General features: G+C 40.8%; 3 protein-coding genes across 9 annotated transcripts in view; all 3 read left to right on the top strand.

Moving 5' to 3' along the window:
* Positions 1-20,082, top strand: part of nlrx1 (NLR family member X1) — an 83,757-nt gene extending 63,675 nt beyond the window's left edge. For both annotated transcript variants that reach the window (XM_028464239.1, XM_028464238.1), the window contains one exon: positions 19,662-20,082. In XM_028464239.1, coding sequence (XP_028320040.1) covers positions 19,662-19,799 — 138 coding nt within the window. In that variant the 3' untranslated portion in view covers positions 19,800-20,082. The remainder of the gene's footprint in view (positions 1-19,661) is intronic.
* A 6,026-nt stretch (positions 20,083-26,108) lies between these two features.
* Positions 26,109-51,631, top strand: LOC114474829 (Na(+)/H(+) exchange regulatory cofactor NHE-RF3-like). 5 transcript variants are annotated; one of them, XM_028465378.1, is made up of 12 exons: positions 26,347-26,382; positions 29,362-29,408; positions 37,732-37,759; positions 38,203-38,264; positions 38,335-38,537; positions 40,259-40,330; positions 45,338-45,470; positions 45,802-45,938; positions 46,024-46,231; positions 49,877-50,073; positions 50,143-50,289; positions 50,914-51,631. In XM_028465378.1, the coding sequence occupies exons 3-12, from the start codon at positions 37,746-37,748 to the stop codon at positions 50,944-50,946; spliced, it is 1,206 nt and encodes a 401-aa protein (XP_028321179.1). In that variant the 5' UTR covers positions 26,347-26,382; positions 29,362-29,408; positions 37,732-37,745; the 3' UTR covers positions 50,947-51,631. The 5 variants fall into 5 exon arrangements, with proteins under 5 accessions (XP_028321182.1, XP_028321180.1, XP_028321178.1 ...); XM_028465379.1 differs by lacking the exon at positions 29,362-29,408 and having other exon boundaries at positions 26,112-26,382; positions 45,802-45,902; XM_028465377.1 differs by lacking the exon at positions 29,362-29,408 and having other exon boundaries at positions 26,115-26,382.
* A 27,367-nt stretch (positions 51,632-78,998) lies between these two features.
* Positions 78,999-135,087, top strand: nlk2 (nemo-like kinase, type 2). 2 transcript variants are annotated; one of them, XM_028464269.1, is made up of 12 exons: positions 78,999-79,043; positions 79,243-80,715; positions 97,979-98,108; positions 98,199-98,254; positions 99,452-99,558; positions 101,459-101,544; positions 105,973-106,182; positions 107,565-107,666; positions 109,745-109,831; positions 111,108-111,306; positions 111,481-111,574; positions 134,746-135,087. In XM_028464269.1, exons 2-12 carry the CDS (start codon positions 80,249-80,251, stop codon positions 134,876-134,878), a joined length of 1,671 nt encoding a protein of 556 aa, XP_028320070.1. In that variant the 5' UTR covers positions 78,999-79,043; positions 79,243-80,248; the 3' UTR covers positions 134,879-135,087. The 2 variants fall into 2 exon arrangements, with proteins under 2 accessions (XP_028320070.1, XP_028320071.1); XM_028464270.1 differs by lacking the exon at positions 134,746-135,087 and adding an exon at positions 114,423-119,063 and having other exon boundaries at positions 79,005-80,715.
* Positions 135,088-144,179: the final 9,092 nt, after the last annotated feature.

The following is a 144,179-nucleotide window of genomic DNA, read 5'->3' as shown; positions in this document are numbered from 1 at the left end:
GGAAAACCTTCTGTTAAGCAGCAGGAACCTTGTGTGGATCCCATTCCTATGATGAACAGCCATCCACGTTATGCTGTGTTGGGTGTGTGCAGAGGAAAGGGTGGAGACAGAGCCGCTGAGACTCTGTAACTCCACACTGAGGATCCCACGGACCTGCAAGACAAAAGCCAGAAGGAGTACAGGAGCAAACACACAAGGGAAGAAGCAGACATAGAGGGAGTGTTTGAGAGAGGAATGGGACCCTCTCCGGTCCCTCTCTAACCTAAATGACCTCTCTCTTAACGCCCTCTCCAACCTCTCTCCAACCGAGCATGCCAGACCCCCCCCCCCCCCCCGGCAGTTTATGCCTATTGCATCTTAATTATGAGCTATGAGCTGGTTCCTAACTAAAAGCTTTACCAAAGAGGAATGTTTTGAGCCTAACCTTAAAGGTAGAGAGGGTGTCTGCCCCCCGAACCGTGGTTGGTAGAAGGTTCCAGAGAAGTGGGGCCTGATAACTGAAAGCTCTTCCTCCTATACTACTTTTAGAGACAAATGGAACAACGAGTAGTCCAGCATTTTGAGAGCGTAGTGTTTTGGGGGGATTGTATGGCACTACAAGCTCCTTGAGATAGACTGGTGCCTGTCCATTTAGGGCTTTATAAGTGAGAAGAAGAATCTTGAATTCTATTCTATATTTAATGGGAAGCCAATGCAGAGAGGCTAATACAGGAGTAATATGATCTCTTCTCCTAGTTTTAGTCAGTACACGTGCTGCAGCATTTTGAACCAGCTGAAGTGTCTTAAGCGACTTGCTCGGGCAGCCTGCTAAAAGAGAATTACAATAATCCAGTCTAGAGGTAAAAAAAGCATGGACTAGTTTTTCGGCGTTACGGAGATGAAAGAAGGCAGTTCTTGAAGTTTGTTTTATGTGAGAGTTGAAGGATAAGTCCTGATCAAATAGAACCCCAAGGTTTCTAACAGTTGTGCTTTGTGCCAGAGTAATGCCATCTAGGGCAGTTAGGCTAGCATAGGTTTCTCTAAGGTGTCGCGGGCCCAGTACAATGACCTCAGTCTTGTCTGAGTTGAGAAGAAGAAAATTTTGGTCCATCCAGGCCCTAATGTCCGTTAGACAGGCCTCAAGTTTAGATAGCTGATTTGTCTCACCTGGCTTCATTGATACATACAGTTGGGTATCATCAGCATAGCAGTGAAAGTTAACAGAGTATTTTCTCATAACATTACCAAGGGGGATCATATAGATACAGAAGAGGATTGGACCTAGCACAGAGCCCTGAGGTACCCCGTAGCTTACTTTAGTGTAAACAGAAGACTTATTATTCACGTGTACAAACTGGTACCTATAAGATAGGTAGGACTTAAACCAGTTTAGGGCAGTCCCTGTGATTCCAAGTAATTTCTCCAATCTCTCTAGTAGAATATAGTGATCTATAGTGTCAAAAGCTGCACTAAGATCTAATAAAACCAGCACTGAGTCGTCCTTCATCTGAAGCCCAGAGTAGATCATTAGTTACTTTAACTAAAGCAGTCTCTGTGCTGTGTTGAGCTCTAAAACCTGACTGGAAGTCCTTGAACAGGCTGTTGTTTTGAAGAAATTCACAGAGCTGAGCCGCCACAACTTTCTCAAGAATCTTTGAAATAAAAGGAAGATTAGATATAGGCCTGTAGTTTGCTAAAGTGCTGGAATCAAGAGTAGGTTTTTTGAGAAGGGGTTTGATTACAGCTACTTTAAAGAACTGTGGAACATAGCCTATTGATAGGGATATATTTATTGTCTCCAACAAAGATGGGCAGACCAGGGGAACAACTTCTTTAAACAGCTTAGTTGGGATCGGATCTGAAAGGCAGGTCGATGGTTTGGAGGATGAAATAATAGAGTTAAGTTCCTGAAGTCCTATATGTGTGAAACAGTTTAGGTTAGGCCTATTTACATTTAATGGTACAGCAGGCCCAGGTGAAGGCAGGGAGTGGCTAATTTTATCTCTAATCTTGTGAATTTTATCGTTAAAAAATGTCATAAAGTCCTCACAGCTGAGGGCTAGAGGAATCATGGGCTCAATAGAGCTCTGACTTTGTGTTAGCCTGGCTACAGTGCTGAAAAGGTACCTCGGATTATTTTTATTTTCTTCAATTAGTGAGGAATAGTATGTAGATCGACTATGTCGTAAGGCTGTCATGTATTTACTATGGCTTTCTTGCCAGAGTATTCATGACTCCTCTGTTTTATTGGAGCGCCACATTCTCTCTAATTTACGGGTTGTTTGTTTGAGTGTGTGAGTTTCAGAGCTAAACCACGGAGCTTTCCTCTGACGTTTAATAGTTTTTTCCCTCAATGGGGCAATTGAGTCCAAGGTGGATTTTAGTAGACTAGCAGAGCTATCGACAAGCAGATCCAGTTGAGAGGGGTTTATAATGTCATAGTTATTTATTGGATGGTGCACTGAGTTTAAGGCAGCAGGAATGGCCTCTTTAAATTTAGCCACAGCACTATTGGACAGATTTCTACTCGTAACTATTTTATTGCACAGTGCGAGATCCTCTAGGATAATGTTAAAAGATATTAAAAAAGTGATCTGATAGCAGAGGATTTTCAGGGTAGACTTTTAGTTCATTAATATCAAGGCCATATGTTAGAACAAGATCAAGAGTATGATTTAAACGATGAGTAGCTTCATTCATAGTTTGAAAAAAGCCAACTGAGTCTATTAGGGACATAAAGGCTGAGCTCAAGCTATCACTATCTTTGTCCACATGGATATTAAAATCTCCTACTATCAGTATTTTATCAGAACTGAGGACTAAGTTTGATATAAACTCAGAGAATTCTGATAGAAATTCAGAATAAGGGCCTGGAGGACGGTAAATTATCGCAAATAAGACTGGCTGGCAGGTTTTTGATTCGGTATGAGATAAATTTAGAACCAGGCTTTCAAAGGAAGTGTAATTGGCCTTTGGTTTAGGATAGATTAGGAGAGAGGAATGATAAATAGCTGCTACACCACCTCCACGGCCTATGTCTCGTGGCATATGAGTATTTAAATGACTGGGAGGAGTGGCTTCATTTAAACTAACATATTCATCTTGATACAGCCATGTTTCAGTTAAACAGAATAAATCAAAGTTATTTTCTGAGATAAGGTCATTTACTAGTAGAGATTTGGATCTCAGTGATCTAATATTTAATAGAGCACATCTAATGGTTTTATGTTTTGGTGTTTCTAGATTTGAGATTTTAATTTTTTCAGATTTTTATAATTGATAGCTCTTTTATTTGATTTTATGTTATAATCATTGTGAAATATGGGTCGTGGGACTGACACCGTCTCCATAAAATAATATTCATCACCATCACAACTGTTGTCATGGCGATGAACACAGCTATCTTAATAGCAATGGGAGGGAAACTGTCCTAAGGCAAGCGCAGAGGGGCGTGGAGGACTCCCCCTCTGTAACATGGTCTCATTCATGAGATGTCATAACAGTGACTGTGCCATGTTTTCTGATAGTAGAGATGCTCCCTCCAAAGTAGGGTGGATTCCATCTCTTCCTATCAGGTTCGGTTTTCCCCAGAAGGATCTCCAATTATCAATGAAGCCCACCTCGTTTTTGGACACCACCTCGATAGCCAGCGGTTAAATGATGACATGCGGCTATACATGTCATCACTGGTCAGATTTGGTAAGGGACCAGAGAAAATTACGGAGTCCGACATTGTTTTAGCATAAGCACAAACTGATTCAATGTTCACTTTGGTTGCTTCCGACTGACGACGTCGGGAGTCATTAGTGCCGACATGGAGGACTATCCTATCAAACTTACGATTACTCTTTGCCAGCAACTTTAGATTTGATTCTATGTCGCCCGCTCTGGCCCCTGGGATGCACCTCACAATGCCCGCTGACTTCGCTAGCTTCACGTTTCTCACTATGGAGTCGCCAATTATCAGAGTTTGTTCCCCGGTGAGTGTGTTGTCCTCACGGAGGGGGGAGAACCTGTTTGAGACGTGAACATGGTGGTGTCCCGAGCGGCTTTTTGACCTTCGACTATGCTTACCACGGACAGTAACCCACTCATTGCTGGCCGGGGGGGGGCTAAGCTAGAGCTAGCACGGTCCGCACCGGCTAGGTCCTGCTTGCTAGCTTCGGTTTTGGTATCAGGGGTGCGGAACCGCTTCTCCAGATTGTTGATCCTCGCCTCCATATCTAACAGTACGCTACACTTTATGCAACTACCATTGTCCCTAAAGGAGGACGAGGAGTAACTAAACATCTGACACACCGGGCAGGAGAGCGGAGGGGAGGAGAGAGAAGCCATAGGTGCTAAATTTAAGCTAAGCTAAGGACAAAAGGAAGTTTAAAGGAGATTACACTGCCTATAAGAGGCGAGATTGCTTTTTACTTAACCTTCGTACGTTTAACTGTACGGTAAAAAAATTAAAACAAGTGTTTTCAAGGCTAAAATATCAATGACAACAAGTTTGATTAGAGTTAGCAGAACACAGTAGTAGAGCGCTGCAAGCAGCGGTAGAGCGTAAACAAGAAATGATCGATACGTCACCACGTCAGCAAGCTTCATTCCTAGGTGTGTTTTCTGTTTGAGTAATTTGAGCGTGAACTTCCTCCATGTTGTGCTCTGTCTCGTGCTGGATGATGTGGGGAGTCTGATTTTGATCATGAAGTGGATTAGGCTCAGGGAGTCCAAAGTTTCCACTCGGTGTGAAACCATGTCTTTCGATGTGGTCCTTGAGGTCGAGTAGCACTTGATTCAGAATGCTCTCATTTGGCTCATTCATTGCAGTCCTGTGCATGAAGTCTTCACAAAGAACACGTTTGTGCCTTTCCCAGAACTGCAAGTGCTCTCCTCTAAGCACAAACATGAGCATGGTGGCAAATACTTCATGTAGTGCTGGGCCAAAGGTCACATTTGCTGCTTCCTCCATAACATATTCCACTTCCTGGTCATTGTCAACAATACCATGTGCAATGCAGGCAGCCAGATAAGTGTCCATGACCACATCTCCAACTTTACGGAGGTCTCTGAAGGAAGTAGGTCCTGGGATACAGTATAAAAGGATGCGGAGATGGTACAGTTCAGCAGTGTGTGGGTTGAAGACAATCATTGGACTTAGTCTTTTTTTTTCTCGCAATTGAAATGTCTTACCTGTGTATGCGAAGTGTTGAAATACATCGGGGTGCAAAATGTGTTGCATGTGTGGATGTACATTGCTTTAAAAAAGGCAGTCAGTGTAGTTGCAGGTGGTCCTGCGTCCAGTAAGTTGTGGACACCGCCGTCATCATTGAACGTGATGACCTGTTCATTCTCTAAATGAATTGCCAGGATTTTTACGGGCGTTTTTTTTTTTGTTGGGTGGGGAATTCATAGATTTGCCAGTAGGCCTCAGATGCAGTGATGTACCGACCTAACTCATAGCGCGTCACCTATGCCACCTATCAGTTCAGTGTGGTATCCTTGAGAGCCCTGTGACAGAAGAAGCACATATGATAGCGGATCATAGCTGGATGAATGGCATCAATCTTCTGAAGTTGTCCTCCTCTGAGGTGAAGAGTGACAGCCAGCTTTCCAAATTGCTCAGTAGGAGTGGTTCCTGGAGCAATGACTGCAACATCGCTGTCCAGTGACGGAATATTCACAGTGCCACGATGAAGGTCACAACGGCAAGAATGAGCTGTTAGGACAATTCTCAGATCATCAGCAGTGTCATTTTGGTTCATGTACTCAATTGCTGACTTGAACTGTTGTACATATAGGTTGCACCTGTGAATGGCCTCTTGTGCTCTAAGCAAGAATTCTTCATTCAGATCACTGTTTGAGGCATGAGTACGGCGTAATTCCACTTCATGGGAAGGATCATGAAAGCAGATCTGAGCAAAGTTGGGCATTTGACCCTGTTCAGGAAGGGGGCCGGCAATGAAATGAAAAACTTTTCCTTGTATTTGTATGCCTGGGATGAAACCAGGAATAGCGATCTCTTTTATGCCAATACTTGCCATTGCCAATGCATTGTTGTATTGTTTAGCTTGTTTAACAAAGTTTTGATTCATGAAAAGGTCCTTGATAGCATTTGGAGGCTGTGGTGAGATTGAGCCAGGTTTAGGATTATAGGGATTGTATGTGAGGTCTATTTTTCCAGACACGCAACAGAATCCTTTCCTCTCTTCTTTCCATACATAGGCATTGCAGTGTACGCATGTAGGGCACTCAAACAGTGAGGTGATACTGAGGTGTGTGTGAAATCACCATAAATCTCCTCTTTAAAAAAGTGTCATCACATCGAGCAAGGTTGCAATTGTTTTTGCGTGCCTGTTCTACGCGTGCACGACGCATTTTTTGATGGCACAGGGCATCTCTTGCTTGTCGGTCCTCCTGCTGCTGAGGTGTTTCTGCTGCACGGCGTGTTACCTCGCGCGCAGCGTTGCTCGCCAAGCGATTATTCCGTTCTTCACTCGTCTCTGCTGCACGGCGTGTTACCTCTCGCGCAGCATTGCTCGCCAAGCGATTATTTCGTTCTTCACTCGTCTCTGCTGCACGGCGTGTTACCTCGCGCGCAGCGTTGCTCGTCAAGCGATTATTCCATTCCTCACTCGTCTCTGCTGCACGACGTCTTGCATCACACGCAGCGTTGCTAGCCAGGCGGGCACCTTAGACTTCAGGTGACCCAGCATCACGTGACTGGCGCATTGCCTCACGTTTCCACTCTTTTTCTGCACGTCGATTTTTTTGGCATGATACAACCAATAGTGAATTGTAGAATAGTAATAATAGTGCGTGCGGCTCAGACACTCTTCCCACCTCGCAAGTCTCTTTTGGTTTAATCCGCGTTTAGTTTAAAATAAAAATTTTTGAAACATAATCACCAAAAAAGTCAAAAATAATGGATGCATACCCTTGGATTATGAGTAGCGTGAGGGTTGAGAGAACTGTTAGCTAGCTTCCCCCCACCCCCTACTGAGTGAGCGAGTGTGAGAGTGTGTTAGAGACTGAATGTTAAATGCATAAAGCTTACCATCGCACCAGTGCCACCACTGGATAAGTTTGTGTAGAGCCCTGATAATAATAAAGATAATGATACGGATATAATATTATTAGTGAAAATAGTTAATAATAATGGCCATATAATAATAATAGCAATAACAAAGTAATATAATAAGAATCTAGTAACAATAATATGATAAAAAACAATATTCAATAATAAGGTAATATGATAATATAGCAATGCTAGTAATACAATGACAATAAATATGATAATATAGCAATGCTAATAATACAATGATAATAAATATGATGATAATATAGCAATGCTAATACAATGATAATAAATATGATGATAATATAGCAATGCTAATAATACAATGAGAATACCAGTAACCATAAGATAAAAGAATAATAATAATAATAATAATATATATATATATATATATATAATATATATATATATATATATATATATATATATATATATAAAATAGCAATAATATAGATAGATACGGATATAATATGAATAGTGAAAGTAGTAAAAGTAGTTATATTAATAGTAATAATTGCAATAACAAAATAATATAATATGCTAAAAACTATTAATAATAAACTAAATTAAATAATTTTAAGGTAATATAATTATGATACAGCAATGCTAATAATACAATGAGAACACCAGTAACAATAATAAAAATATTAATATTGAAAAAGAATATAATGGTCATTATAAGAATAGCAATAACTTTAATACAATAGTAATACAATTAACTATAATAAAAATATTAATAATGAAAAAGAATATAATGGTAATTATAAGAATAGCAATACAATAGTAGTACAATTATAAAATATTTGAATAAAAATCCAGTAACTATAATACAATAACATAAAATAATAAGGTAATGAAAGTAGTAATAATAGTAATGGCTATAATAATAATAGTAATAACAGCAATAACAAAATAATGTAATGAATACCAGTAACTATAAGACAAAACAATAATAAGACTAATATGTAGTCGCATCATTCATCGCTCCGTCTTTGGCTGCAGCAGTCGATGCGGCGTCTACGTGTATAACCTCGAGCACCATGTGATAAGCTTTAGCTTAGCTTTCTTAACTGCCGACATTAGAACTATGTGCATGTTTAAACGGACTTTGCGGGTTTTTCCGGGGATTCGTCTCAACTGTGATCAAGAGCAGCACAACCACACCAACTACCCCCAACTACTACCGATCCGCCAGGACAGGAGCCACCGGCCGCGCCCCCACACACACCCACCCAGCATGACCCAGGGGAGGCCCCAGCGCGGGCGAGGCCCCACAACTCACCCTTTCCTCCCCCCGAAGCTACACAAGCCGGCCCCTGCGGTCCCCCAAGTGAGCTCCTGGGGGGTGCGACCCGGCCCACCGTGCCAGCGGCACCCTCAGCGCAGGCGCGCCCCAGGGAACCAGGCCAAGGCGCGGAGCAACACCCCGCCACCCAACAACCCAGGATGCAAGCGCCGCCCCCGATAGTAGCCATCCCCAGCGCCACCCCCACCACGGACTCCCCTGTCCCAAAGCCATGAACCCCACCACCCCAGGCCCCCAGACGAGCCAACCCCCAAACCACCCACCCGGCGCAGCAATGCCCGCCCCCCAAGCGAAGACCATGGCCCCCCCACCAGCATCCCGGGCTGACAGGAGCCCCCCATGCCAAACCCAACGGGAGAGCAGGCCCAGAGCGAAGGCGGAGGAGGGGGGAGGACGAGACGGGGACAGAGAGCAAGAGGAAAGAGTGGCAGAGAAACACGCAGGCCCCCAGCCCCAAGGGCCACCCAGACGTGCACGGAGGAGGCAGGAGAGCAACACCAAACCGCCCAGGGACCACAAGAGCACCCGAAAGGGACGCACGCCCGCGCAGAGGCACCCAAAACACCCCAGCAACCCACTCAAGCCACCCAGGTCAAGGCCACCCCACAAGCCCATGGAGGTCCAAGACATACTGTTAGATCAGTGTGTTAATAAAGAGGCAGTCGCTTGCAGGCTTGATCATCAGGCTAAAAACGAAAAATTAAGATTCGATGCAATTAGAAAAGGAGTCCAACGCTCCTCAAAGCAGGTTATTTTATTCTTTCTGAGAGCAAACATCTTTTCCATGGAAATAAATTCTATGGGGAGATTTTGCCATTCGTTTATGCTTAACGATTTTTTATCTTTCCAATTCACTAATATTGTTTTTTTTGCTATGGCGAGTGCCCCAAGGATGGATGACGATTGGTTTGCTGGAATATCAAGCATAGGCAGGTCACCTAACAGACATAGATTTGGAGATAAAGGAATCCTGCAGTCCAAAATGGAGGACAGTTTTTCAGTGATTCAAAGATTCAAATATGAGACTAATTACATATGATTTGGGATTCAATTTAAAAGGAAACACCCTGTTATCAAAGAATAATTCCACTTCAGGGTTATAGTATACAACCCCATAGTGTAACCCAGTAAGTAATTCCTATAATTTCATAAAATGATATAAAAAAAAAAATCCCCATTGATACAGCACCATTCAACTTCAGGGTAATAGTAGCCACAATCTCAAAGTTTTGCAACAATCGGAATGTGTCATTTTAAAATAAAAGCCCCTCAAAGTAGCATATCGAGGGTAGAAATCCTTAGATTTAAAAAAAACTATTAAAAAAAACAAAAAGATTTCTATTGTTACAGCACCAATCCACTTCAGCATGATAGTAGCCCTTCCCAGGATAGTGCCCACAAAGTCTTGGAACAATCTGATGTGTCATTTCAAAATAAAAGCCCCCCAAAATAGCATGTGGTGTTTAATCCATTTAAATTTAAAAATTATTAAAAAAGACCCCCATTCTTACTTGGTCTCACCCTCTTCCCCTAGCAGATGGGTTTGGCATCTGGACAGCTAGCATACCCTGCTGCGGCCGCGCTCATGGGGGATGCTTGGCGTACGCATGCAACACCCCCATTCAGGCTCTGGCTCGATTTGCCGTAAATCGCTCGGAACTAAAACCCCACTATGCGCGGTCTTGTCCTGGCTGTCGCCCCGTGTAACCAGCAGTTCTCCTATCCTCCCCCAGGGCTACACCTGTCTGAGGGTCGCTTTGCCATCAATTGGAGCTGCTGCCTGAATGAGTTGGGCGTGGCTGCTGGTGGACCCAAGGTCTCTCTGTGCTGCTTGTGTTATGCGTGCGCCAAGGGGCTTTGAGTCGCTTGCATTCAGTGAGGGCTTTGGATGCCGCATTAGCAGGGGGGAGTGCGGGTGAGGGCCGGGCCATATGCCTCGTCATAGGGCAGCGTACCGGGCCCCTCAGCCCTGTGTTTCATCTCCCCTAATTAGGATTCCTGCTCAATCTCCGTCTGGCAAGCGGGCGTGGGAAATGTGGTGTATTGAAAACTTCTTGCCCGGTGTCGCTGGGGGTCTGAGTCCCTCTGATCAAGGTTCAGCCTGTGGACGGTGTGAGGCCATTAACGGACCCTGTCGCACCGGTCAGGTTGTTTGGGAATGCTGCCCAAAGTGAGTGGTAAACTCCATCTAAGGCTAAATATCGGCATATTAGCCGGCTGGCGGCGGGGGTCACCTCCTGGGCTACTGGGGGATGTGGCTTGTGCCTGACTCCGCCTGGGAGGGTCCCGCCGTGCTCCGTGTGGCCGGCATGGTTCAGGGGGTTGCCGTGGTGGGTCTCCAATTGTGCTGCTTGGCGCGTCCCTGGGGCCCGCAGTGCCGTGTGCCCGTCTGCGCCATCTACCCTCTCCGGTGGCCCACCATGCGGACGGGCCGGGCTCACACCAGACAGGCCTCCTACATGGGCACTTCACATCACTCACTCCCAGCTGGTCTGGCTCACCCACTTGTTGCACCACACTCACATACCCAACCCTTGGGGGGCTGGATGGTGGGGCTGGGGGTGGAGGGGGCGCCGCCTGTGCTACTAAGTAGTGGCACGCGGGCGGCACTCCCACCTCTGGCTGCCCTACTAATCCCTCCAATTTTAATTACACCACCTCACACCACCTCCCGGAGGGTGGGACAACCACTTCCACCCTCCGTTGCTATTGCACCACATACACATATATACACATAGGGTGGATGGGGAGCACTGCTCCCCTCCATCCACCCTTTTTAATAGCACTTCATACATTCACTAAACACATACATTCACTCAGGGGATAGGGAATGGAGAGGCACCATAACAGGGTGGTGGGTAACTTCACACATTTGGGCCTGTCGGGTGGGGGCCGGGCCCCTCTGTTGATGGCTGGGCCGCCGTGTGGGGATCGGGAGGGTGCGGTTGGGCGTGACGGGGTGGTGGGTCTCTGGGGGGTGTTGCTGGGGGCTCTCTTTGCGGGGTCTCTCCGGGCGGTGCCGGCCTGGTGGGGCGTGGGGGTGCCCCTTCCCTACGAGTGGGGCTTGATGCTTGTCTCGTCTCCTGGTTGCCTTGGGGGCGCGCCTCGCGGCGTGTGGGTCTGGGGTGTAGGGGGTGGGCGCGCTGGGGGATGCTGGGGCAGGGTTGCTTATGTAATATGAAACAAGAAAAAAATGACAAAAGATATAATTAAAGCCGGCCGGGGTCGGTAACCCAAGGTCACGCATCCCATTAACCTAAGCCTAGCATTACCATTAGCCTAGCATTAACATATACCTAGCATTAGTATTCACCTAACCTGCTGTGCTAATGTGTAATTTTTATATTGAGTCTTGTTGAGGGCTGGACAGTCATCTTGTGTATCAAATATGAGACTGTTTGAACTTTGTATATGAGGGTTATAGTGGTTTTTTTTATGGTGTGCTAACTGGGCCAGTCGAAAATGCAAGGCATGATGGGAAATGTTTGAAAGCAGTGATGATAGGCTTGGGGCAAATATCATTTGTGTGAAATTTGAGGCTAATTGAACTTTTGTGTGTCAGAGTTATGGGTTTTTTTAAATTGTGGCGTGCTTACAAAATTTATTGCGACTTTGAGGCGGCACCACGACAAAACCGTTAGAGATATGCAAATTATTAAAAGTGTTCTGGTTGAGTTTGAAGCGAATTGGGTGAAGACCGTCAGACTAGTTTCGCAAATGCGTTTCCAGAAATGCCATTTTTGACATTTGACCCAAGATGGTTGACTTCCTGCTTGATTTTGGGCAGGGTCATATCGTAACTTTTTGCTCATCTTGGGGTCAAGAATATATGTGGCAAATTTCGCCTTCTAATGAGCCCGAGGACATTGTCAGCCATATCTGCATTTAAAACTGTAGCATTTGGGAGATTTCTTTAGCCAATAAACAAGCTGGCACATTGACTAAAAACTTAACCAATCAAATAGGTAGCTTTTTTGTACTTTTCCCCGTAACCATCTGGTTCCATAGAAGCTACACTAGTGCTACGAGTGCTACTAATAATCGCCACTAGTAGTACTAGTAGGAGACAAAAAAAACACCAACGAGTGCTACTAGTAAGAGCCAAAATCGCTACTAATAGTACTAGTAGGTAGGGATGGAATTGATAAGAATTTAGCGATTCCGATTCCATCATCAATACTGCTTATCGATTCAATTCCTTACCAATTCTGTCGATTCTCATTGGGTGAGGGAATTAAATAATACAAATGGATTTGTTTGCTTTAACCCTTTATTGTATTATCTTTGTCTTATTATTTCTTATTATTTTTCTTCAGCAACTTTTCTGCAACTGCTTTGTTGTGGAACTCCTCCTAGGGTGTTAATGCAGCACTACTGACACATATGTCATCTTATAGGTGCAATGTCAAGGATGTGCAGTTGATGCCAAAATGTCAAGGTCAAGGTTGCGTCAAGTGAAAAAAAACTCTCTCAAAATTCTCTGCGAATATTTATCGTACAAGTTGGATGCTTACATTTCTAAAAAGCTCATCTCAAGTGGAATACTTTATTTCACTGGATCGAAGCTGTACGTTCTACCAGTAAACGATCAGTAGAGGTCAAAGTTCATGGCGCAAGACATAATAGAAAATTGCATACGGAGGACAGCGCAGCTGCGAGTGGAGGAGGTGGATTCTCTGCGGTGGACAGCAAACAACTATATTGCGGAAAGTAGCTTCACTTGGTGCTAGCATAAACAAAATATACAGGACCTGGAGGAGTTTATCTTTACGTATTTGCAACGTAAGAGGAACCGATAAGCAGAATTGACAGGCAAGCAAACAAACGATTCCTAGGAATTGGATTACTGGGAACCGATTCTCAGAAAGAACAAGTTTTTGATTCCCATCCCTACTAGTAGGTGCCAAAAAGGCCCATTAGTGCTACTAGTAAGAGCCAAAATCGCGACTAGTACTACTAGTTGGTGCTAAAGTTGCCCACTCGACTCGGGGTCTTGCTACATCCTTTGTTCAGGGGAGTGTCTGTTCAGGACATCTGTGCAGCGGCAAGTTGGACCTCGCCCCTCATGTTTGTCCGCTTTTACATGCTGGACTTTTCAGCCCCGTGGCGGTTTTACTGTCCTGATATGAGCAGACTTCTGCCCTGGAGGCTGGTACTGCTCAATAAGCATGTCTGCACTACGGGAGTTTCCATTTCCCATAGTTAGGCATCTCACAAAATATTATGAAATAGAACCTTAGGTTCTGTATATAACTCCGATTCTATGAGTAATATGAGTGAGATGTCTCACCAGACTACCCTTCTTGCTCAAACGAGGAGATGAGGTGCTTATTTTGAATGGTGCGCGTCTGTCTGCGTCCTCCTTTTATAGGCGGTGGGTCTCCCCTAGCAGATTTACTTTTTTTATTCGAGAGACACACGGTGTCACAGGATGCAGACACACAAAACGCACACACAGACTCACAAAATACACACACACGTAGACTCTCAAGACGCGCACAGACTCAAGACACACACACACTCATAAGACACACACACAGATTCTCAAGACACACGTAGACTCTCAGGACACACTCACACACAGATTCACAGGAGTACACTTTGCACACTCCAGACTCAGAGTTACATGTGCAGAGTGTTAGTCTCTGGTATTCCTGCCAGAGAATACATTCTTTTCTTCAGGATACCAAGGGTATGAGGTTAGTCGGACTAGATGCCTATTTTTCTAACCTCCAGCTGTTCCATGACTCTGTACTCCATCACATGAAGAGTCCAGGACCTGAGCAAGAGGTTTTTTGTTTGTGGAAGTTCCTCACCAAGGTTAGGAAACAGGCATCTCAAGATGATTAGGGTGATAAAGTTTTACTTTTCCTTCCATTGTTATTTTGTTTTCCCTGGTTTATTCCTTTTACTCAGAATTATGTGTGACTTCAATCTTGGCACACTGAACCTAAATGGTGCCAGAGAGGCTGCAAAACGGCCCTCTTTCTTCAGCCTAATAGCCTAATGCTAACAAAAAAAATAAATGTTATGTTTTTGTTCAGGAGACACACAGCTTGCCTGAGCTAGATTCTGAATGGAAGAAGGAGTGGGCGGGGCAAGTTCACCTCAGCCATAAAAGCAATGTTAGTGGGGGGGTGCTTTTCGCCAAAGATTTTTTTTACCCATCTGAGGAGGTTTTCCCAGGGCGCATTTTAAAAGTTAGGGCTGTTTTTGAGAGTGTTCCAATAGTTTTTTATGAAATCTATGCTCCCACAGTGGGCAGTGAAAGAGTGGGCCTGTTTAGTGTGCTCAGCGATGTTCTGTCAGGCTGTAGCAATGACGTCCTGTTATCTCTGGGTTGGAATTTTAATTAATCCAGCACTGGACACGAATCACAGCGTCACATACTGCTTCAAAAAAGTTTGTTTTGAATTAACTGAGACTTTTGAACTTTGATGTTTGGAGGCATATTAATTCAAGTCTGAGACAGTACAGCTGACCTCATTGCACGGCAAACCAGCTGTCACAGGTCATATATATGTAGTCAAAGGGTGCAAGATTAGTCCTGTTGGTTTTTCTGACCACTCATTGGTCCAGGTACGGTGTAGAAGTGCATATTGGCATTTTAATACAAATCTTTTATCAGACAGTGCTTTTAAAAGGGCTTTTAATCTTTTCTGGCAGACCCACAGTAGCAATAGGTCTACTTTTTGTTCTATACAGTAGTAGTGGGACTTTGGAAATGTCCAAATCAGACAGCTGTGTCAAATCAGACAGCTGTGTCTTCAGTACACTCTGAATGTCACCAGGGACATGGATGAATCTCTAAAGGCTGTTTTATGCTTGACGCATCCGCGAGGTCTGCGCGGCTCCGTACGTACAAATGACGTAATTTCTGCAGCCGCCCCCCCCCCCCCCGAGTTGGCTCTCTACGCGGAAACATTTCCGCGTAGAGCGCCTCCACATTTTTCTAACTACGCGGAAGAGCTGTACGGAAAATCATGGCTGCCTTCAGCCTCTTCAGATGTGTCTTCCATCTCCTCATTTGTGGAACCATAGTCTCCTACTTTTAGAGGCGGTAAGTGTTTATTTTTCCCCTATTGAACTCGAGTGATTTTTATGTTGTTCTTTACTTATATCAGAGTTAGACAAATTTTATCACAGCGGGGCCAAAGAAGTGCAATTCTTTTTTAGGATATTTTATTTATTTTGTTACAATGTGCTGAAGTTTTGTATTTGTATACAAAATTTTGTTTTGTATTTAAAATTCACTGCAGTCCTGTATTTTCTTCATTCCTGTTCAGCATACCTTTTCTGATTACATTCTCCTGCCAGGGAAAAAGTCCCTGTGGTGTCAAAAACAATGACCTGAGATCATTTGGAGCTGAGAGTGTAGCTCGGCGAGCTCGTGCTTTGTTGAGACGGCCAATGTCCAACAAGTTGTTGTGGCCTGCTACCACTGCCCTCCACTCACAGGATCACCCCCGTGTGTGTAGAGGAGTCTGTGAATCTGGGAGGGATGGAACTAGTTGCTGGGGAGCTGGCAGCATCTGTGCTGCTTTTTTAAATGCGCAGGGCTACACAGGCCTTCACAACCTTCAGTTTTCTGTGGGTGAAATTCCATCGGTTGTCCCAGGATTCGCCATCATGTTGAAGTTGTTCTCTATCACCCTCCTGGTATGGTAGTGGCGGTCGTGTAGATTTGCTGGGCATCGTTGAGGTTTTTTCCTGTTAATACAATGAGATGAGGATGAGATATGTCCTTTGTTTATCCCACAAGGGGGGATTTGCAGAGTTTCAGCAGCAGAAAAACATATATATATATACACACATACATGGACAGAAAAAGGGAAAAATATGTTACAAGAAAGGAATCGCACAATAAAAATAAAAAACACAGAATGCATAAGTATACAACTCTAAAAGTGTTAAAAAATAAAAAGAAGAAAAAAAAAAAAAATTATGTTGTGTTAACATTTGACATACAAAAACATTTTTAACATGATCACCGATAGATATATAGTATGCCTGGAAATTGCCGCATCAGGTTATGTTGAAGAGAAAATGCAGCATCAGCCAGGAACACGTGTGTTACAGGGACTGTAGTTCCTGGCAGGTTGGCTCTTACGATTTAAAGGACAGGTCGACCACCTTCACTTTCTTTTCCGTCTCGGTAGTAACAAATGAGAACAAATTTCCTCTTTTTCGAGAAGTAGATGCAGTCTAGCCGTTGCCGCCATGTTGTAAACAACGGCTACTTCTTCTACTGTACTTTTGTACCGTGGTTGGCAGTGTTTGTAATACACTGCTCCTTGCAGTTTGGTAGCGGAAGCAGCACGAAGTATAAAAGAAACATGCGTTGTTTCATGCAGATTCTGTGCGTCTCATTTCCGCGCAGCACGTTGATGCGTCAAGCATAAAACAGCCTTTAGGGCTCTGGAGAGAGGTGGAGGAGATCCAAAGTCAGGCACACTCCACAGGAAAGCGAGAGCTTATTGAAGCTCTCAAAAACAAACGCTCTACCCTGTCTGACCTGCTGGTATCTCTGCACAGGGAGCCATGGTTAGGTCTCGGTTTCAGAATGTGGCTCTCATGGACGCTCCCTCTCACTTCACCTTTGGTCTGGAGCGGAAAAACGGCCAAGGAGGCTGATGCACACTCTGCGCTCCAGCACTGGACAGCTACTAACAGAATCTGCAGAGATCAGGCAGCATGCCGCCTCCTTCTATGAAACCCTATATGGAACCTAGGTCCGAGAAGAGTCAGAGGCTCAGACATTCTTCAGCTGCCTCACTCAAGTCCCAACGGAGCTGAAGACAGAGCTGGAGGCCCCCTTTTGGCCAAAGAACTGCAGGTGGCTCTGTCTAGTATGCAGGGGGGGAAGCCCCTGGTATTGATGGGCTGCCTGCAGACTTCTACAAATAACAGAGATATAGAGATAGCCTTAATTTGGGACGTCGACCTTTGAGCTGCAGGAGAGCAGTACTGACTCTGCTTCCTAAGAAGGGAGGCCGTTGGAGGGTGATGGAGTTCGTGGTCCAGACTTACTGTGTGCCTGGTGGGCTCCTTTCAGATAATGTCTTTTTGATTTGAGACCTTTTGGAACTCTATGGTTCTTTGGGTTTGGAACTCGGTCTGATTTCTCTGGACTAAGAAAAGGCTTTTGACCGTGTTGAGCATTCTTACCTTTGGCACACGCTGAAAGCTCTAGGGTTCAGCTCTGGTTTTATTGCCAAGATTCAGGTGTTGTACGGTGACATTGAGAGTGTTTTAAAAATAAATGGTGGTTTGGGAGCCCCCTTTAAAATAGAGCAGGGAGTTCGCCAGGGCTGCGCGCTATCAAGGATGCTCTACACGTTGGCACTTGAATCTTTTTTTTACACAGGCTGAGGGCATATGCTGATGATTTGATTGTATTTGTAAAAACACAAAATTATGTTGATGTAGGAGTGGGAGTGGGGAGGAAAATGCGGTGGTGGTTTTCACCAGGATGTTGAAAACTAGACTGAAGGCAATTTTTTTTTTATTTTAAAACTTGTGACAACATTGAAAGTTTTTTAGGAATGTGGGCCCAAAAAGGTGTGCTCTGTTCTGTTGAAAACAACAAAGTATTTGTTTTAAACTGAGCAATATTTTTTTTCTGGATTGATTTTTTTTTTGTACTGAATGAAAATAAATGTGATTTGAAAAATCAAAATCGCTCTCTTGCTAAATCACTTGCGTGCTTTACTTTGGTTAGTATACGCAGGTGTTGCTTGGTTTGGTCATTTGTGTGTGTCTGTGTTGTGAGCATACACAGGTGTGTGTTTTGTGTGCTGCAGCTTGTGTGTTCACTTGAGGTACTTTGTGCAGTTAGTTGAGTCCGAGGTTGTGTAGGTTTAAGTGTGTGTGCATTGAATTGGGTGTGTGTGTTAATGGGGATGTGTACCGGTGGTGGTTGAATGTACTCCAGTTGGTAGCACGGCTGTCCAGGTGAGGTATTCAGGAGGCTGAGGAGAGCTTCATACATTCCAGTTTATATTCGACAGAATCAAGTTCTGTTCTGTTTACTTTACTAAAAAAAATAATAAAGAGGGGTGCAGTTTTTTTAGTATTCTGATTGAATGGTTTTATATTAGTCAAAAGTTCAGCATGTACACTTTAGTCTATGGTATTGTTCCAGATACACATGTATAATTGCAATTACAGTAAAATAACAAGTAGTAAATTGTCCTCCTATGGCCACATACTGGAGGTCCAGAGTTCTCTAGATCAGTGGTTTCCAACCTTTTTTGTCTCATGTTCTTCCTGATCCTCTTTTTAAATTATGTGTGCCCACTCAACACTGCACTTGTAGCTACCTCTGGTTTTATTTACATATTAACATGATGCCAGGCTCCTCTGAAAGCTCTTTTGGCAGCTGGAACAAAAGATTTGATCAAATCCAATTCATTATTATTATTATTATTATTATTATTAATAATAAAACTATTGATATAGGCAATATTGTAGTTTTTTATATCGCCAAAATAGAAAAGATTGAAGACAGAAGTAAAATTCAGACATCGTTAATAGACAGTCTCCTTGTTTGTCATTAACATTATTGTCATTACACCACTTAACAACGTAAACATTTTTCTCCCTGGTGGCAGCGCATGTGGTGGTGGGGGGGTGGGGGGGCTACGTTCCCACCAATGTAAAAATCAAACCTACACCCTTGGTATGGGTTGTAGTTTTTTTGATCATGCAGAGGGGTATGCCAAATGGCTGTCCTTTTAAATATAATTTGCACATTTAATATTAATGGTGGCGTGGATAGGGAACCAGTCAAATACTCCAAAATGTGTGCTCAATTTCCATATGATTCATACGTTATATGTAATATGCTTGAACTTATGGGTGCTCACAGATTATGTGATATGTTTTTATACATAGAACATTTTCTGGTTAGCTGATAGCTTGTCATTGGAATTAACATGAACATTACATGAATTAACAGGAATAAAAATACTACATACTGTAAATGGAAGTGCTACATTTTTTACAAGAAAATTTAAAATGACAAAAAATAGGTGAAATGAGTAATAACATTTTTCATTAATAAAAGATGCTCTAAGGTGCTGTAATCCTAAGGCTTTTTCTGGGTACTCTACTTCCTCCAGCACTGAATGGGCACATTCATTATTACCCAAAATTTCCTGTATGAGTAAACTATGGCGACTTGTCTAGGGTGTACAGACTAGAATGACCCTGAATGTCAGGTTAGGGTATTTTAGACGTGCTTTGACATTGACAGCTGATAATTGTGATTATTGCGTACCTCATGGTGACCCTCTGCTCATTGTGTAGGTGTTCCTCCGGGACCTGGAGTGGGGACGTCAGCAGCAACCAAGCCTCTGGAAGAGGCTGCATTTCCGCCGTGTGGAGAAAGGTGTCCGGCAGACTTTACAGATGCTGGAGAAAGATAATGCCTTTTCATCCAAGTAACCCATGAGGGACTGTGGAATTGATGTGTTTATCTACATTCTTGTTTTGGTCTAATGACGTTCATAAAGAGGAAACACTCATCTGGATAGCAGCCTGTTGTACAGTTTTAAGTTTGTTTTGTGAAGACTTGGTTGATGTGACTCTTGAGTCACATCAACCAACTCGGTTCTCGGTGCCCAACCCTAGATACCAATGAGTCTAAACAATTGTGAAATTACCTAATTTATCATCATTCGTGTACTTATGTTAATAGCCTGTAAAATAAAGATGTACATACTGTAAATGCTGTTTTTATTGACATTTAAACTTTTATTAAACCTCTATTCTGATGTCAAGAACCCACCACAAAAACAGGGAACTGTAACAATTAAAGTAAAGTGATCTCGGACACTTAAAAACTCTAGATGGCACTCGCCGCCCTCGTTTGAGTGAGAAATAAAAATAATAAAAAATAATAATGAATTAAAAATACTACGAAACAAATGTATATCTGTATTTAGATCATTAGAATAAATATTATATAGATATTAATGATGTGTGAAGTTGTTTCGTTCATCTGTGTCTGATTGGTGATGACGTGTTTCCTGTTTAGGGCGCAAAAATCTTTACCATCCACTCTCGTTCAAAGTTTTGCATTCACAGTAATGCCTCTAAAATACGAGTGAAATGGATGATGAATGAAGTGTCTCTGGGTGCACTTTACCTGCGTCCAGACACTATCTGCAGTTGTGCAGAGTTGAATGCAGCCGGAACATTTACACAACACCCTCCTCCCACCATGGTTCGTCATAAAGTGGCTTTGACAGGTGAAGCCGTGGGACGTTAAGGAGAAGCAAAATGAAGAAAGAGAAATTAAATAATTCTGCTTTCCCTGCCTCCCTGCTGACTCAGCATGGATAAAGACAGGTAGGACCCATTTAAAGCACTTTCAGAGAAGGCAAAGAAACATGAACAAACTACATTTGATGATTTCAAATCTTGACTATGTACATATTTTGTAAACTAGGTCTTGAATTTAATTTTTTCACATCTTAAATTATGTATATTCATTTACCACTTTATTTTTAACCCCCGTTTTTATTTAATTGTTTAACTAAACTGGAAAAAAAAAAAAAAGGTAAAATCTGAAAAAAAAAAAAATTAAAAACAAAACAAATTAAATTTCAAGAAGTATAATAACCCTGACACACACTCACTCTATTGTATATACAAGAGTTTCTCAAGTTGTGGTACGTGTACCCTGAGGAGTATGCCATGGCACTACAGGGAGTACTTGAGAGAGAGAGAGAAGGAAAATTAACAAATGAAAGCATTAAAAATATGGGGTTTTATAATGTTTATTTCTTTAGTTCAAAATGATAATACTACTAAATTTTACCAGCAATTCACAAAATGACAATAAAAACACCAAATAAAAATATACTGAATAATAAAAAGAACAGACAACCAACAACAAAATATGCAAAATGACACCAAAAACACACACTAAGACATTAAAATACTTACTATTACCAGCAACACACAAAACAACAACAAAGACACATTGCTACAAATTACACAAACATAACGAGAAACATTCAAAATGACATAAGAAACAGACAGATGGAATAAATTAAATAATACCAACCCCACACAAAAACAAAATACACAAAATGAAACCAGAAACACACACATTGACACAGAAAACACACAAAATGATGATAGAAATAATACTGATTAGAACATTATCTGAAAAACAAGGATCATTCTCCTGGTCCCACATCAGGAGGGAGATGACCATAAATGATAAAAACTATAGAAATAAATCTATTCATGAGGCACTAAATATTGTTTCTTTCCACTTATTTCCAAAATGAGATTCTTTAAAATGTGTTATCACTCATTCATTCCATCATTATGCTATAGTTGTTTTTTCACAGTATTCTGAGCAAAATGTGGTAGTTGGACATAAGGGGCTGCATGGATTCAGAAACAAGAGAAAGGGGGTACTTAAGCCAAAAAAATTTGAGAACCACTGGTATATATTACTATTATATACTATATTTGTTCTTACTTGTTTATGGGATCAATAACAATAAATGTGGTTAGTTTGAAAGCAGTTCTGTAAGTGCAATTGTCCTTACTTATTTGTTCAAAGCTACACAAAACCTGTTTTTGGTGTATATCTATTTTGGAGTTGTAGCCCCCCCTGGAGAAAAATGCACTAGCCATCACTGATGGCACCTCTGGCAATGAACATATTAGAATTAATAATTAATATTTTTGAATATTGATTACCCTTTGTTCTCCTACATAAGGAAAACAATATCTGTTTTTATACACACATCTGCACAGCCTACTCACTAGGCTTATTTTAGTACTGGTGGAAAATGTTTTGTGCATTTACAGACCATCTAACTTCTCATTCATACTTTTTTTACTGTAAGGAATACAATATATATTAGTTATAAAAGAAAATGTTTTTAAGTTGGTGAAAAAATTAAGCAAAATATAAATCTCTGGACTGTCAGATTATGGACATTGGTTTTAGGAGCTAAGGTTCAGTATTGTTAGAATGTTGTAAATGCATAGTAGTTAAAGGATCACTTTTTGAGGGGAAGCAGTGTTAGTTAGCAAATGCTTATATACACACAGCTTCTCTGAGGGGGTTGACAGAGGTCACTGAAGATGTGTTACTGGATCCAATTAATAAAATACCTTCAACTGGATGGCAATTCCATGCATTCACAAAACGTTGGCGTCCGATGCTGTCAATGCTGCATGACAGATTGAAAACAGAGAACCGCACAGAACTGTCCTCCATGTCAATCCTCTCCTGATTGACAATATTTATTATGGCAGACTGACAGACAGGACTGAATCATAACATAACCTAACCGCTAGAGCGGACATGGACTCGTCTGTAAACGGTCGCATTTACTGATTCTAACAAGCAGTTAACAAGCAGTGGCTGAAGTAATTATAATAACTAGTACAGTGCCCGCCGGAAGTATGCAGTCATGTGGGAGCATGAGGGGTATATTTGCAGGTGCAAAATGTGGGTGCAATTTTCCTGGTTTAATGTCATCATTGTGTTTTTTTTTTTTATCTTTCAGTTGTCTTTTTGTGCATTTTTTTCTATAATTATTGTTTTTTGTTGCCATTGTAGTGTGATTCTTGAGTCATTTGGTGTATTTTTTGTATAAATATTGTTTATTTTTGTTTTATTTTACTCATTTTTGTTTTGTTTTGTTTTTTTGTCACTCAAATAATCAATGGAATCAAATTAATACTGTAATATGTAAATATGTCTGAAATTTCTCCAGCTGACAAAAAATGAGGGCATAGGCCATTATCCTTTCTGAAGGCCTCACTAAGCTAAACAGGTATAGCTTACAACCCTCCAAACTCCATCCACCGACAGAATATCGGCCAAATCAATGTTTAATTCTTTTTTTCCTTTAGAGTAATATCGTCTTCCTTTATTTTTAAAAATTTTACATCATGAGTAAAGAAAAGCCATTAAGATATGACCTACTACTACAACTTGCGTTTACTTACCTCTTGAACAGCTCGAGCAACTTGATCTTCCAGCCGAGTGTTTCACGCAGCTCCTTTTCAGAATCAGAATCAACTTTGTTGAGCAAGTAATGTATGTTATACACACGAGGAATTTGACTTGTCAATTGATATTTCTGACAACACCTTTTCACATTGGAAACAGAGACACACTTTTCCAAACCCATGGAGAAGATGGTAGAATAAATATCCTCATAGGTTCTTTCCTGCAGCATCATTGTTTTTATTGTTTCATAAAAAGGTTCAAGTGCCATTTACCTTACTCTGTGTAGGATGGAGGAGGCCTTCCCTGAAATAAGACAAGTGGAATAAGAGAAATAACAGAAGTTGAATAATTAACTACAATAACTAAGACGACATTAGCTGCTCAATGTTATACCCAAACCATATCAAAACACCTCTACAAATTCAGTTCACCAAACAGAAACAGACATTTTCTGCGTTCCCGTCTGCAAAGTTTTTTCTGAGTCCTCCACATTTATGTGTGGCGACCCCGAACGCTGAAGTTGCATATATTTTAACTTTTCAGAACGGTACTGTTGATGTCACTGTGCTCTCTTCAAAATATGACATTATTACCATTTTTGAAAGAATTTTTTATCTCGTCTTGTCACATAGTGTCTGCTCTATGTCTGATTAGAGAAAAAACAATCTTGAATATAATACATACAGTAATAAGTAACGGAGCAAAGTTGGTCATGCAGCAAGCAATTAGAATATTGTCATAGAAAACAGGACAGACATGCAACACTTTATTCTCAGCACAAATGCTTCATGCAAACACTCCAAAGTGCACAAACAATGCATTTGTTACCTGAAAAATGGTGACTCATTCCTGAGCAATCAATGGGCACTTTTGAGCACAATACCTTCTCATCCGGCACATGCTCAATCAATATCAGAAGAGGATGGATATCTTTACGAGTGGCAACAAAGTGAATCTCCAAACGAGTCCAGCCAGCTCCCATCAATGGATGATGAGCAGCAACCAGGGCAAGAATTTGTACTAAACTCTGCCCTCCAACTGGGCCCCTTTAAGGTACACCCTGATAACTCTCTCAGAAGAACAACACATCTTAATGCCAGGCATCATTCTAATATGCATCGTCTGCCACAATCAGCAAATGGACACCCTACTATTAACTCTATTGTAGCTATTCATAGACCCTGGCTTTAAATTGTTTATTGGTGGGCCGCCAATACAAAAACCAGGGGTGTTGATGTGAGGGCTGTTAGTCAAGGTGAGAACATTGCTCTCTACAGGAAAGATTAGGAATAGCTTCTTTCCTTAGAAAAGGACAGACATATAGGGCCTCTTCCTCTTATTCCTGGCAGAGGTGTGGTAGGATCTCCTTGTTTGAGTGCAGTTGTGCAGAATTTCAGAGCTGACTGACCTGGCCTGAGCTAAATGAAACACTGTTGAAATCTAAAGAATTGAAGACCTGATAACCTTGGCTGAGCTAAATAAACCTCCATATTGAGATGAAGTGCCAGACTGCTGTTTTCCTCAGTTATTAAAGTCTGGGTTGCCAGACCTTGTCTAATGAACATGCAGGAGGACTAGCTGTTGGAGTGTACAGAAGATCCTCACGATTGCATTGTCGGAACCATCTCACCTACTTTTCACCCACTGAACCATTATGTAGAGTCTCAAAAATTCAAACAAAATTCAATTGCACACTTTATTTGATGCGCCAGCGCCCGCAAGTACGCCACAAATGCATTACAAGATAGGAATATCCCAAAAAATTCAATTCATTGTAGAATCATGAAAATTGACACAGAAGTAGACAAGACAAGTAAAAAATATTATTAAGACCACACCAAAAAATGCACAGGAAGTCCAGAATCTTGAATTAAAAATTGAAAATTGCAATATTGCTATTTTCGCTCACATTGTATTTTAACGCATTTCTCTTAAGGCGTTTCACTGACGGGGTTCAAAATTGCTGGAGATCATCTAGAAAAGTGGGACACCGAAAGTGATCCATTCATTTTTGATAACTTTGACGGTGTTTGCAGGGCCGTGAATTTTGGGCAAAAATGACACAATATAAAATTTTTGAAAAATGCTCCCATTTGCACATACGAACTCCGATTTGCGTCAAATGTGAATCACTCCGGGCCTTAAACTAGCTCAATGTGAAAATACGGACATTGGGAGAGAATTTAATATGGGGCAAACGTATTTTAACGCACTCCTCCTAGGGCGTTTCACTGACCAGCTCAAAATCGCTGGAGATCATCTAGAGAAGTAGGACATCAAAAATTATCAATAGATTTCTACAGAATGAAGACAATTAAATATGGGGGGGAAAAAAATGTTTGGAATTTTCACAAACTTCTGTTTTGGCCTCTTGCTCGAAAAAGTCAATAAGACGCATGCTTTATTTTTTATTGTGTTATTTTGTATTGAGATACTCTCCTTTTTGTGTTCATGGGAAATTGGCCAAATTTTGAAAATTGTCGGCGCAAACTTTAACACACCTGTTGTCAAATTACCAATTTTATCTTAATTTACCATCTACTTAAATGCAAAAACACCCAAAAAAAACTGTTCATATACTTAAACTATATAAATTCAGGAATTAAGGGGTTCAAACCTTTTGATACACCAATCACTCTTCATTCTGTGTTTGAGCTCTCCATTTAGGTTTGCCGCCATCACCATGATCCTGTTGTTGCATGCACTGTGCAGAGCCTGTTGAGTAATCAGGTTTTCAGTGTCTTGCTTGAGTGTCCACGGGTTGTCAGGTGACTAGTTATTATTTGTTTTATTTTCCTAATGTGTGATCTCTGATGTGACAGCAGCTGATGTGCTTGCTGAGATTTGAGATTGCTTTCTAACGGAGCTGTCTGTTCTAATGACAAAGTGTCCCGTTCAGCCCACAGTGGAGAGTGAATGTTTAACCCAGAAGGCTGCAGAGAAGTGTTGCCACCTCACCTGCTGACGAACTTATTATTTGTGAACTTTGTTCTTACGGTCTCACAGAGACTCTCTGAGACCCAATGAAGTCCTTCACAGGTAGGCTTATTTGGTTTTGCTTCTCAAACACATGGATTTTAGTCATTTGATTATCAAAATGTGAGCCAAAACTAACTGTTTAAACTTTCTACTCTACCAGCTTTTGTACAAATTTGGAAATCTCCTTATTTTATTGAGTTTTATCATTACACTGTGTGGTAGTTGTGGTTCACTGCTTTGTCATTGTAGGGGAACAAATGGTAATTAATATTCAAAAATATTAATTATTAATTTTAATATGTTTGTTGCCAGAGGTGCCATCTATCTTTTACAGGCTATTAACATGATGATAAATTAGGCAGTTTCACAATTATTCACAGTTATTTGGACTCATTGGTATCACACAAAATGTACATTATAAACACGGATGTATGGTATATACACATTCTGAGTGATTTATAGGGGTTTTCTAACGCTCTGAGGAGGAGGAGGAAGAATAAAAATGGAAAGTTAAAGTAATGAAATTAATAAAAGTTTACCAAAATTAAAATTATGGACTATGAATCTAGAATTTTCAATTGAGAGAATTTGTTAAGTTATAAACCACCTTTCTGCCAAAATTGCTCGTGCGTGCAGTTTTAACCTCCTTTGAACAGGCGTGATGATGACAGCTCATTCTGCATAACCAGCAGTGTGTGGAAAAAGCTTTTTCTGGCGCTTTTCTGAGGATGTTTTCCACTCATTCACTGTACGGGCCCACAGGGATACTGTCGGCCTGGATGGGTTCTGGTTCTCCTTCTCACACGGCACCACTCCTGGGTGTCAATGGGTAGTTTAACCAACAAGTTCTCAAATTAAAGATGCTAGAGTTCGTTTAAAGGTTACCCATGGAAAGCTATAAAAATTAACTGCCCCCGGGAAAAAAAAGAAAGAAAAAAAAACGGGTTGGTTTTTCAGAGTTTTTGTATTATATTTGGATATTTAAGGAAAACTAGGACGACAGCTTCATGTTTTAGTCTCACCACACAAAGAGGGCCGACAGACGGACTTTTACTCTGCTGTGTTTATTAAAAATGATCTTGTATCATATTTTCCACCTCACACTGATGGCAGAGGTGTCATTTGTGTGTCGATGACGTTTCGTTAAAGAGTTATTGATGCTGGAAGTCTGAATCTAAATATCTACTTTATCGATCAGTGTCATAATCCAAATAGTATCCAGATAAACTGGTGACTTTTGCAGCAGGTCCGGACATAAAAAGAAGCAACGCATAAGTCACATTACTGGTGAATTGAAACGTTATTAATACATTAATAAATCAAAACCAAAAAATGGATGTTACGTAAAACATGCACATATGTGGTGTAATAAATCTACTGGTACCCCTCATTTCTTATGATCAACTTCCGTGTGTGTTGATGGCTGCTGTTAGCGGTATTTATAACGTGCAAATTTTTTTTTACTACCCTAAAAAAAGCTGTATTTTTTTGTTGCAAAAGTGTCAAATGGTAGAAGTTCTAATATTGTTCCTCACACCAGGCTCACAGTTAATAGCCAGTCACCAGTTTATTTGGGTACTATTTGGACCGTAACACCGCATTGCCCGCGAATGCACCCCCATGAGGCCGACACTGCTATCCCCACATGTGCTTTTTAAACAAAGAGTCATAAAACTAGATAGGGTGTTACCTTATTAAAACTAAAATGGAGGATGGGTGTGTGCAGATTGTATGAACCCTTGAAAAATGACTTTCAAATGGTTATCCCTTAAATGACTGATTTTAATTATTTTAGCTTTAAGCATAACAAAAGAAGACAGAATCACTTTGATCAATGATCATGGAATGTGAAGAGTTATAAACATTTCCCTTGAAAGATGATTACATTACTGATTAAACATGTCAGATGGAGGCACATGAGTCCCTTTCCTGTAGAGAAAAAGGTTAAAATCAGGGTCCCATGTCTGGAATTTGTTTAAAACATATATAGTTCTGCCTTTATCGGATGGTGTTGTAGGTTTGATTCTTCTCGAGAGCGGTTGGACTCTCTTCTACTCTGGAGTTGCTAATGGTGAGAGCCGCTGGGCAAGTGTGGCATTTTTTTAGGGAACTGTTATGATTTACAAAATCAGTTACAATTCGGCAGTGTGTACAGTATTATAACAAACATAATGACAATGCTTCCAAGTATAGGGAGAAACAAATATATACACAATTATCAGGTGTTTTACAAATCCACAAATATATCCACAATTTTCACATGTATTTTTTCGTTTTTCAGATTTTTACGTATTTTTTAGATTTTCACGTATTTTTCAGATCCACAAATATATACACAGTTTACATGTGTTTTATAAATTGTTTGTGTGTGTGTGTGTGTATTTATCATGAATTATTATGTTTAAATCTTCAGTTGTGCTTGTGAATTGTGTAAAGTGCATTTGTGGATCGGCTGGCATGTGCGTTTATTTTTGAGACAAATGTAAATTTGCTTAGCTCAGATTCACACTCACAGGGGTCCCTATCCACATGTATGGAAAGCCCCACCCCTTCATAGTGAGGAGCACTGAAGTCTCTGTTAAAGATTAATTCCATATAACACGGAGTCCGATACCTGACAGTAAAGTTGGAAGGATATTCATAGATTTAGATTTCCAGCATCAATAACTCTTCACAGAAACGACACACAAATTACTCCTCTTCACCGTCAATGTGAGGTGGAGCAACATGTTACAAAATAATTTCTTATCAAAAGCAGCTGTGTTTCGAGCAGCAGAAATAACAATGCTCTCTATGGGCCATATTCTCCCTCGCATGGGCAGGGAGTTGTTTTTGGCTGCATGCTATTCTGTCCCTAATTAGGTCAGTCACTGCGCGCCTTCATCTCAGTTACGCAATTTGAGTGGAGCAACCCTGAAATGTGGGCGTAACATGACCATCAGCATTTCTAATATGTTCACATTTGCCAGTTCTAGACAGAACAAAATGTGTTACATCTCATTATATTTTACTCGTGCCGTCCGCTCCTTTTCCTGGTAGGGCGGTGGGAGCAGCATCGCAGAGCTGATCAGCTGTGCGCACCCAAGGTGAGCGTGTTTGCTGCAGCTTGGTCAATGAAACTCTGACACACCTCACTTCTCTCCATGCTGCTCGGACTGATGTCCAACTATTTTAACACTGTGTCCCACGTAAATTCACAGTTTAATCACAGTAAAAAAAATAAATAACAAGTGAAACATTGATGACAGATGATAATGATGATAATGATGCAGGAATGTAAGAAGTTATTAAAATCAGGCTTTCCGCACAAATTAACGTTGATCTAATGTTAGTATGAGGGGGGAAAAGAGAGATTGCGGCCAATCCTCACACTGCAATAATCTAAACAAATCTACTTCTTACATTGTTTTTCAACAAAGGCATTTCAAATTGAAAGTGTGCTTTATTGTTTTCATAGATTTCAATGACATTTACAAGCTTTAGGAAAACTCCATGTTTCTTGATTTCATGACATCCCCAAAAAAATGACGTCATAGCCCAGTCCGCCTCCTTGGCTTCAGACCACCTTCATTGACAGACTTACACACTTTGGGTTGATTTACGCGCGGTGGGCGTGTCAGGAACCTGGACCGGAGAATACGTGCAGAGAAAGGCGTGTAACTGCAGGCGCGTAAAAAAGGTCTGGTTTCTGTCACGGAAACCATGGCTGCCATAGTCCCTCCTGTCTCTTTTTCTATCCATTTTTCCATAACCTCATGAATGACATCACGGGGTTAAGGAAAAGTGTTAAGAGAGGAGTTAGGGTAAGGCGATCGCATTTGTTTTGACAATCAGACGCACTTCAACTAGGTGAAGGCCGCAAAGGTTAGTGACGTCTGCCGTGGATAAAAAACTACAAATATCCGAAAATGGACTATTAAAAGCTCATTTAAAACACTTTATATATAATCTTAAAAAAGCACAAGGTTTGAATGTAAATCAAAGGAAAAGAGGCTACCAAGCTACGAGGAACAAAAGTGAAACGAAAAGAAATTCACATTGAGAATGGTTGCTCACACTCAACTTCCACTCACAAATATGAATTATGTTGAATAAAACATAATGTGGCTAAAATAGTCTCCGATCCCTTTTTCTTGAACCACAGTGTCTGTTTTATGTCAGTTATAATCTGATATGTTTTACGTATCATAATATTTAGGTATTAGATTATATCATTGCATTGATAACATGATCTCCGTTATTTATCGTGAGTTTCCATAAGCGCTCGGTGTGCGTTTCCCTTTAAATATTGTCACCGCAAGGAATTGTGGGTCAGCATTATCTTGTCTCCTTTGGTAAAGGATGCATCAGTGTTTCCTAGGCTAAAGGAGGTAAAAAAAAAAAAGGAAACATGAGCCATTTGCCTGAGCTATTGAGGTATTGTGGACGATGTTATTTTGGCTTCAACTTCCGGGTGGATCATCAAGACTATTGGTCCTTCTAACTGTCAAACATTCTGATGATATGTTTACGTAAGGCCGCCGTACGTGCTCATGCTTGTGTCCGGTGCGCACTGGGTCCTTTGAAAATGGATTTTCACTAACCGGTGGCGAGTCTGACATCGTGGGAAAAGTGAAAATATTCTTTTGGAAGGTAAGCTTGTATGAGCGATGCCGACTCCAACTTGTAAACAGAGCTGCGCACGAGGACAACGGGGCTTGTGCACGCTCTTCCTCCTGAGCAGGTAGAGTGCTCTGCATATGCAGAGAGCGTTTCTTTTCTAAACTTCGGGAAAATCGTCTTTTATACCTTTAATAAGAATAGCTGTGCTCATAAGCTGTGCTCTTAAGGACTTCAGTGATTTGATTTTGTTGTTACATGGCATGCCATTATTTTCGTGCACATTGTTTAATCACAATATATATATTTTTAAATGAACTGTTAAGGGACTACAGATAAGATTCTTGCAACAAGCTGATATAATACATCAAATGGAAACATTTATTTTTATTATTGTTTAAAGAAATTTTATATATATATATGTGTATTTATATATATTTGTATGTATTTAAATGTTAAATATATAGTGTATAATAAGTGGGTCTGAAAATTAATGAATGAATATATAGTGTATACACTTGTAACGACGAGGTGACGTTACACATTGACTGTTATAATGTATACATGGTAAATTGTGTGAACAGACTGGCAGTGCTTAATGAAATTAAGAAGACACATTCAGTTGTATTGATTTAATGAATTTGCTTAAATTGACATCATGAGGACAGGTGATGAAGCACATGGTTCAGGCCACAGGGTTTCAGCATTCATCTAGTGATAAAAACAGAAAATACATTTTAAGATAATTGATAAATAACTTAGCAGTGACATGATAGATAAAACCATTAAATATGTTCTCTTATTCTGGGTGTGATTGAAATGCAATATACAGCAATGCTTACCTGTGCATGGTCTCTTCCTCTTTCCTGTGGTGTCCTGGTGAAAGAATTCCCCGGGGGCTGTGGACACCTTTTTAGAGTTCCGGGTGGGAGAGACCAAGAGGGACTAAGGAACAGGGGAACTTGATGTTTAGAAATCAATGTAAATAATTAGTTTAATCATTTAGGGGATCTGAATAAGGGTAATTATATTAATAGAGGGTTATTGTTTATGATGGTGTCTGTTAAGAATTATTTGTGTAAATATTTATGTTGTACTTTTAATATGTAAATCAAATGTCACCCCATGCTTGGTACAGGATAATTAAGGATGCACCTGTATATAGGGACCTCAATTCTGGTCAGTAGTGGGTTGAGTGGAGATTGAAATGCACTGTGCTTGTGGTGCCAATGGAAAATAAAAAGACAAAAACCTGATGCATCAAAACTCTGGAGCCTGGTTGCCTCATTGATTGCCTCCACTGCTACGGTTGCTCTTTGACAAGTGGTGTCAGAAGTGGGATGCAACAGGACTTTAAGGAGGAACCATGACCAGAGGAAAGAAAGGGGAGCTGATGGTGGAGCCAGATGATGGTGAACCAGCTACCTCAGCAGAGCGGCAAGGTGCATCAGCAGCCAGCAGCCCGGACGGGTTGGAGGAGTTGACAAACTTGGTCAAATCTCTGGTCCATTCCCAGGCATCAAGGGACCAGCAGATGGAAAAGGAGTCTGGACGCCAAGACCAAAGATGGAGAAGTATGCAACACCAGTTTACTCAGATTCAAGCACAGATGAGAGAATTAAAAGAGGACTATGAGAACAGAGTTCTTGGTCCAGACGGACACAATGATGACATTGATTATCATCGTGGAGCTCCAAACCAACTCCAGCAGCAGGAGGAGCTACAGCAACCTACCCCAGGGAGGACACCTAGCATCCAACGTGAGCCAAAGCTGTTACCTCTCTCTCATAGTGAGGATATTGAACATTACTTGACGACGTTTGAAAGGATTGCTACTGTCTGCCGTTGGCCAAAAGAAGAGTGGGCTATCCAGCTGATCCCTCTACTCACTGGTAAGGCACGGAGTGCATATGTCCACATGGATATTGCTGACACGGAAGACTATGATAAACTGAAAGATGTCATTTTGGCCAAATATGAGATTACAGCTGACACCTATAGGCGACGGTTTCGTTCCCTGGACATCAACCAAGGTGAATCCCCCCGTGAACTCTATGTGCGGCTGAAGGATCTGTTCAATAAATGGACAAGGCCAGAGACTTCCACAGTTAAAGACATCTCAGAGATGTTAATACTGGAGCAGTTTTTGAGAATGGTGGGACCTGAGCTGGAAGTCTGGATCCGAGAACGGGACCCAAGGTCTGCAGAGGAGGCTGCCCGTCTTGCAGAGGTTTTCCTCTCAGCCAGAACAGGAACGGGATCGAGACAAACCACCTTGGGCCGAGACAATAGCTTTGCCAGATGTAAGTCCAATGGGGGTGAGAGGAGTGGTCATTCTCAGGTCAGACATCAGTCTAGCTCTAGACAAGCTTCCCCTAGTCAACCAAATAGCAATAAGAAATTTTTTTCTGCATCCAAGCCAGACATACGTTGTTATCAGTGTAATAAGTTTGGTCACACCCAATACACATGCCCTGCCACCAGACAAAGGAAGCCCTCTCTTCTATGTTCATTTCCCAGACCCACCCACCCAGCACATGCTCCAGTTCAGGTTGAAGCACTTACTACTCCTGCATTAGTAAATGGCCAACGAAAGGAGGCTCTTCTTGACTCGGGTTGTTTTCAGTCTGCTGTTCTTCCTAGTTTAGTGCCAAGGGAAATGTGGGGTGAGATGACTTCCAACATTAGTTGTGTACATGGGGATGAGAAGTTGTATCCCACAGCGAAGATTTATCTTACAGTAGGGGGTCAGACTTATCTTCTTACTGTAGCATTAGTGCCCACACTTCCATATCCAGTTGTTCTTGGTAATGATGTTCCAACTCTGCTTGACTTAATAGAGCAGGAGAGACAAGTTGCACACCACAAACGTCCTGTTAATAGGCCAGTTCAAAGTGCCCAACCAGCGGTATGCAATAGTGTAATGACTAGGGCTCAGAAAGAAAGAAATACCCTAGAAATGTTACCGTTTTTTCATTCTGACCTCGGATCAGAACCAGTGAAGCGACGTAAGTCAAAGGCCCAGAAAAGGAGAGAAAAATTGTGGAGTACAGCCAGAATCCAGGTTGATGAAGCATGCCCCGAACAGGTTAATAATGAGGTTGTCCCTTCTGATATTGTTAAACTACAGCAAGCTGACCCCACACTAAAACCATGGTTTGAAATGGTCTCAGAGGTTGAAGGAGTGAGGAATGGCAAAGTAAATTGTGTCTCTGACATAGACTATGTTATTAAAAATGGCAAACTTTACCAGCGTCAAGGTGAAGCTGAGACTTTGGCGGTACCACAGAGCCTTACATATAAGGTAATGGAGCTGGGTCACTCAATCCCATGGGCAGGCCACCTAGCGTTCCAAAAAACTCTCCGCAGGGTAGGCAGTAGGTTTGCATGGCCTGGAATGTATACTAATATTAAAAACTTCTGTGCATCCTGTGAGACATGTCAGTTAACATTCCCTAGAATGGTAGCCCGTGCTCAACTACAGCCACTGCCGATCATAGATACACCATTCGAAAGAATAGGCATGGATGTAGTGGGTCCCCTTGAGAGGACAAGCTCAGGGAATCGATACATTTTAGTAATCTGTGACTATGCCACTCGTTACCCCGAAGCCTTTCCTCTTAAGGCTGTGAAAGCTAAACACGTTGCTAACTGTCTTCTACAGCTCTTTTCAAGGGTAGGCATCCCTAGGGAAGTTCTCACTGACTGTGGCACAAATTTTCTTTCTAAGATGTTAAAGCAGGTGTATCAGTTGTTGGGGATAAAGCGCATTAAGACCACTCCCTACCACCCCCAGACAGACGGTTTGGTTGGAAGGTTTGATCAAACTTTGAAAAATATGTTACGCAAGTTTGTATCCCAAACTGGGTCAGACTGGGACCAGTGGCTTCCCTACCTACTGTTCGCCTACAGAGAAGTTTCACAAGTGTCGACAGGGTTCTCCCCCTTTGAACTGTTGTACGGTCGGCAGGTGAGAGGCCCACTTGACCTTCTGAAAGAACATTGGGAGAAACCAAAGGCTGAGCGTCACAATGTGGTGGCCTATGTCCTGAAGATGAGGGACAGATTGGAGCAGATGACGGCACTGGCACATGAACACATGAGATCGGCGAAAGAGAGCCAGAAGACCTGGTATGACAAGAGTGCCAGAGAAAGAACTTTCCATCTAGGGCAAAAGGTATTGCTGCTGCTCCCATCCAATGACAGTAAGCTGATGGCAAGATGGCAGGGAAAGTATGAGATTACGAAATGTCTGGGTAAGGTCACCTATGAACTGTACATGCATGATAAAAAGAAAAAACATCAGGTATTTCATGTTAACCTGTTGAAAGCATTTAAGGAGCCTTCCTTTGAGCAGTCTATCCAGAACCTTCTCATCTGTCCTGCAATGGAAGAGGATGAAAAGGAGCCATTACTTCTTCCCGACATCGCTGAGCATGCTGCAGTGGATGTATCGCATCTGACCGTGGTCCAGCAGGAGGAGGTGAGAGTACTTTTGGATCCGGAGCTTTTCCAACACAAGCCGGGTTTTACAGACCTGGTCCAGCATAAAGTCCACCTTAAGCAGGATGCTCTTCCCAAGCGCAAGAGCTACAGGATCCCGGAGAGGTTGGTGCCACGGCTTAAGAAGGAGATCGACTCTATGTTGCAGATGGGCATCATTGAGACGTCAACCAGCGAATGGTGCAGCCCGGTGGTATTGGTTCCGAAAAAGGACAGTTCATTAAGGTTCTGCATTGACTTCAGGTACCTGAATTCTGTATCAAAGCTTGAATCCTACCCAATGCCTCGTATTGATGAACTGCTGGAAAGAGTGGGAAGGGCAGAGTTCATTACAACGCTTGACCTAAGTAAAGGGTATTGGCAGCTGGCCCTTGCACCAGAGACAAAAGAGCTCACAGCTTTTGTAACACCCTATGGCAAATTCCAGTTTCAGGTGATGCCATTTGGTCTCCAGGGGGCACCGTCAACTTTTCAGCAACTTATGGACCAAGTGCTGAGAGATGTGTCACAGTTTGCAGCAGCTTATCTGGATGATGTGATTATCTACAGTCGCTCCTGGACGGACCATGTTTCTCACCTTCGCCAGGTGCTACACCGGATTAAGGATGCTGGGCTAACCATTAACCCGGGCAAGTGTGCACTTGCACGCCACCAGGCAGAGTACCTAGGCCATGTTGTTGGACAGGGGGTTGTCAAGCCTCGTGTGGGGAAGGTGGATGCTATCCATTCTTATCCTGTGCCGACCACAAAGAAAAAGGTGCGCTCTTTTCTTGGATTGGTGGGTTGGTACAGTAAATTTGTTCCTCATTTTGCTTCTCGAGCAGCCGTATTGACTGAACTCACCAGAGCCTCAGCACCGAACAAAGTAAAGTGGACTGACGAATGTGACAGAGCGTTCAGCGACCTCAAGGCAGCTATCACAAGTGAGTCTGTTCTCCACAGTCCGGATTTTTCTCGCCCGTTTACACTACAGACGGATGCTTCTGGTGTTGGCCTGGGTGCAGTGCTTCTGCAGGACATTGAGGAGGTGCGGCGCCCTGTTCTTTTTCTGAGTCGGAAACTATAGGACAGAGAGACAAGGTACTCAACAGTGGAGAAGGAGTGCCTAGCAATGAAGTGGGCAATTAGTGCTCTACGGTATTATCTGCTGGGACGTCACTTCCTTCTTGAGACGGATCATCGATCGCTACAATGGCTAAACAGGATGAAAGACTCCAATATGCGTCTTACCGGTTGGTATATCTCTTTGCAGCCTTACAACTTTACAGTATAGTACATTGCTGGAAAGGACAACCTGGTAGCAGACTGTCTTTCCAGAGTACATGAAAATGGAGGTACTGTACTGCCGGAGAAGGGGGAGGAAATGTAACGACGAGGTGACGTTACACATGGACTGTTATAATGTATACATGGTAAATTGTGTGAACAGACTGGCAGTGCTTAATGAAATTAAGAAGACACATTCTGTTGTATTGATTTAATGAATTTGCTTAAATTCACATCATGAGGACAGGTGATGAAGCACATGGTTCAGGCCACAGGGTTTCAGCATTCATCTAGTGATAAAAACAGAAAATACATTTTAAGATAATTGATAAATAACTTAGCAGTGACATGATAGATAAAACCATTAAATATGTTCTCTTATTCTGGGTGTGATTGAAATGCAATATACAGCAATGCTTACCTGTGCATGGTCTCTTCCTCTTTCCTGTGGTGTCCTGGTGAAAGAATTCCCCTGGGGCTGTGGACACCTTTTTAGAGTTCCGGGTGGGAGAGACCAAGAGGGACTAAGGAACAGGGGAACTTGATGTTTAGAAATCAATGTAAATAATTAGTTTAATCATTTAGGGGATCTGAATAAGGGTAATTATATTAATAGAGGGTTATTGTTTATGATGGTGTCTGTTAAGAATTATTTGTGTAAATATTTATGTTGTACTTTTAATATGTAAATCAAATGTCACCCCATGCTTGGAACAGGCTAATTAAGGATGCACCTGTATATAGGGACCTCAATTCTGGTCAGTAGTGGGTTGAGTGGAGATTGAAATGCACTGTGCTTGTGGTGCCAATGGAAAATAAAAAGACAAAAACCTGATGCATCAAAACTCTGGAGCCTGGTTGCCTCATTGATTGCCTCCACTGCTACGGTTGCTCTTTGACAACACTATACATCTAACTTTACATGAAAATTAAAGCTGTCCGTCATATGCAACAATGGTGCTATAAACTAATTGAGTGAGTTATTTTGAATTTGGTGTTGAACTCCTTTTCTGGCCTGTAGTGACACTGTTTTTTTAACAGGTTGTCAAGATGCAATGGAATTTCCAAGGTGAGCTCATTTGTGTCAGTATTAATGTTCCCATTTCATAATCAACACAATCTTTGCTTTAAACCTGTGCTTTAGAAAAGTTACAGTATGATCACAGTTATGATTGTAAAACCCTGATAAACCTGGTGCAGATGAGCACTTTATAGTACATTCCACTGGCCCGACTTCTTGTCTGTCTGTCTGTTTACCCTGAACATTACATTGTCTTAAAACAGAGCTGTTTGTGTTTTTTCATCTGAACAGTTAATGCTTTTGATGATCAACAGTTCAACGATTTAGTTTTTTGGTATCGCCGTTTTTTCTTTTTAGGGTTTTGATTTTTTTTTTCTTTGAAAATTAGTTTTAAAGATTTGCCACAATATGAAGAGAACATGAAACTATGTTCCACTTCTTTCTTAAAGATGGCTCAACTGGTTTATCAACTTTTCCCCTCTTCATTATAGCTTTACCTTCAATCCAAAGGAAGGAATTGACAATCCTGCTTTGGTCATCACTGATGATCTCGGTGAGATTTGATGCACTCGTACAAAATTTGAAGCTATTTGTTTTTTCTAAGGTTTTCACACTGTTTACAGAACAAAACATGGTGCCCAGATTGTGCCATCTGAAACGCATGGAGGGTCAGAGCTTTGGTTTCTGCCTAAAGATTGATGTTAATAGCACTTTTGAGATCACAAATGTGAAGCAGTGGAGTCCTGCAGAGCAGAGTGGCCTCATGAATGGAGACAGAGTGCTTGAAGTAAATGAGGATTACATCGCCAATGTTGACTTGCACCTGGTCAGTGTCATAAGATAAGAATCATTCATTTTTGTGGTTTTCACAGAAAGACAGACAACCCCTCCTGGACCCATTTAAGAGAAATTGAAAGGTCATGGTTTATAATAATACATTTTATTTGGAAACCGGCGCCTTTCAGGTCACCCAAGGTCACTTTACAGTGCATTGTATAAAACTACACGGAAAGTTAAGCTAAAACAGGATAAAAACAAACAATAAAAGTATATTGTCCCCTTAGATGGGCAATAAATAAAGAAACAATGGGCAAAAAAATTCACCAATGTTTTTACATGATTGTTTTCACATTTGTTTCTTCTGCCTCTCTGGGCAGCTTGTCCTTTGAGGAAAACACGTAAACTGTGTTTAACCTCATAGACTATAGAGCTACTTTAATTTGCTATTTACAATCAGATCACATTTAGACACTGTATAACAGCACGTCTCAGTCGAGAAATTCGTCCAATGAGGCACATAGTGCTTGTGTGTAAAATGGCCAGTCCCTCCTTTACCCATCTCTGATTGGCCAGGGCTAAGCCCAGTCCCATAGTGTTTGATATCACCAAGTTCTACAGATTCTCAACTTTGCAATGATGTGTCAATCATTCTCATTGGTCAAGGCATTGTTCAATAAGAGCCACGCGTAATGGAACCAAAAAGTGCAACCAAAAATAGCATTATGCATGGCACAGCAGAAACCTGAATAAAAATGTATATGTGTTTATGTCAAGCCAAATTCCTACACCTGGTGGTCAAACATAAGACTAACAATGATTGGAATCAATTTGACTTGACAGGGAAGAAGGAGTCAAGGTAGGACAATGGAAGGGGTGGGGAAGAGTAGACTTTTTTTAGGTTGAGAATGGAATCTGATGTTACAGTTGTACATATTGTGTAACCAGTCTGGTGACAAGTGTGGAGAAATTGAAGCGGTTGACTCAGCACCCGGCCTGAATATAATGATTGCGGCGGGGTTAATACTTAATACCTTAATACCTGAAACTGATATTTTGGATCAACGTGTAGGAGAATAAGGGTTATTAATAACGGGTTATATGAATGAGAATATTAATTATGATTATTAATATTAGCTCAAAGGATGCCGGGGTGCCACCTCTTAAAAAGAGTAAACAAGTTTTTCTTTAGACTAAACCCAATATTGAACCAGGGAAGTACTGTAATTCGTACAGCACATTTACACCTTAATACACAGCTTTAATAAATCTGAGGAATCAACGATTACAGTTTAACCTTTTATTTGCATAATTCAATAAGAAACGAGAAAAATGTGGTGATTAAATCAACCTAAAAAAGTGCACACCATACACATTGCATTTTAAGATGATTAAGACATGAAACATTGTGTTCTTTGAACAGAAGATAAACAAGGACTTTTCAATGCCCCATCTAAAACCACATAAACAACCACAACACCTCTAGTCAACAGAGAGATTTCCATATTAGCAAGAAGAAAAAATATCTATGTGCGGCAGCACTGCTAAGAATCCTGAAATACAAAAAAAAAATGTATTTCGTCTATATAGGCTTTGCCTATCTGAAGATACATTTTTTTTTTTATTTTAGGACTGTTATTTAGTTGTACCTATTCATGTTCCACACTTTTTCATGCTGATCATTGTCTGAGTGGAGCCCATTAATTAGGCAGGATAAACCTTGCCTAATTAATGAATAAACCTTAAAAGTTATTTCTTCTCTTACAACAGGTTCAGAGGAAGATCCAGTCGTGTGGGTTACACCTGTTTCTGTTGGTACTGAGGGCGAAGGAGTATGAAGAGGTGTGGCTAAAAGATACGTTTTTGCTCCTATTTACTCAAAAACTGAAAATTAGTAGATAATAGTCCTATGTTTTTTTTTGCACATATATTACAGCCTCCTTACCTCATGCCATCAGTGAGATATTGGTGTCCAGGTGGTATTTCTTAAATTTTGTCCACCACCTAGCTTACTTAGGCAAAGGATATGGCTTCTATAGCAAAGAAATACATTTCACCTTGAATTCCAATATCAATAAACAGCTGATCTAAACATAGCCGTAGAGGTATTTACAAATTGAATTGTGCATCGGACAATGCTGCACTTTAACTACATGATCAAAATCGATTTTAGACTACAGAAGAGCAAGTAATCACAAATAATCCCACCAGATGATACTCAGAAATTATACTGTAAATGCAAACATTGCCATTTCCACTTCAAACTGCTAGCATATAATTGATGTGACAATAAGCTGTGTCTAAATGAAATGTCAACATTCCATTAGGGGTTGTAAAAGTCATCCACATTCTTCAGCAGTCACATTCTGTTTGCTGAAGTAGACCGCACAAAGCCCTAGTGTAGTTTGATAATTTTCTCTCTCTCCTATCACTAACAGTGAGAAAGTTGCGGGAAAAAAAACTTTCTGCATGATCTTTATAGCATTGCCTTTTGAAAGATTAGAAATTCTCACAAGAAAGCATATAAAAAAAGGCCCTATTAGAAATCATTGAGGCCCACCTCCTCTTAAAGCAGAGGCATAATGTGTTCAGCTGGATTTGCGTGCACAAATTCTTGTCTACGACAGTGCTCGAGAAGTGCCCTGGCACTTCTCCAGCTACCAGAACAACTTCCGTATTTTGGTCCGCATTGGGACCTGAACTGGCCACTCTCCGGTTTCCAACCCATGTCTCTACGGACTGAGCTTCTGCTGCCTTTCAAATCGGTTTTGCTTTATGCTAGGCTTAATGATACTCAAAATACATTTCAGCCTTTTAGGGGGTATGCTACGAATCTAGATTACCTCTTATTGTGCTAACTTTCGGGATTTAATCAGTGTGTGTTGTCCTACAAAGCTCGTTGGAGCTTAATCACTATGGCAATTAATGCTGAACAGCTAACCTGGTCGCGACCAGGTTTTGCTCTGGCTTGAATGTTAGCGAGTCCTAAAGCCCCGCCTCCTGTCCAATCATCTCTTAGAAAACGACCTGCCCATTGTTAGATGATCCTGGTTGGTGCAGATCTGACAGCTGCATTAAAGAGAAAAAGTTTATTAATTTCTAAATGCAATCCTTTTATTTACCAATTACATGGATAGATAGAAAAATATAGATTTATATCTGATGGACAGTCAGCTGATGAAGCCTGTGTGTCGATCCGTATGCGCAGATGGCTGAAGTCATTAGTTCATTCATTCATTCATTCATTCATATGCTGGGGCTGACATTGTCAGCGGGAACATGCACAATGTACTCTCATCCCAGTGTGTGTGATAGAGGTCTACTTGAATACGTGTATGCTGTAATAAAGTTTAACTGCAGAGCGCTGTCCGTTTATCATCCAATGGATTATTATAATAAATAATCTTGAGCTGTTGGGCATTCACCTTGTCAGCAGCTTCCCCATCGAGTTTTCTCATTCCTGCATTTTCTGTAACAACAGGGTTGTCTTTGTTCTGAATCATGGATTTTAATTATTCATCATTTTAAACTTCAGCAACCTGGTTGGTACTAAAAGTTCTGCCTCCTGGTGCGCTGCACTAACACTGTTGCTCTCCACTGTCATCATGGATTTACTGTATATTCATTATATATGTATAAGATCCTAAGCTGTTCCTCCATTTACTGTAAAGACGCTCTGCCAGTTCTCTCCATTGATTGGTCAGACGTAGCAAGGCTGTAATCACTTGGCTTGAATCAGAATCAGAAATGTTTTATTGGCCAAGTACAGTTTTTAGGACAGCACAAGAAATTTGACTTGGTAGTCGGTGCGTGAAACAAAAAACAAAGAAACATGCCAGCAACAATAATAATAATAATAATAAATATAAAGTATGAGGAATAATAAGGATGGATAGAGAATAAAGAATAAATATGATAAATATAAATCTCTCCCCTCTGGAAGGAGGTTTTCAGCCCATCAGGACCAGAACATGAAGACATTACCTGCTGCACTGTATATATATATGTTATAAAAAAAATATCTTCCTCACCCTCCACGGGCGGTCTCTTTTTTCCTCCAAGCTCGGGTCCTCTACCAGAGGCCTGGGAGCTTGAGGGTTCGGCGCAGTATCTTTGCTGTTACTAGAACTGCACTTTTCTGGACCGAGATGTCTGATGTATTTCCTGGGATCTGCTGGAGCCACTCCTCCAGTCTGGGGGGTCACTGCCCCGAGTGCCCAATGACCACGGGCACCACTGATGCCTTCACCCTCCAGGTTTTCTCCAACTCTTCTCTGAGCCCCTGGTATTTCTCTATTTTCTCATGTTCCTTTTTCCTGATGTTGAAGTCGCTTGGTATTGCTATGTCGACCACAACGGCTTTCCTCTGCTCTTTGTCCACCACCACAATGTCTGGTTGGTTCGCCATTACCATTCTGTCCGTCTGTATCTGGAAGTCCCACAGGATCTTGGCTCGGTCATTCTCTACCGCCTTTGGAGGTGTTTCCCACTTTGACCTTGGAGTTTCCAGCCCATACTCTGCACAGATGTTCCTGTACACTATACCAGCCACTTGGTTATGGCGCTCCATGTAAGCTTTCCCTGCCAGCATCTTACACCCTGCAGTTATGTGCTGGATTGTCTCATTGGCCTCTTTGCACAGTCTACACCTGGGGTCTTGTCTGGTGTGGGTAGATCTGGGCCTCTATTGCTCTGGTCCTCAAGGCCTGCTCCTGTGCAGCCATGATGAGTGCCTCTGTGCTGTCCTTTAGTCCGGCTCTGTCTAGCCATTGGTAGGATTTCTTGATATCCGCCACTTCAGTTATGTTTAGGTGGTGGTTAGGAGCTTTCGTGTCTTAACATCTGTGGTCTGTATCTCATCCTTTGGCCAGCTTATTATTCCTGCAGGGTATCTGATTACTGGCAGGGCGTAGCTGTTTATTGCCCGGGTCTTGTTCTTGCCATTGAGCTGGCTTCTTACGACCTGTCTTAACTCGTGGAGGTATTTGGCCGTAGCCGCTTTCCTTGTCACCTCTTCGAGGTTGCCATTTGCTTGTGGGATTCCGAGGTACTTGTAAGTGTCCTCAATTTCTGCTATTGTTCCTTCTGGGAGTGAGACCCCTTCTGTATGGACTACCTTCCCTCTCTTAGTCACCATCCAACCACACTTCTTTAGTCTGAATGACATCCCAATGTCTGCACTGTATATCCGGGTGGTATGGATCAGTGAGTCGATGTCTCGCTCATTCTTAGCGTACAGCTTGATGTCATCCATGTAGAGGAGGTGACTGATGGTGGCCCCGTTCCTGAGTCGGTATCCATAGCCAGTCTTGTTGATATTTTGGCTGAGGGGGTTCAGACTATGCAGAACAGCAGTGGGGACAGGGCGTCTCCTTGGAATATGCCACATTTGATGGAAGACTTGTGCAAGTGGCTTGCCATTGGCTTCAAGGGTGGTTTTCCACAGCCTCATCGAGTTTGCAATGAAGGTTCTTAGAGTCCTGTTGATGTTGTATAGCTCCAGGCATTCAATGATCCAAAGTACCCGAGCTTGGCATGAGTCATAGGCCTTCTTGTAATCAATCCAGGCAGTGCTCAGGTTAGTATGTCGGGTTCTGCAGTCTCGAGCGACTGTTCTGTCTACCAGGAGCTGGTGTTGGCACCTCTGGTATCTTTGCCGATTCCCTTCTGAGCTGTGCTCATGTATTGATCCATGTGCCCGCTTATCTTAGCCGCTATGGTGCCAGACATGAGCTTCCACGTTGTGGGAGAGGCAGGTTATTGGGCGATAGTTGGATGGGACTGTACCCTTTGAGGGATCCTTCAGGATCAGGATTGTGCACCCTTCGGTTAACCATTCAGGGTGATTCCCATCTCTCAGCAGCTGGTTCATTTGTGCTGCCAAGCGCTCATGGAGTGCCGTGAGTTTCTTAAGCCAGTAGGCGTGTATCATGTCAGGGCCTGGTGCTGTCCAGTTTTTCATACCTGAGGCTCTTTCTTGGACGTCTGCCACTGTGATGGTAACTGGATTCTGTTCAGGGAGGTTTCTGCTCAGAGTCAGTCGTTGCTTTGTTCAGCGTCATTGCACTTATTGGGGCTTCATACCCAATCTCCATTGGGGGGGCTGGTGTTAACTCCCCTCTGACCTCGTGTCCTGGCTCCCCGTTGCCGGAGCATTGGTGTTGTACCTCGTCAATCTCAAGTTGTGATAGCAGTTGCCGGATGTTGTGGATGTTGGAACACTGAGCTACTAGTTGTTTCGCCGTGAGTTTGGACTGTGGGTTTCGAGGTAACCATTTCTCCCACATCCTCTGCATGTAGCCCCTCTGGCTAGGGTTACTGGAGTAGTAGCATTCCATCAGAGCCCTGTTCTCACATCTCGCCCATTTCCGCCTTGTTTCAGTAGCCCATTTTACATCGAGGTGCTCTGGTTCCCCAACACCTGACGCAGACCTTGTTTGGCCGGGCGACGTCTGAGCCGGCATGGCATTCATTGTCTCTCATCATTGTATGAGGTAGGCAGTAGCGTGAAGGGTCTTGCCTAAGGACCCACACGGGGAATCGAACCGGGGTCCTCTGTTTATCTCACCATAGGATTTCTTATATTGATCATAATGGCATTGACTTAAAAGTCCAACTTTCTTTAAGCCTTTAATTTAACATTTAATTATTTGTCTACATTCCTTGCATTTCACACTAATTATACACAGATAATGTTGACATAGATTGACAACATAAACAACACCTCTGTCCTTTATTTCAATATTCTCTACTGCATTTAAACCCCTTAATTTACATTTAGTTGCTCTTCAACATATACTCAATTGAAAATGTTTCTGACTGCTTTCATATCTTTGTATGTTTCTTTAGGCAGTTTTGTCAGGCTTTGACCTGCACGTCCTGGCCCAGGCTTCCAAAGGAGATGGCTGGTCTAAACCTCGATTGTGCCACATTCGCAGGCACCCTGTGAATGGCATGGGGCTGACTTTTATCTCAGTAAATGGTAACTGTGCCTATTATTGGTTAAAATTCAACGGCATATGTACTGAACTTGTACAGTAATGATACAGAAATCACCCACATGCACACTCATAATTGCAAACATGCAATTTCATAGAACAGACAAAACATGGTAAATGTTCATTCTTGCCAACTGCATTCAAAAACCTTAAGACTGATTTTTAAATTTACAGTTGATATTCTGTTTTTTTCCTTTTCTCTCTAACAAAAAGAAAGGCAAAGGGGGGAAGAAAACCTTAGTGAAATGTTCTAGTGATGAAGAACAGCTTTGTTACCCACCATTTCTAAAAGCTTTGATTTGGTTATGTCTGCAGGTCAGAGTGGTTCGTACATGGTGAACACAGTGATGGAAGGCCCAGCAGAGAAAGCTGGTGTGCACACAGGGGACAGACTTATTTGGATAAATGGAGTCAAGGCATCGACACTCCCACTTTCCACCCTCAATAGAACTGTACCAATTCAGTCTCCACAAACATTCACATAAGACTTCAAATACAGATATTAGAAGTTACATTGAGCTTTGTTTGGATTCTCAGGTGAAGAAATGTGGGGAAACACTGACAGTGCTGGTGATTGATGGAAGCAGTGAATCCTGCTATGTTAGGAGGAAAATGGCAATCCTGCCAGTGGTTGCAGATTGCCAGAGCCTCCCACACAACGCCAAAACAATTCATCTGGTTAAAGGACGGAATGGGTATGGCTTCTTGCTGAGGCAGGAGAGACTGGCAAGCACAAGGCAGATAGGTATGAAAGACAAACTCAAAACAAATAAGCCATAACAGAGGCATGTCAAACTCAAGGCTCAAAATTGATCTTGCTTGTGCTTCCTATTCGGGCGTATCTACCCCCACTAGATTAGATTAGAGGAAATGTTAATAATCCTTGATGGGGAAACTCATTTACCACCAAGTTGCACACCTCACACATACAGTCCACAACATGACATTGACAATACATACAAATATGAATACGAATACCAAATGCCATTGACAGGGCTGCCAAGTTTTGACAAAAGTGATACTTTAGTGACCTGATGCGTTCCATCAAGAAAAAAAAAGTGGCCTTTTTTAACATGACTTTGGCCTGTTTTAACATTGATTATACCTTTAGACCAGGGGTGTCCAATTCCGGTCCTCAAGGGCCACTATCCAGCATGTTTTAGTGTTTCCCTCTTCCAACACACCAGATTCAAATGATTAGGATCGTTATCAGGCTTCTGCAAAGCTGGATGAGGAGCTATCAACTCCTCCTGGATGAGGAGTTGATACATCTTGAATCTCGATATATCGCCCCGCCCTAATTCCTTAATTTTAAAACAGCCTAAATAAAAACAAAAATAGGTATATGGTGCACATGTGTTTTTTTTCATATACTTACAGTTTATATACAAGTAAACACATTATTTACTGTTAATTTCACATTGCTTGTCTTTAAGTTAGACATTAACATTTTATTTTCATTACATATGGGTGGTTCTCTGGTATTCACTAATGACTTATTATACACATTTGTTGCAGACTTTACATCCTTTAACTCTTTTTGAAAGCAGTGTATACAGTATTTGTGTCACTTGTGATTGGTGGATTTTTCATGCTGACTTACTTGTTCCTTCCGCTGTGGGAGACGTTAAAATCTCAGTTACTAATCTTACAGAAAGTGTAACTGTGTCCCATCTGCTGCTCTTTAGGAAGATAAACTCTCTGTCACATTTTAGAAAGTATTTACATGAGTTCTTTGTTTTTTTCGCCGGCACATCTTCGTTCATTCGTCTCTTTTCTGAGTTGTTTCCGGGTGTGTTGCCGCTGTCTGCACTAATCTCGCGAGAACCTCGTAAGCCTAGTGACGGCATTCAGTTTAGTAAGGCATCTTTGAATTATTATTACATTAAAATACGGGATATTTACTGCAAAATACTAATACGGGAAGATGGTGGGAAAGAGGGGTAAAATACGTGAGTTTCCAGGCCAAAACGGGATACTTGACAGGTATGGATGTGCTGTGTATGGACCAAAGACATATGACGCAGCCATGGCACATGTGCACTCCAGACGGTTCTAAGATCTCTGTGATTTGGGAGATCATTGTCATGCTTTAATCTTTTTAACGATCTAATATCGTCAGATCACACACCCTTATACATACGTGAGTGAGAGACACACACAAAATGTTAGTTTTTTAGATGAGTAAATAACACTATAACACACACACACACACCCCAATATAAACAGTGAACAAAATTGGGTAGGTACATACCATCTCAGATGGCGTCAGTTCTCTAGAAACTTTCTTTCTGAAAGCATGTCGACGAGTCAGCGCTGTTGTGTGAGGTGTCAGTTAGAGACTGCTCGTCAACACCCGCCTTACGTTGCTTCTGATTGGTTCATTATTGTGTGATGCCTGCCGTGGTTCGTTAGATTTAGGCACATGGAGATATGGATTGGTCATCTCGATCAGTCAATCAGAGTTACTCGAGCTATGGCAATATAAACATGAGAAAGGTCAAATGTGGCGTGTGGTGTCATGATTTAGAGGTGCAGAGCCATTGATGCACTGGCTGCCCTCAACACCTACATAAGAAGGAAAGGAAAAAAATGAACAGCACAAGAGCTCTAATAGAATGAACGCAGCAACCATTCACAGGTGTTCATTAAAATAACGGACTGCTGACAGGCCTTCTGAGCTGTTCAGTGAAACATATAGGTATCACCAAACGCTCACTAAAATAACTTCTTAGCTCAAAATGCTGTGAAGAGGATGGCCTTCAAAGTTTAGCACAGTTTTCCATTTTCCAATCCTCTTATTATGGTGACCTCAAGTGATTCTGGAGTGCAGCCGGTCACTGAGCCAGCCTTTTTGTTCAATATGTTGATCCTGTTTTTAACTATTGAACTGATGCTGCTGACTAGATGTCTATGGTGGTGGGTAGGCTGTTACAGAAATAATAAATATTAAAAAAACCAGTTAAATTGGTAAATTTGTTTTCATTCTTTATTTGTGAAGCAAAACACTCCCACACACTGTCTCCAACTTTTGCAGTCAAAATGTTTTTAATCAACAAAGATTTGTTACACATTTGTTACTGTTCCAGCAAATTTGCGGTTGACCTCATTTGGAGACATGATTTATTGCTCTGGTTGAATGATGGAGTCCAGGCGAGGCATTGATGATTTTATAAAAAAAAGGTTTATTATAAAACTAAGTAAAAAGGAGTACAAAGATGGACAAAATTAGTGACCGCCCCGGGCGGACGTCCGATGATCGAGTGGCCCACAGTTCTAACTCATCACGTATATTCCCCCTCAGTCCCCCTCCCTCTTCCCCCCGGGAGATAAAGAGGGCAGAGAGGAGGAGGTGAGGGAAGAGAGTGAAAAGAGACAGTTTCTTCTTTAGGTCAAAACAACCAGTTCTCTGGTATCTCCTGATTGTCGTGAGTGTTGGAGGTGTGGCGTGTATGGTGTTTGTGTGTATGAATGGATGTGTATTGGGTGTGTATGTGTGATTATGTGAGTGTGTGTAGGCATGTGAGTGTGTGATGCCTCTGTGTCTGAGGGATAAGATGTGTTTTGGGAAGCTGACCACGAGAAGAGAGCAGAAAACATGAGACAGCAGAAATGAAAAGTCTCAACTTAAAGCCTTAAAAAGAATAAGGTCTATGAGTAAATATGTTAATAAACATAACTAACAATTTTGCCCTGACATTACTCTTCATTGAGAATTTATTTCATTTTTTATTTTGTCATGAGTATTTCATATCTTGAGCCCTGTATTGTATTGTGAGTCAACTATTTTGCTACACTTCTAACAAATACATATGTATTCAGCAGGGGGAAAAAAGTGGTTTTGGGGTTTAGTTACACTTTTATTATAAGAGTTTTGCATTGGAAAGGAATTTGCAGGGTTGTAAGGAACTGATGCTAATGCTCAGGAGGTAAGGCATTATTGTCTGTAGGATCAGAATCATAACTGCTTGCTAGTCGTAGTTGGTCCTGGAGGTTGTCGTGCTACAATAAGTTTGGCTTAACTTGCAACAAGCTTGTCAACTATGGCTCATTCATCATTACATTATAGTGTTGTTTACGACCTGCTTATTAGCTCTGCCAATGAGGTAATGCTTTCACCGGCGTTTGTCTGTTCATCTGTGTCTTATCTGTCTGTTAAAATAGATGTTTTTAGCGGTATATATCTCAAAAAATTCTGAACGAATTTAAATGAAATGAGCTCATAGACAATGTCAAATGGAAGAACGATTTTGGAGATGATCCAGAAGGTACTGTAGATACAGTATCCAGAATAAGTTTTGGAGCATAATGTGGATGTTTGCCTAGTTCTACAGCACCACCTGCTGGTGACTTTGCACCTTTCTGAGTGCTTTTGTTTCTTCTGTGACAGCACATGTCCTAAGGGAGGTAGATGTGGGAAGCCCTGCTGAGGGTGCTGGGATGGAAGATGGAGACCTACTGCTAGCTGTCAATTGGGAGCCTGTTGAGACTGCAGAACATGACGATATTGTCAAAAAGATCAGAGGAAGTGGTGATGAAGTCACTCTCACCTCCATATCCATACCAGGAAGAGAATTTTACAGAAAGGCAAGTCGGGTCATATCAGCATAATCAAATATCCTCTTTGACTTTTACCTGATTTTTGCTCTCCTGCAGTTGGGCATCCCTCCACTCTTGTTCCATGAAAGAGTTTCCTTCCACTGCCAAAAAAGCCAGAGAGAAGTTCCTCTGGGAAAAATGTCACATGAGAATGTTGAAAACTTACACTACTTACCAGAGCACACAGGAAAAATAATCCCAAAGGTATGATTCTGATGTTCATGTTAGTTCTTGTTAGTGTTAAAAAACAATTAAGTCATTTTAAACCTTAGCCACCCTTTTCAATTAAATATCTGATTGACCTTTAATGAAATGTGTTTAACTTGTACTTGTATAGTAGAAGTTTTTTTTTTATTTTTTATTTTTATTTTTTTAACTCCCACTGAATTGGTTTAAGTCAATGGTTCACAAGATTAGTAATAAACCAGGGCCAAAATCAATGAAAAAATGTTTTTTCTCAAATTGAAAATAAAAATAAAGTAGAGGTGAACCCAAAATATCATGTTACATCACAGTAGGGCAAACATTTTGAAATATCAGTAAATGAATGTAAAGCAGAAATAAACAATAGTCTTAACAGTATGTAAATACTGAAATAGGTTGCACTATGAAACTAAGAACCAAAGGGTTGACAAGTACTGTAAGCAATGTGAATAGATTTAGGTTTTAAAAAAAATTTCAATACTCAGGTAAATGGTTGTAACCCAGTAAATAGGTCCATTGCCCCCTTTTGAGACAAGTTTAGTGATCTAAATGCTATGCTGTGTTTTGTTTATAACGTACAGAAATTGACAGATATTCAAAATCATTATTCTGTTTGTTTTCTAGCTGCCACAACGAACCAGTGAGGTGTTTTTGTAATGGAGTGGATCAAAAATCAAATCTTCAAAATACCACGGTCAGAGAAAAAAGTTCAAGTACAAATGACAAACCTTTTCTGTAATGAAAGTTACTCTGAGATTAGATACTGGAAACATGTCACCTTCTGTTAAAAAATACGCCCTCCGCCCAGTGCCAATGACAGCTGGGATAAGCACCAGCAGACAGACATCTGTGACCCTGAAAAGGAGCAAATGGCTTGGAAATTGGATTGATGATGATATTGATATATGCATTTAGAAAATATCATATACGGCTTAAGTTTTGAGAGGGCTGCATGCTAAAGTTTCTGCAAACCTTTACATTCATCTTTGTTGAGATTGTAGGTCATTGGAGCTGAGTCTAACTCATAAGGATGGGTCAACGTAATCACAGGGAGATAACGAACTGACCCATCCATCCTCTAAACCTGTTTATTCTGCTCAAATTTGTGGGACACAAGAGCCGATCCAATCCTAGATGTCAGAGGACATTGAGCCGATGTGTGATTCTTGCAGTCAATTTAATACATTTTTCAAACTTTGTATACTTAGCCTCAATGATAATGTGTACTTTTATGATACATAACAGTCTCAAACGGTATACTATTAAAAACTACCATTAAAACATTCATGTTTGGGACACTGGTGAAGATTTGCCTTTCCTCATTTAAATTGCTATACAATTTGTTCAATTGAAATGCATCTTTGTTTGACTTCTAATCCAGGGTTTTTCAACCACTTTGGTGCCGTGAGAGATCATCATGTGTGCCGTGGGAAATTATTAATTTTTACCTAATTGGTCTAAAAAATATTTCTAAAAACAAATTAATAATTGTCTGCAATTATGCCATTGTGCTGCCATGAGCCCCGGCCCATCCCAAAGCACACAGACAGACAGTCAGCTTCACAGCAGGTGAAGTGGAGAGGAGACCAACCCCCATATATTAGGACTGCTCTCACTGGAGGGACATATGATGAGCTGGTGTTTGCCTCTGTGTGAAACACAGCGATAAAAAACTAAATTATTATTATTATTATTATTATTAACAATCTAAATAATAATAGTTATAGTAATAATAATATATTTACATACAGTATATTATATAAATATAAGATAAAGATTGTAAATTGCACTTTATATTTGAAAAAAGAAATGGGAAAAATCATTGGAGATTTTTTTGTTGTTCATATGATTCTGATTAAAACACTTATAAGAATGACTGCAGATTGTTAATTGCACTTTTTATTCAAAACAAGATACATTAAAGATCAAAAAAACTTTTTTGTGTTTATTTGATTCCTATTCAAGACACTTTGATGAGAATGACTGCATACTGGTGGTGTGCCTTGCGACCTTTTTTAAATGAAAAGATCTACCTTGGTTTGAAAAAAGGTTAATAAAAAAAAAAACACTGTTCTGATCATATAGGTTTATGTAAAATATTGCAAGAATTGTGAGCATATTTAACTGTTTTGTTTTAATGGTTTAATGTTGAGTAAGAACAACTTTAAATTCTATATGCATCAAATGCATGCATTTTAGAAAAAGATTATTTGTAATTGAGAAATTATCATTTGTGAATACATTTTTTAATCATTGTATATCTGGATGAATTTATTTATACTAAGACGTGTTAAATATGAATACCCGAGTAATTTATTATTTTTCAAAATATAGTGTATACAACATTTTAAACAGGAAGTTAAGCCTGAGGTATACATATCCATTAAAAACATGATCCGATCACAAAATATTATCTTTTCCAATTATCTCAAATTATATATAGCTTATATATAGCAAAGCCTGGATTTCTTGAGTAATTACTCGCCCATCTGGAGCAAGAAAGCCCTTGATAGAGAACACTGAATTGAAATGACTTGTCAGGACACTGTTATGGCAATTATTATATTAATCATCATATCATCAAATGTGTGTTCATGTGTACAATTTGTCATGTTTTAATACACGATGACTGCATTACTTTTTGAACTTTTGAACAGCTGAGTCATGTTAGCACACAGATAAGACACCAGCCTGAGCCTTCAAGGCCAAACTCAAACTCACATACAGATACGCACACACACTATCAAGACAGATATCAGTGGCGCCAGCCTTCCTCAATACATTCACCTCTTCATCATTCTCCAACGTCGCTACTGTTGGGAGCATCTGACCCACTCCTTTTCTTCTCATCAGGGTGGAACTTTCTTCTCTATCTGTATAAAGCTTAAGCTATGGAACTTTCCCAGTTGATTGGCGACCACGAACAGGATCCATCTTCTGCTCTGGAGGGCTTCTGCCGCGGACCAGTACCGGAGAGCAGATGCGCTTAAAACCCCAAAGCCATGTTTTTATGGCATGGGACTCCGAGTCTGCCCCGCGGTGGTCTGCCTCCCGGACAGAGACTGGACCACAAATCATTGGTTGACCCTCAAACACCAATTTGGACTAAAAAGGTAAAGCTGCCTTTTATATATATATATATATATATATTCGCTCTGTGTTGATAGACAGGCAACCAGTCGAGTACTGTATTGATTTTCATCTGGAGGTTCTCTCCTCCTTCAGCTGTTCTGTGTTTTGACACAGTGAAAGGACTGCCATGGGAAAGGCTCAAATGGTTGAATTTCTTTGCTTTTTAATACTATAAGTTCCCAATATTTTTCTTCGGGCTCCGGATATATTTTTCAGGCATCTAGGACGGCCAGTCATTATTTACTTTGATTTTGTTCAGGCACCTCCAAGGACAGCCTGTGAGGTCTTGACCATAGGATAGACAGGCAACCAAAGTTTCCGAAACACCTCGGTGCCATGTACTGAATTCACCTCTGTACCGATATCAAACTAGATTAAAGCCTTAACCCTAAACTAATCCAATAAACTGTAGACCACAGGGAGTAAAACACTAATAATGGGGATCAAACAGACAGATGAAGATATCAGTGGGATATTATTGGATAAGTTAGTACTATTTATAGAAAATGAGTTTTTAAATATGATGAAGAATCCAATAAACAAATAATATATGCATGCGCAGATACAATCTCGGTACAATGTGAACTCAGATCATGAAACCGGCAAGCTTTCGGTGAGTTTTACTTTTTTTATTCTTTGTTTTTATTTTTGTTTAAACGTGTGAATGGAATCAGATTTCTCCCTTTGTTTGTTTGGCTTTAATGCTTTCATTTTGGACGTGTATCGGCTGCTCTGTCTTCTGTGTGTTTCGGCTTTCTCTCAGCTGAACGTACGGATATTAGCAGCACTTTGAGCCTTTTTTCAATGTGTGCATCTCGGTCTGACGTGTGTAAACCCTCGACACACACAGAGAGACACGTACACACACACACACACACACACACACACACAGAGAGAGAGAGAGAGACACACACACAGAGATGATTTACACATACACACACACACTGTCAGACTCAATCCTGGCGTCACGTCATTAAGACGCAACATGCTTGTCTGCTATTAATACATAGATTCCCAAAACTAACACCGTTAGTGCCACAACGTTGTGGTTTCTCACCTTGCCCTCTGCCTGCAGAATAGTGCCAAGCCATTGCAACACACACACACACACACACTGTTTTTATTTTTATTTTAAATTTCATTTAATTTCATTTTTGATATCTCTGGGGTCCACTCTCAAATGTGTATGAGCAGCACACACTCAAACAAACACACATACAATTACAGTATTTCATTTTATTTTAATATTACTGTTATCATTGTAATTTTTTTTATTTGATTGTTAGTTTCTGTTGGCTTTGCGGTTGTCCCTGAAGATACAACGACATCTTCAATGAAAGCTCTTAATGAATGAAATCACCTCCAATCCTTATGCTAATGAAATGTCAACATAATACAAAGGACCAAGCTTCAGAAGGAAATTGACTATCAAAGGACTCAACTCTCCCATTCAGCAAAACAATGCTGCAACGAAATAACTCGCTCAGTCCCAAGTCAACTCTTCATTGTCTATGGAATGGGCCGCATGCCAATTCTGGGATGAACACATCCTGCCCCATCATCAAAGACCGAGAACCTGTGGGCATCAGAGTTGGTTGGACACTCCCCCCACCAATGAGTTGCGGGTTGGACGCCACGATTACTGCCTGAACGATGCAGCAGCAACTGCAGACTGATCACACGTCTGCTGGAACATCTTCACCAAAAAAGACCCTGTTTCACAAGCCACGAGGATACCAAGCCATAAGACTGTTCACATGAAGTCCACCACAGTCTTTGGTGGTCGTGCTATATCACTTTCGCCTTGAACTCTTGCGATGGAGGGGGACAACTAGCAAATAGCCAACAAGCTTCTCCTTCGATTGGACAATACTAACCCCTCTATTTTCTGACTGTACGCTAGATTTTTTTGTTATCATTCATTCTCTGACACGCTTTGAGAAACACTTAAAAGAAGGTGCACTCTAAGCAGACAGACCAGACATACAGTCACACACTCACGTTCATAACTACGAGCTGAAACACAAGACCACCTTAACTCCACACAGAACCCTTCTGTTTGCCACGAGACCATGTGTGCCCATCATTTATCTTTGCTTTTATTCATTATGTTGCTCATTTATTTACACTGTTTTCGCCTTTATGAGAAAGACAAACTAAATGGAGGAAAATAGTGTTACAAATGGGTTTTTTTTGTTTTTGTTTGCTTTTCTTTCCTTTTATTTTCTTGTTGAGGGGAGGACCCCCACAATGCATAGATATGGTTACATCCAATGGAGACAACGCTCTCTGTTGTGCTGCCTCAACTTTTGGAGCTGAAGGTTTTATTTTTATTTTTTTGTTTTTTGGCCATTAATTGTTTTTTGAGCTCACACGTTTTTCTTTTCAATACCTTTGTTATTTCTGAACGATTCTTCTTTTACCCTTTTGTTTTTACTCAAATTTCAGGAAAATTGAGACGGAGATTGAGGACTGCAGCCTCAACCAAGTTTACGTTTTGACATTTTTTTTGACCGATACCCTCGTAAACAATCTGTATCCTTACCCTTTTGAAGCTGCTTGCGACAGGCAGCCTAGTTCAACATTTATTGTTTTCATTTTGCGTGCCTCCTCCTTACCGCGTCGGACTGTCTTGCCAGCATGAGCCACTGGACAGCAGGGAAGACCAAATTTTTACTGAGAAAACTGTCCTATTAGTTGCTATGAGTACATAGGCAATTACTTCAAACAAGAAGTCCTGGTTTTAATGTGCAGAAAAAGGATAAACCTTGCGAGGGGAACCGCTCTTTGGGGGTCTTTCCTTTCTGACTCTAACATGCGGGACAATTCCTGGGGAATGCTTCTCTCTCCCGGACACCATTCTTGACTCGCTGAACATGCATCATACTGTCTTGCCAGGGGATAGTGGTCCACCTGATTTGATACATGCTTGGTGACTGAATATCATTCGCACAGCGAAACCTTGTGAATACATAGATGTGAAAACTGAAGCATGAACGTGTGCGGTGCATGAATGACTGAATGATGACACATTATGTATGCCTGAGAGAAACGCTTTGTGAGTGCGAATGTGCCAGTGGACGTGTCATTGAGTGATTGACTGATGAATGGCTGTTTGACTACACATGTTGCTCTGTTTCACCTTCCTTTCCTTCTGAGTTTCAAGGCACTAGATCTTCTCCCTGTTTTTGCCAATTATGTAGTGGGGTGTTCAGATTTCACTGCTGCTTGTTAATGGAATTATAATTTTTGGCTTTGGGCCTTCTAAATGGTTTACCAGGTTTTAAAGGTTATTTTTCTGGGTGTTTAAAAGCACCAAACAATGTTTTTTTATTAAGTATATAATACCACTTTCAGTGGAATGACTTGCTTTGACCTTGACTGACCTTACTGTTCATGTTCAGTGTCCATGTTTTTGTATGTGTATACTTGTTGTTGTGTACGCTTGTCTATGTCTTCGTCTTCTTTGTTGTTATTGTGTGTTTTTTCCAATATACAGGTCGCTGGCTGTATATTCAAAGGATGAGAATTAAAGGGAAGTATTGTCCATAACTATAACTGGGAAGCAAAGGGGAAATAGATTGAAATAGACACGTGACAATATGACATATTGTGGATGTTCAACATAATATCGATTCCAGAGACGACAGAGACTTCTAATCCAACTGCGAAAGTGGGGACAAATCTTCAAATTTCTAAAAGGAGCGTACAGTTGACCCTGGCTTTGACCTTTATGGCTGAGGAGGAGGAGGTCGAGGAGGCTGGAGGGCACAAAAGCAGGCGGGCACAAGAGAGAGGAAAACGGAGACACATCCAAAATGGTCAGATAAGTGATTTTCCAATGATATTTATCATATAGTTTTAGGAATCCAAATGTATTCTTATGTAAGGGAAAGGAAGGGAGAGGGCCAACGTACCTCTGATTTTTGACTCGTATTTTATCATAGGAAAATTATATACCTCATAACCCTCCAACCCTTTTCTTCCCCCACCAGCACTCAGCGTGCAAGGCCACAGAACACTTTCACTAGGTTTAGACATTTTTAAGAGTGAAATGAACTGTTCTCAACATTGGGTTGGTGGCCCAATCTGGGTCGCCGTTGATTTAAAGAGGGTCCTCCTGAAGTTCTTAATAATTGATCGATATAAATGAGATTGTGATGTGGTTCTGATTAAATAAATGATGGCATAGCCAGGATATATGTTTTTAGTGCTTTTAATCCATAAAGTGAACAACAACATCAAAAAAAACTCCAGAATGAAGAGGAGTGCTTTGTTGTACCCAGACAGGACATACACTGACAGGGAGAGCAGAGACTGGCTCCCTTTTATAGCCCTTGGATCCTCCCCCTTGTCCTTTAAAAACATAATCATGGTTTTCTACCTAAAAACCCATGAATTCCCACCATAACATAAAAATTGGGACATTTATTATTAATCCATATCTGCCAACATGACACACTCAGGAAGATTAATTAAATTAGTTTTCTCACGGAAAAATACTATTTGCGCTGAAGTTACCGATGACGTCAGATGCCAATGTCCCGCATGTGATGGATAAACCCGGAAGTGGGCGCGGTGCTCGGTTTTAATAGATGGATGTGAAATGGGAGATTGTAAGTTGTTAAAACTTTATGGACTACTAAACTATGGCTGTGGATGATTTACACGGTGGCCTTGTGTGCACCCAAGACTACTGTGATGGATAGATGGATAGAGAAACTGAGCAGAAAATGAAGCGGATTGAATAAATGGTAAATGGACTTGATTTATATAGCACTTTATCACCACACTGAAGCTGTCTCAAACCCCATTCACCCATTCACACACCAGTGGGACAGAACTGCCATTCAAGGCGCTAGTCGACCACTGGGAGCAACTTAGGGTTCAGTGTCTTGCCCAAGGACACTTTGACACATAGTCAGGTACTGGGATCGAACCCGCAACCTCTCGATCAGAAGACGACCCTCTACCACCTGAACCACGAACGGTGTATTGATTGCTTAATATGATATAGATTTATGCTATATACCTTTTTACTTAAAAGCTGAGTATAGGCCTTCAATAGGTGGCCTTAAAACATATGGGGTTTGAAATCCTAGCCAGTTATTTCTGTAGCTCTGCTGTTGGGATGTTTATTGCTTGTCAATTGTGGAATTTGCTTATTCTTGTGCCATTCTGCTGTGCATGGGGTTTTTCCACCATAATGAACATTTGTTGTTTCCTTCTTTGCCTTAAAAGGTAAGGCTTTGGGGTCCACCTGTTGGGTTTTTAATTTCTTGTCAGTCCATATATGTGATTGTAAGAGGTGGATTTCTTCAGAACATGATTTGACCTCCCTTTTTCCCCAGGGATTTTGTCTCTGCCCTGGGTTTTTGATTCTGCTTGTTTTCATAAACTTTCTATTATTTTGCAAGCCAGCTTCAATGAAGACTTTTTTCCACACTACACCTCTTTTTCATCATCCACACCATCACCTGGGGAGACACGACAGGATAAACAGGTAAGTAACTATGCTGCGTGTATGTGTGGATGTGGTTAGAGAGAGAGACTGCTGCCTGCCTCTTACCATGCCTTGCCGGTACCGTACGTTTAGGGACGGGCTTGGAGATAGTTTAAAGTTAAGTAACAGCATTTAAGGAAGCTCTCCAAACCGTGCTATGGCTCATCACTCCTACGAATGAGATAAATGCAGAGAGCAAAAGACAATATGATTGTTCGACTCAACTTAACTTTAATTCTGTCTAACCTTAAAAGGGCCAATAATCTTGCTTAACTCTGGTTCAGACACAGAATAAGAGACACTTTTGCCACCAATTTAGCTTCAAAATTAAGTAAATTACGTCTCAAATAACAATTATGGGGGAAAATAATGAATAAATAAAGGATAGAATAAGATTTCTCCTTCATAAATAAGAGATAGCAAAGAAAAACAAATCAAAAATTTATATGAATAAATAACATTATTTATTTATTTGGTTAAACTTGTTTGGCTTTTTCACGTCTCCCAATTGTATGCATTCATCTTGGGAAAACATGTAGTCACGCTCCACACTTTTCCTTCTGACTTGCAGGTCCTTCTCCGTCTGACTTGCATGCCCTTGTAAACAGTGGTTCTCAAATTGTTGCTTCTCACCAAGTATCAGCGTACCACTAGTAGTAGATGTACCACAGTTTGAGAATCACTGCAACTCCAGCTACGCTTCTCCTTGCTCCAGGAAAGGAGAATCGAATTAATACTTCCTGCTTTTCTTTTAGCCTCAGATTTTCCCACTCATGTGTGAATGGGCTACAGATAACAGATAACCTAATCCTAACCATTGTATGATTGTGCAGCAGCACATTTTAGGATCTGAAAAGCTCTCAGACCCTGACCTCTGACCTGTCTCTGCCTTCCTGGAAGCTATAACTGAGTGCCAAAGCCATACTAGCTATTCAGTGTTTTTGCAGAGAGTTCAGGCACCTCCTCCTTTTCCTTTGCATCAAGAGTGGTCTCTTGAAACTTATGGTGGGCGTGGTAGCTGGGGGTATGTTTTCAAGTATGAGACGGGTGAGCTCTGTCTTTATCAGAAGAATATTTGTGAAACTCCGCAAGACCGGGTGTCTGTGGCAGATTTGTCTTCAAATGACTGAGGTGTATTAAAACTAGCCAACCCTAGAAACATCAAAGATAATGAAGAAGAAGCTGCTTCTGATCCTGCAAAAAAGCAAATGCTTTTCCCACAGCCATCGATCTATGTGAGCTAACAGAACCATTTGTGAGTATTTGGTTGACAAAAACATCAGGCGCAGGTCATTGGTTCTACCCTGCCAGTTACAAGATGCAGAAAGGCAATACCCCTCAGCAGAGATCAAGACATTACTTTGTTCTGGATCTTTTCAACTCAGAATGTGGAGTTTTTTGCAACATTTTAACTCTACCAGCTGCAGCATGGTCAGAAAAAATGGAAGAAATCAATGATAAAATGACCCTACTTTTTCACAGTTGCCGCGACTGGAACGTGTTGTTCCAGTCGATGGTAAAAATGGTAAAAAAAAATAACCATCTTTCATTTTAGACCCTTTTAAAGACCTTTCAAAGTTTTGGGGGCCTTACTCTAAAATTCTAACCCCCGAAACTGACCAGCACTCCCAGGATGCAAAGTGTTCGGAGGAGCCTCCACCATCCCTGACATCATCGGAGTCGCAGGAGCTTCTCTCTGATCTGGAGCTCCAGGACAAAGTGTGTATGAGCGCACCTCCACCATCTCCGGTGTCACCAGACACGCAGGAACTCTTTGCCGACAGTCATTGCCAGGATGCTGTGTTTATGGACACACCCGAGTCTCCCCCAGTGTTGCCTGACACGGAGGAGCTCTTCTCCGACATGATTTTAACCACACCGAACAGCAGAGGTCCATCGCCGCACCCTCGGTCCTCATCGCCTATGTCAGAAGATTGCTGCGTCGTGGTTGCGTCCTACTCACACACCACCGACTCCTCTCCATCATCCACAACCACCTCCTCCTCTTCTGAATCGACAATGTCAGAAGACAATTATTCAGGTGGTACCGAGCTACATCAGACTTTGTCCAGAGCAGGAAGTAGTGCTGAGGATCAGACTCCGCCCAGATCAGGCGGTAGCGTCGGGGATGAGATTGACACTGGCTCCCTCGACTTCGCTAAAACAATAAAAGCGGGCGTGCTTCATCTTCTCAGCTACGTTCTGGACAAGTACAGGAGAGAAACGTGCAACGGATACAAAATCGAGCATCCTAGCCAGAGGCAGCATGATTGCTTGGATGTCCTCGAGCATGAATTCTACAATGACAACTTTCACGGACAGATGAAAAAACTCTACACCCCCAAGTTCATTCCAGCCATCAAACGTCTCTTGAACCTCTACAACATTCCGCTGGAGGAACACAAAGTCAGAGCAGCCGTGCAGATTCTTTGCTCCGTCTGAGGTCAACGTCCAAAATCCACGACACCATCTTTGATGTATGACACGCTGGTAGGCGAAAAAGAGGTTACTATCGAACACCTGGAAGAGATAGCCGAGTTTTGGAAAAATCCTTGATTCTGTCTTTGAGAAATAATGCAGAAATGGGGAGCTTCTTTGGAAAAGTCATCGCCGACATTGAGAGACAAATGGTCATTTCTCAGTTAATGAAGCTATTGTGTCAGGTTATTGAGAACAATGTTTCAGCGTCTACAAGCATAAATGTTTTTGGCAGAGACACGGACATTGAGAGACTGGAAAACTTGTTGGAAATAACAAGATCCCACCCCCCACTCCAGTACTTTGGAGGGCGATGATCCGCGACACAGTATTTCTGTGCCAATCTGGTTTGTCCGAATGCTTTAAAGAAATTTTAAAAGACCTGTCTAATCATGTAGTGAGACCATCTCATCTGCTTGCATTTTATGCTCTGCTCGTTGATGTTGCCACCAAACTTGTGCTAAAAAAATCATTCTGTAAATATGATGTTTGAGCTTGAAAAAATACACAATGTCATTTACCGTACTGTACTGGCTCAGATTTTAACAATGATAAAATGGTAGATAAAATTTAGACTTTTAGTATGTTGTGTGATGTTTTAATTATTCATTCATGTTAGTTGTAGGTTTTTGAAAAACAATTTGTTTGCTAATGTTTTATATATATATATATATATATATATATATATATATATATATATATATATATATATATATATACTTAAAAATGATTGATGCATCGCTAATTAAAAGGAATAAATACTCTAAACCCTCTCTTTTCTTCTCATTCTTCCTTATCATGTCTGAGATACGTTTCATGAAAAAAGTTTACTACACCCCAACTCACCACGGTAGCTTTGGCGGTGTAGAGTGACACCGAAGGGGAAAATGTTAAGAAATTTCTATCAACGCAAGATGCAAATACTCTACAGAAACCCCTCAGAATACATTTAAAACAGCGCTTCATTCCAATATTGGCTCATTCATTTCCCACTATGTTGAGTTAATTCACAAATCTTTTCTCAACAAATAATTATCTTAACTCAACTTATGAATTAATCGCATAGTCAAGTTATTCTCATCTTTTTTATTCCAAATTTTACCTTTACCAAATTAAATTCCCAATCCAACTATAGGCATATTTCATGATTAAGTGACCAACCTGCTGACTTACAGAATGTAGGAAAAATAGGCCTTATTCCCAATTCTTGCATGGATATCGAGTCCACAAAACCAATAGATTGCCATTATTTCCCTAACGTTACAAAACAAAACTATCCTACCAATTTGCTTCTATTTTTCATTATTCAATAATTAAATTTCTGTCATAATATTTGTTACAACAGAAAATCATTGAAAAGGTCATGAGGGAGGTCAGGGTAAGAGTGGGAATGTTTTCCTTGCATTTTTTAAGTCAGACACAATCAGAATAATATGAAGCAGGTGCTGGTTGAAAAACACACACACCAACTAAACTAACCCTACCCCTTGGCGGGACGGATGAAATAGTGTGTGTGTGTGCGTGTGTGAGTGACAAGCTTAGAGGTAAGTCTGATGTTTTTGTCAAACAAATACTTACAAATGGTTCTTTTAGCTCACATAGATTGATGGCTGTGGGAAAAGACGTGTGCGTGCGTGCGTGCGTGCGTGCGTGCGTGCGTGCGTGCGTGCGTGTGTGTGTGTGTGTGTGTGAGAGACAAGCTTAGAGGTAAGTTCAAGGGTCGTATGTTCAAAGCACTCTTATCTGCATAGAGACGGCCAGACAAGGTCAGATTTTTTTTGATTTCTTTCATTATGGGCGGGGTCTATAAGGCGGGACAACAGATGTGATGTCACACCTGTCAAAAGTTTGATAAAAGGTGGGTACTATCTCTCTTTTGTTTTTGTTTTTGTTTTCCCCTCTTTTCTTCAGTTCAGGTACCAACCGATCCCAAGAGAGGTTGCCAGGTGTGTGGAGACTACCCTTCCTCTGACAACAACCAATCGTCTACACGATATTTGGCCTGATGACTCGTGATCATCTACAACGCCGACCGGAGGTGGACCGACCGGAGGTGGACCGGCCCTTTCCGCGTTCAGCTGACGACCCACACGGCAGTGAAGGTCAAGGAGCGGGCAACATGGAGCCAAGCAGATGATTGCCGACACCAGCTGATGAGACGGAGCTGAGACGGAGGCTGACCGAACAACGAAGGGGGAAACGACAAGGCCACTGAGTGAGGCGGCGTAATAACAACTACACCGTCTAAGCTGACTTCTCAGGTGCAGTGCACAAAGAAGCGTTCCTTTGCGTTGTGGGATCACAGGAGCTGATTTTCTTTTTCACGAGACACACGCTCTGTTGAAAAAGCGCTCTAGAACAAGAGATCAAGCCCTGAGGACCTCGCCGATGTGGGATTTTTGGTCTTTCTTTTTACTTTTGTTTTACACTGACCTCCACAATAGGAATTCAGTCTAAAACCTGCCTTTTCCCCTTACATATCCTTCTGTAGTTATCCCATTTTTCATATAAATATGGGGCGCCGCTCTTCTGGTGAACTACAGTTCTCCAGCTCCTGTCCCATATGGAATTTTGTTGATCTGTAAAATGTGCAATGACAATAAATTTGACTCTGAATGGAAGTTTGCTATTACTCGTGTAGCGGAATAGAGGGTTATCTGGTGTTTTAGGTCTGGGTATCATTGGATAAACCCTAATTCATCTGTGAACAAAAATAAAAGAAAGTTTTTTCTTCCTCTCCTTTTCAAACAAAAAACAAGAAAACCGTTTTACCGTTTTAATTAAAAAACCATAAAAAACCTAATATTGGCCCGTTTTTTGATTGTCGTGTGTCCTTTTCTCCTTTTTGAAAACTGACTTAGTGTGCATGCACCAACGTGCATGCTGCCCTTTACAGCCGCTCCTGCTTTTTTCATACTTTTTCAACCTTTAACTTGTTTTATGTCATTTTTCTCCATTTACTTCCTTGATTTGACTTGCTTACTTACACTTTTTAATAGTTTTTGTGCGATGGACATGCTACTTTCCTCCAGCGGACTCTGCCAAGCACCACAACATGCTCACATTGTTTACACCAGAGATCAGCTGATGGGAATGAAGCCGGCTGGTACGCAGACCAGATCAGAGAATATCTCCAAAGAGATCTGGAGAAGGACACATAGAGGCTGCAGGGGAGGTAAAAGACAGCCAACTAACAAAGCCAGGTTGAAACAGTCCCCTTGATTGCCATGGGCAACGTGAGGTCGCTGGCAAACAAAATGGAGGAGCTAACGGCACTAGTCCGGAGTCAGAGAGAGTATCGGGAGTGCAGTTTAATGTGCTTTACGGAGTCATGGCTGCAACAAGATATTTTTTGACGACAATGTTTCCATCGAGGGCTTTCAGACTGTTCGAGTGGACAGGGAGTGCACCGGGAGCGGAAATACGAAAGGCGGGGGTGTCGTTGTTTTTGTAAACAACCGGTGGTGTAACCCAGCGCACATTATCGTCAAAGAGTGCATCTGTTGCCCGGACATTGAACTGTTTGCTGTTGAGCTCCAACCATATTATCTGCCACGTGAGTTTTCTCATGTTTTAATGATGACTGTTTACATTCCTCCTGCTGCTAACCCAACATCAGCCTGTGAAATCATTCACTCAGCCATAGCCCGGTGAGAGACTCAGTACCCGAGTGCATTCATCGCTATCTCAGGTCACGTTCATCTGAATAAGACTTTGCCTGGTTTCATTCAATATGTGACCCGTCCGACCAGAGAGGGGAAGACGTTAGACCTGCTGTATGCTAATGTTGCTGATGCATATGGCTCCTCTCCTCTTCCCCCGCTGGGTCGGTCAGACCACAACCTCGTTCATCTCAGCTCCTGTTATCTGCCCCTGGTGAAACACCAGTCTACGACCACGAGGACAGTGAGGAGATGGTCGGAGGAGGCGTTTGAGACACTAAGAGGATGTTTTGAGGCTACAAACTGGGATGCACTCTGTGAATCACATGGAAAAGATATTGAAAACCTCACAGAATGCATCACAAATTATATTAACTTCTGTGTGGACACCACTGTCCCGGCTAAGACTGTGAAATGTTACCCTAACAATAAGCCCTGGGTAAAAGGACATCAAAGCCACCCTGAACAATAAGAAGAGGGCTTTCAGAGATGGTAATAGGGAGGAGGTGAGAAAAATACAGGGGGGCCTTAAAAAGACAATCAGAGAGGCCAAGGTGGAATATGGCAGAAAGTTGGAGAAGAAGCTTCAGCAAAATAACACCGGAGAGGTCTGGAAAGGGATGAGGACCATCACTGGCTTTAAGTCAGCCAGCAACAGAGGGTTGGACGGTAGTGTGGACCGGGCCAACAAACTAAAACTGTTTTTCAACAGATTTGATACAGCGGCCACTGGACCCCCTACTGTCACCCCTAGTCACACCACTGCTGGCTGCACTGAAAGACAATAATCCCCCCTCCTCTTAACCTTTCACACCCCTGTGTGAACCATCCTCTCACCTCCTCCCCTGGCTCCCTGAATACCCACACTTCATTGGACTGACACCCATCCCCCCACACTTCCCTTCACAAAAAACAACGCAGCTGACCAGGTGAAAAGGCAATTGGTGAAAGTCCACCCTGGAAAAGCTGCAGGACCTGATGGAGTCTGCCCCAGAGTACTGAAGGCTTGTGCTTCGCAGCTCTGTGGAATATTCCAGCACATCTTCACCATGAGCCTGAGTCTGCAGAGGGTCCCTGTGCTGTGGAAGACATCCTACCTTGTTCCTGTTCCAAAGACGCAACGTCCCAGCAGCTCCAAGGATTACAGACCGGTTGCGTTGACCTCCCACATCATGAAGACCCTGGAGAGACTTATCCTGGTGCAGCTCCGACCATCTATCAGACCACACCTGGACCCACTACAGTTTGCCTACCAGCCCAAGGTTGGAGTTGAGGATGCCATCACCTTCCCGCTCAACCGTGTCTACTCTCACCTGGACAAGCCGGCGAGCACTGTGAGAGTCATGTTCTTTGACTTTTCCAATGCTTTTAACACCATCTGTCCGGCTCTACTGGGTGAGAAGCTGACAGAGATGCAGGTTGACTCCTCCATTGTGTCCTGGTTTGTGGAATACCTAACTGGCAGACCACATTATGTACGCCTGAGACACTGTGTGTCTGACAAACACGGGGGCCCCTCAAGGGACTGTACTCTCTCCCTTCCTCTTCACCACCTACATCACGGACTTCAGCTACTGCACTGACACCTGTCATCTCCAGAAGTTCTCGGACGACTCTGCAGTGGTTGGATGTATCAGGGAGGGGGACGAGGTGGAGTACAGGGCTCCTGTGGACAGCTTTGTCACATGGAGTGAGCGGAACATCTACAGCTCAATGTGACAAAGATTAAGGAGCTGATTGTGGACCTGAGGAGAACCAAGAGGCCAATCAGCACTGTCTCAATCCAGGGGGTCAGTGTGGACATTGTGGAGGAGTACAAATACCTGGGAGTGGTGATTGACAATAAACTGGACTGGGGGAAGAACACTGACTTCCTCTACAGGAAGGGCAAAGCCACCTCTATTTTCTGAGATGGCTGAGGTCCTTCAACATCTGCAGGGAAATGCTGAGGATGTTTTATGAGTCAGTGGTGGCGAGTGCGATTCTCTATGCTGTTGTTTGCTGGGGAGCAGACTGAGGGTAGCAGACGCCAACAGACTCAACAGACTCATCCGCAGGGCCAGTGACGTTGTGGGGATTAAACTGGACTCTCTGACAGTGGTGACAGAGAGGAGGAGCCTGTCCAAGGTGAAATCCATCTTGGTCAATGTGTCCCACCCACTCCATGATGTGCTGGTCAGTCACAGAAGCACCTTCAGCACCAGGCTGATCCAACCTGGTGCTCCACAGAACACCACAGGAAATCATTCCTGCCTGTGGCAATGAAACTGTATAATCTCTGTAACCTCACAGCTTGATTGTTGTACATATCTAAATCACATTTGTATATTTGTATTATTTTTGTAAATATCTGAATCATATTGGTATATATTTGTATATTATTATTATTATTATTATTATTATTATTATTATTATTATTATTATTATTATTATTAATCAGTGTTATTGAAATTTGCATTTATAATGAATAAATATTTACAAGATCAAACACTATATGATACCATAAGGCAAATCCATATACATTATAAAAAGTGCAGTGTGTTACCTGGAAGAAAACATGGGCACAATGAACATCCCAGTAAAAGAGTTTACTATCTATAAGTTTACAAGCAAAAAAAGAAACAAGTTTTTACTAAATCCAACTTGCATCACAAGATCATTATATATTGGCAATCATTAATCAAATGTATGATCATATCTGATACATTTACAACACATTATATACATTTTCAGAGATTCAACTGTGTTTGGTAATAGTTCTTTCACTATACTAGACTATAGAACATTTGTCAATATTATTATCAGTACTATCTAACTTTTTTTTTACTACTTTAATGTGTGTGTATCTGATCCTTATTTTAACAGTCTTTTACTTAATGATAGACTTATTTAACATTTATTCTTTCTTTAATCTTTTATTTGTGATTTTTTTAAGTGGCTGTAACAAAAGCAATTTCCCCCTGGGATTAATAAAGGAATTCTGATTCTGATTCTGATTTTTCTAGCTGACATATTCTGAACATTTAGCTCACTTTCCTCAAATTTAGCTAATGTTTCTTTCATTTGATTTGTTTTATATCATTGTTAAAAATGTGTAAATATGAAAAATTAATCTAAATCAAAAAGTCCAATCTAAATCAAAAAGTCCAATCTAAATCAAAATGTTCAATCTAAATATTAAATCTAAATCTAAATTTGCTGAGAGTACCAGCATGCTGTATGTCAACTCACTCACAGTGATGAAGACACCGAGGATGGAGAAGACCTTGGAGGGTGGGGTGTGTGGAGTGTGGGCGGGGATTGACGGGCGTTGACCAGCCAATCTTGTATAATTTCAAAACATTTAGCTTTACACTCTGCAACCCATTTAACATTTAGATTTAACATGTAGGGCTTGTACTACAAAGCTAAATAAGTGAAGCCTGGATTTATCTCCATTAGCGGTGTAGGGAACCAAGCCCTCCAAGTTGATCTTTGACCTAGGACACTAGTTTCACCAGTCAATGGAGTCAGACAGTCTGTCTCCTACTGTGAAATGCAAACGTGCCCCACAGGGGGATCTTCTCCCTCTTCCTGTCCAAACAAAGGAACAGGAGAATCCAAGAACAGTTTTTCTCCTGTTATCACCTCTCTGCTACATTACGATAAAAAGGAAACAGTCAGTCAATGTTTACATGCTGAGTTTTCAAACTCTGAGTTCCGACCCCCTGCAGATGTTGTCACCTCCAGAACCCAAACCACTGGTCACACAGGACGTTGGAATAACACTAGCTCTCCTGCTCAAATGAGAACAAAGAACATGTGCTTGTTTGGAAAGTCACAAAAGAAAGGATTATTGGTACGTACGGTCCTGCAGAAATTGAAATTGCAAATATTGTCTGTCTGATGCCACTCTTTTCATGTAATTCAGTAACCAACAGAATGCTATTTTAAAATGTTTATCATTTAAAAGGTGCTTGAAATACTAGAAAACATCACAAAGCTTAGTTCAAGGTACTGAATGTTAACCATATGATAAAGAAAATTCCTTAACCCGAATTTTGACATTCAGGTTTATTAAGTACTAACTATGCTATTTTTCAGCCGTGTCTGGTATCTAACTGTTTCATTATAGATGATATATTAAGATATGATGTTGAAAATATGTTATAATATATGTTAAATATGTGGAATTAATTATTAGGCATTCTTTTATGTTTAGGAATTCCCTCTGTTGTCTATGTCATTCCATTTCACACCCACACTTGATACACACCCACAAGCTGAAAACAGAGACATTGACCAATCACCGATATGATCTCAGAATGATCAACCAAGAAACCTCCTCCAAAAGGCATCTCCAAATTCTTTTAAAAAAAGACGCGCTGCCCGAAACTTTAGTTTTGGACGCGGGCGTTCATGCTCACACGTGTTCCCTCGTGTTTCCAGTCTTTCATTTCATTTTTCTTTTATTTGTAGTTGCATCAGTTAGACTTTTTAAGAACCTTGCTTGCAGTGAAAGCCTAAGACGCAAAAGAACGTGCCTGAAAGCCGACCTTCCAACATCTGAATCGTGGACCAAACCGTGGTCCCTCTTTGTCTGAAACCGGCTGCGATCAACCCAGAAGGGGTTGTGGATCGGCAAATAGAAACCCTGCTGTTTAACGAAACAGAACTCAACGGTGGCACGCCAGCGCAGCTATACTGCCACACGGACGTTGTTCCTGCAAACCCAGAACGTCTCCAGGTCCAACCAGACCGCATCTCAAAGGTATGGACCAGTGAACAATGGACCAGCAGAACTGACTCACTTAAATTACAATACATCCTCATTCAATACATCCTCATTCAATACATCCTAATTCAATACATCCTCATTCAATACATCCTCATTCAATACAACCTCATACTTACACTCCACTCACAATCCACCACATATATGTTTGTCCGTCTCCCCCCGTCTGTCTTCCCTCTTTGTTATGATTTTATTCTTTGATTTTACAATAGTTAGTCTAGATTAGTTTAGAATAGTGATTCACTTTACTTCATGTAATCCTCACTTTTATTAGCTTAGAAATGCATTTCATCATGGTTTAATCACCGCATTGTTCTTGTTTCTTACTGGATTATGCAAATACAAGGTTAAACTGTAATCTTTGATTCCTCTGATTCATTAAAGCTGTGATGATGGTGTAGATTTGCTGTTAGAGTTCACTTCCCTAATTTAATGCTTTGTTTAGTCTAAAGAAAAACTTAGACATATTTCCTCTTTTTAAAGAGGTGGCACCCAGTAATTCATTGAGCTAATATTCATAATCATAATTAATATTCTCATTCATATAACCCATTATAAACTACCCTTGTCCTCCTACAGCGGGATTCACCTAACCAAACATTCGACAGAAGCTGGACTAAGAAGCACGATATAAACCCATTAATTTAACCCAGGTGATTTCAGACAGGCTGCACGCACGCTCCTGTGACAGGGGTGGAGATTAAAGTGTCAGACCAATTACAAACACAGAAACTGTGTAGAGCAATTTACTTTACAATTGAGGAACACATTTCTAAAAATATGAAGAATTAAAACCCATAATTAAGACCAAAAACAACAGTATTGCTGCAGAAAATGCAGGAACTAAGGAACACAGGCAGGAAGCTGCTGATGCTGTTAATGTGTAAAAGTATGAGATTATCCAATATTAATCCATGAGATGATAAATGGACAGCGCTCTGATCTGTTTCACTTTATTACATCACACACGTGTTTCTATTCACTTAGTCCTCAATGTATCACACACACACTGGGATGAGAGCACATTGTTCTTGCTGTCAGTGTCACTATAGACACGCGTATGTAGGAATTAAAAAATTAATGATCAGCGTGCCTCATTCCTGGGTAGAGTGAGGGATGGTGGGGCCTGGAAATCGTGGTCCGTCTATGATACGGATCATTCCTTCATGTACAGCTGACTGTAGATCAGTCCATCAGATGTAAAGCTTTTCCTAAAGGATGTCAACAATAAACAAAAACATTGCATTTATCCATTAATAATCTTTCTTTCCTAAATGCAGATGTCAGATCTGCACCAACCAGGATCTTCTAACAATGGACAGCTCATTTTACAAGAAAATTGAGGTCTAGGTATCATTGGATAATCCCAAATTCATTTGTGAACTAAAATAAAATAACCGTTTTTCTTCCTCTCTTTTTCAAACAAAAAACATTTTTTCCTTTTACAATTGATAACTGAAAAACAGCAGTTTCCTTTTTGCATTCTGAACTCTGAAATGAAAAACGAAGTCACGTGACACGAGGTCACGTGGTCAAGCTTTTTCCTTTTTTTTTTTCAGGAGACATGCAGAAGTGAATGTGTCAGAATAAAAGCATAGAGAGCAAGAGAATAAAAAGTAGGCACATGATCTATTACAGAGGGTGAGAGATCATTAAAAATACTTACAAAAGCTACATAAAGATCCATTTTTATTTCGACATGAAATTAAGCTGGGTTTGTAAGCATACGCGGTTCCTAGGACCAGCGGTGCTAGGAACCCTATTGTAATCGTTCTGATTATTATTATAGTTACCTTTTATTTTTCCTTGGGTAAAAGTGGTGCTGCAGAATAAACCCTGCAAGGTAGGGCGGTGCCCTTTGGTGGTTGGGTCCAAAACCCCCAGGGGACCATGGAGGCAAAAATTCACATATGTCCGCCAGCAGGTATAACAAAGGTCAACACGTTTTGGCCAATAACTCCCACACCGTTTGTTGCAAATTTAAAACCTTCATATCCACAGATTCCTTGAATAGCACTGAATCACCTGGGCCAAATTTGAATAATATAGGCCACTAGGGGGCGCTACAAATAACAAATATTTATATCTCTTAAATGGCAAGACCAATATTTACCAAATTTGGAGGGTATGATCTTGGGTCCCTCCTGAGGCGATATCTCAAAGGTATTCACGATTGGTCAAAGTGGGCGTGGCTTATTACATCATATCCCATAAATAAATAAACATTTATTTCTGCTGAATTATTATAGCACCAATAAGCTCATGGTGCAGTTAACAGATCATCTGGACTGGTCATTACACACTTCATCTGTGGTCTAGTAAACCCAGCAGCATTTGAATATGATGTGTGAGATGTCCACTACATTCTACTGGGGAACCATCAAGCTGTACATGTATGTTCCTCTGCTTCAGCAGCTTCAGACAGAAGGTCTTCAGTGAGTGTTGAGGATGGCAGAGAAGCTCATTCATCATGTGGTCTTTTTATTTGGGAAGAGGTTCCACAGCAGGTGTGTCAAAGTTAGTTCAGGGGCCAAACATTGACCAGTTTGATCTCTAGTGGGCCGCAAATCTTAGGCAATTTTAACATTATTCTGCCTTATAAATTCAATGTAAAGTAATGGAAGTTACACACAATATCTAATCTTTAAAGTTCCTTGAGTTTGTAACTATATTTTATTCAATTCAAAGGAAAAATGTCTAATCATTTTAATACATTTTGATATGCAATATAAGCGTGGGAAAACTCTGAGCCCTGGCAAATTTTGTGGATATTCATTGAATTTATGTATTTAGGGCTGAGACATCTACAACTGAATGACTTGGTTCTACACAATGATTTATGCTTTCTGTATTTGGGCCTTGAGTTTGGCACGTGTTCCCCAGCATCAAACCCAGAACTGCTCAGTCCTGCAACAGTTTCATGCCCCAGGCCATCAGAATCCTGACCTCACAATAAAGGCTTCAAACTGTCTTTATTTACTGCAAAAATGCTCTTTATTAGGGCAACTTTAAGTTAGTCCAGGTATAAAAAATTAAATAATAATATTGATAATGATCCTGACAAATGTTCTATAGTCAGAAGGTGAAAGAACTATTACCAAGCACAGTGGAATCTATGAAAATGTATATAATGTGTTGTAAATGTACCAGATATGATAATACATTTGATTAATGATTTCCAATATACAATGATCTTGTGACGCAAGAACATGTGAACGTTCATGAAATACTGTTTGCAAAGAAGAAACATATCCCCACAGTGCCAACTGCTGGTCATTTTTTTGTAACTCCGTTCGTGCGTGCTGGTCGCGAGCATCAGCATAATTTCATGTCGAAATAAATAAAATGACCCAAAAATGGATCTTTATGTAGCTTTTCTAAGGCTTTTTTAATGATCTTTCACCCTCTGTAATAGATCTTGTGCCTGTTTTATAGTCTCTCTCCCTCTATGCTTTTATTCTGACGCCATCACTTCCACATGTCAGCTGAAAAAAAAGCCAGACCATGTGACCTCGTGTTACGTGACTTCGTTTTTCGTTTCAGAGTTCAGAACGGAAAAAGGGAACAGCTGATTTTCTATTTTCAGTTCTAAACGGGGAAAGGAGAATGGAAAAGGGAAACTTGTGGAGCCGAAGAAAGGGAGTCGGAGGTGGAGTGTTCAGCATAGAACTCCAATCTTTATTTTCCATTACAACAGCTCTTATTCACCACACTAACACACAGGGGTGAGCATGTGCAACACCAAAAAACTTCCCCGTGGAAACACCCTTCTCAATACAAAAAGTTCCCCCCCGGAACTCCTCAGATATTGGGTGGATTATGAACCTGAAAACATGAGCACCACATGAGCCCCCCCAGAATTCACCCATACACAAAATCACTGTGTCAAGGAGGCACAACGAGCCGGCCCCTACGACTCCGCGCACCGAAGGAAAGGGGAAGTGACGCCGGCGAGTCCAACTCAGCAGCCACAGGGCTGCGGGGGGGCGCGTCAGGGAACACTGCAGGGCGATCAGACGAACGAGACACGAGGGCGTCCCCGCCGCGGGGGCTGCGCCAACTCCACCGGGAGGCTTAAGTCCAGGTGAGCAGGCTTAACGCGGTCCACCGAAACACGCTCCGGCCTGCCACCTATATCCACCACCAAATGCTTGACCCCGTGATCCAGGACCTGGAAGGGGCCGTCGTACGAGGGCTGAAACGGAGCACGATGCGCGTCATGTCGAATGAACACGACTGTGGAGCTTGACCCCCAAATTCTCCGCCACAGCATTCCATAGCTCGGAAGTGAACTGCGAACCGCGGTCAGAGGAAATGTCAGCCGGGGTGCCGAACCGAGCTACCCACGTCCCGATAAACGCACAGGCTACATCAACTGCTGACGTTGCCGCCAGTGGGACAGCCTCAGGCCAGCGGGTGGTCCTGTCCACCATCGTGAGTAAGTAGGTGAAACCATGTGACGAGGGCAGGGGACCCACCAAATCTCTGTTAACATGATCGAACCGCCGCTCCGGGACCAAGAAATGCACTAAAGGAGCCTTCGTGTGCCGGTGCACTTTAGCCCGCTGGTAAGCTACGCACGCGTTTTTTAAGACCCTGCCAAACGAACTTAGCCGCCACCAAACGCACAGACGCTTTCCTGCCCGGATGCGAGAGGTTGTGGACCGCCTCGAACACCAAACGCCTCCAATCGATGGGAACAACTGGCCGCGGCCTGCCGGTGGACGTGTCACACAGGAGCACCGCGCCCGCGTCGCCGAAAGGTACCTCCGCCAGGTGTAGCCCGGAGCCTGAGTCTTTAAGGGCCAACACACTGGAGTCAGAGATCTGGTCTTTTGCCACGTGGACATAATCGAGCCCCAACTGAACCGTCCCTAGCATGACCCTGGAGAGGCAGTCTGCTACCACGTTCGACTTGCCGGCAACGTGACGTACGTCAGTGGTAAACTCCGAGATGTACGCCAGCTGCCGCTGCTGGACCACGGCCGCCACCTTGGACATAGCGAATGTCAGGGGTTTGTGATCCATGAACGCTGTAAACTCCCGACCCTCAAGCAAAAAACGGAAGTGCCGTACCGCGAGCCAAAGCGCGAGGAGCTCCCTGTCAAACGCGCTGTACTTGCGTTCCCTGGCAGTCAGTTGTCTGCTAAAAAAGGCAAGCGGTTGCCAGGCGCCCCCACCCACTGCTCGTGAACGGCGCCGACTGCGTAGTCCGACGCGTCCGTAGTGATGGCGATCGGGGCCGACGGGGACGGGTGAGCCAACAGCGTCGCCTGTGCTAGTGCTGTCTTGACGTCTCTGAACGCTAGATCCTTTTCCTCAGTCCAGTCGATTGCCTGACCAGGGGATTTACCCTTAAGAGCCTCATACAACGGTCGCATGATGTGGGCAGTATGAAGCGGTGGTAAAAGGTCACCATACCGAGGAAGTCTCTAAGCGACCGTGCGGACTGCGGACGTGGAAAAGCTACAACCGCCTCCACTTTCGACGCGAGGGGGACCGCCCCATCCTCTGTGACGCGGTGCCCGAGAAAGTCCACGGCAGAGCGACCGAAAACACACTTCGCCGGATTGACAATCAGCCCGTGCTCGCTGAGCCTCATGAAGAGGGCCCGCAGGTGGGCGAGATGTTCAACCTCAGAGGCGCTGGCAATCAGAATGTCATCCAAGTACACGAAAATCCATGGCATGTCCCGGAGAACTGAGTCCATCAACTGTTGGAAGGATTGAGCAGCGTTCTTAAGCCCGAACGGCATGCGCAGGTACTCGAACAACCCAAAGGGGGTGATGACCGCCGTCTTGGGAATGTCCGCTGGGTGCACCGGAACCTGATATCCACGAACTAGGTCCACCTTAGAGAAAACCCGCTTGCCAGACAGGTGTGCCGAAAAATCCAGTATGTGGGGGACCGGGTAGCGGTCGGGCACAGTCTTGTCATTGAGGCGGCGGTAGTCCCCACATGGGCGCCAACTGCCATTGGGTTCAGGGACGATGTGCAGAGGGGCCGCCCACGGGCTGTCAGAGCGGCGGATGATGCCCAGCTGCTCCATGTGAGCAAATTCAGCCTTCGCCGCTGCGAGTTTGACCGGATTGAGACGCCGCGCCCTGGCGTAAGTCGGTGGGGCTTCGGTAACTACATGGTGCTCCACCCCATGTCTGACTGCAAGCGCCGAGAATGTGGGCGATGTTAACTCTGGGAACTCGGCGAGTAGGCGGAGATGTACATCCTCCTCGGACAAGGAGGCTGAAAACCCGTCATAGGCAGCAACACCTCGGGAGCATGGGAGAGAGGAGAAAGTTAATGCGTCGACTAACCGGTTGTTCTTAACATCCACCAGGAGACCGTGGGCGCAGAGGAAGTCTGCCCCCAAGAGGGGAAAAGCAACATCAGCAGCTACGAAACACCACTTGAACCTCTGTCCTCCGAAACACAGCTCGACGCTCCGCGTGCCGTAAGAGCGGATGGGGCTACCATTAGCGGACGCTAACGGCAGCCCACGACCCCCCGCCAAGATCTCTGTCCTCGATGCAGGAACGATGCTCCTCTGGGCGCCGGTGTCGCAGAGGAACTTGCGACCGGAGACAATGTCTTTGATGAAGAGTAGCCTGCTGGAGCTGCTGACGTTCAGGGCCACTACTGAGCGCCAGCCCTTTTGTTTCCCCCCGGCTTGAAGCTGCATGGGGGGCGGCACTTCTTGGCTTTGTCTCCAAACTTTGCATGGTAGATGCACAGCCCCGAAATCCCACGGCGATCGGGCTCCGCTGTGGCATTAGCTGTCCGTGTAGCTCTGTTGGGGGTGGACAGGCTGAATGCCGGGGCCAGTGTGTCAGGGAAAGGCTGCTGCGTGGCCAGGAAAAAACGGTCAGCCTCTGTAGCCAGTGTACGTGGCTCTGTAATGCTGGTATTGGCTAAGGCAGTCTGAACACGAGGAGGCATGTGGCGTAGGAACATTTCTATAAAAAGAAAATTGGGTTGCTCCCCTCCAAGCAGATTTAACATCCTTTCCATTAATTGTGACGGTTTGCTGTCCCCCAGGCCTTGGATGGCGAACAACTGACGTGCTCTCTTTTTGAGGGACAGTTCAAAAGTCTTAATGAGATGGGCTTTGAACGTCACGTACTTGTCTTGGACGGGAGGATTAGAGATGAAATCCACCAACCTGGAGGTTGTGGAGCTTCCGAGCGCCGCCACCACATGGTAGTATCTCCTTTCATCCTCCGCGATGCCACGGCAGGCAAAGTGAGCTTCCACGTGGGCGAACCATGCTTTAGCGTTGCACTCCCAGAACTCCGGTAATCTCACAAAACTATCGTTGTTATTCATGTTCGCTACGGTCCTGGAAACTTCTTCAGGACCTGGAACGTCGGGGTCACCAGTGTGGAGCCGAAGAAAGGGAGTCGGAGGTGGAGTGTTCAGCATAGAACTCCAATCTTTATTTTCCATTACAACAGCTCTTATTCACCACACTAACACACAGGGGTGAGCATGTGTAACACCAAAAAACTTCCCCGTGGAAACAACCTTCTCAATACAAAAAGTTCCCCCCCGGAACTCCTCAGTTATTGGGTGGATTATGAACCTGAAAACATGAGCACCACAAACTGCTGTTTTTCATTGTTCAATTGTAAAAGGGAAAAGGAGAAAAGGACACGGGAAAATCGAAAATCGGGCCATTTGTTTTATGGTTTTTTGATTAAAACGGTAAAACTTTTTTTTTATTTTTTGTTTGAAAAGGAGAGGAAGAAAAACGGTTATTTAATTTTGGTTTACAGATGAATTTGGGATTATCCAATGATACCCAGACCTAGTAAACCTATTTTCATTATTTATCTCACTTTTTTAACCACATTTACAGAGGTAAAACTAAAAAGCAATAAATCTAAATCTAAATGGTATATGTTATATTTAAATGTTAAATCTATATCTAAATTTTAAATCTAAATCTAAATGGTATATGTTATATCTAAATGTTAAATCTATATCTAAATTTTAAATCTAAATCTAAATGTTAAATTTAAATCTAAATGTTTAAATCTAAATATAAATAATATATGTTAAATCTCAGCATGTCGCATCAAATTAACACACATCAACAAACTACATCATTAAAATACATTTTAATAACTGTGTTGCACTGTTGTGTTGCGGGAGTGTACTGTGAAGGGCAGCTCGTCCACCTGCCATGACTGTGCGCTCGATCTCCGCCGCACGGAGAGAACCAGCCATACATATCACCCAGGCAAGTATCGGTGAAGAGGTGGGTGGGAGCAGCTTTGTGTGTTTCTGCTTGTGTATTGGTTGAGGTTACAAGGGGAAGGGTCAATTAGCATATGTGTGAAATGTTCAAGTTCAACATTTAGATTTAGATTTAACATTTAGATTTAATATTTAACATTTATATTTAACATTTAACATTTAGATCTAAGATTAAGAATTTAGATATGATATATAACATTTACATTTATATTTAAACATTTAGATTTAACATATATTATTTAGATTTAGATTTAAACATTTATATATAAGATTTAACATTTAGACTTACATTTAACATTTAGATATAACATATACCATTTAGATTTAGATTTAAATATTTAGATTTAATGCTTTTTTTTTTTTTTTACCTCTATATATGTGGTTAAATGTTGAGTTAAATGTAGGAAAATGTGCTAAATATGAGAAAAGTGAGATAAATAATGAAAATGTGTTAGCTAAAACTTTTATACTAAATTTTTACACTTGGCACCCCATACAGACCCAAATGACATTTGAGTTGGATTTTATTGTTACAGCTCAAACTTCAAAATTGAGCACTCTATCAAATCTACACCAGCTTCTCCCAGAAAAAAGTAGGTTGACTGCATATTTAATATATGAATGAATAAATATGGCCACGATAAACACTTGTCACATACTGTGGTGTAATTACATTGTAATCTACAACTGTACGCGCCTGGTTTCTTCGAGTATACGTTTTATTAACCGTGTTGTTATGCAGCGTATCACTGGGGTATCTTTGTGCACCTGTGAACCTTGCGGTCGCCCTCAGACTTCGCACTCTATTGGTGGAAGGCTGTGTCATTCAATAACATTACCCAGGCGTCATCGCAGCGCAGCAGTCCATTGGCTGTCTATCCTAAATAATCCTACCGCCGGCTCAGCCAGGGATTCGTTCACCATGTTGGATCAACGGCTCATTTAAACGGTAGTGTGACCAGGAATTTTCTCTGTCAGTGATAATAGGAGCATCGTGGGCCCCACAGTGTGGAGGCTTTTGTTTTTTAAATCTCTTTTCTCTTCATGCTACTGACAGCAGGGTCCAACGGAAGGGTGGTTGTTTGTAGACACCCGTTACCCCCGAACTGTCAGTTTGAGCGCAGCTGTCTTTTCCCCCGACTCCACAGGCAGTGGGAGACTTTTCGCCGCAGTGAAGGGACAGAACTTCCTCCGGCTGTGCCGCTCTGAGCCTCCCCTGGATGTTTGGACTGAAGTGCAGTGGAAACGCAGGCTTGTCAATGGAGCTCAGAGTTTGGGTAGGATGTCTATCGCCGTGTTTTGAGTCATGGCGAAAACCTGGTCGCTCTATTTGAGTGGTGGTGGTGGTGGGGGGGGTGGTCTTCGTCGGGGCACTCGGCTCGGTGGATCCCTGGTGTAATACTATGTGAGTGAGAGCGGATGGCCAAGGCCTGGGCCTGTCTGCCAGTGTGCGCCGTGGTGTCGTGGCCTGGGCTGGGATTCACCTCATCTGCAGTGGATCAGCAGTGTTAATTACTCAGAGATTAGCCCTTTTTACTGTCTGGCCTTGTTCACGGCTCAGCGGTGAGAGAGGCCACACCAGTTTCAGGAATAGATGAGGAGCCGGTGGTTCTGGTGGTGTGGGGAGCATCATCGGCGTAGTATTTAACTCGGACACTTTACGAAGATGGATGTCGTGTTGTCCACGCTATAGATCGCACTGCTCTGTTTAAAGTAGGACCTGGATTTCATGCGGAGGGAGGAGGCTCCATGTCTGTCATGAGTGCCATCTAGGACTTGTATTTATTGAGGGGGGAGCGGGTGTTTACTTTTTAATTAATTTGATTTCTTGCTTAAAAGTGACACGTCTGGTGTGCAGGTTATTAATCTGGGTGTTCACTGATGATATGCTCATATGCTTTAACTCATCAGCCCCAGGCTACAGTAAATACTGGTGTGCCGAGAAAATAGACAATTTCTTGGAAGTGGGTCAGATAATTTCTGGCATAATGTTAAAAAGCTTTATCAGAATACTTTTTCTGGCTGCAGAGTCAAAATATCAGGTGTTGGACTAAAAAAAAAAGACTGGGCTTCTGTAGTTGTAACTGAGTTTCACTCTGGTAGCCATCCTCACTACTTGTAGGCAGACTGAAAGGAGCCATCCGGCTCCGTTATATGGCTGTTGGCAGCACGACTACTCCAAATGTTCTCAAAATGATGGCTGCTTACAACAGTGGCTCCTCGGCTGTGGCTGCCCATCACCCGCATCACCACCACCAGCTGCAGCATCTTCCACCTCCCCACATGCGCCACCACCATCACGCCGGGCAGCATCACTTGCAGCACCCTGGCTCTGCCGCCGCCGTGCACACGGTACAGCAGCATACGTCCACAGCGGCTGCCGCGGCAGTGATGTTCAACCCTGGGCAGCAGCAGCCCTATTTCCCCTCTCCCGCTCCAGGACAGGCTCCCGGACCGGCAGCGGCAGCAGCACCAGCTCAGGTTCAAGCCGCTGCTGTTGTAAAAGCCCACCAACATCACCACTCCCATCAACAGCAGCATCAACACTCGCATCACCTGCAGCAACAGCTGGACTTAGAGCCCGACCGGCCCATCGGCTACGGAGCGTTTGGAGTGGTTTGGTATGTGTTTTATTAATAATAATAATAATAATAATGCATTCGATTCTATACAACTGTTTTCATAGACAATTAAAGCGCTTTACATTGCATTATTAAGCTACTATCAGGGCCGTTTCTAGCCATTTTGGTGTCCTAGGCGAAATTCGATTTTGGAGCCCCCGACCCCCCACCCCGCCATATGTCAGTTTCATTACTTTTGTACTGAGGAGCAAGTCCATTGAGACGTTCGAGTCCCATTGTAGACCTTAAACAGGTTTTGATATGTTTAAGCCTTGAGAAGCCCTGCGCTCAATGCATTATTTTGCGTGTAAGTCAAGACCCCACTTTGCACATGGCACCAGTGCAGATCAGGTCAGGTGCAAGAATGGCACGGCCAGGGTTTTTGGTTCCCATGAAAAGAAATTCCACTATTTGAATTAAAACTCTGTATTCTAAAGATATTTTGGACAATCATTAATTGGTAGGGAAAGTACTGAAAGTCCAATAAGATTTATTTTGATTCAATTATTTACAGCAAAACATTATTATGGCAGATAGAAACATTTATGTATGACAAAGTGGCTTTATAAAGTCATTTGTTTGTTTTTTAACAGACTTGAACCATTTACATTCCACTGTATGTGAGACTAGACCCAAGGGCTGCTCACGCCTTTAGTTTAGACCATCAGGGGAATATGGATGTGTACTTTAGTCAATCTACAAATAATAAAATTAGTGAGGGCCACGGGCCATTTGCCCCTCAATTTAGCCAAGAATGTCCCTGAAAACCTTGTTCTAGGTTCCAAAAGTTTTTTGACAACAACTCTGGAGCCGAGCGCTGTTCACGGCAGCGGAGCCTCCACGGTGTGCACCACCGCCGCTACCGCCCCCAGCCCTCACACACACACACACAGAGACGGCAGTACTCGTCCTGGTTACCTGAAGCTGCCTTGCTGTGATGCATCATGGACCGCTATTTGGTTAAGCTCAGACAACCATCCAACAAAGTGAAACAATCTAAGTTCCTCCGTCAGATCCACCCTAAGTTCCACAAACACGGGGACAGAGATGAACCCGCAGCATTGACTATGAACTGGAAACTCAACTAAAGCTAACTATGCTAAGCTAACCCACCGACACATAGACTGGGCTATAAGCTAACACTAACCACTCCTTATAAGGAATAGACCAAGTAAAAAGAACACGTCTTACTGTCATCAAACCACAGAGGGCCACCGAAATGTTTATGGTCAGATTTACCACTTGTATGGAAGAATAAAAGCCTGTTGTGTGAAATTAATGTTAGCATAAATACTAATGTCACTATTCATCCGTCCCAACTTGTGAAACGTAGTATTTTTTAATTTGATTCACGTGTTCACTGACAAAGCTGGTCCCATTAAACTAATGTAACTATTGAGATTAATCCACCAAAATATACTGTAGTAATAGAGAGATATTTATCAATCATAACTTTATGTAACTCATTATCAGATAAATGAAACAAATTCAGCAGCAGTAAAAACACTAATGGAGTTATTTTTGCTTTTCATGTGCTTGTTTTTTAGAAAATAATCTCATTTTAAGTGAGAAAATAAATTAATTACATACAATAACACGATAGTGATCCACATGCACTAATATACTATATTCCATAAGATATCAGCTCATGAACTGAACAGCTACTGTAGCCTTTTTTAATGTGTCTAGTGTTGATGTATTCAGATGTATTTGTGTTTGTAAGGAACCTGTTTACACTTTAAGTTGGGAATTGTTTTATTTGTTTTTAGATTTTTATTCATCATGATGTTTATCGTTATTGTGATAAATACCAGAAATTATCGGGATCATTTTTTAGTCCATATCGCCTATCCCTCAATACAATTATTGAACACAGAACTTGTTGCTTTTTCTATCTTTCAAATAATATATAATAAATAAAACAGACCCATAAATCACAGTGCTGTAAATTAGCATATCAAAAAATAACACTGTTCATCACAAAATTAAGTACTGTAATGACATCAACGAATTACTTAGTAGTAGTAGTAGTAGTAGTAGTAGCCCCACAGCCTCTGCCGCCGATAGTGGTCGACTGTCCACTACAATCATTTACCCACTGACTTTGTTCATTTGTCACTCAAGGACTTAAGTTATTCATTTAGGCTCTGAACCCTGTCATCTTGTCCAGTGTGGACTGTAAGGGCCACTCTTTCTAGTTTAAAATAGAAGAAAGAATATGGAATCAGAACAGTATCATAATGAATGAACTCTTGCAGGGTTTTTCACGAATGCACATGCTTTGTTTCACAGTTGTATTTCAGATTCACAAATGCACACGATCTGTTTCGCAAATGCACATACACTGGTTCACAAATATATATATTTTTTTTCGCAGTTGTATTTCAAATTCATAAATGCACACGATCTGTTTTGCAAATATATATTTTCCGCAAACTTGTAATATAAATTCTGAAATGCACACGCTCTACTTCACAAATATTACTTTGAGGCACACTTAAATATTTATATGAATCCACAGATGATGCAAATTGTTGAATGTGCATTTACAAAGTGCTTCTGTGCTGTGAAACCTCTGTGTATTTGTGAATGCGTTGAATTTTGAGACTGCCCTGACGTCATGAGTCAATGAACGGCACCATTGGCTGATAAAAGTGATTGACAGATTCATCAGCTAATTAGGTGTTTGCTTTCAGCCAGTCATTTGGCTTCTTACATTTTCTCCACACTCTTGTTTGAACACTGCGTATGTGCACACATATCACTAGCTCTGCAATTGGGCTTTGGTTTTCCATCTGGTGTGTTTTTTTAACAAAAATTTACATGCTCAATGCCCCCAAAGCGTCTGCCGCATAGACATAACTATGATATTAATTATAGCCCCTCTCAACTGGATCTGCTTGTCGATAGCTCTGCTAGTCTACTAAAATCCACCTTGGACTCAATTGCCCCATTGAGGGAAAAAACTATTAAACGTCAGAGGGAAGCTCCGTGGTTTAGCTCTGAAACTCACACACTCAAACAAGCAACCCGTAAATTAGAGAGAATGTGGCGCTCCAATAAAACAGAGGAGTCACGAATACTCTGGCTAGAAAGCCATAGTAAATACATGACAGCCTTACGACATACTCGATCTACATACTACTCCTCACTAATTGAAGAAAATAAAAATAATCCGAGGTACCTTTTCAGCACTGTAGCCAGGCTAACACAAAGTCAGAGCTCTATTGAGCCCATGATTCCTCTAGCCCTCAGCTGTGAGGACTTTATGACATTTTTTAACGATAAAATTCATAAGATTAGAGATAAAATTAGCCACTCCCTGCCTTCACCTGGGCCTGCTGTACTATTAAATGTAAATAGGCCTAACCTAAACTGTTTCACACATATAGGACTTCAGGAACTTAACTCTATTATTTCATCCTCCAAACCATCGACCTGCCTTTCAGATCCGATCCCAACTAAGCTGTTTAAAGAAGTTGTTCCCCTGGTCTGCCCATCTTTGTTGGAGACAATAAATACTGTATATCCCTATCAATAGGCTACGTGCCACAGTCCTTTAAAGTAGCTGTAATCAAACCCCTTCTCAAAAAACCTACTCTTGATTCCAGCACTTTAGCAAACTACAGGCCTATATCTAATCTTCCTTTTATTTCAAAGATTCTTGAGAAAGTTGTGGCGGCTCAGCTCTGTGACTTCCTTCAAAACAACAGCCTGTTCGAGGACTTCCAGTCAGGTTTTAGAGCTCAACACAGCACAGAGACTGCTTTAGTTAAAGTAACTAATGATCTACTCTGGGCTTCAGATGAAGGACGACTCTCAGTGCTGGTTTTATTAGATCTTAGTGCAGCTTTTGACACTATAGATCACTATATTCTACTAGAGAGATTAGAGGAATTACTTGGAATCACAGGGACTGCCCTAAACTGCTTTAAGTCCTACCTATCTGATAGGTACCAGTTTGTACACGTGAATAATAAGTCTTCTGTGTACACTAAAGTAAGCTACGGGGTTCCTCAGGGCTCTGTGCTAGGTCCAATCCTCTTCTGCATCTATATGCTACCCCTTGGTAATGTTATGAGAAAATACTCTGTTAACTTTCACTGCTATGCTGATGATACCCAACTGTATGTATCAATGAAGCCAGGTGAGACAAATCAGCTATCTAAACTTGAGGCCTGTCTAAAGGACATTAGGGCCTGGATGGACCAAAATTTTCTTCTTCTTAACTCAGACAAGACTGAGGTCATTGTACTGGGCCCACGACACCTTAGCGAAACCTATGCTAGCCTAACTGACCTAGATGGCATTACTCTGGCACGAAGCACAACTGTTAGAAACCTTGGGGTTCTATTTGATCAGGATTTATCCTTCAACTCTCACATAAAACAAACTTCAAGAACTGCCTTCTTTCATCTCCGTAACATTGCTAAAATCAAACTTATCCTGTCTCAGAGCGACGCCGAAAAGCTTGTCCATGCTTTTGTTACCTCGAGACTGGATTATTGTAATTCTCTTTTAGCAGGCTGCCCGAGCAAGTCGCTTAAGACACTTCAGCTGGTTCAAAATGCTGCAGCACGTGTACTGACTAAAACTAGAAGAGATCACATTACTGCTGTATTAGCCTCTCTGCATTGGCTTCCCATAAAATATGGGAATAGAATTCAAGATTCTTCTTCTCACAAAGTGTCTTGAGATACCATTGGTTATGATTTGGCGCTATACAAATAAAAGATTGATTGATTGATGATTACAGATGCCGCATTGACTGCTGCAGCCCACTGTAGCGGTCCGTCTACAGGGCGGCCATCTTGGAACAGTGGCAATTGCTCCTACAGTGCATTACATCTATAGAGGAATGATGGGCTTACACAATTAAAGTTGTCATGAATCGCTCAATTCTCAAGCAATTTTTACGGGTTTTTTTTTTTTTTTTTTTTTTTTAACAAACGTCAGACATGATAGATAGATATATAGTTAGATACACATAAATAGAACAAAAGGAAGCCAGAAACTGTTGTGCACAGGTTTTTATTGACAACATTGCTTAAGGCTATACATTGCATTTGACAATTATTATTATTATTGTATAATTGTACTACTACTAAATTATTGTTATTGCTATTCTTATAATTATCATTATGTTCTCGTATTATTATTGATTTATTAATATTTTTTATAATTATTATTATTATTATTGTTATTATTATCATCATGTTGTATTCTTATATTCCCTTATTATCATTGTTATTATTGTTTATTATTAATATTTTTTGGTTATTGTATTATAGTTACTGGATTATTTTTTACATTATTTTGTTATTGCTATTATTATTGTTATTATTATAACCATTACTATATTACTATTACTATCACTATTATATCCCTATCATCATCATCTTTATTATTATTGTAGCCAAAGAACTGAAATATTCATTATAAAATTACGAATGATTTTGTTTCACTGGCAGTTCCCATTGTCTCCCTAAACTACTGTCTTTAAGAAACTTTAAACATGTGAACAATGTAGCCAGAGATAAAGAATTGTCTCCAACAAAAATAATTCCATCATTAGTCCTATTATTAGCTCTAGTGGATGTTGTATTCTTTCTAACCCATCAATTACTGCAGTAATTTTCTGTGTAACAGGCTGTTGCTAGGAACGCTAGATTCATAACATCAATGGTTCTGTCGGCGTTTATTTCACTATAGCTATAACAACCTAACAATATATTATCCCTTAGATCTTACCTGTGAAAAGTGATTCCACGAGATCTCGTTTCTAAACAGCGCTCATTAGAGCATCCATATACTGAACTGAAGTCTGGCATCTTTCTTGTCTGCTGCACACTGTTTAAACTATGCTCGAGTCAGAGGCAGAGAGGGTCTGGAGCTTAAGTATTGATATAAGCTCCAGCTATTTAAATACATCCAAGCATCTGGTATTGTAGCTTCATGTGTGACGTTTTTAAAAAATCAAACAGTTTGGAAATTGGTTCAAAATTCAATTAATAATTCTACTTAGAGATTGAGGGTTACCCTTTCTGTTGTAGATGTCCATGCACCGCTGCCTCCACTGGCACTGTTCCAGGATGGCGGCGCTGCAGGCGCATCCCTTCACAGTTGATGCGGCGTCCATGTATATAGGCTGTTTCTCAATCTGTGTACTTGTGTGCTTGGACTTGAGAAACATCATCATGCATGGCCCAAGTCCTGTTCCAATTCAAAGTCCGCTTTTCCGCAAGTCTGCTGTAAATCCCCTGATGAGAACTTGCTCCGCCCATTTTACCGAGCATGCATCAGAGGAGACTTGTGTGTACTCCGCCAGCTATATTTCCATTACCATTTTGTGAATTAGTTTTTTCCTTTTCTTCTTCGCTCATTATTATTATTTTTCAAATATTATCTTTAATCATTGAATTAATAAATGTATTTATCTACTTCATCCTTCTACCATTAATAGCCATCTTTTTTTTCTTATTTAATTTATTGTTTTTATTATTACTATTTTGTAAATATGTTTTTTTCTGTTTATTTATTATTATTATTTTTGCTCAATTATTATCATTAATCATTGAATTAATAGATCTATTTATCTAGTTCATCCTACCATTAATAACCAACTATTATTTTTCTTTATTTATTATTATTTTTAATTATTACAATTTTCCCTTTATTATTTATGTGGTAAAGGTACATTGCTGTCACAGGTGTTTTTGGCCATCCAATTAGCCATGACCAGATTAGCTTTTTATAGGGACTGTCAATATATAAAACAATACACACACACACACACAAAATAATGAATATTTACAACAATGACATTACTCAATGATACATATTATTTTCTTTGATGGTTACAGTGGAGCGCACATACTCCACACTGTTGTGCACGATGATGTCAGGAAGTTCGCTTTGTCCCAAAACGACGAGTATGCGAGTCCACGCTTACGCACTGCACATGTCCGTTCTCCAAGTTTGCTCCCACGAGTCCATACCCAGGATTTCACTAGTTCGAGGTATGCATACTTAAAATTGAGAAACAGCTATATTGTTCTACATTTGTAGCCGGTGCATCAGTATTATGGGGTATACAGGGAACGTGAGAATGAGAAAGGTTCCACGCTGTTTGGGGCAAACAAAACAAGCAATTAACACATAATTTTTTTAGTGCGTTAATTTTTCCTGAAATGTATTAATCGGAATTAACACTTTAAAGTGACAGCCCTTTATATAATAGCAATTTTCTATTAACTTCATGTATTTTTAAGGAAGAAATACTTTATCGGGTTATTTATCGTTATCAGGATATAAATCTATCGTGATATAACATTTTCTGCATATCTCACAGCACTAGCCTACATTACACAATACTTCGAAATATTTAATCAACCGTGTAGTGTGTCCTGTTGTGATCTTTGTGTCATGCAGATGTGAGAGGCACATTGATAAAAGTAAACAGTAAAACCCCTGTAGCTTCTTTGAAACCACAAAGAGCCAGGTCCTGGCATTGGCCTGGTGCCTGCTGCTGCCCTCCCAGGCATTTAAAAAACTCTAGTCTGAACTGATCAGTTTGCTTCTTAGGAGCCTTCCCATATAGAAAGCAGACATTTAATATAGTCAATTTATCTTTTATCAGTGATGACACTCTTAGGAGGACCACAGATCCTTAATTCTTAATTGTTCCTCTCATATGGCTAAGTGAAGAGAGGCTATTATTTAATAATTTAATTGTTTTCGCTGCTGCTTCCTGCTTAAAAACTCAAAACTCAACTCAAACTTTATTGATATGTGATGTTACATATGTTGTTACACACTGTTACACATATAAATTTGTCCTCTGCAATTTAGCCCATTTTTGCGGCGCCTGGGGAGCAGTTCGGGTTTAAGGGACTTGCTCAACAACCGGGAACCCTCTGATTTCAAGGCAAGTGTCCTTAACCACTAGGCCACCACTCCCTTAGGGATGCAAGTTCCTGTAAAATATATACATGAAGGATCAAAAAGAAATTTTAGAGGCTTAATCAAAGGGTACCTGTAGTGAATTTTAATTGCAAGCGTGACAATAGTACTAGAGGTGTAGTTGAGTAACTTTTTTCTTTTGTTAATACTTGAAATTTCTTAGTTTTTTTGTAAGAACAGAGAAACATAAACAATACTGCAACATAAACAGTAAACAGTGTCACAGTGCATCTAAGTTGACAATCATTATTTTCTATTACATTTCTAGGCCATTGACATTCTTACAATGTTTGGTAAAACAGGGTTCTGTACAACATTTTGAGTATGTTTTATTACAGTACATGGGTAGTGTGGGGTGTGGAGGGGATCTTATATCTGAAAGTATAACATTATTTTTGTCCATTTTGCAATGTACGACTCTTTTTGTAGGCGTAGTAAGAAGGTCAATCTTTCCATCTCATGAATCTCGCTGATAACTTCAACCCAGTTATCTACTGTAGGTGCATCTTCCTGTAACCATTTACAAGTTTTTGCTTTCTTTGCTGAAGCAATCAGTATTTTCAGCAGGTATCTATCATGTCCTGTCATTCCTTCAGGTAAATCACCCAGATGAAGTGTTGTGCATCATAATTGAATATTCTGCCCAAAAATGTGTTGTAGGACTTCCCAAATATTTTCCCAGAATATGACGGTTGTCCGTTCCATCATTCCCACAACTTCTCCAACATGTACGGCCCATTGATATAAAATGTGTTATCATTTTAGGGGTAGCCAAAAAGCGGACAAGATTCTTCCTGCGAAATTCACTCCAATCCATGGAACAGGAGTTAGAGGAGGCAGTTTCACACATGTTCTCCCATTGTTCATCAGTTGTTTTATCATTCAATTATTTTTCCCATATCTCCCTGATGTAGTTTGTGGTCTCTCTTCTACCTTTTATAATTCCTTGATAAAGTTTTGAAATTATTGATTTAGAGTTACCAGCATATGCCTGTATTATTGATCGTATTATTCCATTGGGTTCTGTAATTGCCTCGTTCTTACATATTTCTTTTAGAAAGTATTGACGTGATTGTAAATATATGAAAAATATGTGCTTTTCTAAATTGTATTTTTCTCTTAGTACCTGAAAACCTATTAATGTTTTGTTCTCTGTTATGCTACAGTAGCTGTTAATGCCGTTATTGACTCAGTGCTTAAATCCAGAATCCATTTGTTTGGGTTTGAATTCTGTGTCATATGCAATCTACTTAAGTTTTTTTACCTGATCCCATAAATGTAGTTCTTTTATTACTTCAAACCACGTATATAAAGGTGCAATCTGCGACTCTCAGATCCCTCCCCGCTGCTCTCTTGCCCTGCCTCCAAACTTTCCAAAGTCCCTTCCTCAGTGGAGCTAACAAGCTAAAGTATATTACTGCAGTGCTTCTCTTTCTCAATGTGCACTCAGTACACCAACCTAGCAGCAGCAACAACACATTGTCACTTACAGCAGCTCACATGGCGGATGTTGCGCGCACATTAACAACACATGCACTACAGAGTTCTAGTGTGTAACAATTACGAATCAAACATAATGTAAGTCAAACAGCAGTAATGACCTTTTAAGCAGAAAAGTCACCAATTCCATCTTCTAATCCTCCTGACAGCTGTCAGATTTGATTGGTTTTTTTTGCTCAGTCGCGGTGCATTCTGGCAATCTGCTAAAGGAAGCAGGAGCAGCAGGCAGGACTCAATCAGCCTGTTTTTTTCACACAAACTACAAGTTTAATGTAAAGCTGTCCTTACTTAGTGACAGCTTTAGCAAATATGACAAATAGTTACTTTTATAAGAGTTGCAGACTGCACCTTTAAGGTAAGGGGTAAGCGGTTGAGATTATCTTGATAAATTATGGTTAGTTTGTAATCCCCAATCATTGCTTGTATTGGGATCCCCTTGCATTTACTCTCCATCTTCCACTTTGCTTCATATCCACTCTCACACCAAAAGGCTGTATTTTTTAATTGGGAAGAGTAATAATAATCTCTGAGGCTAGGGAGAGACATACCTCCTCCCTCCTTACTGATAGTTAAGGTATTGTATTTAATTCTTGGTTTGTTCCTGTTCCAAATGAATAGTGAAACCTGCCTATCCCACTCTTGAAATTATTTAATTGGGACCGCAACTGGAAGTGACATAAAAAGGTACAGAGCTCTGGGCAAAATGGACATTTTTATGAACCCGATTCTCACACTGAAGTTCAACAGGGGTGTTGACCAGTTATTAAAGTCTTTTTTGATTGTCTTGTTTTTTTGTTTCATAATTTTTTGTATATAGGTTACTAGGGCAGTGAGTTAACCATACTCCAAGATATTTAATTACTTTTTGAGTTCAGTCAATGGGCAGTTTTGTTGAAGCTCAGGTGGTGGGTTGTAATTGAATGTTAATAATGTTAATACCTGGGTTTTTTGGATGATAAGTCCAAAGGTTTTTTTCTCTGCCAAATCACACCATTTGCTAGTCAGCATGTCAGCATTACAGACACCGAAGAATTATTAAGCGATTAAACAGGGCAGAAGTACGCTCCGCTCTCCCCCAGTTTACTTTAAAAACTACTTTCAGCAACTCAGAGCTGCCCTGAAGGAAGCAACACTACAGAATGTAATCACACATTTAAGTCTTAATGAAGGAAAAACTCGAAAGTTTAAGTTTATTTTATTTAAATTCACACCGTGGACTTTTTGACCCATATGCGTTATTTTAAATGATTCCTCGGGCCAATATACAGCGCTTGACAGTATCAATGCTCCAAGCGGGGCTTCCCTCTTGAAAAACCGACTATGTAAGTTTTTAGGAGACGGACCGTCTTTCACCAGGTCATGTGACCTGGAGAATGCGTGGAGAACGTTTTACTTTACGGCAGTCACGTGACCACAAGCTCTGATATATATAGTTCCCACGTGACGTCACAACATACGGGCATTTCCAGACCCGGTGCCACTGAAAACGAGTTAGCCTCTGTTTACAGCCAAAAAAGCACAATATGGTAGTTTTGTGTTGGGTTAATGGTACACTAATCGTCTCGATGGTCCAGTTAAACATGGATTCTTTAGTAAGGGAAGTCGGCAAGTCATATCCGTAACATTGGGATAAGGATTGACTCTAAGGACTGGGGTGCGAAGCGGGGCTGGGCTTGTGCCGCGTCTACAGTCTATGGGCTGGAGGAGCAGCCCTCCAGCCCATAAACGGCGCGGTGTTGCCCGTCCGCCCCTACCCCTAGTCTGTCCTTAAGACTGCTCTACTGTAAAGTGTCTTGAGATACCATTGGTTATGATTTGGCGCTATACAAATAAAAGATTGATTGATTGATTGATTGATTGATTGATTGACCCTGGCCAATATTGATTGTAGTGTCTGTCTTTTCTGTATTTTTATTGCTAATCATTTTTTAGCTTTTGATCATACTTCATAAAATGACTGCTTCTTTAGAAACTTGTATTTTTTTTCTAGTTCCTTTTAATACATACCTAAGATTTGATTTCTGGTTTCTTTAATTTCGGTCATTACTTGTTTCTTGCTGTGTTTCGTTTAGAAGTCTTTTAAATTATTCTCAAGTTCTTTAAAGCATAATGAGCCCTTCACTGAGTACGCGCTCACATTGAGAGCAGCAGTAAAAAGGTAAAATGCACCGAGCGCAGTGATAAAGCGTACACGCTCATCAGAATTGGCATTGAGGGGCCAGAACTGATAGACTATGATGTCAGGCCAGATGTTCAGCTGTGATTTTCCCAGACCAGGGTTCTGCAACCTATGGGAACAGATTCATGTGACCGCCAAATGTGCCGGTTGAATATTCATGCTTTATGTGTGGCAAGAAATTAGCAAATGGCATGTATTGACCACATGATCATGCATTATCAAATTCAAGTTACTTTTTGTAGCCTTCCAAATACATTAACTAAAATAAAATCTTCTTTATATAACATTGTGTTCGTGTAAACTGAGATGTGTAAGAATTTGAAGATGCAATATACTGTTTTATTTCTTAATATCAATTTATTTTTTTTAAAACTGTTTTTAACTTTTCATTTACATGATCAATAAAAATCAAGTCAAATTAAATCAAAAAATGTTTCTATATATATTTTTAACTGTATATAATTTATCTCACTGTATTCTCTTCATTGAGAAGGTATTTTTCGGCTCCGGGAGGACTTTATTCCAAGTGAGATGAGGTTAAATGGTTCCTTGTAGAGTAAAGGTTGTAGAACCCTGTCCCACGGGAAGAGGTTTAAGACTGTTTTATGCTTGACGCAACCCCGAGGTCCGCATGGCTCCGTACGTACAAATGACATAATTTTTGCAGCCACGCCCCCCTGCATGGGCACTCTATGCGGCAATATTTCTGCGTAGAACGCCTCCACATTTTTCTAACTATGCAGACAAGACGCACTGAAAATCATGGCTGCCTTCAGCATCTTCAGATGTGTCCTCAATCTCCTCATTTGTAGAACCACAGTCTCCTACTTTTAGTGTTGGTAAGTGTTTTTATTTTTTCCCTTTAATGAACTCGAGTGATGTTTATATTGTTCTTTACTTATATCAGAGGTAGGCAACTTTAATCACAGCGGCGCCACAAAAATGCATTTGTTTGATCAGAGGGTCACATGATCAACATTAATGTTAGCATTTAAAATAATGAATGATCTAAGCATTAATACAGGAAAGAACAAAGAGTTTTATAGTAATTTTGTGTATTTATCTCATTCCGTGTATGTTGTTGTTGTCTTGCTCGTTATGAGGCATTTTGTGCATTTCTGTTCTTTTGTGTATTTTTCCTGTAGAATATATGTTTTTTGGAGTCATATTGTGTATTTGTGCTATCATTAAGTGTTTTTGGAGTAATTCTTTTTGTGTATTTCTGTTGTCTTTTTTGTTAGTGCTGTGGGTTTGCTGAGTTTTTTTTTTTCATGTTTTTCTTGTCTTTTGGTGTACTGTTGTATGTTGTCATTTTTATAGTTTTGTGTGTTTTTGTAGTATTTTCCGTGTTTCTCTGGTCTTTTACTGTATTTTCCTGCAGTGTTGTAATTCTATTTTTTTATTTATTCTTGCTCATGTTTTGTGTATTTTTCTGTCATTTTGTACATTTACTTTGGGGACTGCATAAAATTAGACCGAGGACCGGAAGTGCTCGGCCACTTCATCGTTAGCCATTTTGTAACTGATGCAAAGCAATCAACCTTTAACATGTTCAGCTACTACAACCAACAAATTAAAACTTCTTTCAACCTTTCAAACCCATTTCAACTTTTTCAACCTATTTCAATTTTTTCAACCTTTTCAAACTTTTTCAACCCTTTTCAACCTTTTTAACGGATTTTCACCATTTAAACTTTTAAATCTTTCAAAAACTCTACTTTTCATCATCACCCCTCCTCTTCATCACCAAACCTCTTGTGTGGGGTTTGCAGGTTATCATTTCACACTTAAAATTTTAATCGTTAATTACTTAGCCATTTTTCAACCGATTTCCACCATTCAAACTTTGAAATGTGTAAAAAATTCAGCTCTTCGTCATCACCCCTCCTCTTCATCACCAAACTTTTTTTGTGTGGGGTTTGCAGGTTCTCATTTCACACCTACAAACTAAATTGTTAACTGCTCTGCCATTTTTTTTAATGGATTTCCACTATTCAAACTTTGACATGTTCAGCTGTTTGTTCACTTTCAGCTCATACTGGGATTTTTAAACATACTACTGTATGAACTGGACTTCTAACTGGTTTTACTGGTTTTTCCCTTCAAACTGGGGTTTTTATACATACTGCTGTGTAAACTGGACTTTTAACTGGTTTCCCTTCAAACTGGGATTTTTACACATACTACTGTGTAAACTGGACTTCTAACTGGTTTAACTGGTTTTTCCCTTCAAGCTGGGACTTTTGCACATACTGCTGTGTGAACTGGACTTCTAACTGGTTTAACTGGATTTTCCCTACAAACTGGGACTTTTACACATACTGCTGTGTGAACTGGACTTCTAACTGGTTTAACTGTTTTTTTCCATCAAGCTGGGATTTTTGCACATACTGCTGTGTGAACTGGACTTCTAACTGGTTTTTCCCTTCAAACTGGGATTTTTAGACATACTGCTGTGTAAACTGGACTTTTAACTGGTTTTCCTTCAAACTGGGATTTTTACACATACTGCTGTGTATACTGGACTTCTATCTGGTTTAACTGGGTTTTCCCTTCAAACTGGGATTTTTATACATACTGCTGTGTAAACTGGACTTTTAACTGGTTTCCCTTCAAACTGGGATTTTTACACATACTGCTGTGTGAACTGGACTTTTAACTGGTTTGCCTTCAAACTTGGATTTTTACACATACTGCTGTGTAAACTGGACTTCTAACTGGTTTAACTGGGTTTTCCCTTCAAACTGGGATTTTTACACATACTGCTGTGTAAACTGGACTTCTAACTAGTTTAACTGTTTTTTTTTTTCGCTTCAAACTGGGATTTTTACACATACTGCTGTGTAAACTGGACTTCTTACTGGTTTAACTGATTTTTTCCTTCAAACTGGGATTTTTACACATACTGCTGTGTGAACTGGACTTCTAACTGGTTTAACTGGTTTTTCCTTTCATACTGGGATTTTAACACACAATACTATATAAACTGGACTTCTAACTGGTTTTTCCTTTCATGTTCACACATGGTACGGTGTAAACTGGACTTCTAACTGGTTTTGCTGGTTAAGGTAAGTTAAGTTATTACCATGTTAATGCTATTGATAGGTTAATGCTATGCTAATGCAGTGTGACGCGGGCCAGCACATGAATCATCACTTGCATTTTCTTCAGGAAATGCAAATATTCTATTTTGTCTTGTCTATTTCTTTTTTTTCCTGCTCATCCGAAAAATGATTCGATCCATGTCTCAAAACAGTGATACGATCTGAACCGTGAGTTTTTTGATGTGTTGCACCACTACAATGGACTAATAGTTATTAAATAATAAGAGACAAACTTCGTATTTTAATGGGAGTTTTTCAGATGTAAATCTTGTGAAACAGGGAGTACCTCAGGGAAGTTGTCTTGGACCACTTCTATGTATTTTTTTTTTTTTTTTTTTACAAATGATCTTCCATCTGTTTTAGACCAGGCTAATATTGTAATATTGTCAGTTGTATATTTGTCAGATACAAATATCAATGTTACATTTGTTGGTAAACTGGATCATATATAACAAACTTGCATTGAATTTCTCAAAAATAGAAACACATTACTCAACTAAGTAATGTAGTTAGTGGTTGTTTTATTTAACCCAAAGTAAGACTGTCATTAGTACAGCGCTCAGTAACATACAGTTATGTATGAATGGAACTCATTACCAAATGACATTAAACAACATAATATTTATACTTTAAAAAATTCCCTACAGATATTATCAAGAAACGCGCATTTATGTCTGTTTTTATTGATTTTGTTTTGAGTTGTAGTTGTTGATATATCTGTTTTGTTGGTGTAATGTTATTATTTTCATTGTATAAATTGTATTGTCATCATTGTGTTATCTGTGGACCCCAGGAACAATATCTTATACAGTAGCTTTTGCTTAAGCTAATGGGATCCTAATAAAGAAACAAATGCCCAAGCTTTAAGAATTGTTTATACAAAACTGAAAAAATAGAAATTGAATCGTTTTATGGGGACATCTCTATCGAGATATGCAAACGGTTTTTCACATTTTTCAGAAACTCAATTAACATCAAGCTTCAGATCTTTATGCATTACACTTTTCTCTTTTATGGGTTCTTCATTTAGAATCAAGAGTTAAATGTAAAGCACTAACATGCCGTTAGACATGCACTTGGATCAGAGCTATAGACCCACACTTTAGTTGTGAAAATGTTAATCTGTCATTCAGAGTGACTGCTGCCAGTGCTTTAGGATAGGAGGAGGTGCTCACTGTTCTCTGAAAGTTTCTAAAAATTCTCTCAAGCTGCTCCAGCCCATCTTATCAGGACATCCCTAAAAAAATCCTTCTTGAAAACAGGAGGAAATTGATTTTTTTCACTTGTCTCAAATGCTTTTTAAAGTTGCAGTATGTAGAATACTCTCCCTCTGCTCCCTTATGTTCAAATGTGTGGATCACTTAGCAACTTTTTTCTTTATAGAGACTAGAGACAAATGTAGGGACTTTATTTCATGTTATTGGAGAGTTTTCCAGTGTTTTAGTGAATTGAATGCACATATCGCTCTCTAGTTACTATCCTGTAAGTGGCTGCTGCCGTCAGCTTATTCCCGCCAGAGAGCTCACACAGGCGGCTGTGATCTCAGTTGTCTGCTGCTCAGAGCAGACAACCACCACTCCGCATCCAGACTGTAAAATGAATTTCGTCTGTTCTCTCAAGCGGTTGTCGAGGGTTTGTTTGCAATTTATCCTGTCTGTTATCACTCTCCCTCTGAAGCCAGTACATGGGGCAGGCTGTACAGTCACAAGGATCAGTGAGGACGCAAAGCGGTCCATTCCTCCAGAGTATGTTTGTGCCTTCAGACTGTTATTTCTCCACCTCGGTGTGCTTTTTTCCTCATGCGTTGCCGTGTAACCGCTATGCGTAATGCCGTGGTGGGGACTTCTGCTGGAACAACCACCATTACACTTTTACTACCAATGGTACATGAACGCACCTGACTACAGTCGAGCAGCCAATAGTAATGCCCAAAACAGCCCATGGAGCGCACGTGCTGATTGGCTGAAATCCAGTGTCATGCTCCATTTCTAAAGCTAATTTGCAGGGCCAAGAGAAGGAGAAGCGGTTCACTCTCCACTCAGAACACTTTGAATTACGATATGCTAAAATATAATTGTGGATTTTTGACCAAATGTTGCCAATCTAAACTTACATACTGCAGCTTTAACTCACATTTTAAAACAAATTTTATTCACCCCTTGGCTGAAGTAGTAGTGTGTGTGTGTGTGGTGTTTTGTTGTTTTTCCTTATGTATTTTGTAATTATATATTGTCTGTTTTGCTGTATCTGTCATTTGTTGCAATCTTGAGGACCCCCCTCGAAAATGAGACGTTTCATCTCAAGGGGCTTCTCCTCTAATAAATGAATTTGAAATACATGTGACCCATTGCTCTTTCTTTTTTTTAACCTGCCGAGCCCTACTTTCTTTTTTAGCAGAGAATGGGGCTCATGTTCCAGCTGTCAAACCTAACACCGAGCGGGAGTGGGAAGTTTGTGACTCGTGAAGAGTAGTAAGAGTGCCAGGTGATCTTTTTAATGGTTTCTCCTTGTCACCTAGGTCAGTGACAGACCCCAGAGATGGAAAGCGTGTCGCACTTAAAAAGATGCCCAATGTCTTCCAAAATCTTGTTTCTTGCAAGAGGGTGTTTCGGGAGCTGAAGATGCTCTGCTTCTTCAAACATGAAAATGTGAGTAATATGAAACCAATGTGCTCATACAGCTTAGATTACTCCTGGTGGTTTGATGCAAAATGTATTTGTTTTTTTATGTCTCTCAAGGTACTCTCCGCTTTGGACATACTACAACCCCCACACATCGACTATTTTGAAGAAATGTATCCTTGACCTACAGCTTCAATACCTCTTCCCCACATTTATGTATACTGCAAAATCATTTAACATCATGCTAATCTGATTGAATTAGTGTAATTCCATCTCAAAAGTACCAAACATCCTCTGGCGGAACGTAGGCGGAGCGGATTCTGCTCGGAATGTCCGCACCCATCAGAGCTTTCATAGTTGGGCAAACTTCCGTGTAGTAGTTTCCAGGGAAATCCTACATGTAACAGCTCTTGGTTTGAGTAAACAAAACTCACCGCTCTCACGGATCTCGTCGTCTCAATGCGCACTGGTCACACTAACAGCATGGTGTCTCTAAATGCACCACTCTCGCGGATAGATTGCCCTCTCCAAGCTGACTGCTCCAAAACAAATTGCTCTCCCATTACTATCCTTACATGAACACAGCTCTTCGAGGTCAACAACTCTTTTAACCTCTCTGCGCAGGCTAAAACCCACGCTATCAAAGCACACTGACAAGAAAGCCCGACGCCCGGTGGAAACTACAGGTTACTGCAGGGATGAGTTGTCTTAAAATAATGCAAAATTGATAGGCTTAACATAAGAGAAACGGGTACAAACAGGAAAACATCATCTTAAACCAGTGTGTAAGATTCTTAATAAATGAGCGAGGAGTCAGTTAAACTACATTTCATTCATTGCACTTTTCTGTAATCCTGATACTCTTTCTGGGACATGCTATAAAGGTGTCGGTACATTCGTAGCTCGTCTGTCAGCCTCTCCTCAAAGCTCGTCTCCCTCTCTCCTGGTCTGTTTCACCAAGTGGGGTAAATGCAGGTCGGTGTTACATTAATGTGGGTTGATGTGAAAAATGCATGCCGAGCAGTGTTTTGTGTGACACCAGAGATGCGGAGTGGACAAAACTTGATCTTTGCGATCACTGGGCTTGCGGACGTCTGCCTTGAGGCTCCAAAGTAATATGAAGTTGAATAGTTTGCTTTCTAAGTGAAGTGATTTCTCTGGAGCCTTGGTGATCTTATCAAAATATTATTTTTTTGTTTCAATATTTTATTTCATTGTCTGTCCTCATTAAAACATCTTGAAACTTTAAACTATTTTTTCATTGTTTTTTAAATGTCTTTTTTTTTCTGGGATAACTCCTGCTCTTATAATTTTTATCCTCAATGCCATCAACCTATCTTTCCTGTCGACTTTAACCATTATCTGATAAGCTATGTGGTGACTGAACTGATGCAAAGTGACCTCCATAAGATCATTGTATCCCCACAGCCATTGAGCTCGGACCATGCCAAAGTTTTCCTTTATCAGATTTTACGAGGTAGGTCTTCGTGCATTTCTAACTTTTTTCTTACTTTGCTTATAAATGAAATCTATGAGCATGTGAGAGGCGCTCACTTGAAAGTTAGTGCACAGGTGCAACTCTTCAAGAAATGGTGTTGATGAAAATGACGTTTGGTAATTTTTTTATGCTGTTGAAATTTAATCAAAATAAACCAACTCCAAGCATGATGTTGAAATTACATGAACTTCTGTCGAGAAGCGATTGCAGGAAGCTTAGAATTACCAGAACCAAGCAGTACACAGGGTCCTCATTGATACTTAAGCACCAGACCACCTGTTCTCATACATCAACCTTGTGGAGGGGGTCCTGGCATTGAGAACCGTCTTAAGGACAAGTTTCCTGCACCTGGCTAGCAGTGGTTCAGAGCCTGCAGCAACCAAACCCACAGCTGCAGTCGCAAGGGTCGGGATGCCAACCCCCGCCATTCAGTTGGGACAGGAGATCCTTCCTGTCGGGTAGCCAGCCCTGAGTTTACCTTCCTATTTGAAGGGGACCCCCTTGCCACCATCCCACAGTGCTTCAGCTGGCCAGCATTCAAATGTTGGGCTGAGGTCAACTGGATCAGGGGCGGTGGGCTTGGTTGGGGGACCTTACCCATGCACTCCTCCACCTCCGGTAGTCTGGCTGCCCTTAGTGCCCGGGGAAAATACTCTACTGTAGCTACAAAAATACAGGGGTCCTCTAAAAGGCTTTCCTCCAAATGTTCCAGGCCGAGGCGAGAGAGGCACAAGTCAGGACCATTCTCAGGAATCAGGTTGGTCACACAAGCAGCAGTGGCTAATTGACAGGGCAACCATTTAACGGGAAGAAGGAAGCCAAAAGCTGCTTTCACCTATAAGGGTTTAAACAGCGATCTCAGAGCTGCACCAGATACAAGGAGAGGGAAGCAAAAAGGCTGCCATCACCTGTAAAAGATGAAAAAAGTGATGGAACAAAGGACATCCCAATACAGGGAGAAGAGGGAGAGTGGAGCAGAAAAATGCTACCTTCACCTACAAGGGGGTAAAAAATAAATAACTAAGCCACAGAGAAAAGCGGAATGCTACCTTCAACTATGAGCATACAAGTAAGCACCTATAAAGACAAAAACTGCCTTCACCTATGCACCAATGCAGAGAAGTAAAAAAAGACTATCTTCACACCTCTGCAATGCCGGCACGAGAAGAGCACTCTACACACTGGACAGCACTGCAACAGAAACCAGCTGTACTCAGATTCAACCTACCTGGGGCGTCCTACTCCGTCACAGGGAGGCAAAAGCACAGTGTCCAAAGATGAGCTGCAGCTCCTGGAGGGCTGACAAGTTCTTGCAACTCCGAGAACAACCGTCACAAGATACCAGTGCACGGCTTGCGAAGATAGCTTCGGCCCTCTCGCTAACCAAGCAGCCGCAGAATGCGGGATTAACAAACCTGCTTACAGCAAAAATATTGAGGAGACTGTGCCTCAGACTAAATCAGAAGTTATTGCCTTACCAGGTCCTCTGGGTCACGTGACTTTGTTGGTTCTAATACTCGACCTGCGTGTAAATGCTCAAATGGAACCAGTGGTCCTGGTTAGCAGAATAATATGCCCATTGCCCCTTTGGAAAAATCCTGTTATAGTATTTTGGTTTTCAATTAAAAGCTGACTGCAATGCCCTCTTCGTCACTGTTCTACAGGACGCCATATTGCTCCCACTCAGAATTTATTAGCATTTATCAAATATCTGCTTTGTAAATATGTGAAAGGCTCTTTTTATCATGAAAAAAATACCGTTTTTAAAAATATAAACAACTAATTCCTTAATTGTGTGCTTATTCATCAATACTGTTTCCATGAATCACTTATGTTAAGCTTTTTTTTTCACTCCCTCTTCAAACATCACTTCCCACAGGACTAAAATACCTTCACTCGGCTGGAATTTTACATCGAGACATTAAACCTGGCAACCTCCTGGTCAACAGCAACTGTGTGCTTAAGGTATGTTGATCAAGGCAGATCAATGTTGTCTTTAGTTCGGGGCACAATTGGAACATGCGTACTATAGCATCCACACTGCTCAACATGAAGAGTTGTAATGGGCCATTGAGAGTCGATTCCAATTATTTATAAATGTGGTGTTTGTGATATTTGTATGTAATATAGATACATCAAATTAGATGCTTAGCAAATGAAGATAAACTATTTGTAGCTTATCTTCAATATATGTGGGTCTGTGGTCAGACGAAACTATATTTCTCTCACTAATAAAATTATAAAACTACTATTGTACTTGAGCTGCTGATTTAGTTCATTATATATAATAATTGGTATATAATACATTGTTTAGAACAGGCCTTTTTTGTTTATTGTATATGTTACAATCAAGGAAGTTGTTACATTGGCACATTGCCTTGCAGTTTTTACAGATGTCCTCTGCATTTAATAAAAGGTAAATTTGTTTCCTGTCTGAATGAAATTTCTGTTTTTAAACATAGCAATTCATCAGTGGTCATGGTGAGAAATAAAGAAATGCTGTGAAAAAGTGCATTAAAATGCATTAATTCATTCATAATTGAATCGCAATCCCTGCAATTGTATTCAAACCGAATTGTGAGGTGCCTGAAGGTTCCCACCCCTACTATTGTGTGGAGCATGGTGCATTTTTTCGTGACAGTGCAGTGTTTCTTGGTTTATGTACCGATGGTGGGACAAAAAAAAAAACATTGTCTCTTTGTTTACCCGAAGATTGGCCATTATGTTCAAAGAGGGAAAAGTCGACAACTCTGCTTTTTTCCACTGCTGTGAGTCACAAAATAAAGACAGAGCTCTATAACAAGAGCCTACGTGAAACTACAGGCCAAGCTGAATCAGCTGATATACAGGTAGGGTATGTTACCTACCAAAACACTGCCACAAAATCAGAAAATACACAGTGGAAAAAGTCAGCAAGGATGACATTGTGTTACTTTCGTTGTTTCTTCTCAAAAGGTGCTCCAATGTGCATAAAACTCCATATTTTGATAACTCAACATTGTGTGACTGGCAGTTGACAGTCGAAACTTGGTCTGAATAAACAAAACCTAACAACATATTGCCCAGTCGGTGACTGCCAAATACTTTTTTGCCCCACTGTAGATGTTGTCTACTGGAAGAACCACATATTGTCCCAGGCCTCCCCAGAAATCTCCATCCCTGATTCCCTTTCTCATTTACTTTCATTGTACTCTATAGAGCAGTAGTTGGCAACCCTTGGCACCCGTGCCACAGGTAGCACGCCACGGCATAAACACAGGCTGTTTGGCACCACTCAGTGTAATGACGATCTCAGCATTTCTCTTTGGTTTGATTTACTGAGTTTTGAGTGACAGTTCCCACCCATAATCTCTGCAGTGCTGTAGCTGCGTTTCTGATAGAGATATGTTATGCGCAAAACATTTTTGCTTCGAGAGCCAAGTCTCTGTAGTAAATTAGAGGAACCAGTTTGTGCATCGCATTCTTTTGCTGCTGAGCTACAGTGCTCAACGCCAGCTCTGCTCAAGGCAGAGTGATTGGCCAGCCTGGCAGATAAAGAATCATACCATTATGTGAAAACAAAGAGGAGGGCAAATGCGAGTGAGATAGCGTTGAGGAGAGTGTGTGACTGTGTATACAACTATAAATTACACCTGAAAGCAACGCAGTATTTGGCTACACTATTAAGATCTTTGAAACAACAGAGCAGAGTGCCTTCACTGCAAAGTTAAAATAACTTTCAGAGCCGGTTTTATCACAAACCTGCACAGACATATGAGAGCTGTCCATCCTACAGTGCAGTTAGAGAGAGGACCCACCAGTTCACATTTTACTGCTCTTGGTGTGTCAAAGCAACAACGTCTGCGGAAACATCTACTGCCATCCCTACACACCCAAGTAAAATCCCTTTTGCAACTAAAGCGAAATGAGTCAATTTATACCAAAACACACGACCCAGCCAAGCAGCACAGTACTGACGATGAGTTTGATCAAATGATAGCTACTGATTTCAAACCCTTTTCTAATGAGGAAGACAAAAGTTCTTGAAAAAACTCTGAATACAAAACTTGTGTTGTTTTAGATTGATTGAGGGAAGTGTTTATTTTGAATTTGAAAACAAGTTTACACAAGTTTAAATGTGTAGCAGTCTATCTACATCTTTCATATGTTTTGTTTTGTTGATATAATACAAATGTAGTACTGGTATGGCTCTCTTATTTCCGATATAACAGATGTAGTACAGTATACAGTATAGTATTGTATTTTACTTAACTCTTGTCGAGAGCTCTCTTTCTAAGCTTCCTTTCCATCTAGCCCAGAACCGGAAGCCCCAAATAAGCTGTTTCAAAGACAAAGTTTACCAATTTAAAACCTCTGATACTGTTATTTGAAGCATGGACTGTTTTCTTAATAACTTCAATTGCATATTTAGCAAGTATACCAAAAAATTACTTTTCTCAGAAAATGAAGGTTTTTGTTCTTTTTCTGTTTCTCTCATGCCGACTTGTTCCTGGATTTGCCATGGCGCGTCAAAATATTTTTTTTTAATACGACTTGTATCGAGGAATATTTGCTTACCAGGGCTCCACACTAACTTTTCACAAGCACAGAATTGGTCGCACCCTTTTTTTTTAACGGGGGGGTGGGGGGGTGTACAGCATAGCCAGGCATGCTGATGAATAGTTGACTTAACTGGTGTACCGTAGTTTTGTATGTTGTAAAGATTGACAATGACTCAAGATATATTCGTTAAATGTTTTCAGATTTTAGTGACAATATTAAGTTTTTCTGCAACAAGCAACAGCTGCAATAACAGGTCATTTCTTTTGTATAATTTTAAAAGAAGACGTAACAAAAAAAAAATTTAAATAACAGCATAGCATAACAGGTTACATGTATTCTGTTTTTTGTTTTTTTTTTAATTTTGCAGAAAGGCTGTACTTCAATTACCTTAACCGTAGCATAAGTTAGCATCTGCATTGCTTCACCCCATGGAATTAAATTCAGAGGGTCCAGCTCTTATAGTGGGATCTCCTAACCCTCTTCTCCTGGGTCAGGAGTCTGCAACCATTACTCTACAAGGAACTATTTTGCCTCATCTCACCTGGATTAACGTCCTCATGGAGCCTAAAAGTACCTTCTCATTGAAGACAATACAGTGAATTAAATTCTATACAGTTAAAATTATATAAAATAATGTTTGATTTAATTTCATTTGATTTTTTTATATTGATCATGTAAATGGCAACTTAAAAACAGTTTAAAATTAAATAAATTGAAATACAACAGTATATTGCATCTTCAAATTCTTACACCTCAGTTTACATGAACACGTTGTTATATAAAGAAGATTTTTTTACTTAATGTCTTTAAAAGGCTACAATAAGTAACTTGAATTTGATAACGCACTGTCATGTGATCAACACATGCTAATTGCTAATTTCTTGCCACACATAAAGCATGCATATTTAACCGGCACATTGGCGGTTAAATGTCTCTGTCCCCACACAATTAAAATATTTATTTTCTTCCAGAATAGTGTTTTTGTTGGTTTAGTTATCTTGCCAGGGATTTAAAACTTAAGGTTAGCCACAGGTGCAGGAAAGTTGATGGTCTGGAGATGTTGCAGGAGGTGAAGTAGGAAGGTGCTGAGTCATTGGACACCGTGATTTATTTTTAGGTTAACAAATTATTATTTCTTGATTTTTTTTGTCATTAGTCATTAATAGGCTCTGTAAAAAAAAAAACAAAAAAAACCTGTTTATTTCAATAGTTTTCTTTAAAGCTTTAGGGAGCCATTGCAAAAGAGTCAAAGGGCAACATTAGGCCCAAGAACCGCAGGTTTCAGACCCCTGCTCTGAGAGAACAACAGCTGAACATCTGGCCTGGCATCATAGTCTATCAGTTCTGACCCCTTGATGCTGATTTTTAGTAGCGTGTACATTCAGCACATTCTTCCTTTTTACTGCTGCCCTCAATGTGAGCGCTCAAGTAAGGGCTTGTTATGCCTGGCTCCGTTCGCTGACAGCGCGCACTCCAAAGGAGCACATTGGTGTTTATACTTGGTGCATTCACCGTTGCAATACCCTCAGCAAAGTTGCGTGAGTGCGCACCGTCTCCTCACCCAGAGAGAGAGAGAGATGCACTCTGTGGGACGTGACAAGGCGCTAAGCCACTCAGTCCAAAATAAGGTCACCCATACGAACTTGCATGGGTGCGACCAGTCAAAATTTTCACTCGCACACACTGAAAATATATTCGCATATGCGACCATTTTGGTCACAGTCTCGAGCCCTGCTTACAAGGTATGATTCTATTCACGTTCAAAGTAAATATACCGTAGTTCCTGGTTTGTACAAGTTATGAGCAACATAATGAATGTCGTGAATTATCTCTGTTTAATCTGTTCCCCAGATATGTGATTTTGGCCTTGCTCGTGTGGAAGAGTCTGATGAATCAAGGCACATGACTCAGGAAGTAGTGACACAGTACTACCGAGCTCCAGAGATCCTCATGGGCAGCCGCCACTACTCCAATTCCATTGATATCTGGTCTGTGGGCTGCATTTTTGCTGAGCTGCTCGGGCGACGCATCCTCTTCCAAGCGCAAAGTCCCATTCAGCAGGTAAAGCACCTTTGATTGGTGTGCCATTGTGAATTTTTGATTCAAAACTACTTTTACAGACTTGAAGCTGCCTTTTATCCTGCTCAGTCAGTACCACTACATGGTAAGCTAGCCAAAATATGTCACTATGTTGAGGGGTGGGGAGACCCTAATTTCCATTGATGTGCATGAGTGATGTGCGCACAAGGAGTGACAAAAAAAATAAATAACCAGAACTTTCATAAAAATAATTTAAAAAAAAAATGCAATACATCCCAGAGGACGGATTACAACTTTTCAAGTATCCTTATCTGTAAACTCAAAAACCGATGTACAATTCTTAGTTATTACTGTTAAAACAGCTGCATGTCAAATGTGTCATAATATGTGTTCACAGACAGATAAGGAATAGACCATTCTCTGTCAAAGTTAAATGACAAAGTGCTCTGTTCTTTCATTTGTAATTTGTTCACTATTTACAAGTTTACCACTTCAAGACAGGACAAAATGTATTACATTTCATTATATTTTATCCATGACGTCCACTCGTTGTCCTGGGAGGGCGATGACTTCTGTGCAGAGGTGCAGCCAGCAGTGCGCACTTGAGGTCACTGCGTTGGCTGCAGCCCATTAAATGAAACACTGATGGCGCTCAGACTTCTGTCCATGCTGGTCAGACTATTGTCCAACTAGTTTCATTCTATGTACAATGTAAAGCTTCAGTTCGATCAAGCTACAATTAAAAATAACAAGTGATACAAGCTGTCATCTATGCAGAAGTTGGTGAAATGCACATTAGAGGATGGATACCTGAAATGGTTCAAATATTTAGAAATGATGCTCAGCTTCAGGTCACATCAGCTCCAAAGCAGGACACGCTGCAGGAGCACAGACTGCATCACACTCGTGCAGGCTTTAGAGTTCACAGTATTGATGACAGATGATGATGATGATTGATGTGGTGATCATTTCTGAATGCAGAAATGTAAGAAGTTCATACAATTGGGCTTTTCACATAAACAAAAGTTCATGTGTCATTAGCATGAGGAAATTTTTTTTAACTGTGGCTCAGACAAAAGAATGCAGCTGATCCACACACTGCAATGATTTTATCAAATAAACCTGTTACATTGTTCAATGACCGCTTTCATTCATAGAACGATCTATTTACGCGCGGTGTGCATGTCAGGATCCTTGATTGTAAAAAAATGCTTAAGCGCAAATGGAAGAATAGGATAAATGGTAAATTGACTTGATTTATATAGCGCTTTTATGCCTACACTGAAGAAGTCCCAAAGCTCATTCACCCATTTAAACACCAATTGGAGTGAGCTGCCATGCAAAGTGCTGGTCAACCATTGGGTGTAACTTTTTTGATTGTGTGTTTATATGTTCATGTGCAGCTGGATTTAATCACAGACCTTTTGGGGACTCCCTCTATGGATGCAATGAGGACGGCATGTGAAGGTGCTCGTGCACACATTCTCAGAGGACCTCACAAACAGGTGAGTGGTAACCCAATACATGTGTTGTTTTGAGCAGATTGAATATGATCCTAATATTTTCAATGTTGTTGTTTGCATTTTACCTTTATTTTGTGTATGTCAAATGTGTGTTGTAGTGTAAGGACTTTAAAACACAAATCAAATCATATGCACCTATGTACAGTACATGCACAGCGTTTTGTTGCTATCTAATATGAAAAGCCCTCAACCATTATATATTAAAAGTAAAAGTAGTGTAGTAGGATAAGCATCTTAGCCATATTTTGACAAACACTTTATATTTATGTAATGCTACTCTCTAGATCAGGGGTCACCAACATGGTGCTAGTGGGAACCAGGTAGCTTGCATGGACTATAAGAGGTGCCCTTTGGAGCTCTAGTCACCAATGAGCTGCATTTAAAATCTGATTTACTTTCCAGGATTCAAACTCACATTGAAACATACATATGATAGATGTACCATAGTTAGGACTTAGTAGAGATAAATATTGCTGAACGTGATAAAGTTTTACTATTAAATTATCGACTCTATATGTTTATGTTGATGGAAGTAGGACCCAAAAGCATACCACAACAGGTAAGCTGATGTGACAAAGTTTTTTTGTCAATCCAAAAAGAAGACACAGATAACAGGCGATCGAGAAGCTCGGGTGGGCTGGCACTATAGTGGGGTCGGAGTGAGTGTGGCTGGCTGCGGGGCCGACAGAGTACAGGAGAAGTAAAAAAAAAAATTCAAGCACAGGGAGACAAAAGGATAGCTGGCGAACTGGCATTCCAATGCAGGTTCACACAGGCCCTTTATACTGCAGGAAAAGGTGGTGGCTGAAGGGTTGATGATAAGCAGGTGTGTAGATGGCACAGTGAGTTGATCGAGGGAGGCGCCGGCCCACACAGACATTGAGATGAAAAAAAATTTATTTATAATTTATTATAAAATTAAATAAAAAAGGAGTAAAAAAGAAGCTTCCATCCTGTAAGAATGAAAAGCAGCCCCCCAACAAGGATGGTCAAAAGGCTCCTGGTAGAGCAAAAAGGCAAGACCCACTAACTAACAGTTTCACAGTTTCAGCTTTTATACAGATAACAGAAAAAGTTCCACCCTGATTTGAGGAGAAGGAGGGGGTCAGATGCCCAACAGTGGAAACGTTTGAGGATGATGAAGACGTGTATATTATGAGGAAGCTTGGGCGCCACTCTTGTCTATCCTTGATAGTGTGTGTGCGAGTATATCTGCATGTGAGTTTGAGTTTGGCCTTCAGCGGAGACTCTGTGTTGCAATGTGTACACAATACGATCTGTACTGTTTAATCTAACATGACTCAGCTGTTCAAAAGTGCAAAGAGTAATGCAGTCATCATGTGTTAAAACATGACAAATTGTAAACATGAACACACATTTGATGATATGATGATGAATATAATAATTGCCATAACATTTGTTAGTAGGTAGTAAAATAGGAAGATTAAACTTAAGTGTTCTACTTTTTTAAGTTGCTGCCTTCCTTATTATCTTACCCTCTAGTTAAAGTGAAACTGTGAACATTTAGTATTAAGAAGTGCTGGTAGCCATTCGGACTATTCAGTACCTATGAAGTAGCTCACAGTTTCAGAAAGGTTGGTGAACCCTGTTCAAGATGCTACAATAATATAGCAACAATAAAGCGACATAATGGTCAACCTTAAAATAGGATTGCCAACTGCTAGTTTGGCTTCCTTATGAAAGACTGAAGTTGTGTGTAAAATGTAAAATGATCTTTAAACAAATGTAGCTTCTCGAAGTATGTCTAAACTTGTCATGCTGTCATCTCATAAAGTCACAACTGTGAAGATCGAGTCATGATAATACATTTCCTGGAGTCTAATGTAAAATGGAGGATGGATAAAAATAATGTATGGGGCTTAACACTAGTCAAATATACAAACTGTTCCATCAAAAAAGTACAAAAGGCGAGAAGCTTGATATGCGCTCTTATTTAGTTTGTATTTCAATAAAAGGCATCCTTGAAAACATACTGTATGTTGGCAGTGGGACCATCAAATTCTGTAGATTTAATGCTGTGGTGTCTGTTGTGTCTGCAGCCATCTGTTCCTGTTCTGTACACGCTGTCTAGCCAAGCAACCCATGAAGCAGTGCACCTCCTGTGCAGGATGCTGGTGTTTGATCCGGTGAGACATTGTGCGGTCCTCAGCTTTGTGTTTTGTTTTTGATAAAGAATATGACCCATCCATCGAGTCACTGGAGTGCAGTTATGAATGGGTATGATGCAGCAATGTACACATGACATGGAGCTTTGTCTACAAAGGAATCAGACCCAAAGTGGTGTGGAGAAAGTGGGTACACAGTTTTAATATTGGAAGTCACGTAACTGCCTCCAGTCCTATTCAGGACAATGACAGGCCATACCAGCCTGTCGTTGCCCGTTCTCATTAGATCTCGGAAGCTAAGCAGGTCTGGGCCTGGTTAGTAGTTGAATGGGAGACCACTGAGAATTCCAGGTGCCACAGTGGCGGGCAGTCACCCCAGTGGTATCTGTCAGAAGAATAATCCCTTAATTCTGTAAAGCGACTTTGAGTGTCCATGAGAAAGCGCTATTTAAAATTGATGCATTATTATTATTATTATTATTATTATAAACATAAAACTCCTAAACTGGATAGAGACATTCCCCCCAATTTTTCTGGGGCAGGCCGTGATGCATATCTGGAATGAAGCTAGCTATACTAAAGCTGCAGTATTACAGGAACAAAGGTGAGAGCCAACAGGCCACAAATTGTTTTTCCGTGTTTGTACAATATTTTAGAGAATTTTGAATAACACAATTAAAAATGATATTGTAATACGTCATTACTAAAACCGTTAATTTGTAAAGTGCGGTTCAGGAATTTAGCACATTAACAAAATATTTTTTTAAATCAGATTCAATATTAAATTAAGTATAAAATATGTAATTTTACCTGGTTTGTATGTAGTGTTACATACCTTAAATGGTAAAACAAAAATATTAAAAATTTTTGATTTGTACCTTGAGTCTTACTCAATTTGAATTTTAACGCACATTTAGCTGCTGCAGCTATCAAATTTATACGATATTCACCCACCAGTTTTGTCCGTAATCATGGCAACTTCACATGGAGATTTCTGAAAAGCACTGGAAGGAAAATGCCCATGTATTACCCATGAGAGGCTATTATATCAATGAGTACTAGAACAATTTGTTTTCATTTACTTTTTTGGCTATCTGCTGTATATTGTTTAACCACCAAACCTCAGCTGTATTTTTTAATGTGGTTTTAGGATTTTCAATCTCAGCTCCTGTCTCTGCATCATCAGCTCTCATTCAGATTTGTGTCATCAGGGTTACTGTCACATTGAGTTGTCTCTGGAATTTAAAACTTGTAATATTGTTCTGTGATTTAAAAAAAATAATTTCTTAATATGTAGTCAAAGAGGATTTCAGCAAAGGACGCCCTGGCTCACCCTTACCTGGACGAAGGCCGACTGCGCTACCACACCTGCATGTGCAAATGCTGCTACACCACCTCCTCTGGACGTGTTTACACCAGCGACTTTGAGCCCATCACCAACCCCAAGTTTGATGATGGCTTTGAGAAGAACCTAAGCTCTGTGAGAAATGTCAAAGGTAGGAGTTGCTGCTGTCACAATGCGTGAGCATTAAGCCTAACTGAATGTGAATTGCACAAACCTGATGTGCAGCTGTTGGTATCTTGAAAAAAGCATTGCTTCATGCTTGGGAAGCAAAGATTTGAGATTACTATGACTATGATTAAAATGTTAGTCTCACTTTCCTTCACAGAGCTCATCCATCAGTTTATTTTGGAGCAGCAGAAAGGGAATCGTGTACCGCTCTGCATAAACCCTCAATCTGCTGCGTTCAAAAGCTTCATCAGGTAGGATGACCTTTATTTAGCATTAGGGCTACAATGTGCATGAGGGGCAATTTAACATTACAGTTTTTATGTGTAATGACATTGTAGAACAGGGGTGTCCAAACTTTTTTCACACAAGGCCAAATAAGGAAACATGCACTCTAGGGCTGTAGTCAACCAAGGAAATGGTTGGTCGACCAAGACTATGGCACAGGTAGCGATTAGTCGACCAAAAAATAAATACATTTAAAAAAAGGTGCCGTGCTGCAGCTTTCAGTGCACTGTCCTGTGATCAGAGCAGAGAGACAGAATTAAGACACACTTGAAGCATCCACTGTTGAATCAATCCCTTATCCTTATATTTGACACGTGGATTATGTAAATAGAGCCATCTCTAGTGCGCGCTGCGCACCTTTGTATTTGACGTGCACTTTTTTTCCTGTGCGTTGATCTGATGATGATATAAACAGTTGTCTGTTAAGTGTTAATAAAAGCAGGATTACCATGAAAACAAATATAAATATGTCATTTGTATGAGGAAAAAATAGGTTTTTATTGTAGGTTTTGGGTCGGGCAGGGATATAAATATTTAATCTGTCTGTCGGACCTGTAGGGTTCAGTTTCGAGTTAGGGCCAAAGCTTGAATAAGGTTCATGTCATCAATGGTCTGTTTAACCACCAAAAACCAAAACAAAATATTTGTCTCTCTTTATCCTCGTCCTTCTCTCCAACTGCTCATTCATTCTCCGGCTCTGCTACACAAAAACTCTGAGACAAACGCGACAATGCGCACAACCATTCACACTGGAGTCCAGTACAGGTCACGTTTTAAATGGCATTGTGAACGGATGAACAAAAAAATCGGAAATGAGCATTAAGGTCGCTTTGGAGAAGTTGCGCTCGGTGCTCTGACTCAGAGGAGTAGCCTGGGGTATCGGCCCTGATCTTGTTTCCACACACCAGTTGCCCTGTAGAGTCACATTTGCTTCGGTCTTAAATGTAATCCTTCATTTCATTGAAACTGGATCCTCTTTGCACAGCAGAATGAGTGTGCGGATGAGAGTCAGGTTTATGCTGCCATCTGCTGTACACGTGGACTGAGCACATGCGGCGTTGCGTCATATACTTAATTGACAGCGACAAGAGTTAACAGGAAAAAAAGCCTGTCTACTTACAAAATATATATCAGTAGGCTACATTATTAAAATCGCACACATATGTCACCATTGTAATTTTATTATTTTGAAAATAATGAACAACTTTTAATGCTGAAATTGAAAGTCAAAGTCCCTGCATATATAGTAAGTCTGGTTGACCAATGAAAATCTTGGTCGACCACGATGGCATCGACCAATTAGTCAACAAAACGACCAAAGTTGGCAGCCCTAATGCACTCTAACAGCAGACCGGGAAGACAAGAAGCTGAAATTCCATGACAGCAACAAGCAGGAAAAGTGTCTGTGGCAGTGTACAGTTAACAGTTTGTAAGGCTCCGTGTCACGTAAACGCAGGTCCATGCGTACAATAATTACTGTTCTACTATTGACAACGCTACGGGTTGTCAATAGTAACTTAGTGTGCACCTTACAGGAATACCTCTTAAAAGCTGTTTTTGGTCATTTAACAAGTGGTAAATACCTAACACCATCTGTCAATGAGTGAGTTTTACTTCATCTTCTCGCTCCTCGTCACAAAATCTGTTATACTTTTGTGTTGATTTGGTGCTGTGTCCACTGGGCATGTGCTTTTAACTTCAATATAATTCCACACCACAGGCACCTTACCATTTGTAAAGCTGCTACCATGGCTCCGTTTTCCTTACCATTTGCCCTAGTTAGGCCCTAATTTGCCTTTGGTCCATAGTTTGAACACCCCTGCTGTACAACATGAAGTAGACAGAATAATCACATCTGAGTGACACTGTCACTCATTTGGTATAATGTTTACAGTGCAAGTACTTTGGTTATTTGTGTTAAATAATAGATTTAATTTAAATGATCTTGAATGATGATTATGATTTGATACAATAAAATCTTATTAGAAATAAGGTCTATAGAAACATTTTAATAATACAGTAAGAGATAGGAAATGCCACTGAACAAGGGTGCAAAGAAATATTTGTTTTATATTCTTTGGTTTAATCTAGGAAAAATAGCCATCATTATCAAAAACTCTTCAGCAGGTATGTTGTACAATGGTCAGGAGGTGACAGATAGAACTAGCCTTCATTAATCTTAAGTCTCTTCTAGAAGTGTGTGCTATCATCACACATTATACAATCCTCTATACCTATCTCTTGCAGGGTGATTCAACTGTCCCCTATGAGTTAGGTTGCTTTGTGTGATGGTTGCCTTTCCAGATGCAAAGCAGAGGATTCCTGTAACATGCTTGCCCTTTTTTTATGGCTAAAACCAACATACAATCAATTAAGACTCCCTGTAAAATGACGTGTGTTTAATTTGTAATAACCACAGTTCTGTCCAGTAGCGCTAAATAAAAACATCACTCAGAAAACCTGAATATAGGTGGATTTAACAATCTGTTTACTGGTAGTAAACATTTCTAACCTCTGTACCTCATCCCTGAGCTTGAACTTCAGAAAAAAAATGATAGTTGAATAGTTTTAAGGCTGTACTTATTATTCTATTCAGCTGCTCTGTTAGTATTACATTGCTATATTGAATACAAACTTGATTTTTGGTGGAAAGAGATTCATTTGTATCCTTATGTCACCTTTAGTAACAAGAACAGATTGAAATAGAATGAATATTTCATGTAAGCCAGTATAAGATGTGTAACAATTGAGCTTACACTCGAGTGGATGGCTAATATATTAATTTCACCTACTTGTTGGCCTGCTTTTGAACAGCTCCACAGTGGCTCAGCCCTCTGAAATGCCCCCATCTCCACTGGTGTGGGAATAGTTGCTGCAGTGTGTTATCATCTTTCCAAGTGTCCAGCTGCTGAACCAGGGAAACAAGAAAGCGTCTCAGAAGTCTTTGACCATCTGCGTAGCATTTCACTGAAGAACAGGACTTTCAGGTCTGCGGTGTTCATGCTGAAATGTGGAACAAATTAAGAAAAATCAATGGAAGACCTTTGTATGGGCTGTGCTCGAAGGGTTGGTATGCAAACAAATGAGACTGGTTGCTTTGTAGACCAAATTAGAATGTCTTCAATGAAGTCGTAGTTTCCAGGTAAATAATGCATAATTAAGTATATTTGCTTTGCTATCAGATACATTTTGTAGGCAGTTGAGTTTAAAAATTCACCAATCAAAAATTTATTAGCTTACCATACCATAAAGCTTTTCTCTGGATTATAATACTCCTTTTCATCTCTTACACGTCACTTCATATTCAGACAATCAATACTGAAGATCCTTCATATTTGACAAGGCTTTGCTTTTCAATATTAGCTACATACCAAGCATGTTCCTGTTCTTGTGAACTTGTGGTTAGCTCAGGATTGGCCAAAGATTAGAAGCCTTGTGTTTAAATATGATATAAATGTATCTACTTTGAACAATATGGGATACACTGGAATTTGTTAATATTTATATTTAAAAATCCTATTTAATGCTAAATTAAGATTCAACCTGGTAACTCAAAAAAAACTATGTCCAAAGTGGGGTGTGAAGGTGTTTAAGCACCTCCCCTTTTGATTGTATAATAAGTTCTCATCTAAACATCTTTTTAGAAGAACAAATCCAACCTGAGTTACTAAAACAAGCTTTGAAATCAAAAAATATTTTTAAATCAAAGTATATATTTAGAAACTTGATATGAAAGATTTCTATTCTCTAGTGGTAAGCCTTAGGTTGTCCACAGATGTAGCTTTTGCATCTTTAGTAGCCTGAAATGTTGCTTTTGGTACTAGGGCAGGGCTAGTAGTGTGGAATACTCAATGGAACTTCAACTATTTTCATCATGACAGAAATAGTTGGAGACCTCTGGTTTAAGCAAACTTATGAGGCACCATGTTGTTAAAGTTCACTTTAACTGTGCCATGAGATGTGTGTTTGCATATGAGAAAAGAAAGTACGAAAATTCACTAATTTTAAGTTGTGATAAAGTTGGCATGATTTCCAAACATAACATATGTCAAGTTTAGCATAATGTGTTCTACCAACCGTTTCTATCAGGATTTTAAGAATAATCAATTGCAGGTTTTTATACATGAGGCCACAAAATCGTAAGGAACATAAGTCCTCTTCATTTAATCAGCCTTTGTAATTGGCTGCAACTGCATTTGTATCTAGAAATTTAAGGAAAACCAACAATGGACAAACATGTTTTTATTTTTATTTTGGTGGCATAATTCCAAGGAGTAGTTACATGCTACATAAACAGAAATTTCAAAAGCAAAAGATCTAAGAAAAGCAAACAATTCCTCTGACTTCAGAAATGTCAAATCAGCTAGTGTGCTGATAATGGGAAAATAAGCAGAACAGGAAATGCCACCATAACAATCCCTTTCTTCTACTGGCCAGTATATTTTCCCCACTTGTCCACTCATTGTTCAAAAACAGTATATCACTGTCAGGATTTTGTGTTGTCTACGTGTGTGCCTCCTAAGTCCCAGCTTGGACAGTAAGGTAACTTTCTACACACTCAGCCAGAGTGAGCATCTCTCAGCCCAAAGAGAAGAAAGAGAAACAATCTTGTTGAGAAGCAGATAAGATTTTTTTCCTTTCAGCATGAGTTATTCAGTTCTCCTGCAGTTCCTGATTACATTTGTTGAACACTTATCAAAAGGAATCAATGGTTACCTCCGATGATCTGGTCATAAAGTTAACTTTTTCTCAACCCCTGGCATAGAGCTGGCTATCCTCTTTATTCTACATGGTTATTTAAGTTTAAAGGCAGCCGTATTGCCACAAAGTTATACCATCAAACACTGATTTATCATTTCCCTTTTTTATGAGCAAATAAGGTATTCCACCACTATTTCAGATAAAGATTTTTTTTACGCCCACACAAAGCAGGCAAAGTTGACAATGTCAGGAGGTTTGTGTAATTGCAGATCTTTAAAATTATGGACAAAGTAAAATTATGTTAATACCATATATTTGTCTTAATTTAGAAACAAGATTTCAGTTGTTGTAAATAAAGTTTTTATATCTTCTGATGGGTCTCTACCCTACACAAAGTCTTATGACTTGTGTCCCTTGCACTTAACTCCGCCTTGTTGTTTGTGTTAGGTTTTTTAAATTGATCCAACAAATTTTTATTTGATGGTTAACCTTGTCAAAAAAAGATACAAGAAGACATAACTGAAGCCTTTAATCTGAGTCAGGGCTTCTCACATAAAATAGAAAGAGAACCACAAAGGTACTTTGTAAAAAAAAAAAAAAAAAAAAGGTATCGGTAAAAAGAAAGTAGATAAAATATTTTATAACAAAGCTGTTTCTAGTTTTAAAATCAAAGATCCCTGGTCCTGACTAACTTTTGCCACTAGCATACATCGCCAACTTCCACTTTTATTCGCACGACTGTCAAATGAACATATCCAAGCAAAACTTGGATGTAGTGTAATTTTCCAACCTTGGACCCACTGGGAGATCATTTACGGTAATACTGATCTTAATTGGGAACAATTGGCATTTTAAATCCATATGTGGTGTAATGGTGTCAAAAGTTTGAATAATTGAAAACATATATTTGTAAATATTTCATATTTAATTTAAAATGTTTTTCTGCTGCTACTTTCGTAATGATTTTGTTTTGGTGAGTGCCACCACCTGGTCAATAAGGAGGACTGCCAAACTGCCAGAATATGATTAAATTAGAAGTGTATGAAGGGCAATGAAGAAGATGCTCTGGTCTTCTCTTTAAAGCGATTATCCGGAGGATGAAAAGAGAGAGAGAAAATTCAAAAGCGAACATCTCGATGTCCCTCCCGAAACAGCTCCATTTCCTCCCCCTGCCTCTGCCAATCTACTAGAAGCCACGCCTCTATTTTTGTTCACACGCATAACGGAAATTAACAAGGTCGCGTCCGGTCGCATTGATATAGGTCTATGGGTCATTGTTATTCTTTTGGCGTTGGACATTTCTGGGGTCAGAGACTAGCGCTCCTCCATGATGCTATGCTTCTCAGAATGATACCCGTTTGCTGTTGTGACTGTTGTTTTCATGCACGGTTGCATTCAATTTGATTGACAGTTTCCGCTACAGGAAGTCAAAGCCTATTGGCTGGGCAATCGCAGCGCCATTTTCATTTGTATAGGGGTCTATAGGACAGAGGCGGGACTGCTATGCATTGACATATATCAATGACCACCGGCAGTAGACCATAGTAAAATACTAGTGAGGCATTTTTTTTGCATTTCAAAAGAATGATACATTAACATAGATTTATCAGAACTCCGGATATGAGCTTTAATGTAGTCCTCCGTGAAAATTGAGAGGTTTCCAGCTAAAGTGACGCCAGAAGCTGAGATCAGGATGAAGTTACCAGCAATATCCTTCTGTAAAAGTGTTTAGTGTTTGTTTTCTCTACTTGAATCCAGAGACAAATTCTTTACAAACCGCATTCTAACGGCGTATCATAGAAGCAAGTAGCATACAAATGACATTTAAATGGCAATATCCCACCTATAAGGGTTTTTCTAAATGGTAGTGTGAAAGCGTAACCCTGTTCCTGCTCATACATCTACACCGTCTCCGGGAAAAAAAGCTTTGAAGTAAATCATTTAATATATTTTTAGAATTTTTTTTAATTATTATTTTTGTCCTATGGCATGCATTGTCCTCACACCAAGAGGTATGCTTATGTATATATGTAACTAGACAAAGAGATCTACACTTAGACTTAAAAAAACAGCACCACTGTATAGAAATTGTATTAGCCTTCACATTTTGAAGGCTGTGATGGTAGTTATTTTTTAAATTTGCATACAAATGTATATATTTTCTTGATTTTTACCCTGCAGTTAGATTGTTCATGATCTTGTAATGACTCAGAATGCACAGTGATGTTAACTGTAACTTGTGTCTACAGCAGAGCCTTTTTTGTTTTTGTTTTATCCTAGCAACACTGTGTGAATATATGTATTAAGAATTCCCAGTGTTGGTCTCTACCTCTTGAGCTCAATCACTTAGCTTTGTTTACCTCCACGTGCTTCTGATTTCATGTGAGAAGGATTTGAAAAACACTTGAGTGTCCATCCAAGTTTTGTACTGAAATGTTAAAATCTCCAACCATACCATGTCCCATCTTTACAGTTTCAGGTACAAAGTGAGAAGTTTTAAATCTATTTGATGTTTATAAGATAAAGCCCTGACATTATAGCCAAGGGCTACCTGACTGTTAGTTGATTTTCACTATTTGAGAAGATTGGGAGGGAAAGTCACTGCTTCACCTTGGAGACTGTTCAAAGATGAGTGTCTATAAGAATTCATTTGATGAAAAGATTTATGTACAAACTAAGAATTCTGCATACAGTATATTATCATGGCCTCCACTCAAAAGGCGGGAACATTGGATTAAAAAAAAATGCACCTTGTTTAGCTGTTTATGCTTCTTTTTTAAATGTTGCAAGTGTCTTTTTAACACTTTCCTGGCTCATATCTATTCACCCAATGGTGTGTAAAATTATATGATCTATTTGCATTACTTGCAGATTTCTGTCTTGATTGAAAAGGGAGCCCTTTAACCAAGTGACTAAAGCATTTGGGCAGAGATCCAGGTCTCTGCTGCCCAGGACCGGCTGAAGAGATCAAATCACTTGATTCGGTTGGAAAAGTTTCAAAGTCCCCATGGATGAGCTGGAGGAAGATGTGGGGAATTAAGATGTCTGAGCGCCTTTGTTCTAATACTCATACTGCATTTCAATGTTGATTGAATAGGTGGGAAGATGAAAATGTTTAATGACAAACGCAAGATGGGTTGATATACATTTTTTACGAGTAAATAGTGACAGGAGTCTAGATTGAAGATCCTATAAAATAAGGTTTTTTCATGACATATCAAAAAGTAATCATGCATGCAAGTGTTACACTAAAGTTCTTGGATATTGTGAAACGGCGTACATTCGTACAAAAAGACAAAAGCACGGTTTTTGTCCCAAATTTTCTCCTTTTTGGACTAAGGATGGCAAATGTCAGATTATTTTATGGTTTAGAAGATTATCCTATGGGATTATTCTGTCATCAGCGGTGTGTCAAATGTAAATTTGTCTTGATAATCGGCTCCAAAACGAGTCAGGGGAGACAATTGTAAATCTTAAACCTGTTCAATATTTACAACCAGAAAGCCAGTGATTCCTGGGAGCTGACTGAGAAACACATAGTGCTGTGTTCAAGGAAATTTGCAATGCAGCATTTGCAAATTGTGGTCTCTGATTTCAACAGCAGCACATTGAAATATCTCAAACAATGCTGACCGGTATAATATTACATTTTTACCTCCAACTTTACAGAGTAGGAGCTCCGACTTCAGGTGGCGTTCCAAGTCCATTTTTAATTTAGGAGGTCAGAAAATTCAGAGGAGCGAGTTGCTTGGTATACAGCATTAGATCATTTTGTTAGATCACGCAGAGTTTTCTGCCTTGGAGGGGACCGGTGGTGGGACAGAGTGGCTATGTACAGTGGGGCAAAAAAGCATTTGGCAGCCACCGATTATGCACACAATCACATTGTATGTTTTTAAAGAATGTATTCGTATAATGGTGCAGAAAATAAATATTTGGTCAATAACAAAAGATCAAGTAATGTAACTTTGGCAATGACAGAAGTCAAACATTTCCTGAAGGTCTTCACAAGGTTTGCACACACTGTAGCTGGTATTTTGGCCCATTCGTCCATGCAGATCTTCTCTAGAGCTGTGATGTTTTGGGGCTGTTGCTGGGGAACACAGACTTTCAACTCCCTCAACAGATTTTCTACTACGTTGAGGTCTGGAGACCAACTAGGCCACTGCAGGACCTTGAAATGCTTTTTACAAAGCCACTCCTCTGTTGCCCGGGCGGTGTGTTTGGGATCTGGAAGATCCAGTCACATTTCATCTTCAATGCTATTACTGATGAAATAAATGGGATACATGGCCCCATTCATCCTTTCCTTAATACAGATCAGTCGTCCTGACCCATACCCTTTGCAGAAAAGCAGCCCCAAAGCATAATGTTTCCATCCTCATGCTTCACAGTGGGTATAGTGTTGCGATGCCCCTCAGCATTCTTCCCTCTCCAAACACAGCAAGTGGCGTTTATACCCAAAAGTTCTATTTTGGTCTCATCTGACCACATAATATTCTCCCAATCCTCATCTGGATCATCCAGATGGTCACTGGCAAATTTTAAATGGGTCTGGCCGGGGGACCTTTCGGGCACTGCAGGATTTTAATCCATGGCGACATAGTGTGTTACTAATAGTAACCTTTTGTTACTGTGGTCCCAGCTCTCTTCAGGTCATTGACCAGTTCCCCTTATGTAGTTCTGGGCTCATTCCTCACTGTTCTCAAGATAATTTGTACCCCACGAGGTGAGATCTTGCATGGAACCGCAGGTCAAGAGAGATTGTCAATGATCTTGTATTTTTTTCTATTTTCTAATAATACCTCCAACAGTTGAACTCTTTTCACCAAGCTGCTTGCCTGTTGTATATTGGCTCATCCCAGTCTTATGCAGGTGTACAATTTTGTCTCTGGGGTCCTTAGACAGCTCTCTGGTCTCGGCCATGGTGGGGGTTTGAGTCTTGACTGTTTGAAGGTGTGGAAATGTGTGTTTTATACAGATAACGACTTCAAACAGGTGCCATTAATACAGGAAACGAGTGGAGGATAGAAGAGCTTCTTAAAAAAATAAGTCACAGGTCTGTGAGAGCCAGATTTCTTGCTTGTCTGTAGTTGCCAAATACTTATTTTATGTAAGAATTTACAAATAAACTCTTTAGAAATCATACAATGTGATTTTCTAGATTTTTTTTTCACATTCTGTCTCTCACAGTTGAAGTGTACCTATGATGAAATTACATACTTCTCTCATAATTTTAAGTTGGACAACTTGCACAATCGATGGCTGCCAGATACATTTTTGCTATATGTGGTGTGCTGTGTTGAGAATGTCAGAGGACACAGTATGATCAAAACTGTTTTATAACTGATTTTTCATCTTCATGTGGGTCTGTAACAGATAAAAACATTTTTTTTATTTTATTTAGAAAATCTTTGTGCTTAACCCGCTTTAACAACTACTGCTCTACTACTAATTTTCAATCAAGGTATGTCAGTCTATCTCCTGAAGTTGAGCATCCACTTTATGATCAACTGCCCTGTGTTAACCTCATCTATCCACCTTCTGTTTCCCTTTCCTTGTGTAAAATTAAGTATTTTTCTAAACTGTGAATAATGCTAAACCTCTTGCATCTAGTTTAGGAATAGTTTTAATCTCAGCCACTGTAACATTTTATCAGGTAAGACATTGTGTTATCACAGCTCTGACTCTGTATGTTTTCATGGTAAACTTCATTGATTTACCAGTCTGCAGACTACTGGCACTAGAATGGAGATACTGGCATTGCCTTGTGAAAACTACTCAGGAATGAACACAGCAGTTGATGGTGAAGGCAGTCACTCTCCCTCCTATGCCCTCTATGACCCATGTGGATATATTAGTTTTCTCCTTTTTGGAATGAAGTACTTGAAATAAATTATGCTTATTTGGGGAATTTGTAAAATAACTTACGACCTTTGGTAAGACTAACCACCATTTAACAACTACTGGACAATTTGAACTTCCAGAATTTGCTGTCCTAAACAATGTTTGTATATTTGACGTTTTAATCAGATGCATTGTAATTTCAATAAAACTTGCAGTCTATACTGTACATAACTCTGCCCTGCCTTTAAAGCACTGTAAATCAAAGGGGGTTGACGAGATTTTTGACTATTGTCTTCCAAGAAAGGGTTAGGTGTGACGAAATTGATGATGATCTAGAGAAAATGGTGGTGAAAACAGTAAATACTGTATGTTGTAAAACAGTGGGGTTTATTAATAATAGTAATAATAATGCCTTGGAATTATATAGCACCTTATTTTGGTCACTCAAAGAGCTTTACATGGCATTATTCTTTCACTCCACACTTAGTGGTGGTAAGCTACTATTGTAGCCACAGCTGCCCTGGGGCAGACTGACAGAAGCGAGGCTGATAATAGATAAATCAACCAAAATTGAACACCCTAGTCTAGCGGGTACAATTGTAGTCTCAAAAAAATATACATTTATCATAAGCACCCAAACACAACTCATCCAGAGTGCACAACATTCACTCACGCGCACCCATCAAAGTTGCACTATACCGCAGAAGACAAACCCCCAAAATGTTACAAGCCATAGGATGGTAGGTCTAGGACGATGCCTCAAATAACTATAAAGATGTTTTACCAGGTGGGGAACATAAACGGGAGCAGGTTGTCCAAAATGAAAAGATTTATTGTACAAAAATTAGATGTAAATCTGCAACTAAGAGTTAATCTACTACATCAAAAAGTCTAACAAAAGGAGAAACGCTGCACTTGTCGGTCGGCCTGGTCTGGTGTGTGCCCAGGCGTTTTATTGTGCCAGCTGATTAGGTGTAGGTGTAGGACAGCATCAGAGCCTTTGGAGGAGACCTGGGCGAGTTGATGCAAGGAAGGTGACAAAAGGATTTGACATAAAGGATTTGGTCCTTAACAGAGGAGCAATGTGGTTTTTGTCTGGTCGTAGAACTGTGGACTAGCTCTACCACCCTAAGATGGGTCCTTGACGGTGCATGAGAGTTTTCTCAACCAGTCCACATATGTTTTGTGGAATTGGAGAAGGCATCCAACCGTGTAGCTCAGGGATTCCTGTGGAGGGTCATCCAGGAGTATGGGGTATAGGACCCTTGATAAGGGCTGTCCATTCCCTGTACAACTGGAGTCATAGGTTGGTCCGCATTGCGGTAGTAAGTGAAAGTTATTTCAGTGAGGATTGGACTCTGCCAGGGCAGCCCTTTGTCACTGATTCTGTTCATAACTTTTATGGACAGAATTTCTAGGTGCAGCCAGGGGGTTGAGGGAGTCTGCTTTGGTGCCTCAGGATTGGGTCACTGCTTTTGGCAGATGAAGTGGTCCCTGTTGGCTCCATTAGGCCGTGATCTTCAGCTATTGGATCGATTCTTTGCCGGGATCAGAATGGGCACCTCCAAATCCGAGTACATGTTCTTGACCGGAAAAAGGCCGAGTGCCTTCTCTGGGTTGGGGATAAGATCCTGGCCCAAATGGAGGAGTTCAAGTATTGGTGCTGCATCTGCAGTGATGCAGAGTCTGCACCAATCCGTTGTAGTCGAGAGCTGAGCCGAAAGGCGAAGCTCTCGATGTAACGTTTGATCTTTGTTCCTAACCTCACCTATGGTCATGAGCTTTGGGTCAAGAACGAAAGAACAAGATTGCGGGTACAAGCGGCCACAATGAGTTTCCTCTGTAGGGTGGCTGAGCTGTCAGTCATCCAGGAGGGGAATGGAGTTGAAACGCTGCTCCTCCGCACAGTGGCTCCGACGCCTAATTATGATACCCCCGGATATCTCCCTGGTGAAGCGTTCAGGGCATGTCCTTCCACAAAGAGACCTAAGGAAGACCCAGGACATGCCTCGCGATTCCCCGTTAAGAGCTGAACGCAGTGCATGGGCCTCCCTTCTAAGGATGCTGCCCCCGCCACCTGATTATAGATAAGCGGCAGAAGATGAATGGATGGAACATTCCACAACCAAATATTACACTAACACAAATAATAATAAAAAGTAATTTTGTTTTGCACTGCTCAAAAAGATAAAAGGATTACTGAAAAACAAAATGTAACTCCAAGTCTATCACACTTTTGTGATATTGACCAGTCCAGTTAGAAAGCAGTGTTTATTTTGACAGCAAATTTTGATTGATACAACTTAGTTTTAGTAGGAGTAATATAACATTTTCTGTCTCTTCCTTCATTCGCTTCCCATTTCTTAACACACCCACAGTCAACTATTAAGCAAACTATGTGTGTTTATATTAATTCCAGTAACTTCACTGTTGAATCATCTCCGTCATACATGTTGCTGTCGGTCTAATAATTATAAACATCTTGTCTTTCCTGTGTTACTGGTGGTAAGAGCATAGCTTTTTCTGATCACGCTGAGGGGAATCCCGGTACCTATCTCATTTCAATATGATTTACATATACGTATAAATGAGGTGTGGACAGTGAGGGGGCATATGTGTATCGATTGAAATGTTTAAAGGATCAAGCCCTACGCACAGATTCAAACATCTGCATTTTTAAGAGTGTACACCTGTCTCGTACGCTTATTTCACGCTCTTTTTCACACAAGTCTTTGTACATGAGGCTCCAAGTCAATTAAGTGCAAAGCTCAGACTTTACGACCGCTCTGACTTGATCGTGTATCTGGTGTCACACAAAACACTGCAGGGCACTGTATCGACCCGCATTTAATGTAAAACCGACCTGCATTTCACATGGTGAAACGGAGCAGGAGAGATGAAGACAAGCTTTAAGGATAGACTGGCAGACAAGCTACAAAAGTACAGACCTTTACAACAAGTCCCAGGAGTACAACGATTACAGAGAAGTGCTAAGGATTGTGGGAAATGGCCGTGGTTACATTATGTTTTTTAATTTGGAATTAGTTATTATTAAATCATTCAGAATTAAAGTGTTCTGTTTTGTGTTTACATGGAAATAGTAATTACCGAACTGAGGTTTATTCAGCTTTAGTTCATTCCGCTTTAGGTCTGGGGGTTGGAAAGTCTTTGATTGTACAGTGGGCGAATATGTCGTATCACGTCTATCAGGACAAACATTTTAATGTTGACTGTAACACAGAAGACCACACATAACTGTTTTCACCTTTATTTTGATTGTAGTTTTAAAGCAGCAGCTGGACAATAACACACTTTGGTCCGCGGAGTAGAAGAGAGTAATGAACTAATCACCGTAAAGCCCAGTAAAACTCTGGAAAACACTAACCAGGAATAAATAGTTGCTTCCTGGTAAAGATAGAAGCTCTAACAACTGATACAATGATAAACTTGGTGATATTACAGCATGTGCAGCAGTATGGGAACGCATTTACTCTGTCTCTGAGTCTTAGTATCACCCGTCCGATGAAGCCATTCCGTTTGCTGATCTCTTTGTGTGTGATAAGTCCATGTGTCCGTGTTAATGTCCGAAAGTTTATGCCTCCACCATCCCCTTTTGTTATTATATCCATATCTTTTAACGTTCTTATTAAATAGTGTTGGCTCTATTCAGGACCACCATGTTGGATTATGTGTCACCAGCACGTCATCGCCGCCAGTCGCACATGCGCAGAACAACCAGCATCTAACTTAAAGCGGAATTATTAAACGTTAACTGTTTACAAGAAAGAGGAATTATTAATTTTTAATTAAAAAATTGAATAAACCAGCCACTAATTTGGAATTAATGTTTAATTCGAAATTAAATTAGCATTATAAATTAAGTGTTTACAAGGTCAAGTTAAAGAGGAATTAACTTTTACTCCACTCTTAAAGCGGGAATTTAAAGCTCCCATGTAAACATGGCCAATGTAGGATTGTATTTGAAACTAGTACACGGCGGTACAGTCCGCACCAAAGTTTGCTGTACACAGAGTCCGCCCAAGTATGTTTCAGCCGTAAATTTATAGTCCAGTTTTTGTTCTACTAACTGACAATAAGATTTTAGGCGACTAAAATGTAAAACATGAGTTATATGCATTTTGTAAAGATTCAATCACCTAGCTAAACAAACTGCAGTTACAGAGTAGCTGTACTACGAAGCAGATAACCCATATGTTAACTTAAGCCAGATGATTCCAAACTAGCTCCGTGCGTGTGTGATTCTCACAAAATTAGTGTTTTGAGATGTTTTTTTATTTTGGTTTCCATCCCCTGCAAAGTCTGTTTAAGTTTTATTGTAGTAGCAATTTTAATTTTACTTAACACTTTCATTTTACTTAACTTACTACTTACTGAAACAGACACGAGATGGCGGAAACTGACCTGAAACTTCATTGGGTCTCTAAGAAATACACACCAGACGTGCCTCATAATACAATTGAACGGAGAAAGAATCACATGTGTCCGGCTTTGCTGTGTCTTTTTCACATTTACATGTTAGTTTCTCACCTTTTATGTGATTACAGGTGTTTATCACATGATATGGTACTTCAGTAGCCTGTTAGCTAATATGTGTAAATGAGTGTAGAAATGTAAGTTTTATGCTTGGAGAGTAACAAAATGGCGGTCGACACTATAGTAATTGTATACTTTATAAGTCTATTTCTTTTGGCTCCTCGTCATATGTGGGTTGTTGTGTTTGTACAATATTGTATTTGTGGGTTTATCTTTGTGTGTGAAATCTGACGTGTAAGTGCAATACATTGTTTGGACATTTAAGCTAATGCTAATGTATGGATACAAATGTGCTACATCTGCAGCCTTGGTTTAAGGCCTGTACTTAAGCTGAGACTGCTGGTGTGGGTTAGAGTTTCTTGAGTTTGGTGACAAGCCAGGGGTTAGTCATATAGTCAATAGTGTGTGAGTAAATCAATAACTGCATGTAAGGTTATTCTGTTATATTAAGTAAATACTTAAAATATGTTCAGTTGTGACAAATTGTACACTCTTAAATAATAGAATATAATAATATAGAAAATATACAGGATTGGTGATACAGATTTAGATTACATGATTGTGAAGGAATGTTTATTTTTGGTTTTATACTGAATTTCAATAAGTATATTTTTGTGAAAATATGTAAAATTGACATTTTGTGTAAATGATAACTTTGATTATAATAGTGCTTCAATGCAGACAGAAATAATAGCAATAATTAATAAATGCAGAAAAAGGTTTATTTGAGTGTGAAAACAAATATAATCCAATTGAACGGCGAAAGAGTCACATGTGTCCGGCTTTGCTGTGTCTTTTTCACATTGACAGCACTCCTCTCAGGAGGATTATCTATCTATCTGCCAGCAGAGACCAGACCGGGACCCGCTACACGTGCTCACATAAAGGGGCGTTGTTTGCAGCGTCTGACCAGTCGCAGACACGTAAAAACCCTCCAAAGCAGCATACAGTATGTACTATGGAGGAACACATAGTTATTCTTAAAAAAATGTGAAGAATTAAAATCCTTATTCCAGATCAAAACCAAAACTGTTGCTGCAGAAAATGCCAGAAAGGAGGAATGCAGCAGAAAGCTGCAGACACCGTTAATGAATAAAAGGAGAGATTATACAATAATATTTCAGCAGATGATGATCTGCCAATTTAATTTCATTACAGCCCAGCTTTTTTCATGTAGTACTCAATTTCCCAAACGCTTCCACAGGTTGCAACGTCTGGCTATGATGACTCACTAAAAGGAATATGGTTGCCTTCAGTATAGTGCTCAGTAAGCCTACATCATATAGGACATATTTTATATAGCCTATATTATGTTAAAGGGCCCTCCACCAGTTTGTGTACAGCAGCTCAGTGTATTCGTGCTGAGCCTGACAGCAACATCAACCGCGTGTATGAATGAATACATTCAGTTTAACTTTTTTTTATAGTGCCATTACAACAATAAGCAATCTCATTTGTCACAAAATATAAAATGTTAAGAAAAAAAATTTTCCACATAGCCATGCTTCAGTGACGGTGGAGAAGAACGACTTCCTTTTAACAATCCATCAGAACCAGACTCAGAGGTGCCAATGCTGGAAGTTTGAATGTAACAACTTCAGTTAACTGGAGTGATGGTGCTTCGCTAAGATGTTTTCTTCATTTACCATTTGTATTGATGTTACCTGACACCTGTAATACCTGCACATGAACAGGATTTATTAAACAGTATATCTACGCTTTTAAAGCTGTGACGTTAGTAGCAAGCTAACGGTGCGCGAGCATGATAAGGATGATGACTGGCTATCAGTACCCAATCCTTTCGCGGGCATGATCATTTTGGATCATTTTCACTTTTCTTTCACTCGCAATCTTTAGGACAGAAGCTCCTGGGATGTCATATTTGAATGTAAACCAACCATATGACATTTGTAAAATATTTTAATAGTACACATGTAAATATGTGACTGTTTTGCAGTGTTTTTAATTGTTAATTTATAACAGATAAAAACAATACACAACATTGACAATCAAAAACCAAACAGAAAATAAAATAAAAAACATAAACTAAATCTCAATTCACTCAAAACTTAAATTTCTAAATATTTTCAAATAGTACATGAACTGCCGTAAAATTGAAGATATTAATAATAACTTAAACCTATCACAGCTAACCATAGAAGTACATTGGATAGCATGTTGACATGCAATTCTGGTGAATTCCTAAAACACTTCTGGTCAATGCTGGCTCCACTGTGCTTCAGAGTAGTAACATAGACTAAAATAAACCTTATGTAGGATGTTACATGAATACAGTTAGAGAAAGAAGTTCAGTCAATTAAGACCCAACAGGATTTACTAAAAATAGACACTCCACAGACAATGTCAGAAGACTCTTTTAATTTGATTAACATAGCACAGAACTGGTTGGTTTTGGAGAATCATTTATCCAATGGATCTCCACCCTAAACCTAAGACTTCGGTAACCACAAACAAAATAACATCTAAAAGCTTCACACTGCAGAGGGGAACCAGACACGGCTGCCCACTCTCACCTTTGCTTCTTGCAATATTCATTGAACCTTTCACAGCAGTTGTACATTAGAACTCTGTTATCAAATGAATCCACTCATCCATCTCAGAACACAAAATTAATCTTTATGCGGATGATATTTTATTTTATTTGGAAAAAACCCAATCATCATTAGAGGAAGTATTTAATCTAATAAACTTCTCTTTAACTGGTCAAAATAATCAATCTTCCCCTTAACAAAAAATCATGGAATTCTGCAGGCCAAAACCAACAATACCCGTCTCCCACAAATACAATTAAATATTTAAATACATCGTCAAATTTAAAAGACCTAATTAAATTAAACCTTAATCCACTGTGGGATAAAATCACAGAAGATCTGCAGAGATGGAATAATATACCCATCTCACTCCTTCCATTGCCATGGAAAATATGTCTGCTTTTAGAAAAAAAAATAAAATAACCTGCTTTGAGGAATGTTGGATTCCTTTTTCAAATGCATTAAATCTTAATTTATGTATATCCCGATAATCTAGCCTTAAAGTGACTGTTTACTGGACACAGTAGGTTGAGGGCAGTGGTTGGCTCTTTTCTTTCTGGAGTGGTGGTGGGGGGGCTGTGGCCTTTGCCTTGGTGATAGGGGTGCTGTGCCGGCTGGGTTAGCTTGTGGGTGGGCTGTCAGGGGGTTTGGGCCTGGGCTAGTGAGGTCCGTGGCTCAGGGCTGGGGTGGGTGCTGGCTCTGGGGGCAGCTGCTTCTCAGAGATGGCTCCTGCATCCTGGATTGATGGATATCGGGGGGTTGCTGTGGGTTGCTCTGTTGGCTTGTCTGGGCACTTTGGCTTGGCTTCCTAATAATAATGGCTCAGATTTATATCGCGCTTTTTTCAAGGAGACTAAAGTGTGTACAGAAACCATTCACACCACTCACATCAGTCATACTAGTGGTGGTGAGCTACAATGTAGCCACAGCTGCCCTGGGGCATACTGACAGAAGTGTAGGGAACCAAACCACATCAAGCCTAAAGGCCCTCTTTCTAACAGGAATTAACTAAGGAGCCACGAACTGTTTACAAAATAACTGCCCCAGCAACTTTGAGGTGCATAGCTAACCCCACTATGCGGCCTTTGAACCCACTAACGTAGCCGAAAAGACTGGCCCAACACTTTGAAGCGTTCAGTATGGACTCTTTTTACGACTCCACACGTCTTCTCCCGCCTTTACAAACAGATATCTTTGGGATGATGTAAGATCACAGAACTGACCCCTGACCCCTGTGGTGAGCTGTCACACAATGACACTTCTCAGGCCTGCTCTGAGATGTGTTCCGTGAAGAAGTGAGAACAAAGAAAATGTATTGTGTTTGAAAAGTTACAAACGAAAACATTATTGGAATGGTTTCTGCAGAAACTGAAATTGCAAATATTGTCTGTCCTATTCCACTCTTTTCAGATAGTTTTATACCCACAGAATGCTATTTTAAATGTTTCATAATTTAAAAGGTGCTTAAAATACCAGAACACATCACAAAAGTTAGTTAAGTTTAAGCCATGTGTGTGTGTGTGTGTGTGTGTGTGTGTGTGTGTGTGTGTGTGTGTGTGGTGTGTGTGTGTGTGTGTGTGTGTGTGTGTGTGTGTGTGTGTGTGGCTGTGGCTGCTAGCATCTTTCTTAGCACATAGAAAAATATAAGAAGAAACACTCACCGTTGCGCAGAACAAACAATAATCATAGTGGACCCATCCGCTCACAAAAACATTGTATTCCTCTGTTTGAAGAATCTTCGACCGTCAGCACAGCCACCGCCCACACTCATGGAGATGAAGGAGGAAGTGAAGTCCATGACCGGAGATTTAAAGGAAGTTTGGAATCACAGGAATAATATTAAATAACCATGAAATATTAACTAAAATGACTTTTAGCGGTACGAAAACTTTTTTAATATTGACCTTTTTTACCCGGAACCGGAAGTAGCACGCTCAATACCGCGCTCTTACCGAGAGAGCCGTAATTATAAAATTAAGGTTTGACCGTTTTGCTACACCAAATTACTCTAGTCTAAACTATCTTCCTCTCTCTCACTCGTGTGTTTGCAGTCTGTGTGCAGTGAAATAGATATAGATGGTTTGCTCCACACACACACAGACATTCTTTGCTTTTTAGATAGATGAGTAATTACAAGTAAAATTCATTAACCGGTTCCTAAAAGTAATACTAGGCTATTTTCCAGTCGTGTTTGGTGTCCAACTCTTTCGTAATACATGATATTTCAAGATATGATGTCAAAAGATTATTAGAATATGCTGAACTCATTATTATGGTTTATGTGTAAATCTAGGAATCATCTCTCCTGTTTGTCATTGTCTCACATACACACACACCCCAGACACACCTACAGGCAGCTGAGATGCTGGCAACTTTAAACCAATCAACGAAGCTTCCTTCTTGGGAGGCAAGTCTCAAAGATAATCTTTTAAAAGGAAGAAAACCGCCCAAAATTTCAGTTTTGGGACGCTGGCGTTTCATGCTCAACGCGTTTCCCTTCCCCATCTTTTATTTATTTCATTTTATTTGTAGTTGAAACAGTTCGATTTTTGGAAACAACATCTTGCTTGATTCAGAAGAATCCAGCATCTAGCGACGTGCGTAACAGCCGAAAGAAGCCCGGCCCGCGACCCATTGGGGTAAACCACGAGCCACTCTCTAACCCAGCTGCGAAGGCCAGAACTGCCTGGATTGGCTGAAGGGGCTATACTCTGTTGAAACGCAACAGAACTCAACGGTGGCACGTCCCTCTGCATTTCTTCAACCCAGCGCCTCCAGGTCCAACCCTGACATCATCTTCAAGGTACCTGAACGAACTCTGATCAGCAAACTTGATCCATAATAGCTCACATCCATACTTCCATAACTGCACACTTACATACACTCACAACATGTTCACACACTGTTCATCTTATTCATGTTTGTTCGTTCTCCCCTGTCTGTCTTCCCCTCTTTGTTTTATGAGCTTTATTCTTTGATTTTATGATCTTATATTCGAATATGTATCCTGCATTTTTATTCAATATTTAGTAGACTAGCATTCTCCTAGAATAGTGATTTCCCTTCATTACATATAATCCTTACTTTTATTAGCCTAGAAATGCATTTTATCATGATTTAATTATCCCATTTCAATTGATATTTTGAGTGTGTTAATTGTTGAATTTTGAATAAAAAGTTAAACGTAATCTTTGATTCTTCTGATTCATTAAAGCTGTGATAATGGTGTAGATTGTTGTTCGAATTCACTTTTCACTGGTTTCCTAATTAATGGGTTTAGTCTAAAAACTTAGACATGTTTCTCCGGTTAAAAGGAGTGGCACCTCGCAAAAGTTGAAGTAATATTAATAATCATAATTAATATTTTTATTTATACAACCCATTATTAATAACACATCCTCCTACAGAAGCGTGGCTGCCATTTCGTGCCTACGGCCCCTCTGACCACCACCAACATTCATGCACGATTCATACCCATTTATATGAGGCAATGTAGGTAAAATGCCTTGCCCAAGGACACAATGACAATGACTTGGATAAAGCGGCATTCAAACCCTTTGGTTATTGGACCACCCACTCTACCACTGAGCCATGGTCGTCCCTGGGGCACTCCTTCACCTAGGGTGTTGCTGGAAAGGTGGGCAGGGTCGTGCTACCTCAGGAGCTCGAAAGGATCTTGTGGGCCAGTGTGTGGCGCGTGTGGCACTGGGCAAGGCGTGGTAGTGCAGGGCCTATAGTCGTGGTGGGCAAGCGTGAGAGGGTGCAACCTGCCTTCTGGCCTGGCTGATCCACTTCGGGTGGGGCAGGTCTGGTGGCTCATAGATTCACAAACCATACACATTCACACAGGGGTTAGGAAAGTGTTTACAGTAGGTTCTCGAATTCAGGCCTGTCAGGAGGGGGCCCGGCCCCTCTGTTGATAGCTGGACCACTGTACAGGCCACAAATACATTTGGATGGTACAGTTAGGCGTGTCAGGGAGGTGGGTCTTTGGGGGTGTGCCTAGGACTCCCTTTGCCAGGTCTCTCTGTGCCGTGTTGGCCTTGCAGGGTGTGGGGGTACTTCTCCTCTTCTGGTGCGGCTGGGTGCTTGCCTCCTCTCCTGGTGGTCTAACATCACATTGCACTCTCTCTTTAAAGTAATTGACTCTTCCTCACCCCTTCCATTGTTCCACTCTGTCTCCTTCTTCCCTGTTCCTAGTGTTGTAGTAGTCGAGACTGGTCTTGGTCTCGAGACCAAATTTTAAAGGTCTCGGACTCGGAAGCTTTTTGACTCGGACTTGTCTCGGACTCGGGCTGCCCGGACTCGGGATTTTCCCTCAAGACCGTTCAAGACCAGCACTAAAATAATAACAAGGAGAAGAACAGTACTGCAGAACGGAAGGGAGATAGAAACTAGTCACCGGTAAAAAGCCCAGTAAAACTCCGGAAAACAATCATTAGGAATAAATAGTTGCTCCCTGTTAACGATAGTAACTCTAACAACAGGTAAAATGATAAACTAGTGATAATACCGCCTGTACATGCAGTACGAGGACACATTATTCCGGCCTCTGGGTCCTAGTGCCTGCCGAACGGTGAAGCCTGTTTCGTTTACCGAGGTTTGTGTGTGTTTAATAAGTCTGTGTGTGTCCGTGTGAAAAGTCTGCATGTTTATGCCTCTGTCCATCCACTCTTTTCATTATATCCATGTCTTTTAAGGCTTTTATTAGTCTATTTTCTTTTTAAAGTGGTGTTTTTTTTTTGTGGCTTTAGACTCCAATTACATTTATGTATATAATATCTTCCCTACAATATAAATAGGCTTCACAATATAACTATTTTTTATAGTTTCTGTTTCCACTGTATCCAGAATAATAATAATCTTTCTCAACAAGAACTGTGATTGATTTGTCACATGACTGTTCCAGGGTTTGAGTTTGTTTTATTGAGTTTCCACCATGTTATTTCTTGGCAGAAATACTTTAAACACTTCGCTGTACATTCAGCCTGACATAAAATCTTGTTTCAATACTATGTACACACAATTGTGAATTTATCAGTAGTAGTAGTAGTTTAATATTTTAGTTAATTTTTTTGCAGGCATCTTTTTTCTCTGTTAAATTATTTAAAGAAACTAAAATTAAAGAAAGAACGTTATTTAACGTCAAACATTGTCATACTTTTTTTATTTATATATATATATTTTTTTTTTTAATAAAAAAAAAATTGTTATGGTCCTTGGTCTGTCTCGGCCTCTCTTGTCTTGGTCTTTCCTTGGTCTCGCACATTATGGTCCGGGCAAGTCTTGGTCTCGGATAGTGTTGGTCTTGAACACAAACACTACCTGTTCCCTTTCCACTCACCCAGAAGTAACACTGCCTTCTTTTTTATATCTCCGTATACAGTTTTTCTTTACCTGCCTCAGGGGTGGTGATGATCAAAATTAAGCAATAAAATAAAGTCCATCCATCCATTTTAAGACCTGCTTGTTCCTATTTTCAGGTTTGCGGGGGTCCACCGGTGCCTATCTCCAGCTCACACTGGGCGAAAGGTGTTGCTCCACCCTGACAGGGCGCCAGTTCATTGCAACACTAGCACAAACAACCACTCACATTCACTCCTACGTGGAATTTAGAGACTCCAATCAACAGTCATGTTTTTGGATTGTGGGAGGAAGCCGAAATACCCAGATGAAACCCACGCAGCACAGAAGAAGAACATGCAACTCACGCAGAGAAAATACCCAAATGTCTACCCCAGGGCTTCAAACTCAGGACCTTCTTGCTGTGAGGTGGACATGCTAACCACTAAGCCATAAAATAATTTGTGTCATTGCAATAATAAAACCAACTTAGCCATTAAAATGTAAGTAGAAGGTTAGTCAAACTCATGAGACAAGTAAACCTACCATAAGCTGTCTTCCTCTTTTGGCCATGTTATTACACTGAAGAAGCAGCTGCATTAAATAAAAAAGGCATTAGAAAGACTGATTCTTTTTTATTCTATTACAGACAGCAAATAGATGCTGTCCATGTTTCAGATGCAAAACACTTCAAGACCAGAGTTAATAAAATTAACCTCAGCACTGATATTCTCTACTGTGTCTTGAGGAAAGAACAAGGCCACTGTGTCCACATGAAGTTTCTTGTCAACCTTTTCTTAGTTGCTTTATTTGTCTATGACATGTCCTATTACCTGTAAATGGAAAAAAACAGAGCAGAGAGCCCATAACATTTCTATATTTAAATTCAAGTTTGAAAAGTAAAATAGTCAATTAATAGTTTAATTCAAATACATTTCTTTAACCACATTGAGTAAAAAAGATAAAATAATAATTTAATAAAATACTATTTTATTAATCCCGCACCGAGCAATTTGTTCTCTGCATTTGACAGAATAATACTGTGGTCTGTGGAGCAGTGAGCAGTCAAAGTATAGCACTCAGGAAGCAGTTGGGGTTGATGACCAGTGTTAATCTCAAACCCCTGACCCTCCGGTTGTAAACCTGCTTCCTTAACTACCAGGCCACCACAGCTCACATAATCAAACTGTTATTCTTCAGACTAACAGTAATGCAGACCACTGAATATATTTTATTCTTAACCTAGAAAATATTACTCTATAGGATGTGAAGCATTGTACTGGAAGCTCATTTGTATTTCTATTTTTTGATGAGGGTGCAAGTAATTAGGAAAAAGTGCAGTATTTCAAATGTGTCAATCTTTTAGAAATTTTGCAATGTGACTTAATAACCAAAACATCACCCCTCAAATTTGAATTCGGACTTACGGTATGTTTGGAAAGACATTTCTTTAAAGTTTCACTGACAGCATGACAAGCTTCTCAGAAAGCCACCTTCTATTGTTTTCAGTGAGGGAAGGGAGGTCCAAGCATTGGCCAGTTCCCGGACACTTTGTCTTTTTCTGTCAGTATGGATCTCCTTTCAAGCTTACAGACAATAAACCATAGAAACATCAATAAAAAAGAATAAAACAGCACCCAACATTACTGAAAGTACAAACTATTTTTAATCAAACAAGGTCTCTGATGTCCAGCCAGGTCTGGACATTCCTCCAGTGTAACAGTAGCAGTTTCAGGACTTCCACCCAGCACAACGTGTAAGATGGCAGGGCTTAGTCCATGCAGGTGTGGTCCTCCATCAAGATAAGAGTGGTCTATTATTCTCGATGAGAAAGTTAGAGGCTGTGGGAACTAAATGGTCAGCTCTTCATCATTCAGGTTAACGTTGCTCCTTCTTTGCACCAGGTATGAATGTGAGTGAATGGTTTCCAGAAAATGCATTTTAGTTTGTGACAGACTCGAATCCTCAGACATCAATACAAGCATTATACATTTGGAGAACCCCTTAAATTTAAGGATAAGCAAAAACATTAAATACTCTAAGACGTTATGGCCAGAATTAAAAATAACTTTATACATCTTAAAGTAATCATTGCCTTTGGACAGATGCCATTACATACTAAACATATACCAAAATTAATGCAAAACCCTGACCTCAGCTTCTCCATGCATGTTGAGAATAAAAAGTGAATCCTGTCCAATAGCAGGATCTCCTGTACACAACGAAGGGTTTGACATATTAAAGAGGCAGCCACTCACCACCAACTGTTACCAATTTGGGAAAGTGTAATCTTCTCCAAAATAAAAGTGACTAATGCATCATCAAATCAGACAACGCAGCCTGACTAATAAATGCAACTTCTATGACAGACAATAATTAATTGGATTTTAATACATCTTATTGGTTGTGCTCTCAGATGAGCAGTCCTACGACCCAGTCCTGCCTGCAGATGGACTGTTAGCCCTCTCTCTCTTGGTGTTTTTTAGGCATTGTTTTGGCAACGAATAGAAAGTAACATCAAAGGTTTGGGCTTCTTGGCAGGAACAGGGCTTGAAAGGTCTATCTCTTTCCTCTGCCACTGTTAAAAACCCCTGGAAGGACCCTACATAACAAAAATAATAATCCTTGTATTTATAAGCACTTTTTCCTGACACTCAAAACCACTTTACCAGGCAGGCTAAAAATCATGACAAATGGAAACTTTGACCTCAACAGGAGAAGGATGAAATTAAAGAACGCTATAGGAAATTGATACATTTGTGTGAAGTAATCAAACAAATATGAAGGATATATTTGCAAAATTTGAAGAAGGAGGAAAAAATTATACTGACGCCCCAGAGAGTAAGTGATTGTGTGCACACCTACAAATAGTTGTATTTTAATAATAATTGTAATTAAAATTACATGATCATTGTGCAAAACTGCTGATCAATTGGCTGCAACACCTGTAGCTGTTATAAAAGACACACCCACAGTGCGTAGAGACGCACAGTGGCTTATTTGGCACTGCTGGAGGACTTGGCACATGGGAGACTCTGGAGGGAGCGGATCTTTGCACGACCGAACGCATGAGGGCAAGAATGCTGCGGAGGCCGGACGAGGTGCCGTGGAGCCCCTGGCTCCACCAACCCAGCAAACCCCCTGGGACTGAAGAAAAATATGGTATTACTTTTTTTCTACTTGTCTGCACATGCTGTCAAAGGTCAACACTACAAGAAGTGCAATATTTTTTTAGACAGCAATGCATTTTATTTATTTTTTTTTTTTGTTATTGCGATTAAATAAATTGCATTATTTTATTGCATAATTGTGACTATCACCAGTCCTCCCTAAGGAAGGGTAAGAAACACTTTATTAAAGGGAGAATATAAAAAGAGATGGCAGTGTTACACCTAGGTGAGGGGGTGGGGGGGGGGGGGGGGGGGGGATGAGAGCAGGGAGGAGCGATTCAAGGAAGAGAAATGGAAGGGTGGGGAAGAGTTGATTACTGTAAAGTGAGATGTGAAGTTGTAGGCGTGAGGCTTAACTATAATGGTGGTGGCTGTGGGTAGAGGGAAGGAGTGAATGGTAATACCTGAAACAGGTATTTGGACAACCCCCCGGCCGAGCAGCCCCCCAGACGCCCCCAAGACACCAAGCCGAGAGGCAGCCACCGCCCCCCACATACACACCCGAGAAGCACCTAGAAGCCGAGGAGCCGGCGCACTACGCCAGCGCCCTAAACCCCCAACCCCAAGACCCCCACCGACATCCATGATTGTGATTATAAACAGAAACTGGCGTCGCACCCTCTTTTATAATCTGATAGTTTTTTTTGTGTATGCACTTCTTGTAACAATGTAATTGTAATGTCAACATCAAATAAACAGACACATTAAATAAAGAACATCAGAAAATCACAGATTGGTAGCCACGAACCAGAGATCAGGAACTTCCAACTCCAGTGCCCAAGACACCTGAAACAGAAGTAGAAGAAAGTGCAGGCTGCAGTAAAATGAGGACAGCGGTGAACCAAAGTGGCTTCTGCCCTTGGCAGGTTGTTTTTACTGCCATGCGCCCATTTTTTGTGGCAAAAAATCCCACAGTGTCATATATTGTCCCACATTGTCCCAGAATGTCCCATATTCTCCCAGTGTCCCAAATTATCAATTTCCCTAGAATGTCCAAAATTGTCCTGAAGTGTCCCACATGGTCCTGAAGTGTCCACATGGTCCCGGAATGTCCCACATTGCCCAAAAATGTCCTGGATTGTCCAATGTGTCCTACATTGTCCCAGAAAGTCTTACATTCTCCCAGAGTCTTACATTCTCCCAGAGAGTCCCGAATTGTTCCATAGTGTCCTAAATAGTCACAAAGTGTCCCAGAATGTCCCAATTGTCTTACATTGCCCCCAAGTGTATACCCTATTCAATTACATTGTAGTCCTGAATAACAAAAATATTTTTTGTTATTCAGTTTTTTCTGCTATGCGCCACTTTGTTGTGGCATGCGGCACATTGTCCCAGAGTGTCCTCAGTGTCCTACATAGTCCCACATTGTCCCAGAATATCCCAAATAGTCTCCCATTTTTCCAGTGTGTCCCAATTTGTCCCACATTGTCTCAAGTGTCCTAAATTATCCCAGGGTGTCTTAAATTGTCCCAAATTGTCCACAGTGTCCCAGAGTGTCCTAAATTGTCCCATAGTGTCCCAGTGTTCCACATTGTCCCAGTGTTCCACATTGTCCCAGAGAGTCCCACATTGCCCCAAATTGTCCTACATTCCCCCCAAGTGTATGCCATATAAATAGCACACACATAAACTCTCATAAATAAATAGGAGATATATCACAAGAGCTATTCATATTAATAAACCTAAATGGTATTTCTCTATTCAGTAGATATTGCCAACTTCAAATCAATTGTGATGATTGATAAACTAATTTGTGTATGTATAGTGTTATGACTAGCTCAGGGCCATAAAAGGAGGGAGACACACCAGAAGTAACATGCTCAAAAACAGGATTTGCCTAATGGTTAAGGACAGCAGGCTTGTAATAGGAGGGTCGTCGGTTCGAGTCTCACCTGTACCACTTTGGGATGTTGAGCAAGTCCCCAATCCAACTGCTCCCTGTAATCCCGCAGTTGGCAGCCCACTGCTACCCCTTCAGGGAAAATGGGTAAAAATGCAGAGAAAGAATTTCACTTCTGTGATCTATAAAGGTTACATTATATCATACTAATATCAATAGTCACCCCAGGTGATAATGCATGGTTGTGCATGATCACGCAGAAAGCAAGAGCAAGCCCACGAGAACGTCCAACATGTACAGAGGAGAAGCGGCGGCAGGGCAGGGCAACAAATAAATAAAATCTCTGCGCCACCTTCATCTAGTTTTGGAAGAGACAATTTATTTGACCACACTCTCACATGTGCAGTACCTACTCCACCATTTTTGCTGATCAGAGGGTTCAGTTGTTTTGTCCATATTCTCTATTGGACAATAATTTGACTCTCATCAGTAACTCCAGATTTTAAAAGTACTTGGCCAGCTCACTTAGTTAATCTTCTAGCTGCAAGAACATAACTGACAAGTTGACACACCCATGGAGGGAATGAAGTCAGAAAGGAACAATTTTGACCAAAAAAACATGTATTGTTTTAAAAAGGCAGCGAGAAACTGATTTTTTTCTTCGCTTTTTACTACTTACGATACAGTTTAAAATCACTGTAATGTATGTTTTTTGTTTTCATTACTTTGGCACAAGCCTTTTGTGTTTTTATAGAAGTCTAGAATGGGCAAATTAAAACAACATTTGACAATGTATGGTTTCTGAATCTTACATATGTTCTTCTACATCTACATGCTTGAAATGACGAGACAAGAATGAATCAGTGGTAACATGCAACCTCAACACTGGATATCTTCAGATGCTTTAAAGACTTAGATATCAGCACAAGGTAAAAAAAAAATGTTAACTGCATAATTCCTACTCTCTTCTCCACATTAACCAGCCAAAGTTTTATATTTCTTCAGTGAGTTCTGTCATTTTTTTTCTTCTGTAGTTGACTCATCCTTTGAAGAACAAACACCAATCACAACTCAGACCCTCAAAATATTCTAAATTCAGAACATTATAGAGCAGTACAACCTATTACATGAGAGATACTGGAGGTGTTGTAATGAGATCACAGACATAATCTTTGTAACCTCTTGATCTGGAGCTCTCCATTGCACAGGAACTTCTAAAACACCAATCTTTGAGGCAGCAGGGTGGTGGCCCCCCTTAAGCCAGCCTTGTTGCCCAAATTTCCATGAGCACTGCTGAGAGAGATACTTAAAACAACAACAAAAAAACATTTGGGGAGAGAATCCAGCATCTTGATCAAGTTTGAGGACACAGACTTAGGGACAACCACTGCATATATACCTGAGGTTTCCTTGATCAAGATCCAGTGTAACAGGTCGAGACTCTGCATTTGTGTGATAGATGATTCATTCCGACAGCTGACAGGCAGCGTGAACACACACAAAAATCCTCCAGTCAGTTCTTATCCATAAACAAGCCCATCTCACACAAAGATCATTAACAAAAGGGCTATACATCATCATATACAACGTATAATGGCATTACAACAGATCTTAGCATACCTGACAGCAGTGTGAAGACACACAAAAATCCTCCAGTCAGTCTTATACCATAAACATGGCCCAGCAGCACAAATCAAATGACACAAACGTGTCATTTGATATAAAAACGGTTGAATTCAGCCAACTAACTCCGAAACAAAGCTAACATAGGGATTATTTATCCTGACAGCGAGGCCGCGTACCTCTCGCACAGAGATCATTAACAAAAGGGAAGAGATAAGGCGCCGGAAAACTAGGACATAGACGGAAGTGTTAGATTAAGAAGTGAATGTAGGGATACAGACATGAATTAAAATTCCACATACTGACTCGAAGGCCCAACTTGTCAGGTATGAAACACCACTACTGTCCACCACATGACCAAGAAACCTCACAGACTTCTGCAGGAAGTAGCTTTTCTTCTGCAACAGGCCGCAGAAGAAGGCTGTTTGCTCTAAGACGCAAGAAGACAGACCCCAGCTATTTCAGGGCTTCCTCCTCGGATGGAGCAAAGACGAGTAAGTCGTCCAGACAATAGAGGAGGCTGGAGAAGTTGAAGTCACCGAAAACACTGATCATTATCCACCTGACTGTTGCAAAGGCCCTAGGGAAGTCTGTTGTACTCGTACAGACCCAAGGGTGTCGTAAAGGCTGTGTACCACCTGTCAGACTCATGGAGGGAATGTTGTAAAACCCCGATGTGAGATCCATGGTGCTGAAAAAGGCGATACCACCAAGTGCAGCAAGACAGTTGGCTTGGTGAGGCAACAAGTGGCCATCTTTGGTGGTCTTGCATTAAGCCAGTGAAAGTTAGTGCAGATCCTCAATTCCCCTGACTTCTTCCAGACAATAACCAGTGGTGAAGCATATTCCCTGATACCTTTCAACTCCATCTCAGACAGCACTCTCTCAGTTTATGATAGTGTGCTGGAGGGACACCGCGATATGGCAGTCTGAAGGGGCGATCATCAGTGAGGTGGATTCAGTGGACAAACTTCTTCACCTCCCTGCTGTCAAGCTTGTCTTTGGAGACAATATTTTGGTAAGTGAGCGCAAGCCGCTGTTTTCCATTCATCAGACACCTCACAGCCTTGAAGGTTGATATCTTCCAATCCCAGTCCTTAAGCCATTGACATGGGGTGAAGTGGCCATCTCAGTTGGGGATTGGTTCAGTGACTGACCAGTCTGTGGTCTTACTCACACCCTGGGAGAGTGAGGGGTCCTCCACCACCACACAAGGAAACGCATCTGCCACTTTAGCACTGCGGCACATTTTCACTGGTCTCAGTGTTGGGTTAAAGATCTTCCTCGGGACCCAACAATATCCCAGGCTGGTGCATAGTGTTTAGGGCTAGCTGCGATGTTTTCTCTAATCTGTTTAGTCAAATCTGCAATCGTGTCACCAAAATCATCAACAGATAGGACTTGTGTGGGTTTGGTGACTGACCGGCTAATTGGTGTGGAACTAACAGTGGGGGTCAAGTGGGTTAACTGTCTGATCAGCTGTGTATTAGGGAACACCAGGGGACATCATCCACCTCTACCAGCAACCTGTCGGGTCCCTCCCCATCCCAAATGTGACATTATACAAATGTTTTTAAAAACTCAAATATCTAACACCACAAAGAGCTATATGCAATATAGCTCTTTGTGCATATTAGCAGAGGGAAAAAATTGCAATTAACACTGGTAATCTCAGCACACAGTCAGTTATGCCCAATCAACAGTACCAGCACAGCACAGGTAAACAGCATTAAATACCCTAAAATGTAACTAAAATGCACATTCACATTTACCACTTATAAGGGATAAATAAAAAAATATAATGATGCAAAAGCCGACACAAATTTGGGTCAGTCAACCCAAACGCTCATCAACCTGTCTGAATATATAGTATATTAAATGTCCACTCAGGGTATTTACCCAGTAATGAACAGTTCGTATACACTATTCATTTATTTATTTTTTCTTTTTAATTTTTTTTCCTTTTAATTTTTTTTCATTGTTTTATTATTTTTGTTTTATAAATCAAACAAGCTTCCAACCGGACAGCAAACCTTGTGCGCCCTCGGGAGTGAGTGCCTTCCAGCAGCAACGAACAGGGAGGAGAAGCACAGGAGCCAGGTGGACACAGCTGTACCCGGGGACCAGGGCTGCAACCTATATCCGATCTGATGAAGACAGTCTGAACAACACAATTCCGATTTTGATGAACTCCGCATCATTGACATCCCTATCCCACCACTGTTGACTCCGACTCTGCTTCCAACAGTCCATTGTAAAGAAGTTGCGGTCATCACACTGCAAATGGCTAGAGTGATATCATCATCATCATCAATCTTTATTGCAGACTCTTAGTCCAGAATTAAAAAGATAAAGAAAAGTAAAAGAAAAGCACCACAATTTACATAAACCAGGCTCTTTTTTTCAGTCTCCTTAAAGTTATAAAGTGCTGACTTCTTTTGGAAAGAACATTTCCCAGGGCGACACACAGTCCTAGGCTGCGTCCAAATCGTCCCTCCTATCTCCATTCCTATCCACTTTTCCTAAACCCCCGGAAGTGTTTAAGTGGCGGCCATGATAAGGAGCGTTCAAATTCTCTTTAAGCTAAGGAATGGAAGCTCAATGTTTTCTTTATAACTTCCTTTAGCCTATAAAACACTGATGCATCCTTTACCAAAGGAGACGAGATAATGCTGCCCTACAATTCCTTGCGGTGACAACATTTAAAAGGAACCCTGGTTGATGTCCAAAGGCGGTAAAAACACTGTCGCACATTTGAAATTTTATCACACTTTTATGACTCAAAAACAGACAATGGAAAAAGGACCAAGGAAAATTTCTTCAAATCCCAGCCGTTCTTCACCCTGACCTGCAGACCCCTTGCTGACACTCCCATCATCCTCCCCAAAGAACAAATGCATTCCACAGTGACACAGGGATGTAACCTGACACCCTACATCAG

The sequence above is a fragment of the Gouania willdenowi genome, chromosome 13, assembly GCF_900634775.1.
Source record: "Gouania willdenowi chromosome 13, fGouWil2.1, whole genome shotgun sequence".
In the NCBI taxonomy this organism is placed as follows: domain Eukaryota; kingdom Metazoa; phylum Chordata; class Actinopteri; order Blenniiformes; family Gobiesocidae; genus Gouania; species Gouania willdenowi.
The sequence above is the reverse complement of the archived record's forward strand: the minus strand, read 5'-3'. Positions and strand labels throughout refer to the sequence as shown.

Bases quoted from the DNA above. Each gene is read 5' to 3' on its own strand.
- LOC114474829 (XM_028465377.1), top strand. The intron at 38,538-40,258 runs GTCAGTGTCATA...CTCTTACAACAG, and splicing joins CCAATGTTGACTTGCACCTG to GTTCAGAGGAAGATCCAGTC. The intron at 50,074-50,142 runs GCAAGTCGGGTC...GCTCTCCTGCAG, and splicing joins GAAGAGAATTTTACAGAAAG to TTGGGCATCCCTCCACTCTT.
- nlk2 (XM_028464269.1), top strand. From the start codon at position 80,249: ATGGCTGTTGGCAGCACGACTACTCCAAATGTTCTCAAAATGATGGCT. The intron at 98,109-98,198 runs GTGAGTAATATG...ATGTCTCTCAAG, and splicing joins GCTTCTTCAAACATGAAAAT to GTACTCTCCGCTTTGGACAT. The intron at 106,183-107,564 runs GTAAAGCACCTT...GTTCATGTGCAG, and splicing joins CGCAAAGTCCCATTCAGCAG to CTGGATTTAATCACAGACCT.